We start from the raw sequence: 144,179 nt of genomic DNA on the forward strand, positions 1-144,179 counted from the left end.
AAGAGAGTTAGATAGAGCTCTAGGGGCTAGTGGAGTCAAGGGATATGGGGAGAAAGCAGGCATGGGTTATTGATAGGGGACGATCAGCCATGATCACAATGAATGGCGGTGCTGGCTTGAAGGGCCGAATGGCCTCCTCCTGCACCTATTTTCTATGTTTTTATGTAACACGTGCCATTTCAATGCAGGCTCCAAGAATTTCAATCTCCAAGAAGAGAGTATCAATTCAATTCCCCATGACATTTAATGGCAACAGCATTGTTAAATACCTTGCCATCAACATCCTGAATATCATCACTGGCCAATGATCAACAGGAGCAGCCACATTACACGGTACCGCTTCAGGAACAGGTCCAGAGGTCCTGCGATAAATGATTCATCATCCGATTTAAAAAGTCTTTTCGCCCTCAACAAGGTACATATCAGGTCAGTAATTACATGCTCTCCTCGTGCCTGGATAAATGTAGCTTCATTGAGACCTGACACCAATGAAGTCAACCGCACTCCCCCTCCCCTTTCTCTCCCACAGCCTTCTTTCTTCCCCCCCCCCCTCTCCACCCCTGTGACCCACCTGGACTTGCAACCATTTCTCCCCTCCCTACATTCCTTCCTCCGGCTTCACAATTCACAACTCTTTCATCTCAGGCCTGTTTTCAAACCATCTGCTTATCAAACTCCTCCCCTCCCCATGTTCACCTATTACCTGCCACGCTTAGTCCTGCCCCTCCTCTCTTCTCGTGTTCTTTATCCCACCCCCTTATAATCAGTCTAAAGGTCCCAAACCAAAACGTCACCTGTCCATGTTTTCCAGAGATGCTGCCAGCCTTACTCCAGCACTTTGTCTTTTGTAAACCAGCATCCGCAATTCCTGGTTTCTACCAAAGAAGTTACACAATGAATGCAGCCTCAGAATTAAGGGGCGCTCTTTTAGAAAGGAGGTGAGGAGGAACTTCTTTAATCAGAGGGTAATCTGTGCAACTCATTGCCACAGAGGGCTGTGGAGGCCAAGTCAGTGGATATTTTTAAGGCAGAGATAGACAAATTCTTGATTAGAATGGGTGTCAAGGGTTATGGGGAGAAGGCAGGAAACATGGGATTAGATCAGCTACAATTGAATGGCATAGATCTGATGGGCCAAATGGCCTAATTCTACTCCTATAACTTATGATTAGCAATGCAATTTTAAACATTTATTTCCTCTACCCCTGCTACTGAGTCATGGAGCTGCACAGATATGGAAACAGGCTATTCAGCCCAACCTTCCATGCAGACCAAGTTTGCATTCTGGACTAGTCCCATTTGCTTGTATTTGTCCAGATGAAAGTTGTAATTGTATTCACTCTTATAGCCCCTCTGGAGGCTTCTGAATGAAAGAGTGGCAATGTTTAATAGCCACATGCAGCAAAGCACCAACTCTTCATCAAACCTGTGTGTTCTCTAGTCTCTAGGACAACCGCAGCAGATGCATGGGAATAGCACAACATCCAGGACATAACACTGACCTGGACATATATTGCCCTTTGACCCATGTAGCTGGGTTAACACCCTGGGACTGTGAGAGCACTTTCACCACCCCCTCTACAACAGAAATCAGGAACTGTCAATATAAAAGGTTCAAAGGTTCAAAGGGTATTTTATTGTCACGTGTACCAATTAAGGTACAATGAAACTTGATTTACCATGCAGCCATACTAAAGAAAGCAACAAGACACACAACTACATAAAAGTTAACATAAACATCCACCACAGCGGATTCCCCACATTCCTCACTGTGATGGAAGGTAATAAGGTCTAATCTTCTTTCCTCTTTAGTCACCTGCGGACGGGGCAGTCGAACCATTCGCAGTCGGGGTGATCGAAGCTCCCACACCCGGCGATCGAAACCGCCACGTGGGGGCGATCGAAGATCCCGCGATCAGGCGGTCGAAGATCCCGCGATCAAAGCTCCTGCGGCTTGGAGCTCCCGAAGTCGGTCCCTATCCAAGGGACCGTGAGCTCCATGATGGTAAAGTCCGCAGGCTCCCGCAGTTGGAGCTCAGAGGTCGATCCCCGTCAGGGACCGCCAGCTCCACAATGTTAAGTCCTGCAGCCTCCTGCGGTTGGAGCTCCCAAAGTCGACCCCCAGCAAGAGGCCATTAGCTCCTCGATGTTAGGCGGCAGTGAGGACGGAGATACGATAAGGAAAAAAAAAGCATCTCCATCGAGGTAAGAGATTTAAAATTGTTTCCCTCAACCCCCCCCCCCCCCCATAAAACAAAGCTAAAGAACACTAAAACATACATTTAACACATACTAAAAAAACAACAAAGGAAGATAAGGACAAGACAGACTGTTAGCAAGGCAACCACTGCGGCGCCACCCAGTGGTCATATTTTGACCATGTCAACAAAGTCTACTTCCTACATGAATAAAACAATTACATAGCTGATTAATGACAGTCCTTCATGACCCACTTTGCCTTGCAAAATATAATAGAGAAACATGATATATTACGAGGGAAATGTAAAAGTAAAGGGCCTGTCCCACTTAGGCGATTTTTTAGACGACTACAGGTGACTAGTCCGGGGTGTCATCTGTATGGTCGTGAGTAGTCTCCTCAGTCGCCCAAAGAGTCGTAGTGTCTTTCTGGTCGCCGCTGGATTTTCAAAATGTTCAAAAATGTTGGCGACAGTCGGCGAGTGGGTTTGACGCCAATGAGCGTAGCTTGACTTCTCCCGACGTAGGTGCCGTTGTAGGCTGTCGCCTGGCGACGTAGGTTGTCGCCAGTACTGACTTTGGCGAATTCCATTGGCGACTACCTATGTCAAGGGTCAGCAACCTATGGCCCATGGCCCGGATCCAGCCCGTAACCCGAAATCATCCGGCCCGCAGGCGTATTTATTTTTCCAATTCGTTTTCACGACCTGGGAACTGCAGCCAGTCCCAGGGCACGCAGGCGACCTGGATGCTACATCTGGATGCTGGATCCTGGGGCAGGCGAGCCGACCTGCAACTGCAGCCAGTCCCGGGAACGCGAGCTGATCTGGGAACTGCAGAAAACGAATTGAAAAACACGTGAAAACTAATGCGAAAAACAACACCAAGTGTTACACTATGGCGATAGATGTGGCCCGCCATCTGCTCACAGACATGGGTCCTGGCCCCTATGCAGAACAAGGTTGCTGACCCCTGACCTACGTCAACCGGCGTCAAGAGAAGTCAAGTAGTGACAGGCATTGTTTTCAGTTGTCGCCGACAGGGTCATAGCTTGTTGCGGTTGGACGTAGGTTGACTTCAGTTGTCATAGTTTGTCGCCTGTGTGGTCGTAGGTTGTCGAAGGTGCGGTCGTCCTAAGTCGCAACGATTGGGGAGCCGGTTATCGGTAGCTTGACGTCAACTAGGTGATAGGTTGTTGTAGCTTGTCATAGACATTGTCGTAGGGGGGGTCCAGTCGCCAGTTTTTCGGAGACCTGCTACGACTATGACAGTAGCCGGCAGTTGCCTAAAAAAAGCCTAAGTGGGACATGCCTTTAACTTCCAACATTTCTGGGGAAAATATGAAAAGCTGTTTTGCTGTGTACCATTTATACAGACCCTTTTTTACCTGTGCAAAAATGAGAATGAAGGAAAAAAATGCAAAGATGGTGAATATAGCATTCTTCCAGTTAGGATGTTTTGACTTTGTTTGATATATGTCAGAAGATGTAGATAGTTTGTAATTACTAGAACCATTGGGAAAAGTATTTGACTCGTGTTTTCGTTTTCTTCTGCACATTGAATCGATTTCGGCAATTTTGCTAGACTTTAATTATACAGATAAACATACAAGAACAACATTAGATGAAATTGGTCTAAATCTACTTTAGAAACCTATGAATCCAATTTTAGCATCGCTTATGTAAAATAATAATAAAGTGTAATAATTTTTTAGATTAAAATTCGTATGGATAAAAACTTCACAACTCAGATCACATATTCCAGGGAATGGCATCAAATGACACAAAATATGTTTTAAACTTAAAAGTCTACCTGTGTGAGTTCGGAGATGTGCTTTTAAGTGTGAACTCTTGAAGTAGGTCTTCCGGCATCCAGTAAAATTGCATATGTAGTTACGCCGCCGAGAGAAATCCATCTGCGGTGCACAGTTTTGGCCGGACGAGACAAAGACTGGGGCGGGAGCCAGGGGCAGCAGCTTGGTGTTCCCGACTGTCATTATGGCCTGCTGAACAGGAGATGGTGATGTTAGAGTGGGCTGCGGCAGCACAAACATCACAGTCCCCTGTGACACTGACGTTCCCACCAGAAGCCGTTGAGAAACTGGAGCAGTGTGGGAAAACATTGGGTTTGCACAGTTGCTTGGTGTTTGGATCAAGGCTGAAATTATGCTACTTCCTCCTCCTCCTCCCCCTGTTCCGTCTCTTCCTCCCCCCTTCATGGGCAACATCTGACAGATAACAGGAGTGTTCACCACAGGGGGCAAAGACCTGGCTGGGTTTTGTTGTTCAGTTTCAATTTTGTTTGTTGTACAAGACGGTGTGAGGGGGAAGATTGCTGGCCGCAGCTCCTTGCAAGCTAACTTGAAGTTCTGCTGCAAACAGTTTCTGCTCTCAACGCCTGAGGCCGAACGTATCTCCTTAGTGTGCCTGCACTGAATTGCTGCTCTTCCTTTGGCCTTCGTCCCAAGGCTTTGGAGGCTCGAGCGGGGTCTCTCGGTCAGCGGCGGCGAAGGAACGTGACCGCACGGCGAATTGTCGGCTGTGTGCCGGATGACGCTGGTGGCCACTGACCGGCAATGAGGTGCAGCCGCCGCCGCCCCTGTCCATTCAACCACCGGAGGTCCCCGACAGGAAAACTCGTGAATGTTCACCAAAGACGGCTTCACGGCCATGGCATTGACTGCATGGACTCCACCGTTTGCAGTGACAGTCGTGAGCTTTGTGTAGGTCATTTGTGGCACTGGTGGAGCATTGGCTGATTCAACAACACCAGGACTATGCGGTGGTGTCATACACTGTAAAGACACAGGAAACGTGACACTTAGTTTGATGCCAAGTTAAGTTCAACAACCCTTCTATAATAAGAGGTACAGCAATCTGTTCTTATTTTTTCATTACATCTGATCCTAAATAGAATCCATCAACAGCTGCAACTATAGTTACATACCAGTTTTTAAATGTAAATCACTGCCAAGTCTATCATGTTTGGATTTGACTTCCCGATTACAAATACCGAAATTACATCCTACGAGAGAGCAGTCCTGAACTACTATCTAACTCATTGGAGACCCTCGGACTAGCTTTGATCTGACTTTACTGACTTTATCTTGCACTGAACATTACATGGAAACATAGAAAATAGGTGCAGGAGGAGGCCATTCGGCCCTTCGAGCCAGCACCGCCATTCATTGTGATCAGGGCTGATCGTCCCCAATCAATAACCCGTGCCTGCCTTCTCCCCATATCCCTTGATTGCACTAGCCCCTAGAGCTCTATCTAAGTCTCTCTTAAATCCATCCTGTGATTTGGTCTCCACTGCCCTCTGTGGCAGGGAATTCCACAAGTTCACAACTCTCTGGGTGAAAAAGTTTTTTCTCACCTCAGTCTTAAATGGCCTCCCCTTTATTCTAAGGCTGTGGTGCCTGGTTCTGGACTCGCCCAACATTGGGAACATTTTTTCCTGTATCTAGCATGTCCAGTCCTTTTATAATTGTATATGTTTCTATAAGATTTCCCCTCATCCTTCTAAACACCAGTGAATACAAGCCTAGTCTTTTCAATCTTTCCTCATATGACAGTCCCGCCATCCCAAGGATCAATCTCGTGAACCTATGCTGCACTGCCTCAATCACAAGGATGTCCTTCCTCCTATTATTTTCTTATGTATCTGTACATTGCGAGTGGCCCGATTGTCATCATGCACTGTCTTTCCGCTGACTGGTTAGTAAGCAACAAAAGCTTTTCACTGTACCTCGGTACATATTACAATAAACTAAACTAAAAAAAATACGCATCATTGAGAACAATCCTATACTTACGAGGAATGAAAAAGAATGGTAGTCCCTCTGCAGCATTGGAACAGATTCACAGTGCACAGAATCTGTGTCTGAAGCGGGTGTAAGTGGTCGAATTTTCACGAGATCCCCTTTTTGTGACCGTTGTCCCCAGGAACTCATACAAACAAGAGCCTCCACAGCTTCAATATCATTCTGCTCCAGTGGACTGCCAGAGGATTTTTCACTGTCATGACGTTTCCTTTCTAATATTGACTCATAAATGCCAATGATTTCAACCTGGTGGCAAAAAGCATCTCAATTTTAAAATTAAAATCCATTGTACAATTAAGGCAATCATTGTTTCCTTTATACATCGTTTTATGTTATTCAATTTCTAATTACATGCAAGTTAAAAAGTGTTCAAGAGGTACAAATTCGATTTTTCCTCAATTTGTCAGAACAGTGATAAACTACTTCACCAATTTAGATGTAAACACCATTTGTGCATTATCAGTATATTCTCAAATTGAAATGCATGAGAATTTCATACATACCATCACACAAAATCACCTAAAATGAAACAAAAGCAACAAAATCGTAGAATCGCTCAGCAAGTCAAGCAGCTTTTTCCAGTTCTGGTTCTAGGGTCTTTGGCCTGCAATATGAACCATGTTTCTCTCCCCAACAATGACTTGGCTGCAAAGCACTTCCAACATTTTCGGTTTTTGTTTCACATTTCCAGCATCTGCAGTTGTTTACTCAACTGAGAACCTGAAATTGCAGATAGACACAAAAAGTTGGAGTAACTCAGTGGGTCAGGCAGCATCTCATTTGCCTGAGAGATGCTGCCTAACTCGCTGAATTACGCCAGCATTTTTTGTCTAACTTCGGTTTAAACCTAGGATTTTTGGTTTAAACCAGCATCTGCATTTCCTTCCAACACATGCTTACAATTACTTTATTTTACACTAGTGGATATTTCCAATTAACAACTAATTGTCATATATCATATGCATTTGGTGCTGCCAATGTGGGAAGTTGGTAAAATGCATTAAAGAGATATTGTGCTTTCGAAAGACGCGATGACCCCAAACGCCTCCAGCTCCAATTATAGAAGCATGCTTACGTCACGAAGTAACAGCATGTGAAGTCTGCATGTCTACAGAACTGTTACCAGGAAGTCCCCTCCTACAACATCTCTTTGTCCAAGAGTACAAACTCGAAAGATTGACACAGCAGTTTGATATAAAATTCAACATTGTACGCATTGCTCTAAGACAATACCATTACAACTTCGCCATTTGACGGTCTGAAAGTATTTTATCTGTCAAACCGTCCCACCTTGCTACAAACATCCGAGTTCGTTTCAATGAATCATTAATCGCCAAAATATCCAAATCGGCTTAAAATATCTTATTTTCGAGAATTAAATAGCTTTATCACCTTATTTAGAAAGCACTGATTGCAATTTACGGCTCTGGCGTTACATCTAGTACTATGCTGCTCTATGTACCCTAATACCCCAAAAGAGCGGTCCTTTACTTTACCTTTACCATTGTTGCATTCAAAGCTTTTCATACATTTGCCGTAGCGATCTAACATCTTTCTTAAAATGCAGTCTGAAGAGCAATACAAATATTAGGTAAAATGTACAATATTCTTATTGTCATCCACCAGCATTTTAAATGTTATTGTCCTTTTAGAATTACTACAGCTTTAATATACTTACGTTACGTGATTCTTCCATTTCTTCAACTTGACAGGGAGAATTACACCGCATTTTTATTATTTTAAATTAATGAAACGTTTAAAAATGAAAACAAAATAACATTGGGGGAGGAGGGAGGTTATAGGCAAGAAGGGAGAGCCCTCGCAAATGGTAGCAATAAGAATAACAAGTTCTCTCGGGGTTGGACATAAGGATCCAGTTGCAACATGCACAGAACCACACACATTACATTGCAGCTGGCGGCCGGGCAGCGCTGGGCATCGCCGCTCCGCCAGTGGGAGACAAAGGTGTAGCAAACACCGGCCAATCGCGGGGCAGTGAGCGCGTGATCAGAGGCTGATCGCTGGCGTGGGCCCCTCCGTCACCGGCGTGATTGGCGGCAAGGCGGCGGCCGAGGCCCCGCCCTCCCCCCCTCGCCCTGCGCTCAGCCAGGTCCGCCAGCTCCACCCCCGCTGCTGCCCCTCCCTCGCCCTGCGCTCAGCCAGGTCCGCCCACAGACGCAGGTCTCCTCTGTCAGCGAGAACCGCCTGAACTCCGCGCTGGAAACTGGGGGAAAGGTCGTGGTGCGTCGGCTCGCCTGCAACTATCACGCCCGCCGCAGTGTCAACAAGAGAGCCGAGGGGAGGGCGTGGGATGGGAGGTACCCACCATATGGAAGCTGTTTTCTCTTTTAAAGGATGAAGTCAGCAACTTTGTTTATGCAAGACTGTGATTAATTCTTTTTTTCCCTCGCAGCCACTTAAAGGCGCCAATCTGTAGCAATTCTAAGGAACAATAAATATATATTTTTCTATTCCGCTGACATTTCCGTCTTTTTTTCAAATTTTCGCCGAATTTATTATATCCCTTTGGCAAACTAGTATGTCCCTTCTGCGCCTGCTTCCAAAAATGCTGTAAATTTCAAGTGATGCTTGTGCAGTGTAAATTTCAAGTTCCCGTGCAGTTGAAGACTGAAACATAGAAATTAGGTGCAGGAGTAGGCCATTCGGCCCTTCGAGCCTGCACCGCCATTCAATATGATCATGAAGAAGGGTTTCGACCCGAAACGTTGCCTATTTCCTTCGCTCCATAGATGCTGCCTCGCACGCTGAGTTTCTCCTGCATTTTTGTCTACCCCCGTGCAGTTAAACCTTGGTATGCCTTATGCTCTGGATGAAAGTAACAACCAGTATCCCCCTCTCTTTCTTCATTCCTCCCCCATATCCCTCCCTCTGACTTTACACCCCTCCCCCCCCCCAACTCTTCTCTCCTCATCTAACACTATTTTATCTCCTTTTCGCCACCAGCCTTTGTCATTTTCTCCACCCATCTGACAATCACCTTCTCATCTGTATAAATTTGTCAGGTTTTGCTCCTCCCCACTATCTTCCAGCTTTCTTCCCACTACCGCATCAGTCCGAAGAAGCGTCCTAACCCAAAACGTTGGCGGCCCATTTCTTCCACATATGCGGTCTGATCTGCTGAGTTACTCCAGTACTTTGTGTTTTTCTCAAGTCAAGTACAAGTGAGTCTGAGAAGGGTCCCATCGATACTTTTCCTCTGGAGATGCTGCCTGACTTGCTGAGTTACTCCAGCCCTTTGAGTCTATTTTATGTACGGTGCGGTCCAGGTACAATGAGTTTTAATTGCCACAACAGCACAGGCACATACTCAGACAAACACAATAAAAGCATAAATGATGCACGAACTACATATACATTTTGCAAAATAGACTGCAAAAAAAGTCATGTGCAAAACACAATTAGAATGAATTTGAATAGGAATTAGTATTTTGCGCATGTGCAAAACACATTTAGAAAGTGGGAAGAAAACCGAAAGATGAAGTGAGGTGAGGGTGGGGCAAAACCTGACAAGTTGACACAGGTGAGATTGGTGATAGATGGGTGGAGTGGCAAACATGAGTGTTCTGATGTCTGGTTCAAGAACCTGATAATTGTAGGAAAGTAGATGTTACTGAATCTGGTGGTGTGCGTGTTCAGGGTTCTGTATTTCCTGCCTGATGGTAGCACAATGAATGCCGACTTGTTGAGGCAGCACCTCGTAGCTGCTTTGGATGGTGGAGAGGGCTGTGTCTATGATGGACCGGGCTGAGTCTGCCAGTCTCTACATCCTTTTAAGTTCTTGTGCATTGGAATTGACATACCAGGTCCTGATGCAACCAGTCAGGATACTTTCAACAATATATATTTAGGTGTTTCCATGAGTAATTAGTGATATGCTGAATCTTTTTACACTTCTACAAAAGGAAAGGAGCTTGTGTGCTTTCTTCATGATTACCTTGTTTTGGTCCCAAGACAGGTTATCCGAGATGTTAATGCCCAGAAAGTGCAGATTTTTAAAGAAGTCCTAGGGCTGCAACAAGGAAGACTGGAGATGTAATTCCAGGATGCTTTGCTTCCTGGGGGCCAGAGGTAAGGATATCACTAAGCAGCAGTAGATCATTCTGGATGGGGAGGGACATTAGCCAGAAGCTGTGGTGCATACTTGTAATAGTGAGGTTGCAAGTGCAGAGGCTGTTAGGACTCCAGGGCCAGCAGTGTAGGGAAACATTGGGCAGGCTAGGACTTTAAAAGACACTTGACAAGTACGTTGGATAGGAAAGGTTTAGAGGGATGTTTTCCAAATGCAGGCAAACGGGACCAGCTCAGTTGGGGCATCTTGGTCAGAATGAATGAGTTGGCTCGAAGGGCTTGTTTCTCTGTTGTATAACTCTGTGTCAGGACCAATCACATGGGCGGAGAGGTGGCTGGGGTCTTGCAAGCATACTTTAGAAGGACTTTAAGGATGATGATCTCTGAATGACTCGCTGTACCATATGCCAGGAGAATGTCTGGCTGAAGGGATGGGAAAGGAGGGAGGACTCTAGACTACGGGACCATCTCTGGGGGAGGTGGGAACTTTAACTTAAGAGATTTAAGAGGCAATTCAGAGACAGCTTTCTCACTCAGAGGGCAGTCCGTATCTGAAATGAGAGGAAACTATAGAAGCAGATATAATTACAACTTTTAAAAGACATTTGGATAGATATATGGATAGGAAAATTTTAGAGGGATATGGGTCAAATACAGGAACATGGGACTAGCCCAGAATCCCAACTTCATTGGCTTGGATAAGATGGGGCCGAAGAGCCTGTTTCGGTGCTATACTGTTCCATGACTATGCTTCTATAAGGACATTTATCCCTAGCACATGAGAGGGCCAGAGTCTGGTTACAGAGAGGGAAGGCGAGTCGAATTTGAGTATAGGAGCAGGGAGGTTCTACTGCAGTTACACAGGGTATTAGTGAGACCACACCTGGAGTATTGTGTACAATTTTGGTCTCCAAATCTGAGGAAAGACATTCTTACCTTAGAGGGAGTACAGAGAAGGTTCACCAGATTGATTCCTGGGATGTCAGGACTTTCATATGAAGAAAGACTGGATAGACTTGGCTTGTACTCGCTAGAATTTAGAAAATTGAGGGGGGATCTTATAGAAACTTACAAAATTCTTAGGGGGTTGGACAGGCTAGATGCAGGAAGATTGTTCCCAATGTTGGGAAAGTCCAGGGCAAGGGGTCACAGTTTAAGGATAAAGGGGAAATCCTTTAGGACCGAGAGGAGAAAAACATTTTTCACACAGAGAGTGGTGAATCTCTGGAACTCTCTGCCACAGAAGGTAGTCAAGGCCAGTTCATTGGCTATATTTAAGAGGGAGTTAGATGTGGCCCTGGTGGCTAAAGGGATCAGGGGGTATGGAGAGAAGGCAGGTACAGGATACTGAGTTGGATGATCAGCCATGATCATATTGAATGGCGGTGCAGGCTCGAAGGGCCGAATGGCCTACTCCTGCACCTATTTTCTATGTTTCTATGAGTATAATTAGAAAAAATATGATCATGTTATTGCTGGAAGAAGATATAAAACACTGGTTCAATGAGAACAGGAGTATTGGATTTTGGATATTGATGGCTTGAGACTTTGACTCTGATTCTCTCTCCACGGATACTGTTTGACCTGTTAAGTCTTTCCAGAATTCTGTTCTTGTTGCAAATGGAACATATATCATCAATCTACTTGTCCTAAAAATATAGGACAGGTTATTATTCAGATAGAAAGCTAGAAATGTGGTGTATCTGGCAAGGCCAGGTCCCACACAAGAGATGAGTGTGCAAAATTAGAGCGCATGGTATTCGGGGTAGGGTATTGACATGGATAGAGAACTGGTTGGCAGACAGGAAGCAACGAGTAGGAATTAACTGGTCCTTTTCAGAATGGCAGGCAGTGACTAGTGGGGTGCCGCAAGGCCCTGTTATTTACAATATATATTAATTATTTAAATGAAGGGATTATTTTTATTCATCTACTGAAAAGCTAACATGGATATCTTAGTGTTGGAAGATGTATTTAATAATTAAAAACAGAATAGCCTAACTATTCCCAATAATAATCTCAAAAATATGAGAAAAGAAAAGACTAACATATTTAGTAATGCCCTACTACTTGCAATCTAATCAGAAGATTAGAAGATCAAACAAAGTTCTGAGCTCTGTCTCTTGGTTCATTAAGCCACTGAGGTCACTGATCCGGAATTCCATATAATACAGTACTTTATATTGCTGAGTTGTTTAAAAGTTTCCTATCACAATGTCCTTATGTGATATATTCATCATGACCTTGAAAAACATGCAGCTTTGTATTTCCAAGCCACAGTATAATGACCAGTTTCTGATTTACAATGATCCTATTGATAGGGATTAAAATGACTCAACCTTCAGTCAACCTGTGATTAGATTTCTTAACTTGTGTAAAACAACCAAATTCCCCATATCTTTCTTTTTGAATCCTCCAATTAAGACTTATTGAAGTTGGGAATATGGAGAATTAAATCCAGCTGGGACATGCAGGCATTTAGTAAAAACTTCTAATCTGGAAAAATGAGGGCATCCATTTTAGTGGGGGGGAAAATAGAGTATGTTGAAAGATTGCAAGTTGGGTGTCCATAGATACAAATCACTGCAAGTTATCAAGTTGGTACAAGAAGCAATTAGGAAGGCAAACAGTATGCTGGTCTTTGCTGCAAGATTATTTGAGTATGGGAGTGGATGCTTCTTGGTCCAATTCTAAAGTGCCTTAGTGAGACTACATTTGGAATATGGTATATATGTCTGATCACACCTGAGGTAGGATGTTCTTGCGAAAGAGGGAATGCAGTCTTCTTCTTCTTGCTTATGGCGTGCACAGCCTAAAGTTGTAGGTCAACTTGCACGTCGGGTTAATTGCATTAGTTGAAACAGGGTGGATCACGTGAAGGTTGAAATCGGCCACAGGGAATGTAGTGAAGGTTCACCAAATTGATTCCTGGGATCAGTTGCTTGTCATATGAGGAGAGATTAAGCACACCGGACCTATACTATATTTGAGACGACAGGTGGCGCAATGGGCTAAGTGTTCGGCTGGCGACCGGAAGGTAGCCGGTTCGAATCCCGCTTGGAGTGCATACTGTCGTTGCGTCCTTGGGCAAGACACTTCACCCACCTTTGCCTGTGTGTGAATGTGTGTGAGTGATTGGTGGTGGTCGGAGGGGCCGTAGGCGCAGATTGGCAGCCACGCTTCCGTCAGTCTGCCCCAGGGCAGCTGTGGCTACAGAAGTAGCTTACCACCACCGAGTGTGACTGAGGAGTGAATGAATAATGCGATGTAAAGTGCCTTGAGTATTAGAAAGGCGCTATATAAATCCCATCCATTATTATTATTATACTCCCTTGAGTTTGGAAAAATAAGCATCAATCTCATTGAAATATGTAACATTTCTCAGAGGCTTGATAGGGTTGATGAGGAGATGGAATCAGTCCTTCCAGCTTCTTTGTCTTTGATTGGAAATGTGAGGACCAGAGGTCGTGATCTCAGAGTATAAATTCAGCCGTTCAAGGTAGAGGTTTAGGTTTAGGTTTATTATTATCACGTGTACCAAGATACAGCAGAAAGCTTTGTTTTATATGAAATCCAATCAAATCAGATGATAACATGCATTGATACAATCAAGCCAAACTCAAGGACAATGGGTAGAGAACTCCACGGGTGTCATGGGCTATGGGGAGAAGGCAGGAGAATGGGGTTAGGCGGGAGAGTTAGATTGAATGGTGGAGTAGACTTGATGGGCTGAATGGCCTAATTCTGCTCCTATGATGGATGACTTTATGAGAAAAGATACAGAGTGCGTAATATGGTTCCAGAGACAAAGTCCAATATCTGCAATGGAGTAGAGGAGAATCAGACAATATCCGAGCTTATTGAAGGACCGTTCAGAAGCCTGTTAACAGAGGGGAAGATGCTATTTCCTAGTCTGCTGGAGCGCACTATCAAACATCTGTGCAATTTGTCCAATGGGAGCTGGTGGAAGAAGGAATGGCCGGGATGGGACAAGACTTTGATTATGTTGACTGCTTTTGCAGGGCAGCGTGAAGTGTAGGTGGAGAGTCTGGTCTGTGTGATGGACTGGGCAACACCCAAAACTCTTCGCAGTTTGGTGAGAGGAAATATCTTCCCCCAGAGGCTAAGGAATCCTTGGAGTTCAATACCCAAGAGGACTTTGGATGCTCACACACATTCAAGGCAGAGATGGAAAATGTAGAGAAATCTACAACTAACAATACACCCTCACTTGGATGAAGTAATCAACTTTCTTAACTTTTTGTTTTGAAGCCTTCAATTGTGGTTTAATGAGGTTATAACAGAAAGAATGAAACCCCTTCAGGGCGCATTGTTAGTTGTAGATTTTGTATCCATTTAGCGTGAACCTGGCACTGCACAATCTTGAATTGAGAGGAGACACCCACCACTGGTTGATGTAGTTCCTGTGTGCTGTGGAGGAGACCTATTTGCAGCTTTTTTGTGCAGGGGCTGAGTCACTGTCATCTTCCATGAAGCACACAATGACTTTGCACATCCAGGAGTCTCTGGCACGGATAAGGTCTCCCTGGGATACCGTTGTACAGTTAACTATTCTGGGCTCCACTATTTCCTCTGGATTACCAGACTAGGGGCAAGAGATTCAAGAGTGTTTTATTGCTGAGTCCCGAAACAGAACAATGAAATTCTTACTTGCAGTAGCACAACAGACATGTAAACATAGTACTCAGTAGATGCCATAATAAATGACAATAAATTAGAATAAAACAACATAATACAAAAAACAAAGCCCAACGTTTGTAGCATTCAATAACCTGATGGATGTTGGGAAGTAGCTATTCCTGAACCTGGACATTAGTTTTCAGGCTCTTTGAACCTTCTTCCCGAAGGCAGAAGTGATATGAGTCTTTAAATAAGATAGACACAAAATTCTGGAGTAACTCGGGCAGCATCTCTGGAGAGAAGGAATGGGGAACGTTTCGGGCGGAGACACTTCTTCACAGGGGAGCGGGAGATACAGAGATAAGGAAGTGTGACAACGAGATATCAAAAGGGGTGGAGATCAAGGAAAATGTAGAATAGATCCTTGTTAGCGAGGAGAAGGTAACAACAAAGCAAACAGAGATAATATGTAATTGGGGACAGTCAGGCTGCTGGGAGAACTGGAAAGGGGGAGGGATGGAGAGAGAGGGAAAGCAAAGGCTACTTGAAGTTAGAGAAGCCAATATTCATACCTTTGGGACATTGGTGATTGGAGCAGATTCTTTACCTGAACATCAGATGTTTCAAATAGGACCAGCATGTCCTTGGGCATAATTGTTTAAAGGATGTCCATGACTTTATACTGGGTGGAATGATGTCCATTGAAAGAGATCTATCCTGAGAGGGAGATTTGGACATTCTACCATTCATTCCATCTTTTTCTTCCATTGACCTAAATTTCCAAAGCTGAATCAGCATCATCCACCCTTTCGTAATCAGCTACACTGAATGTTTTATCATTAGGCGTCATGGCACAGGATTAGTGCCAATTTTACATAATAAGCAATAATCGCCATTTGAACTCTAGCCAGGTTGGTAAACGGGAGCAGACTTAGGACTTAAGATAGACACAAAAAGCTGGAGTAACCCAGTGGGACAGGCACAATCTCTGGAGAGAAGGAAAGGGAATCTCTGGAGAGAAGGAAAGGGTGATATTTCGGGTCGAGACCCTTCTTCCGACTGAGTCTTAGGCTTTATATGCTTAATGCTTAAAGTTAGTTACGCACACCAAGACTTGACAGGGAAACATAGAAACACAGAAAATAGGTGCAGGAGTAGGCCATTCGGCCCTTCGAGCCTACACCGCCATTCAATATGATCATGGCTGATCATCCAACTCAGTATCCTGTACCTGCCTTCTCTCCATACCCCCTCTGGGGGTAAAGACTGGGTAAAACTGAGTAACATGGAAAAATAAATGTTTCCTGTCAACTTTTGTGGAAAAGTACAACAAAAGGGGGTTGGAAAAAGATGGAGATAAATGAAGCAAAGCTTGCGGGGCTGGAGGGCCTGTAACGATTTCAGTACACCGTTATTGTATCAATTAACTGACTAGGCCACTTGAGCAGATTTACAGATGTGAGCTGCAGACACAAGGATCAGCCTTGTTCTGCTGCACTCCACAATTGTTTCATTCCAGCAAATACATTGTTTGGTAGTCACGGGAAACAGTCCAAGTATTAATTTGTTCTCAGACCTCCCAACAAATTGGCTAACCTTTCATCCAAATGAAAGGCAATACGCCAAATCAGCGAGAATGCAGATGCTGGTTTAAACCGAAGATAGACACAAAAAGCTGGAGTAACTCAGCGGGACAGGTAGCATCTCTGGAGAGAAGGAATGGATGATGTTTTGGGTTGAGACCCATCTTCAGATTATATGCAGATGTGTATATTGTATTCAGTTTATTGAAATCTTTGCATGACCAGGGAAGTTGGCTTACCTCTGGGCCAATAAAAATGTCAAATATACCAACACTAACATACCACTGGTTTAAGGGTGGATTAAAAAAATCCCTCTAAATGGATCCATCTGAAAAAGAAAGATGCCAAAAATATACCTTTTGCTATTGTGGGATAATGGTGGATTTACTCAAGGTAAACCATGGGCAGTAAACCAAGCTGCTCATTTGATAAATGATCTAAAATGCTCTTATGTTTCTCCCTTGACTGCCATCCCTAATGAGGAATGTTGTTTGCTGTAGTTAATCATTTTCTAACCCGTTTACCTGCAGTAGCCCACTGCCAGTTAACGTTATTGTCACATTGAGCAGAAGTAAAATAGGTTAATTGCAGGAGATTACCCCTGAAAAAGTTGTTTTTGATAGAAGTAATAATGCTCTCATGGCCTCGAGTGAGATCATGAAAACCCATGGCTATATTAACCAACTTTGTTTTTAAGTATAGCCACATCTAAACTTTATGGCATGCATAAAATCAGTGTGAAACAGCTTTATTCACATTCCTGAGGTGCTTATCCTGTAAATATAGCAGGAATCTAGAACCACATCTGACACCAGAGCACAATGGAAGAAATAGTTTTACTATGATGCTTCAAACTCAGTTTAAGGATTATTGCTCGACTCTCATTGTATAAATTTGGTATTAATTGGAAAACAGTGAAGGTACAGGTAGATTCTTCCAGTTTCAATCCAAATAAAGTTACTCTATGGCTTTTATTTCCCTGCTCAAATCAGAGCATCAATATCATCAAATACATCACAATAACAATCACAATAATACTTTATTAGCCAAGTATGTTTTGCAACATACGAGGAATTTCATTTGCCAAGTCATACAAATAAAAAGAAACAGAACACCCAAAATACATTTTAACATAAACATCCACCACAGTGACTCCTCCACATTCCTCACTGCGATGGAAGGTGAAATAAAAGTTCAAATCTCTTCGCTTCTTTGCTCTCCCGCGGTCGGGGACCTCGAGCCCTCCTTTGACGGGACGATCTTACTCCCGTAACCGGCGGCGTTTTGGCCCTCCGCATTGGGGCAATCAGCTCCCGCATCGAGGGGATGTCAGCTCCCCCGCGCTGGGCGATCGAACTCCGCATTGGGGCTGGTCGAGCTTCTGCGTCGTTGGAACGCTCGACTAGTCTCTCCCGAGACTGCGACATTGATATCTTTGTCCAATCTATCCCATAAAACCAAATTGTAAAAATATCTGATCACAAGACTAAGTGGGACCCATTGGGTCCCTGTCACACAGGAGGCTTGGTCTCCCAACGCAATATTCCACCACTCACCCATAGCCCCCAACTGCACAGGGGCAGCTCATTTCCCCTCATCCCTAGCACTCTCTCCCCTCCTCTTCACCCACCCTCTTCTTTCCCCTCTCCCCTCCACAATCCTTCCCTCACCTCTCGCTCCCTCTCCTTTCCCCTACCTCAGTCACTCCCTCTCTCCATAACTCCTCTCCCCTCCCTACCCCCTCCTATCCGCCACCTTTCCCACTCCTCATCTTCCCCTATCCCCCCACTATCCCTACTCACCTCCCCCACTGCCCTCCTCTCCCTTTATTCCCCATTCCCTACCTCCCTCACTCCCCCCTCCTCTATCCCTTCTCCTTCCCCACTCTCCCTCCCCAGGATCTCAAGGTTGCCGCTCCTCTCCCTTCTTGCATGCCCGGAGGAGCATCAGCCCTCAGAGCCAGGTCTCGGATCGGCCCGGAAGCACCAGCAGCTACGGCGTGTGGGTGGGGCGAGAGCTTGGAGAAAAGACGAGGGAAGAGCCATGGGGTATCATGGGGGAGGGGACAAGAGGGAGCCAGCGAGGGGGATCAGAGGGGAAGGGGCTGGAGCTGGCGGTGTGATGGGGACTCGCAGCGGGCGCTGGTCGTTCTCCTCCGCCAGGATCAGAGTCTCCCCTTTCGATGCCGCAGGAAGGGGCAGACCATCCTGGGAGTGACAGGAGAAGAGACTAATCTGCATGTCGCTGGCTGGCAGGAGAAATTGATCTACACATTTTTAAAGATTTTTAAATCTCGCTAATTTTTACATTATGCCACCGATCGGAACAAAACTTGGTGCATCCGCAGCGCAGGAGAACGGTGAGTGAGCTGGCAAAAAAACGTAGCGCTATCGCGTACCATTTTTGTGCAAATAGAAAAACTGCAGATAGATAGATAGATGGACAGACAGACAGACAGACAGACAGACAGACAGACAGACAGACAGACAGACAGACAGACAGACAGACAGACAGACAGACAAACCAGAATCTCTGAGCATGAAATAAGCAGGAAGGATGATCTGAATCTACTATTAAGGAAGTGGTAACATGGAACGTATTGAGGTTTGGTAGAGTCAACATGTTTTTATGAAATGGAAATCACGCCTGATAAATATGAAGAATTTTCTTGAGGTTGTGATATGTTACATAGAAAATGGAGAACCAGCTGATGTGGTGCATTTGAACTCATAAAAGGGCTTTGATATGTTGCCACTGAAGGTGTCATTAAACAAAATTAGAGCATGTGACATGAATTGTGGATTGATTTAAGGGTATAAAATGGAAGGGACAAATGAGTCATTTTAGGTTGGGATGTGGTGTTGGTGTACCAGCTTTTACCATCTATATTAATCACTTGCCTGAGGGAACCAAGTATAACATATCCAAGGCACCAGATGACTGGGGAATATAAGTAGACCAAGTGAAAAGGAAAGAACATGAAAGATGGAAAAATAACCTGTAAAACTGTGAACACACAATGTTTTTTTAAAACAGTGAAAAATCGAAGTGTGGTTGTTCCGAGACACCTGGATGTCCTTGTATGTTGCCTATAATTAATGTAAAGGCCAAGCAATTAGGGAGTGTGTAGGAAGGAACTTGCTTACACTGAAGTTAGACACAAAATGCTGGAGTAACTCAGTGGGACAGGCAGCATCTCCGGAGAAGGAATTGGTGGTGACATTTCGGGTCGAGACCCTTCTTCAGAGGATTTTTTGGCAAGAGGATTTCAGTCAGGGAATAAAGACATTGTGTCAAAAACTCTATTGTGCCTGATGAGATCACTTCTGAAGAAGGGTCTTGACCCGAAACGTCACCCATTCCTTCTCTCCAGAGATGCTGCCTGTCCCGCTGAGTTACTCCAGCTTTTTGTGCCTATCTTCTGAATATTGCTTCCAGTTTTGGTCTAACTACCTAAAGAAGAGAACACTTGCAATAAAGGGAATGTGGAAATGCTCACCAACATTGATGGGGAGGTGGTTGTCACATGAGGAGGAATTTAATATCATCCAGGAGTGCACAGAGTTTAGAAGAATAAGATGTGATCTCATTGAAATGCCTAAAGTTTCTCCAGATGTTAACAGGGGAGATGCAGTGAAGATCTTTCCCCAGGCTGAGGTGTCCAGAACCAGGTCAAAGCCTCAAATGAAAGGGTCAGCAACTCAGCACTGTGGTGCAATTTATTCACCCATCAGGTAGGGAGGGGATCTTTGGAATTGTTTACCCAGGAGGGACCTTGGATCTTAAGGGAATCAAGGGACATGGTGTAAATGCAGGAAAAATGTGGCTGAATTGCAGATTAGCCATGATCTTATTGAATGGTGGAACAGATGCAACGGCCCAACAGGCCTGCTTCTTCCACTTATTTTATTTTCATCTGAAAATTTTAAATCAATGGCAACTAAGCAAAAAAATGTAAGCCTCTATTCCATGACTTGACATTCCCTGACATTAGAACATAGAGCATCGAACAGAGAAGAGTACAGTACAAGAGCAAGCCTTTCGTCCCACGATGTCTGTGCCAAACAAGGTGCAAGCACCATCTCTTATCAACCTGCACACAAGTTACAATTAAAACACAAAGTAGATGCTATAACACTATATATATCCCTCCATTCCCTGCATCTGCCTATCCAAAAGTCCATTAAATCCCACTATCATATCTGCCTCAACCACCAAACCCAGCAGTGTGTTACGGACACTCATCATCACCTTCTGTGTAAAAAAATTGTCCCACACATAGAAACATAGAAATTAGGTGCAGGAGTAGGCCATTCGGCCCTTCGAGCCTGCACCGCCATTCAATATGATCATGGCTGATCATCCAACTCAGTATCCCGTACCTGCCTTCTCTCCATACCCTCTGATCCCCTTAGCCACAAGGGCCACATCTAACTCCCTCTTAAATATAGCCAATGAACTGGCCTCAACTACCCTCTGTGGCAGAGAGTTCCAGAGATTCACCACTCTCTGTGTGAAAAAAGTATTTCTCATCTCGGTTTTAAAGGATTTCCCCCTTATCCTTAAGCTGTGACCCCTTGTCCTGGACTTCCCCAACATCGGGAACAATCTTCCTGCATCTAGCCTGTCCAACCCCATAAGAATTTTGTACGTTTCTATAAGATCCCCTCTCAATCTCCTAAATTCTAGCGAGTATAAGCCAAGTCTATCCAGTCTTTCTTCATATGAAAGTCCTGACATCCCAGGAATCAGTCCGGTGAACCTTCTCTGCACTCCCTCTATGGCTATAATGTCCTTCCTCAGATTTGGAGACCAAAACTGTACGCAATACTCCAGATGTGGTCTCACCAAGACCCTGTACAACTGCAGTAGAACCTCCCTGCTCCTATACTCAAATCCTTTTGCTATGAAAGCTAACATACCATTCGCTTTCTTCACTGCCTGCTGCACCTGCATGCCTACTTTCAATGACTGGTGTACCATGACACCCAGGTCTCGCTGCATCTCCCCTTTTCCTAGTCGGCCACCATTTTTTGTCCTAGGCGGCGCGACTCTTGTCAGCAGCGGCCTCTGCAGTCCGTCTGTCTTTTTATTGTTTTCTGTCTTGTTCTATGTAGTTTTTATTGTTTTTTTTTGTCGGGGTATGTGTGTGGGGGTGGGGGGGGGGAACTTTAAGGTCTTTCCCCTGCACGGGAGACCCGACCTTGTCTTTGTCGGGTCTCCGTTGTCGTTGGGGCTGCAATGTGGAGCGGCCTCCGACAGGAATGACCTGGGGCTCCAGTCGCGGAGCTGCGGATTTACTCACCATCACGGAGCTGGCCGAGTCCAGAGCGGGTGGAGCTGTGGTGGCGCGCTGCTGTGACCCGACACCCGGAGTTCGGAAGCTCCTACCGCAGGTCTGTGGACGGTAATGCCGGGAGCCCGCGGGTCTCTGCTGGGAGACCGCTTTTCGGGGCTTCCGCAACGGCGACTTCTCCCGCCCGAGTTGCGGGGTTGAAGATTACCTGGAGCGGGGCCTACATCACCGCCCCGCGCGGCTTGGAATGGCCGCGGGACTTTGTGAGCGCCCGCCGGGGGCTCCAACACCAAGAGCCCGCCGGGGCTCCAACACCAAGACCCGGTGCGCGGCCTTGCATCACCCGGCGTGGCTTTAATGGCTGCGGGACATTTAACATCGCCCGCCGGGGGCTTTGACTCTGTCTTTGACTCTGACATGGGGGGGAGAGGGGAGTGCAGGGGAGAGATATGTTTAAGTTTTGCCTTCCATCACAGTGAGGAGGACTCACTGTGATGGATGTTTATGTGAATTGAATTGTGTTGGTGTGCGTCTTGGTTATTTTTTTTGTATGGCTGCAGAAACCAAATTTCGTTTGAACCTCATGTGAGGTTCAAATGATAATAAAAGGTATTGTATTGTATTTAGATAATAGTCTGCTTTCCTGTTTTTGCCACCAAAATGGATAACCTCACATTTATCCACATTATACTGCATCTGCCAAACATTTGCCCACTCACCCAGCCTATCCAAGTCACCTTGCAGTCTCCTAGCATCCTCCTCACAGCTTACACTGCCCCCCAGCTTAGTGTCATCCGCAAACTTGGAGATATTGCCTTCAATTCCCTCATCCAGATCATTAATATATATTGTAAATAGCTGGGGTCCCAGCACTGAGCCTTGCGGCACCCCACTAGTCACTGCCTGCCATAGTGAAAAGGACCCGTTTACTCCTACTCTTTGCTTCCTGTTTGCCAGCCAGTTCTCTATCCACATCAATACTGAACCCCCAATGCCGTGTGCTTTAACTTTGCCCATCTCACCTTAAAATTATGCGCCCTACTATTTGGCTTTTTCCATCCTTGGAAAAAGGTTCTGTTTACCTTATCTATGCCTCTCATAATTTTACATGCTTCTATCAAGTCTCCCCATAAACTGAAGCATTCCGGAGAAAAACCATCCAAGTCCGTCCAATCTCTTTCTGTAGCTAATATCCCCTAATCCAGGCATCATTCTGGTAAACCTCCTCTGCACCTTTCCAAACCCTCCACATCCTTCCTCCAAGGTAGGGAACCAAAACTGTACACAGATTTTCCACAGCTTAATTAGATATTTATATGTTTTAAAAATAATTAGCATTGCGTGACTCACTGTGGAAATGTCCATATAAAATTTATTCCCTTTGGTATACAATAAAGGTTTGAATACATCTTTTCAAATGCACATCAAAACAAAATCAGTGAAACATTTTCAATGATATAATAAAAGTAGCTACAAAAAAGCCCTTTTCCATTTTATTTCAAAACTGGATTATTATTATTATCTGGAAGATGTTAATGATATTTTACTGTAGTATGACCACTTACCAAAAATATACATACAAAGATGTGATTTTCTCCCTATGTAACTGTACAAACCGGCAATAATTATTTTCCTTGGTTATTAAAGGCCAGGGCCTCAATTATTAGGCATCGAAAATGAAAGATATGTTTACGAAAGCAGAACAGATTGAAGCTTTTGTATTTTGCTTGATTTATATTATGAAAATTATGTCCTTTTTAATTCTTCACATTGTGACAACTAAATTATCTGCAAGCAGGGATTTCCCTAATAAAATATTTCTCAATGTGGTTCCAAAAGTGAGGTTTTCTCAAGAATAACTTGCTGATTTCCAAATGAGGAGCTTTTTGAAACAAAACTGTTAAGTTTTTGCACTATAGCTAACTTTCCATATTTGTTCTATTAAAGGGGTTGTCAAACGATAATGCGTTGATTTTTCAGTACATATTGTTTTGCCATCCAATGTTCTCTTCTTCCCGAGGAGTTATTAGATATAGCCCCTTCAATATAGGTATCCTGAATCTGCTACTTTAACCAGTCTCTACATTTCTTGCAGGAGCTTAAGCAGGGAATTACAGTGTGAATTCCACCTCGGGGCCCATCGTGGTTTCCCAAACAAATGTCCATTTGTGTTTTTCCCAGCAGGGAGGCATCGAGCTGATATTTGTCCTATTCCTTAAAAACAGGGGCAGAGTGTAACAGTTGTGGTCCTCACTGAGAAAGACTTGCTGACGCAGCTAAGGCAAAGGACCAAGGAGCATGAAAAGCTCCACCCTGCTGGCTCCCATGTATTAACTATAGTTAGTTTTTGTTGCAAGGGGCATAGACATAGTCAAGACTCAGCCACACCAAGCCCTGGATTTTCACTGGCACTTTTATGGAACCTTTAATGTGAAGACCCCCCCCCCGGGTGGAGTAGATGGTGCCATTGAACTTGAAAGCAGGCAACCTTGCTGAGATGCCACAGAATCCAGCAAGGCCAGCGGATGAAATGCCAAGATGCATCACAATTCACACCACAGATGGATAGCCCCATGTACAGTGACCATGGTTCCAACCGGCAACAACCAGTGGGAAGTGTCTGCCTCGTGTTTTCAAATTAAAAATAAAACGACCGATACTCAATTAAAACAGAGGCTGGTAAGGCTGGATTTCATCACCACCTTGTCAACAAGCAAATAGTGGGACATCCCAGTAGGCGTGGTCAGATGTGCAGATACTCTAGTAATGTAGACATGATTAACTATGTGCTTTAAAAATATATTAGCAAGTTTGGAAAATATTTAAAGTATTGAGTTGAAATTTAAAATCAAATCACCTGGCATATGTTAACCTACCAAGTAACTGTCCCAAGAGCAATAACGAGCCCTGCATACAGTTTAAATGCTGTAAAACAGTTTATGGACTGCCCTGGAACATTTTCTTTCTTATGTTTATACATAGATAGTCACTGTCAGCCTTATTTCAGTTACTTGTTTCAAATGAAATACAAACCTGGCCTAAAATGATCAGATTACAGGAAAAGAATACTGCGATTTTAATAAACATATATTTCCAAGGAAGCCCAAAACAGTTTTAACGCCTTAAAGGTTTTTCTAAAAAAAAGCATTGTTCCATCGTAAACATTTAAAAATGCAGTTGAGTGTTTTGTTTAAATAAACTTAAAACAATACAATTCATCTATAAAATTTAAAAGACCCAGACCCTCACTCTTAGTAAACTGTTGTTTTGAAAATTGCTAGGATAAAAGATAGCCCAAACCTATATGGTTTTGTGATGCTATATTGCACTTAACATACACACACACACACACATACATATTTATCTATCTCTCTCTCTCAGTCTCTCTCACACTCACCTCTCTCTCAATCACACACTCACCTCTCTCTCACACAAATACACACACAAGATGGCTTTAATTCTATGGCTTCTTTGGCCATTCACTGAATTTTCCTGTAGTTCAGGCAGTCTAACTCCTATATAAAGGAGTCTTACTGTAATTACTGTGAAAATATCATAAACAACATTCTTCAAGTGCCCCGTCTCAAATGTTGATTCCTGCAGTATTTTTAAGTTATCAAAAGATAGTGTCAATTTATAAAATCTGAAATTTAAGACAAGATGTGAATCGAGACAAAACATCACTTAACTTCCATAATAAAAATATAGGCTGCACAATGAAGGAGCTGTCCATTACACATCTACAGCACACCACAAAGATCAACTCTTTGGAACCCCAGGTAGCACTTCAGCTTTCAAAGACACTACTATTATAATCTATATATAAATATTTACATGTCTAACAAGAGCGTTTTCTCTATCACCATTTTCTTTGGTTACAGTATTTTTATGTATTTTATGCATATTGTACTCAATCAACACTGATGTTACAGTGCTGGGGGAGGTCAAAGGAATGAAAAAAAATACCCGCAAATCTATTGAAGGAAGCACATGGATCATGGCATAGGAGTAATTGGCTGATAATTTTTGGTGTTCTCTAGATAAGTGATTATTTCATTACAACATAGAAGTGGGCAGTTTCGCCCATTGAGTGGCTGTTGGTGTTCAGATCATTTCCATAAGCGCAGCTTCTCACTAATTTGCAAATGGCCTATTAATTCTCACAGGTCCATAACGTCCCCCAGTTCTCTTGCCACCACCTACATGATTGATAGCCACCAATTAGTCTACCAGCTTGCCTTTGGGATGCAAGAAGAAACTCCTTACAGACAGCTCCCAAGGTTACATCTGTGCAGTAGCAGCACTAATGGCTGCTGCCACCATGTCGCTCAATAGTTCCATGTGATCCTTACTCGTGTATTGCGCACTTTCACTTTGGAGGCGTGTATGTAAAATGTATTGGTGTGATAATTTCATGCTTTTATTTTTTTCATTCCTTTGCTCTCACAATAGCTCGGTCAATAAATTGGATGAGCCACCACCGTTCAATGCTCTTCATATCTCAGCGAGAGTGAGCTTGTAGGATCCTGCCATTTCTTCGATGTTTAGTTGGAACGTGTCTTCATTAGAGTAGTGCTTCACGATGTTATCATCCATATTCACTAAGATGCTGGCAACAGAACAACAACATGTTTTATTAGTTGTTTAAGTTATGACATCGGATGGAAGCTGCATACCAAATCTCGTTGCACATATGTGCAATGACAATAAAATATATTATTATTATTATTATTATTATTATTATTATTATGTCAACTTTTGACAAACAGGATGGAGCAAAGGAAGCTTTAATATTGTCTGCAAATGTGAGAGTCAATAAGCAATGCTGGAAGGGAAGGGGCGATTGAGGAAAAAAGATGGGATGTATGGAACGGCTAAGATTGGAAAGAATCGAAAGGAGAGACGGTGCGAGCCAGGGGTGGGTTGGCTGGTCTGTCCGCTGGATCCGAAATCGGTTATAACAGGGTCCATTAAAACGAGGATTTACTGTATATTTAATTGTGCAACACTGTTGAATGATTTATCCCAAAACAACAAAAACTAACTATAAACCATTGCACACTCACCCTTTCTTGCATTTTTTGTAGACTTTTGCAATTTTCTCAAGGGGCACTTCGTATTTTTCTGAAATCTGGAATGAGAAGACAATAGTAAGTTAATTCTTTAAAAATCAATTAAGACTTTTTGGAGTCACAATGCATATTGTATGTGTAGTGAAAAATAATGAATTTTGCACAATCATCAGCAAGCAATGCCCTCTCTGACCATTTAATGGGATGAAAGTGAGTGATGAAGCAACTGAGGTAGAACCGCTGCCTCACTGCTCCAGCAAACAAAGTTCAATCTAGGCTTCAGGTGCTGTCTGTACGGAGTCTGCACATTCTCCGTGTGACTACGTGGGTTTCATCTGGGGGCACAGGTTTTCTCCTACATCCCAAAGACATGCAAAAATGCGAGTTAATTGGCCACTGCAAGTTGCCTCTTGCATGTAGGTGAGTGATAGGATCTGGGGGCATTTGATGGGAATGCGGGGAGATAAGTTGGCCCAAATGTGTGTGGGGAAAGGGATTGCCTGGTCAACAGGAATAGACTTAATGGGCTTAAATGATCTCCTTCAATGTTATATGGTAACATGGAAGATGCTTGGGCCTAGGATACTGCTCTTAGGAACTCTTGCAATGGTGTCTTGGGGTCAACGTGTTGAAATCCACAATCACAATCATCTAGTTTGTGCTAAATAGAACTCTGATCAATGTAGTGCTAGACTTCAGTTTTACCTGTCAGCTACGACTGGAGATCAAAGTTAGTCACTTTTAGTTTAGTTTATTAGTTAGGTTTATTGTCACCGAGGTACAGGGAAAATCTTCTGTGGCGTGCTAACCAGTCAGCGGAAAGCTAACCAGTCAGTGGAAAGCTAACCAGTCAGCGGAAAGCCTCATCTTTGAAAGTCGATGTGTCCAACTGGGTACCAAGGCTGTGGTGAGCTCTTGAGCAGGGTGCTTGCTCCTGCTGAAACCCAAACTATTATTGGTAAATATGGATGGAATTATAACAAAATAAGACAACTTACTGCTTCCATGAGGCCTTTCAGAGAAGGAGCTTTCAACATTAACGCGTCAAACACCTCTTCGCATTCCTTCCTGACATAAAGCAAAACTGAAAAGAGACACAAGTTTAAATGTAAATCAAAACACAGATCTTACAGAAATTTCCAATTTCTTCTATGACACTTTAAATTGGAGCTCAATACAATAGATTGTAAATATATAATGCTTTTTAAAGATGTAGGGAGGAATGCTGGTTTAAACCGAAGATAGACACAAAATGCTGGAGTAACTCAGCAGGAAAGGCAGCGTCTCTGGAGAGAAGGAATGGGTGATGTTTCGGGTCGAGACCCTTCTTAAACGTGGTCAAAGAAGGGTCTCGAATAAAAATGTCACCCACTCCTTCTCTCCAAAGATGATGCCTGTCCTGCAGAGTTATCCAACATTTTGTGTCTAAGCTTTTTAAAGTTTGTGTCAAACGAGTCATCGTACACTGACATCCATACACACACGTAGCAAACAATTCAGTTTCACAGAAGTTACACATGGGATGTTCATAAAGTTGGAGCTGCATAAATTGATAACTAATGTTACACGAACAAATAAATTGCTGAAAATCAACATTCAAATTGAACAAAGGTCACATCTTTTGAAACTTTCCACTGTCCAGGTTCCTATATCAATGCTCGATCTATTCTGCACTACGTACCTTGTCAATACAGTGTTTGTGAACACAGTTCAGATTCATATTTGCAAAAATGCCAAAACTCTCTGTGTACCATATTGCTGCCAGCTACTAGTATTGACCAAGTAACAACAATTGTTTGAAGGGAATTTGATTCCACTTCCACGTCAATGTTTATTCAACTGATAGCTCGATCTGCATGTGATGTAGGAGCGTGGTTCTGCAATAATGTGCATTTTTGTATCTATCGTGGAATCCTGAGCAAATTACTCTGACCTCGAGAGTAAAATGAAAGGTACTCTGATAAAACAAAAACACACTATACACACCACCAGCACGTGCACAATCTGGTTTAAGTTACTAGATCTAATCTTTCATTTTTCAAGTTTAAAGTATTCTGATTAGCTTTTCTTTCAGCTAATTGCATTCTCTAAACCACTCACTACAAGCAAGTACAGTTTCACACTGGGACTGCGGAATTGGCATAAATGTATTCCTGACCAACTATGTGTGGCCTGGTAACAAGCACACCGAATGTTGACAGCACTAAGCAGGACGGGCGGGGGGGGGGGGGAATTGGTGGTGCGATGGGGACTCACAGCGTGCGCTGGTCGTTCTCCTCCGCCGGGATCTGAGTCTCCACTTTCCGTTTGGCGACATCGGCGACATCTCCGACTCCGGGCTGGGCTGGGTCTCCGACTCTGGGCTGGTTCTCCCACGCTGGGCTGGGTCGGGTCTCTGACGCTGGGCTTGGCTGCTTGGGGCTGGGCTGCTGCTTGGGCCAGGGCGGCGCTGGGCTGGGCTTGGCTGCTTGGGGCTGGGCTGCTGGTTGGGGCAGGGCGGCGCTGGGCTGGGCTTGGCTGCTTGGGGCGGGGCTGCTGCTTGGGGCGGGGCTGCTTCAGGTGCCTCCAAAAGTCCGGTTGGAAACCTCCGCCGGCCATACTCAGCTCCAGTAAAGACGCGATGACGCAGGAAGGGGCGGATCGTCCCGGGGAGTGACAAGGGAAGAGACTAATCCGCGCGGCGCCGACTGGCAGGGGAAGAGATCGATGTGTGCACGCGCGGTTTTTATGATTTTTAAACCTCGCTAACTATTACGACATTCAAACGATCGGAACGAAACGTGGTGCAATCGCAGCGCAGGAGAACAGCCGCAAATAGAAAGACCGCCAAACCGGAAGATAACAAGATCAGAGTTTTCTGCAGATGCTGGTTTAAATCGAAGACAGACACAAAATGCTGGAGTAACTCAGCAGGTCAGGCAGACCGAAGAAGTGTCTCGACCCAAAACATCACCCATTCCTTCTCTCCAGAGATTCTGCCTGTCTCGCTGAGTTACTCCAGCATTTTGTGTCTATCTTCGATTTAAACCAGCATCTGCAGTTCCTTCATACACATGATACTCCTGATACTGTGTTGTATTTAGTATCAGAATGTTTCAGTTTATCGGGACAATCAAATGTAAATGGATGGCACAGTAAGCAGAGGTGCTGCCTCACTGTGCCAGACACCCTGGCTCAGTCCTGACCACAGGTGCTTCCCATGTGGAGTTTGCACCTTTTCTTTGTGATTGTGTGGGTTTAGACAATAGACAATAGGTGCAGGAGTAGGCCATTTGGCCCTTCGAGCCAGCACCGCCATTCAATGTGATCATGGCTGATCATCCTCAATCAGTACCCCGTTCCTGCCTTCTCCCCATATCCCCTCACTCCGCTATTTTTAAGAGCCCTATCTAGCTCTCTCTTGAAAGCATCCAGAGAACCTGCCTCCACCTGAGGCAGAGAATTCCACAGACTCACCACTCTCTGTGAGAAAAGGTGTTTCCTTGTCGCCGTTCTAAATGGCTTACTCCTTATTCTTAAACTGTGGCCCCTGGTTCTGGACTCCCCCAACATCGGGAACAAGTTTCCTGCCTCTAGCGTGTCCAAGCCCTTAACAATCTTATATGTTTCAATGAGATACCCTCTCATCCTTCTAAACTCCAGAGTGTACAAGCCCAGCTGCTCCATTTTCTCAGCATAGGAAAGTCCTGCCATCCCTGGAATTAACCTTGTAAACCTAGGCTGCACTCCCTCAATAGCAAGAATGTCCTTCCTCAAATTAGGGGACCAAAACTGCACACAATACTCCAGGTGTGGTCTCACTAGGGCTCTGTACAACTGCAGAAGGACCTCTTTGCTCCTATATTCGATTCCTCTTGTTATAAGGTAGATGGTGAATCTGTGGAATTCATTGCACTGGAGGTTTCCTCCAGGTGCTCTAGTTTCTTCCCACATCCTGAAAAGACATGTAGATTGGTAGGTTAATTGGCCTCTGTATATTGCCTCTGGTGTGTAGATGCATGACAGATTCTGTAGGGAATTAATGAGAATATGGGGAGAATTAAACAATGATTAATGTGGGATCAGAGTAAATAATCATTCGCTGGTCGCTGTGGACACTGAGCTAAAAGATCCGTTTCTGTGCTGTATTTTTCTCCAAATCTAAAACCAGAAATGCTCATCTTCCCAAGCATTTGCTTTTTGCTCAAATGAGGCAAATGCAATCAAGTGACTCATTGAGGAGTATAGAGCATGTTGGAGAGAACTTAGAGAGGGCAAATTTGGGGCAAGAAAATACCTTGGCCTGTAAGATTAACGAGAATCTCAATACAGTCTATAAGTTTATTAGGCACAAGACAGTAGCTAGGGATCCTCATGTAGGAAGGAACTGCAGATGCTGGTTTATTCTAATGATAGAAACAAACTTCTCGAGTAACTCAGCGGGTCAGGCAGCATCTCTGGAGAAAAGGAATAGGTTAGAACCATTTTTCAGCCATGGATCCTCATTGGGTCCATGGGTTAACCCATGTAAGGAGATGTGGGTGGGGTCCTACTGAATAGTTTTTGTCTGTATTCTCCATGGATGGTGTGCCGAGGAGTTCAGAGAGCGGTACGCTGAATGCCTGGAGCTTTAAAAAGGTGTAGGTATTAGATGTCTTTGTTTGCATGATGGTGGATAAGTCTGAAGAAGCGTCTCGACCCGAAACGTCACCCATACCTTTTCTCCAGAGATGCTGCCTGTCTCGCTGAGTTACTCGAGCAGTTTGTTGTGTCTACCTTCGATTTAAACCAGCTTCTGCAGTTCTTTCCTACACATGGTGGATAAATGTCCAGGCTGGAGATAATCTATACATCATGGGAAGCAAAGGAGGAGATTGCTGGGGTCCTTTCAGAGGCTTGGTATTGTCATTATATGAGGTAGCAGAAGGTTGAAAGACAGCTAATGTGGTTTCTTTAATGAAGGAGGGCAGCAGAAACTAGTCCGCTAAATACAAGCCCGTGAGCCTTTTGTCAGTGGGAGGGAAATTATTGGAGAAATTCTAAGGGAAAGGATTTAAGTACATTTGGAAAGGCAACAGCTGATCTGGGATAGTAAGAAGGCTTTCTATGGGCGAAATCCTGTCACTAATTTGATTGAGTTTTTTGAAGAGGGAACCAAGAATATTGACAAAGGCAGAGAGGAATTTCTTTAGTCGGTGGATGGTGAATCTGTGGAATTTATTGCCACAGATGGCTGTGCATGGCAAGACTTTGGGTATTTTGAAAGTGGAGATTGTTAGGGTCTTAATTAGTAAGGGTGTCAACGGTTATGGGGAGAATGCACTAGAATGGGGTTGAGAGGGAAAGAAAGATCAACCTTGATTGAATGGCGGGGTAGCTGCAATGTGCCAAATGGCCTAACTCTGCTCCCAGGACATGAACTTATGACAATTGTCATCCTTGTTTTCAAATCCCCCTGTGGCATTGCCACTTCCAGTTCCCCAAATCAGCTCCAATCTTACACTCTCCAAGGCCCCTCACCCTCCATCCTAAACTTCCTTAATCAAAAGTCCCCACAAACAACAGTTGTGCCATTAACTGCTAAGGCCCCAAACTGTGGACTTTCCTCTCTACACCCCTCCATTCCTTAAAGGATATTCCTTAAAGCCACTCCATTCTAGCCTAATTATCTATTTAAATAGTTCATTTATTAAATTGTGTTTGAATGCTCACCAGAGAAATGTCTTGGACCACTGTACAATGTTAAAAGCACAATATAAACATGAGTAGCAATAGTCATTGTACAAATAAGGAACTGCAGGTGCTGGTTTATACCAAATATAGACACTAGGTGCTGCAGTAAAGGGCCTGTCCCACGAGCATGCGACTCCATGCGGCAAGCGCGACCTAAAGGGCCGGTCCCACCAGCATGCGCCTGCATGCGGCAAACATGACCAAACCAAGAAGCGGGGGCCACGCGGAGGTCGAGTGAGTGACATGAAGTTCGAGGCGGTGCGTACGGCGTCGAGGCGGCTGCAGGCCGGCAGGCCGTTGCCGTGCAGAGTTTTTGAACACGGTCAGTTTTTCGGAGCCCCGCGCGATGTCGGGACCAGCTCCGCACAACTCCATACGGCTCCGGCGATCGAAGTGGGACATGCCCCGCGAGGCCGTACAGCTCAATCGACCACGTTAGGTCGCGCTTGCCGCATGCAGGCGTATGCTGGTGGGACTGGCCCTTTAGGTCGCGCTTGTTGCATGGAGTCGCATGCTCGTGGGACAGACCCTTAACTCAGTGGGTCAGGCAGCATCTCTAAAGAAAAAGGAGGGGTGACGTTTCGGGTCGTTACCCTTCTTCACACTGAAAATAGAGAGGAGCGAACTGGAGGTAAGAACCCGAATCCTGACCCGAAACACCATCCATCCTTTTTCTCCAAATATGTTGCCTGACCCGCTGAGTTACTCCAGCACTTTGTGTCTATCTCTAGCAACGGTTATTGTTCTTTCCTGCTCACCAAGCCAAGCATCTAACTGCACAATAATCTAAAAGCCAGTATAACTGTTTTGTCCATGTTCTTTCTCCGAGGCAAATAATGTATCTGCTGCATGAGAAATAAATGTGGAGCTTACTTCAATCAACTGATAGAACTTATTCATGGGGAATTATTTAAGAGATAAAACTCTCCTTGACCACAAATCAATTAAACCACATTTCACTCATATGAAATAGAAAAGAAAGGCAACTGATCTAAAACAAATCACATAACTTACTGGAAGTTAATATAATTTTCATTTTGTTTTAATTTCACTTGACTCCACCAAGTTTCGTCAAATTGTGCAGATGAACGAGACTGCACATGCTGGAATCTTGAGCAAAAATCAACATGCCGGAGGAACTCAGTGGATCAAGCAGCATCTGTGGAGGGAATGACAGATGTCGTATCGGGTCCAGACCCTTCTCCAGACTCTGATGTCACCCGAGGAAGTCTGGTGACATCTGACCTGAAATGGTGTCTTTCTTTTCTCTCCACAGATGCTGACTGGCCTGCTGAGTTCCTCCAGCACTTGGCTTTTGAACACATTTTAGCTTCTTTCGGTTACCCCCATGATATTTCCAATGGGATTAAGATAGTCTCTCAGCACAGTCTTATTTCATCGATTCACTAGAAACATTTACCTTTCTTGGGCGCTTCTATCCTGAGAATCTTATTGGGAGATCCAAAATCTTCAACTGGCGAGTAGAGCAGTCTTTTAATTCCTGATCTGAAAGATTAATTTTATGTACTCTTCAGAAGTTAAATTCAGTGGTACATTAGTAATCAATTAGGAATTAAAAGCACAATTTTCTCAAGGTTTACTTTTTCTGGCAATGCATACTCACAGATTGTCAAACCCACATTGGTCATTGTTTATAAGGTACAAAAAAGTGATTTAAACTTAAATTTACAGGTTTGCAGAATTTCAAATCACAAGCAAACATCAGCAACACACACATTAGTTATGGTGCACTTTTGAAAGCATTGGGCTCAGACTGTTCAGTGCATGGATTTCTGTGGCACATTTGTTACACGAGTTGTTTCAAAAGCTGCTTGGGATCCTGGTTGGGAAAGGTCCACACCAGGACCTTTTGATCAAGGTGTTTGGTGTTTTGACCCACCCTACGCCCTTGGATCATCCTTGCTCTTGAACCATGACCTTAAAAATACAATCCATTAAAGGAAGATAAGCCATTTGATAAAGTTAGGATTTGGCTTTGGTTGTGGTAGTATGGTTGAACCAATTTGTGCCCAGTACATGATTAAGAATGTAGAAGCTTTCAGTGATCAAAATATTTTACTACTGCCCCAAGTCTACCAGCTACCCGTCTCTCTGTCTGGGCCTCTGTTACCAGTAACTTCACAGGTTTAGACGTGTTGGTAAGGATGTGGGAAACTGAGTAAGGAGGAACTGCAGATGCTATTCCTTTTCTCCAGAGATGCTGCCTGACCCGCTGAGTTACTCCAGCTTTTTGTGTCTATGTGGGAAACTGAATTGGTGGGCCTTTGAAAATGAATGTGCATATTGTGACACGTGGTTAATGTTTGCTTACTATTTGCAATTCAGGCAATGTGTCAGCGTTGTGTTGCCTGCTTATTGTAAGCATATCTGTTTTTAGTGTTAACCACACAGTTGTCCAGTTAGATGCATTAGCCGAGGTCGAATATAGGTGCTCATTTGAAATCAACACCGACTAAAGTTAAGAAGAGTTATAGGAGACTAAAGATGCTGGAATCTGGAACTAAAAACAAGCTGCCGGAGGGACTCAGCGAGTCAGGCAGCATCTGTGGAGGTAAATGGACGATCGATGTTTTGGGTCGAGACCCTTCATCTGGTCTGAAAGAGTAGAGGGTTAAAGTTAACTTGCTCCTCTTTCAGGGGATGTGAACGGTGGCTGGAACAGCTGCTGCCAGTCGGATTGAGTGCAGGAGTACGTGCTGAGGGACGGACTGAAGCTTGGTGCAGGCTCTGTGGGGAGGACCATAGTCTAGGGTCCTTCCGCTGCTGGACATGGGGGGCAGGGTGCGGTGGAGACGCCCAAAAAAATAAGGGAAGGGATTCCACGTCTGTGGCCACATGAGTGGCAAAGGTGGGGGGTAAAATTGTGTGATTTGTGTAAACAGGATTGATTGTATGTACAGCCTCCGAGAATGTTGGATGGAGTTTTGCAAGGATCACGTATGGTACATATTTATTTCTCGAATAAAGTATATTTTGAATTAAAAATAAGATTGGTGTAGGATGCTCTTTAGTCTGCCTGAAGCCTGTTGGTCTCCCAGCACAGTGAGAGCAATGCTGCCGACTGGCCCATTCCAGACTGCGGGAGTACATGCTGAGGGATGCACTGAAGCTTGATGCAGCCAATGCCAAGACTCATAGGGGGAAGAGCACAGTCTAGGCCAGGGGTGGGGAACCTGCGGCCTTCTAGGCCATTAAGTGCGGCCTTTTGAATGAATCCAAATTTTGTAGAACAAATCCTTTTATTTTCATTAATATGTTTTTGCTCGTCTTTTATTATTTTAATTTTAATCTTAAAATGAACGTATTTAAAATACCAAAGAGTAAAAGAAGATTCAACAAAATAATCCTCCCCGACTGACGGCCACAATTAAAACATTAGTAAGTCATGAGGGCTATTTTAACAAAATAATGTACATTTTGAAATAGATCTGATTGAAGTATCTTGGATGCGGCTTTATTAGATTACAGCTAACTTGATGCGGCATTCCAACATGAAAAGGTTCCCCACCCCTGGTCTAGGCTCTTTCTGCTGTTGGACATTGAGGAGCTAAGTGGGGGTACCAGGTAATCAATGGAAGGAATACCACCCCTGGGGGCCATGTGAGTGACAATGGTGCTATGGGCACAGAAAAAGAGAGGTGCTAACACTACTGGGTAGAACACTAGCAATATTGAATGTATAGACACCCTAAGAATGTATTGTGAATTTTGCACTCTTTTTGTTTAATATGTATTTTTCTATTAAGAACAATGATTGTTTTTGAAATATAATAAAATTGGACAAAAACCTAGGGAGGTTTTATGGGGATGTGCAAGATCATGGATGCTCTTTGGACGAAGAAATAAAAAGGTAGAATACTATCTAAATAGAAAATCCACTGTAAATGAATGGAGTTCAGTGGGATCTGGAGTACAGAGGCATTCTTGTGTATGATCACCAAATGTTCAGTGGGATCTGGAGTACAGAGGCATTCTTGTGTATGATCACCAAATGTTAGCAGGAAGGTCCAATATGTAGCAAAGAAGGCAATTGGCCCGTTTTTGCAAATATCTGGAGTTTAATAATAGGGAAGTTATGTCATAATTGTATAGGGCGTTTGTGGGACAATGCTTGGAATAATGAACAATTTTGGTCCCCTTACCTAAATAAGGATATCGTAGCATTGAGGGCAGACCAATTCACGAGGGTAAATCCTTGGTTGTCCTAACAGGGGAGGCTAGGCAACATAGGTCTTTTTTCTTTGGAGTTTCGACAAGTGAGGGGGTGGCCTTATTGAGACATGTATGACCTTGAAGGGTTATGACAGAATTGATATTGAAGTGTTTTTACCAGTGGGAGAGTCTCAAATGAGAACACATTGTTAAAAGGTAATGAGCAGTTAATTAAAAATGGAGGTGTATAGAGATTTATTTTTTACATAATGTGGAGAATCTATGCAATTCTCTACCGCCAACAGCTGTGGAAGCTAGATCATTAGAAGTGTCCAAGGTGAAGGTAGATACATTTTTGAAAAACTGGGGAATTCTGGACCATGAGGAACTACCACAGAAGAGGAGCTGAGGTCAACATGGATCAGCCACAATCATGTTCAATAGTGGGACAGGGTTGAGAGGCATGGTAACGTACTCATGCTCCTGTTATCCAGTGTGTCATGATCAGGACTTCAGGGGGGGAGGTAAGAACATCACATTTAAAGCATCCTTTCTTTATTTTGATGGGCTATCCACACTATCAAATGTGGCAATGACATATTTATTGCATTGTATTACATCCATGGCACAAATAACGAAGAACAAACATATACGAACTGTGAACTTTCAAAAAAGAATTCATTCATTTCCAACGTCTGCATAAACTTACCCTTCACCTTCTAGTTCATCTGGTCCAAGAGGGAAACCCTGTGAAAAGTCATGGAATTCAATAATAGTTAATCTTATAAAATTCCTGCACTTAGTACTGTCAAAAAAAAGCTTTCTCACTTCAATCACTGGTATCAATATCAGTGTCCTATCATCCATATTCAAAATTAACTAACCAAACGTTCTGGTAATTTTGATTCATTTGAGGAACAAGATCTTGATTGCCCACTGCCATCCAAGTACGCTTCTAAGAAAATGGGAATTTATGGTAACCCAAATACCATCTCTGAAAATCACCTATTAATCCAGCATTATAAGAAAGGGGTGGATAGTTAGCCAAAGTGCCCAGCCACTCAGTTTGAGCTATGCTTCCTGATAAATACAAAGTGCTAGTGGAACTCCACGGGTCAGGCAGCATCGGGGGAGGGGATGAACAGACATCATTTCCAGGTTGGGACCCTTCTTCAGACTGATTCATAATAAAATAAAATAATAAATATGATAACGGTTAATAATTTCTTATATCACAAATGAAGGGGTAATGTAAGAATTCATTCTTTTCTTTAAAATAACAAATCCTGCAGCATTACCAGACAATGCAATATCTTATGGCTATGCTAAAATAGAAACCAGCTACATCACAAACCACTTGCAACAAGCCTTTCTATGTTACAGGTAAACATATTGTACATACATGCGCAGTACGTTGCTGGATGTCGGGAATGAAGAGCACAGGCTGGGTGGCATGATCGTCAATGGATTTAAAGATAGTGGCTTCCATCTGCTTGTGGTTGGGGATCAGGGGTATCTTTGAGTCGTGGACTGCAATTAGAAATTACAACATGAGACGATGAGAACAGATCATACAATGATGGCTAGTGTTAGCCGGGAATCATGTAAAATTGTAACCCGCAGAAGACACTAAAGTAACCAATACAATATCTCCTGGAACGTTCCTGGCTTTGTAACTGTTGCATTTGTCTACTCACATGCATTGAGATGGGAACCACCATCGCTGGATTTGGACTTTTTACGGGATTGCTTACGTTCCTCATCACGTATCTTCCGTTCTGCACCCTGTTCATCAGGAATCAGGCATGGGGAAAGGAAAGACATTTTACTCATCTTACAGCCATTTCCAATCATTTTCTGCTGTGTTAAAGTTGGAAAGGACATTGAGCAGCCACCGCACCAACATGGCCACTAAAGTAGAATTGTACCTTTATAATCACTTGCTGTATCTGCACATTGACTTTATGCACTTTGTGCATGAGGACACACAGATCCCTTAGTTTACCAACGAGTTTGCATTTCTGAGGCGTTATTGTTGCTTATTTATTCTGCTCCTTTGATGTTTACCAAATTTATTCTGTGCAAAATATTCTGTGTAAAACACTTTAGTTTACAAAGCACCATTGATGGCTTCACAATATCTAAAAACAGTTTATAGGGATTGTAATTGCAGGTTTTGTACAAATGTTATGAAGTCCTGCCACTGGCAGATATTACAAGGGCCGATGTGTGGTTGTTAGGCCGTTAAAAGATACAAAATAAAATGTCTCCTTTCCTTGGTCCATTAGTCCCAGAGAGAAGAGGAGCTTGGAAGTAACCCCGAGGCTGAACATCACAGGTAATCATCTCAAGCACAAATCATTAAACATTGGAGGAAGTAATACGCCATGAACAATATAATTAATTATTGTTTAAGAAAGAACTGCAGATGTTGGTAAAATCAAAGGTAGACACAAAATGCTGGAGAAACTTAACGGGTGAGGCAGCATTTATGGAGAGCAATCTGAAGAAGGGTCTCGACCTAAAACTTCGCCAATTCCTTCTCTTCATTGATGCTGCCTCACCCGCTGAGTTTCTCCAGCATTTTGTGTCTACCTTCAATATAATTAACTAATTGTACACAAGAAATAAAACAGAAGTGGACCATACACTCCTTCCAGTTTGCTCAGTCTTTCAATAACATTAGGGCTGAGTCTGTCGCGTACATTCACTTTTCTACCTGGCACTTTTGCTGTTCTATTCATCTCAGAAATATATTCAGCAACTGAACACCCATGGCCCTCTGGTAGTGAATTCCAGAAATTCATAATAACACATTAAAAAAACTTCTTCATTTCATCCCTGAATAACCCCTTATCCCTACACTGTATTCCCGACTTTGGGCTTTCCAACCAAAAGAAATGGTTAGGCCTACACCCTGTGACACCCCTCTCAATGGGATCACCTCTAGGTCTTATAAAGTGCAGTGAGAATAGGCCAAGCGCTCCCTATACACTTTTCAGCCCCCTCAACCAAAAACTCATTCTTGGGGTCAGTGCAACATAAGTTTACAAGGCCAGTACATCCTTCTTCCAATATGTTGACCAAAGTGGCACACAGAGGTTTTGCCAAAGCCCTGTACAAAACAACAAGGTTTTTGTACATTAATACCAATAAGCTTGCAAATTGCATTTCAATTACTCATTTTACCTGCATACTTATTTTCTACATTTTCCAAATCCACACACCATTCGCCCCGTAGATCAAAGCTCATCGTTTTTTAAAATTGTTTTTATTTACAAATTACACCCCAGAACGTTTTCTTATACTGAATTTGCTGTGCCACCTACTGGACCACTTGCTGGATGTCTAAGCCCTGGTGCCAAGTTCCAGTCCTCTCCACAGCTCACTTGCCCACTTTGTATCCTCAACAAACTTGAACGCATCATCAAAGTCACTCATATGTGAAGTGCTGAGGACTCGCGCTAATCTCTCTGGCACTCTACCACTGACAGTCTGCCAACACAAACAAGAGATTCATTCTTGCTCTTGCTGGTTAAAGGAACTCCTCCGTGGACTGATATGTCATCCCCAATCACGTGGACCCTTGTTTTACCCAACGCCATTTGATGCAGTTCCCTGTCAAACACCTTTTGAAAATTTGGATTTACTACGTTCACTGACTGTCCTTTATCTGCTCTGCAAGCAATATTATTGGAAAAAAACACATTTAAACATATTAGACATGGTTTAGCTTTCACAATATCATGCCCACTCTATCCAATCATAAGTTTTGATTTTCCTAGTGTCCTATCACTGTCTCCTTTTCATGATGGATTCCAACATTTCTCCACAAACTGACGACATGCTAACTGGTCTATTGATTCTTGTCTCTCCTGTCTTAAATGGTGTTGACGTATTTGCAACACTTCCAATCTGTTGAGACTATTTCTGAATCTAAAGAACTTTGAACCATCACTAATATATGCACCTTGTTCAGAATCTCTTTGATGGGGTTCTAGTCCACATACATTTGTCCAATACTCCCTCCTTAAGATATAAATACTCCCTCCTTAAGATGCTACATTCTTCTATTATTAGTACAGAGCTCGCTGCAACTGAGCACTGTATGCAAATTGAACGGTCAATATGCAGTCAAATGGTAATAGCAGACTAAAAGGAAAAAGTTAGGTTTTTATTCCAACAACGTACCTTGTCACAGAACACTTTAATCTGGCAGTGTGCCCTGTGGACAGGCTTGTTGCTTCGAGTGTTGTAGCTGTAAGTATCGATCTGTATGTTCAGTGGTAGCCCTTTGACCCCTTTCTGAGAAGAGAAATCTGTGCTGAGACAGTTGACTGCGATGAAAATCTGAAATGGAAAGCAGAAATCTTAAGTTTAGCAAGTTAGCTATAAAGTGACAAAGCAAATACTTATACATTTAATGAATACAGTACATTTTGGCTTGTATTTAGCTTTAATTCCATAATGTAAGAGACAGACACTCATTTTGTAAAGTCCTATTTCTAATACAGTCCTTCACAAGTAGCAACGAGTGAAGATTGTGGTTGTGATTTTACAGCCATGCACATCTTACCTCTTACTCAACACATCAAAAACACACGAACTCATCATTGATCTCAGACGTACGGCACAACCCAAGACCCCCCTACTCATCTCAGGCGAACCCATATCCACCACTGACTCATTCAAATTTCTTGGCACTCACATAAGCAATAACCTCAAATGGAAAATCAATTCAAATCACATCTACAAAAAAGCCAACCAAAGACTCTTCTTCCTCCGCCAGCTCAAGAAGTTTAGAGTAAGGAAACACCTCCTAATCAAATTCTACACAGCCATCATCCAAAGCATGCTCACTTCATCAATTACAGTCTGGTTCAGCAGTTTAGACACTCACTCCCGTAATAAATTACAACGCATAGTTAACAAAGCATCCAAAATCATCAGCACTCCCCTTCCATCAATAGAATCACTCCATCGCAAACGGTCCGTGTCAAGGGTGAAGAAAATCATCTCTGATCCCTCCCACCCAGCTCACCACATCTTCCACCTGCTGCCATCAGGAAGGCGCTACAGCTCACTGCCCGCCAAGACATCTCGATTTAAAAACAGTTTTTACCCACACGCAATCCGAATTCTGAACACACTATGATAACAGCACATATCCTCCCCATGCATGTACTGTATATTGTATGATGTTGTGTTTTATGTTATGTTTGACGGGAATCAGCCTACCTTGTAACATCCTGTACTGAACCTGAATTCCACCAGCTTGACTGTGTGGTCATTAAATAATCTAATCTAATCTAATCATCTGTGTACCATGAGCATTGCATCTTCCTCTTGGGATCAAGGATGACTAACATGCACTCCAGTTCTCTGTGTTTCTGAGGTGGATGATGAGGATAAAGTGGGGTCCATAGACTTGTCTACAGGTGGGGCAGAGGGCTGCCTGAAGCATGCCGAGTGGACATGTAATTCGGGAGACGTTGTGCTCCTTCCGCTATCTCTGCTGAGCTTCCATGTGCTCTCGACACGAGGTTCTCAGCACCGCCCCAAATTTTCCTTTTCTACTTCGAACAGACATGGGCCAGGCATTCCCAAGATCAGTGGGGACTGCACTTCTTAAGGAAGGCTTTGGGAATCTCTCCGTCTGCCTGGTAATCCCTACCCATGACAGTGCTCAGATGGAGCGACTGTGTCAGGATGCTGACACTGCACAGGTGATTCACACATCTGTCCAGCTGAAGGTGGGGAGGTTGGAGAAGACCCTGGTCAACTCATCATTGAAGGATTTTGTGGAGATAATATTCATGTTGCCTCTCCAGTGCCTTGAGATGCCTGCTCTGGATAGTCCATAACTCAGAAACACATAAGGCAGGGATCACTGCTAACCAGTAGACCATGAGCTTTGGGTCAGGTTCACTGTTTTGATCTTCAAACATCCTTTTCCTCAGTCAAACTAGGGTTCAAAGTTATGCTTTACAAAATGTGAATGAACCTAGATCAATATGTCAATGGGTGACTTTACACTGGGAAGATTCAACAACTGTATCGATCTGTCCCCACAACAAGTAAGACTGAAATATATCATGAAGGAAGGCAAAGTTTCATTGACTAAAAAACTCCATTTAGTGGGACAGAGTTATGGAGGGTGCAATAGATGTGGAATTTTTGTTCAACATTTGCTACAGAGTCATCTCCTACACATATTAAAATTGCTGACATGCCATGACAGAAATCCTGTCATTGAAGAAAAATCGTTTGAAAAAGAATTAGAATCATTATGGAAAGTGTTATTACAACCACCGTTACTTTGCCAGCAGGTGCAACTTGTAGCTGCTAAAAGCCTGGCTCACTTCACTTCACTGAAAGTTTTACATTTCAAATCTTAAAAACATTTAGATTTATGGATTATTTCCTTAGCCTCGGAATATCTCAAACCACATCACAGTCAATGAATTACTTTTAATATGTTATCAAAGTGACTATTAAAGCAGATAAGACAGCAAGTTAGTCACGCTAATGATAAAAATAAATTATTGTTAAAGGGGCTGAGCCACTTGGGTGACCTAATTGGCGAGTTTAGAAGAGTTTAAAAAAATGACATGTTGAAGACCTCCTTCGACTATGTAGAAGACCTGTTTCGACCTCCTTCGACTATGTTGAAGACTAGCTTCAACTAGCTACGACTAACTTCTGGAAAATTGGACACCGAATAGTGGAGAGTGCAGACGACCTCCTTCGATCTCCTTTGACCTTCCTTCGACTATGATGAAGACTATCTATGACTACCTTCGACTACCTTCAATTACCTACAACTAACATGCCGACCTGACCTACTACTACGACCTACTACTAAACCTACTAGTAAAAAAAGTATCGATTTTTTCCATGGCAACCTTTTTTTTTTACTCACAGGCATTTTCTAACATATTGAAAAAAACGACGCGACCTAGCCGAGGCTTCAAGTACGCAGAGACCACTCTCGAGCATGAAGGAGAGTTACGAAGAGCTCCTACGACGTCGTGTCGACCATGCTGCGAGTATGAGTCGAGGGCAAACTCGCCAGAACTGGCGGATTAGGTCGCCCAAGTGGGACAGGCCCTAAAGCATTGGTTGTTCAAGTAATGCCAGTAACCTGTGGTGACCTCACCTTTGTTCCAATCTTAAGAATGTCTTCCTTCCCCAATTATAATTTCAAATGAGAGATTATCTTCAACTATTGGTGAGTGGTGTTAATAATGCAGCATTCTCTCCTGGCATTGAAATGACGGTGCAGATTATTTGATTAAAATGTGATGGTAATCATGAACCTTCTGACTTTCTGACTTAGAAAATGACAAAATAGGAAACACTTGTGGCAAGAACAAAACATAACACCCTTCTACCAAACGCAAAGATTTCTGGTTGTCCGTCAGTTATCCCCATCTCAGGAAATCAATCCTACATTTTCATAGAGATCAACTCCAGCTTCCCTTAATCAATAGGAACAGATTTAGGAATACCTTCCCACTACGGGTGGTGTGGGAAAACCTTTGAGTATGACCAGAACATTTATAACCATACAGTTGCCTATTTTAGGGCAGATGTGGTTCAGAAATGCTGAAAAAGTAACATAAAATGGAAGGGAAAACAAGCCAACAATCTATCTGCTTCCAATGTTACCATTTCAGCTGTTAAACTTAGGCTGGCGTACAAACTGAAAGCACCAATAAGATTTTTTTTTTTTTAAAGCCAATGAAAATAAAACTATGTGCTAAAAATCTGAAATAAAAATAGAAAATCTCAGCAGGTCGGGCAGCATCTGTCAAAAGAAAAGCAGTCTATGATTTAGGATAGCGACCATTCATCAGAATAGTTCTAACAAAGGATCACAGAATGCTGGCCTTTTCTCTTTCCACAGATGCTGCCCGACATGCTGTGTTTTTACAGCATTTTCTGTTAAAAAACAAAAAGGCTTTACTTTCAATATATTTAGAATAAATAGACAATAGGTGCAGGAGTAGGCCATTTGGCCCTTCGAGCCAGTATCACCATTTACTGTGATCATGGCTGATCATCCACAATCAGTACCCCGTTCCTGCCTTCTGTGTTCGGTGGGCGGCGCGACTCTCGTCAGCAGCGGCCTCTGCAGTCCGTCTGCGTTTTTATTATTTTATGTCTATGTTTTTATGTAGTTTTTGTTATTTTTTGTTGGGGTATGTGTGTGGGGGGGTGGGGGTGGTGTGGGGGGGAGGGGGTAACTTTTAAATCCCTCCCTGCACGGGAGACCCGACCTTTTCTTTGTCGGGTCTCCGTTGTCGTTGGGGCTGCAACGAGGAGCGGCCTCCAACAGGAAGACCGGGGGCTGTGGTGCCGACTACTCACCTCACCGTCGCGGAGCTGGCCGAGTCCAGAGCGGGTGGAGCTGTGGTGGACGCTGCTGCGGCCCGACCCCCGGAGATTCGGAGGCTGCAACTGCGGGTCTGGCGGACGGTAACACCGGGAGCCCGCGGGTCCCTGGAGGGAGACCGCTTTTCGGGGCTTCCGCAGCGGCGACTTCTCCCGCCCGAGTTGCGGGGTTGAAGAGCTCCTGGAGCGGGGCCTTACAGCACCGCCCCGCGCGGCTTGGAATGGCCGCGGGGCTGCGAGCGCACGCCGGGGGCTCTAACATCAAGAACCCGGTGTGCAACCTTGCATCACCCGGCGTGGCTTTGATGGCCACGGGACAATTTGCCATCGCCCGCCGGGGGCTTTGACTTTGACTCTGACATCGGGGGGGGGGGGGGGGAGTGCAGTGGAGAGATAAGTTTTTTTGGCCTTCCATCACAGCGATGTGATGGATGTTTATGTAAATTATGTTGTGTCTTGGGTCTATTTGTTTGTAATGTATGGCTGCAGAAACGACATTTCATTTGGACCTCAAGGGGTCCAAATGACAATAAATTGAATTGTATTGTATTGTATTGTATTGTATTGTATTGTTCTCCCCATATCCCTTGGATGATCAGCCATGATCATATTGAATGGCGGTGCAGGCTCGAAGGGCCGAATGGCCTACTCCTGCACCTAATTTCTATGTTTCTATAACTCCGCTTTCTTTGAGAACGAAATCTAACTCTCTCTTTAAAGCATCCAGAGAATTGGCCTGCACTGCCTTCTGAGGCAGAGAATTCCACAGATTCACAACTCGCTGTGAGAAAAAGTTTGTCCTCATCTCTGTTCTAAATGGCCTACCCCTTATTCTTAAACTGTGGCCCCTGGTTCTGGACTCCCCCAACATCGGGAACACATTTCCTGCCTCTAGCGTGTCCAATCCCTTAATAATCTTATAGGTTTCAATAAGATCCTCTCTCATCCTCCTAAATTCCAGTGTATATAAGCCCAGTCGCTCCATTCTTTCAACTTATAACAGTCCCGCCATCCCGGAATTAACCTCGTGAACCTATGATGCACTCCCTCAATAGCAAGAATGTCATTCCTCAAATTTGGAGACCAAAACTGCACACGATAGTCCAGGTGTGGTCTCACTAGGGCCCTGTACAACTGTAGGAGGACCTCTTTGCTCCTATACTCAACTCCTCTTGTTGTGAAGGCCAACATGCCATTAGCTTTCTTCACTGCCTGCTATACCTGCATGCTTACTTTCAGTAAAAACTAAATTTTGTTAGCCCTTGCTGTCTCCTCCCCTTCCTTAGCCCTCGAGCTGTCTCCTCCCACCCAGCCCTCGGGCTCCTCCTCCTCCTTTTTCCTTCCTTCTCCCCGCCACCCCCTATCAGTCTGAAGAAGGGCTTCGGCCCAAAACGTTACCTATTTCCTTCGCTCCATAGATGCTGCTGCACCCGCTGAGTTTCTCCAGCATTTTTGTGTACCTGCTTACTTTCAGTGACTGATGAACAAGGACACCCAGATCCCGTTGTACTTCCCCTTTTCCTAACATGACACCATTCAGATAATAATCTGCCTTTCTGTTCTTGCCACCAAAGTGGATAACCTCCCTCACATTTATCCACACTAAACTGCATCTACCATGCATTTGCCCATTCACCCAACCTGTCCAAGTCACCCTGCATCCTCATAGCATCCTCCTCACAGTTCACACTGTCACCCAGCTTTGTGTCATCTGCAAATTTGCTAATATTACTCTTAGCCCCTTCATCTAAATCATTAATGTATATTGTAAATAGCTGCGGTCCCAGTACCGAGCCTTGCGGTACCCCACTAGTCACTGCTTGCCATTCTGTAAGGGATCTGTTAATCCCTACTCTTTGTTTCCTGTCGGCCAACCAATTTTCTATCCATGTCAGTACCCTACCCCCAATACCATGTGCTCTAATTTTGCCCACTAATCTCCTATGTGGGGCCAATGGATCAAAAGGATCCAAAGAAATCCAAAGGATTTCTGAAAGTCCAGGTACACTACATCCACTGGCTCTCCCTTGTCCATTTTTCTAGTTACATCCTCAAATAATTCCAGAAGATTAGTCAAGCATGATTTCCCCTTCGTAAATCCATGCTGACTCGGACCGATCCTGTTACTGCTGTCCAAATGTGCCGCTATTTCATCTTTTGCAACTGACTCCAGCATCTTCCCCATCACCGATGTCAGGCTAACTGGTCTATAATTGTTTGTGTCTTCCCTAGTGACGACAGATCCAAAGTACCTGTTCAACTCGTCTGCCATTTCCTTGTTCTCCATAATAAATTCACTTGTTTCTGTCTTCAAGGGACCCACATTTGTCTTAACTATTGTTTTCCTCTTCACAGAAGAAGCTTTTACTATCCTCCTTTATATTCTTGGCTAGCTTACCTTCGTCCCTCATCTTTTCTCCCCGTATTGCCTTTTTAGTTATTTTCTGTTGCTCTTTAAACGTTTCCCAAATCCTCTGGTTTGCCGCTCATCTTTGCTATGTTATACTTCTTCTCTTTTATTTTTTACGCTGTCCTTGACTTCCCTTGTCAGCCACGGTCACCTCTTAAGGGCCTGTCCCATGAGCATGCGACCTGCATGCTGCAAGCGCGACCTAAAGGGCCGGTCCCACCAGCATGCGCCTGCATGCGACCAAACGTGGTCGCTTGAGCCGTACGGCCTCGCGGGGCCGGTCCCACTTCGATCGCCGGAGCCGTATGGAGTTATGCGGAGCTGGTCCCGACATCGCGCGGGGCTCTGAAAAACTGACCGTGTTTAAAAATTCCACGCGGCAACAGCCTGCCGGCCCGCAGCCGCCTCGACGCCGTGTCACTCACTCGACCTCCGCGTGGCTGCCGCTTCTGGTTTGGTCACGCTTGCCGCATGCTGTACGGCTCAAGCGACCATGTTAGGTCGCGCTTGCCGCATGCTCGTGGGCAGGCCCTTCACTTCTCTTAGAATCTTTCTTCCTCTTTGGAATGAACTGATCCTGCATCTTCTGTATTATTCCCAGAAATATCTTCAATTGTTGTTCCACTGTCATCCCTGCTAGGGTCTCTTTCTAGTCAATTTTGGCCAGCTCCTCCCTCATGCCTCCATAGTGCCCTTTGCTCAACTGTAATACTGACACTTCCGATTTTCCCTTATCCCTCTCAAATTGCAGATTAAAACTTATCATATTATGGTCACTACCTCCTAATGGCTCCTTTACCTTGAGTCCCCTTATCAAATCTGGTTCATCACACAACACTAAATACAGAATTGTCTTCCCCCTGGTAGGCTCCAGTACAAGCTGCTCTAAGAATCCATCTCAGAGGCACTCCACAAACTGCCTTTCTTGGGGTCCAGTACCAACCTGATTTTCCCAGTCTATCTGCACGTTAAAATCTCCCATAACAACCGTAGCATTACCTTTGCAACATGCCGATTTTAACTTTTGATTCAACTTGCACCCTATATCCAGGCTACTGTTTGGGGGCCTGTAGATAACTCCCATTAGGGTCTTTTTACCCTCACAATTCCTCAGTTCTATCTATACTGACTCCATATCTCCTGATTCTATGTCACCCGTCGCAAGGAACTGAATTTTATTCTTAACCAACAGAGCTACCCCACCCCCTCTGCCCACCTGTCTGTCTTTTCGATAGGACGTATACCCCTGAATATTCAGTTCCCAGCCCTGGTCCTCTTGCAGCCATGTCTCTGTAATTCCCTCAACACCATACCTGCCAATTTCTAACTGAGCCTCAAGCTCATCCACTTTATTTCTTATACAACACTTAAACTTCAGTATTCACCTCCCTTCTCACACCACTCACTTTCCAGAAGCTCCAGGGGTGTCCCTGACTTCCCACATCCTGCAGGATGCACATTGCACCAACTGGCCTGCCATTTCTTCAGTGGACAAAAATCACACATTTTTTATCAAGTGTAGCCTCCTTGCCTCAGCCTCCTCGCCAAAGACTCACACTTTACCTACCAAAGCACTTCACCTCAACGAGGCCGCTCCCAACAAGGCCGCTCCGCTACAGCTGCACTTCTTTATCTGTTACCTAATCCACTACTTCAGGGTTAATTAGTAAATTACTTGAACCTGGGCCTTTGGCGCTCTTCTTAAATCTTCTTTCCCTCCGACTCACCTACTTCCAGCCAATACCAGCTCTCGCTGCTTCTGGCTGCTGCTTCTCTCGGACCTTCACGGAAAACGTTAGCATATGGCTACCATTTTTACCCCTCCCTTGTGTAATGAGATAAGACCTGTGGTGTTGCTGTCAAAGACTGCAAACCTCAAGTCTATACCTCCTCCTAATTGTCTATTGTTGCCTGTGATGCACAGTGCCCTCTAGTGTAAAACAGCAGCAACAACAGCAGCCTGTTTATCAAGTTTCTACTTAAATAAAAACTTGTCCACCCAAAATTGAATGCGGGACCACAAAATAGTTTGGAGAAATCATCTCGAAGCACCATCATGCCATAAAATAATACTAGTTAATGGATTTTCCTTAACTCAGAAAAGTATTGTTCTGGATTGATGGATGTTCAAGTTCAAGTGAGTTTATTGTCATGTGTCCCTGTATAGGACAATGAAATTCTTGCTTTGCTTAAGCACACAGAAAATAGTAGGCATTTACTACAAATCAGATAAATGTGTCCATATACCATGATATAAATATATACACACATGAATAAATAAACTGGTAGTGCAAATAACAGAAAGTGGTTGCTAATAATCAGAGTTTTGTCCGAGCCAGGTTTAATAGCCTGATGGCTGAGGGGAAGTAGCTATTACTGAACCTGGTTGTTGCAGTCTTCAGGCTCCTGTACCTTCTACCTGAAGGTAGCAGGGAGATGAGTGTGTGGCCAGGATGGTGTGGGTCTTTGATGATACTGCCAGCCTTTTTGAGGCAGCGACTGCGATAAATCCCCTCGATGGAAGGAAGGTCAGAGCCGATGATGGACTGGGCAGTGTTTACTACTTTTTGTAGTCTTTTCCTCTCCAGGGCGCTCAAATTGCCGAACCAAGCCACGATGCAACCGGTCAGCATGCTCTCCTATCAATGCTTCTTCAAAGAATTTCACTGTGACATGTCACATGTGATAATAACTTTTACATTATATTTTATTACTTTAATACATTTTTTTAGTTGTTACATATTTTTCAGTGAAGCAGGTGAGTTTAAAGAAAGTGCAGGGAATGAGGTCCCGGTGAGTTTAAAGGGAGTTTGGCACCGGTGTCCCTTCGAGTTTAATGGGAGTGAGAGAATGGATCCCAATATAAAAGTCACAGGAAATCTGGCCCTGGTGAGTTTATAAGGAGCATGGGAACAGGACCCCAGTCACCATTGCCGATAATGCTTTTTATTTATTTATGGATTTGGTGAACTACTTTTAGATTTGGTGAGATTTGAACTTGTGACCTGTCAGTGCCAGGCCTCTGCCACTTGTAAGGGACAACAATACCACAGTTTTGTATCAGAAAGGAGACAGATCACCTCAGCCTAAACAGTGCCCATCAACCCAATGTATGGATCAACTAAACATTAACCTATGATTTCCTTATCAACTTGCATTCAAATGTGTTCTGTTTTTTTATTAAGTGCCTGCATGTTCAGCAAACCATTCTCCAGTGTTAAACAAAAATAGGCCAAATAAAAAATGCCACCAACACACAAATCTGTGTGAACAGGATCACTGTTGCTGTCTAGAATTAGATAATATCAGGGCCCTGTCATAGATATCATACTCTGTCCATATTTCCATCAATAGGTCCATTATTTTAAGATTGGAAATGACCCAAAAAGAAAACAGTTGATTTAATTCATGAATTAATACACATGGTTAGGCATCATATAATTCAGCATTTTAAGTGCTCCATTGGCATTGTTATGACATGTATGTCACACAATTCATCTTTGCAATTATTTACTTTGTCACCTACATTTTGCATACTATATCTCAATTTAATTGTATATAAATTAGTAGTAATACTACTGGGTGAACAGTCGATGGAAGGTATTCTCTGGGTGCTTTGTTGCTTAGATAGATAAATACATTGTAAATAGTGTAGATCTTTGCCAAATAATGTAGTGCCAAAGTGTCGAATATAGCATTTTTGTTTTAAGAAACAATATAGTTAATACATTCAAGAAACAATAATTTGCAGATGTTGAAAATCTGAAATAAACACAGAAAATTCTTAGGCCAACAGGTCAAGAAACGTCTATGAAGAGAGAGCTAATTCTCTGAGTCAATGAAATATCAATAGTACTAGGAAGAGTTAGAAGTCAATTACGTTTTAAGTTGCAGAGATGCGGACAGAGGTGGACAGAATAAAGTAAATACAGGATAGAGGTTATGAGACTAAATGATGCAGGTGGTAATCATGTCTTCTGAAGGAAGGTGCTGAAAGCTATAGTTCATACAATCTGGACAGGAGATTTAAACTAGAAGATGAATGAGAGTTCATCATAGGATGAGGGCAAAAGGAAACTGAAATAACAAGTCTAACAGGACAGTCTTACCTATGGATCCCAGGTGTAAGTACCTGTAGAAGCTGGCTGTGAAAGGTAGGGGGAACGCGGGCCAGAGATTGGAAAAGAATAAAAGGCCAGCGATTTGGTAACCTGAGAATGAGACGCTTTCCACATCCTTAAAAGAAACAGAATCAGGAGAGCTACAATAAAATGTTATAGAATAATCTGACAGGCATAAAAAAGGCAAAAACATTGGAGTAACTCAAAATACAATTAAATATCGCACAGGAGAGTTGACACATCAGAGGCTTTTCCTATTGCAATATTTATTTTTGGAGGCACGAGGGGCTGAATAAGGGTTCCGACCCAAAATGTCACCTATCCATTTCCTCTACAGATGCTCTCTCACCAACTGAGTTATTCCAGCACTTTGTGTTTTGTGCAATATTCATGTTATTGTTTGTGCTTTGCAGGCATTTTAGCTGGCCAGCAGGGGGCAGTCAGTCACTATTATGAGGAATCATGTATATGAAGGAACTGCAGATGCTGGTTTAAATCGAAGATAGACACAAAATGCTGGAGTAGGGATCTCCCTCTCCACTGACATCAGTCTGAAGTAGGGTCTCGACCCGAAACGTCACCCATTCCTTCTCTCCAGAGATGCTGCCTGTCCCGTTGAGTTACTCCAGCATTTTGTGTCTATTTTGACTAATCAGCCTGACTGCCATGGCCATGAAGCCCTCAGGAGCTGAAGTAATTGGGCAATGCAGAAATTGGTTCTTATTCATGCAACAATTCACTACAATTCTCTGTAATTCACTACAAGCAGTCCAAGAAGAAGCAAACAGCAGCTTTGGGTTTTTTTCAAGTAAAGTCCTGTGAACATTGGCTGTTTCTCCAGCCCTCATAGACTCATTAAAAAATTAGATGTAAATTTAACCTTTACATTTGGATCTGTTTTAAAAGTCACAGAATATGTTAGGTATCTGACTCTTTCTAATTTCCCATTAATGTCTCCGACAACAATTTTCTGAAAAGCACTGCACACAACCAACCGGCATAAAGCAAAATAAATTCTACCTAATTTCTGAAACTGATACAAGAGCCATTTAAATTTACATACAACTACATCATTTTAGTAAGTCAACAGGATGTGTTTTATTATTCTGCACATCAAGTATATATAAATGAGATTTTGATTTATTTTTGAGATGAGAGAGCATCAAGGCAACATTTATTACCCATCCTTCATGGTCCTTACAAATGTTTGAAATATTTGAAGAGCATCATCTATTTTCTGAGATACAATTCCACCTCTTGCCCTGATTGTTCATTGAAAATGAATACAATCATGACAAAGATCACTTCAGCAAAAAAGAAATTTTACATTTTAACTGAAGTTAAAAAAATATGTTGAGAATGTAGAAACCACCTTATATTCCAGCTATATTTCTAAAAAGCACTTTAAATACATTGATAATCTTTTGGATACCCAGCCATTGTTGTATAGTATGAAACGCAACAAATGTGCACAAACAAAGTTGCAGTTTGCTCCAGTCTCCTCCCACATCCCAAAGATGTGCGGGTTTGTAGGCTAATTGATCTCTTTAAATTTCCCCTTGTGTGTGGGAGTGTGAGATAACATAGAAAATAGGTGCAGGAGTAGGACATTCGGCTCTTCGAGCCAACACCGCCATTCAATATGATCATGGCTGATCATCCAAAAAGAGTATCTCATTCCTGCTTTCTCCCCATATCCCTTGATTCTATTAGCCCTAAGAGCTAAATCTAACTCTCTCTTGAAAACACAGTGAATTGGCCTCCACTGCCTTTTGTGGCAGCGAATTCCACCGATTCACAACCCTCTAGGTGGAAAAGTTTTTCCTCATCTCAGTCCTAAATAGCCAACCCCTTATTCTTAAACTAGTTCTGGACTCCCCCAACATCGGGAACATTTTTCCTGCATCTAGCCTGTCCAATCCCTTAAGAATTGTATATGTTTCTATAAGATCCCCTATCTTCTTTCTAAATTCCAGTGAATATAAGCCCAGTCGATCAATTGTTGGGAACAGCGTGGGCGGGTAATCAATGGTCGGCGTGGAGTCAGTGAGCCAAAGGGCATGTTTCCATGCTGTATCACTGAACTAAACTGAATTAATCTAAATTAAACTAAACTAAACAACACACGAAGAGGTGCTGCAGACAATAATGCGATAAAGCAGATAATCTACTTAGGTGATGTTGTCTTTGAAGGATGTCCAAGACAACAGTAAAAACTCTGCAGTTTTTTTATTTCCCCACGTTACTTTCCAGCCTCTACCTCCACTCTCCTTCCCCAACCTGCCTCCATCTGCTTCCCCCCCCCTCTCTCCTTATCCATCTCCACCTATCCCCACTAACCACCATTTCCCAACTCTATCTCTCCCCCACCTGGCTCCGTCAGCCCATCATCCCCCCTCCTCACCTGGTTCACCCTCCAGCCCCTGCCTCATCCCTCCCTCTTACGTCTTTACACTGGCTATCTCCTCTCTACACTCTCAGTTCTGATGCAGGGTCTCAATCTGACATGGTGACCATCCCTCTACCTCCACAGATGCTGACTAACCTGCTGAGGTCTTCCAGCAGTTTTTTTTTTCCCCTCCAGATTCCAGCATCTGATGTGTCTTGTATCACCAGAGAAAACCTTGGCTTGTCTACATGTAATGCAATGGAACGGTTTCTGCCCACCCCCAGAGAAAACAGCCAGGGTCTCCATTTAATATCCTATTTGAGCAACGGCACCTCAGTGATTACAACATACCCCCAGTCGTGCAGTGAAGTTTCAGCCTGACATTAAGCTGCTGAGAACAGGAGGCAGAAGGTTAGAACAGCTTGAATCCATTGGAAGAAAAGAAAGACTCTTCTTCAGTCACAACCTGAATCGTTGCCTATCCATGTCCTCCACAGATGCTGCCTGACCTGCTGAGTTATTCCAGCACTTTGTGCTTTTTTTGTAAACCAGCATCTGCAATTCCTTGTGTTTGAATCCATTGGACATTGTGTGTACTTCACCCTCGCTGTTGTGATAGGAGTTTTGGATAGAAATTGTCACCCTTCTTGTGGATTTATTTGCATTCCATGTGCATGTGATGGGAATGGCATCTGGCTTTTTAGGTTAAAATATAAAAACACAATTCAGTAAGGTCAGAGTTTGCATTACTTCAAAAATACAAAGTCTGTACGAAACAAAATATAGTGCTCAAAGTTGTTGCCAGCTTCACAAATTCTGCTCAATTTCCCTTCAGACATTTTTACTAATAGCCTGCCTAAAATTGCAGGTTGGCAAAATCCATTTTGCAGAGATAGATCAGTGGTTGTTTCATATTAAACCACAATTGTACGTAAACCTGTTACTAAGCTTCCTTCACCACAATCATACTCTCACTAAACGCTTCCCATTAAAATTAATTGCCTGAAATCTCCACAGTGATTCTCCATAGGCAATCCCAGGATTTAAAAATGTTTAAAATAGCCATTTGTATTATTCCTGTTTATCGTGGATATAATGGCAGGGGACAGGACAAGTTCAGTGAATTTTTAATCCATTCAAACCATATTCCAAATATTTCAATGCTCTGTCGCTGACCATAGCTGACTTCATTCAGAGAACCGTGACTGACAGAAGAGATTAAACTGAAAAGATATTACATTTTATGATGCAAGTCCACCTTCTTAACTCCTTACAAAATCTACATGCTCTATTATGCAAATAAACAGCTACAAAACACCTCTGGGCATTCAGCAAGCCTGGACAGATAAGGCTCTGAAAGATTCATGGGAATCTAGGTCTGCAGAACTGTCGAAGCTCCTTCATCCCTGCACTTTGGGAAGCAGCATATTGGAGCCGACTGATCGGAATCACATGTGTTCCTTTGATCTTCCAGGAACATGTGTTGTTGCGTTGTTGCTGCTCTCACATTGCTGCAGTGGGTGCAGTTCCTGCAGTTTGACTCAGCCATTATATCTGAAGCTTGGCAGGAAAGGTCCTAAAGACGAATCCTTCCATCCACAATGATCCCAAGGCATGATGGCTTCAGTCAAGTCAGCCCCAATTATATTTCTAAACTCCTTGAACTATTCTAGACTATTTTATTGCTACATTTGTAGAAGAGTGATCAAGAGGTTCAGGTACATAGCTCCCTGAAGGTGGCGACATGGATGAACACAGATGAAGGCATTTGGCACACTCCGTTGATGTTCTGTGTCCTTGATAATATGATCAAGTCAGCCATGATCATATTGAATGGCGGTGCAGGCTCGACAGGCCGAATGGCCTACTCCTGCACCTATTTTCTATGTTTCTATGTCCTACTGAATGTCTAATCTGCATTACCTGTCATGGCTGGCCCAGGCAGATGGCTCAGGACCACAACAAGACTTGACTGCCCTGATACCTTCCTTCAATGACAAACCCGCACCATGGAAATTCTGGTCCCTAAAAGACTGAAATTCCAGGAGTGTATCTTCTTGTAGTTTTTACTGAAGAGCCATAGGTCCAGTCAACAGTTGTTCAAAATCCACTTAAACATGTAAATGGTGGTTCTCTGGAGTTCCGAAAGCACTTTGGAAATTTACTCTCCAAGAGTTAACTACAGTTTAAAAAAAAAAAACTGGGTGTGCTTGCTGTAATATAGACAATCAGGTTGTGCCGGTTTTTGCATCCAGCCACCATAAATTAGTTGCCGAACAGGTCCAGTCATTACACAAGCATCCATCACTACTTTATCCTTTGAGTTTCTGGTATTTTCGTTGTTTGGGAAATCACTCTTATTCTCAGATTAATAACAGATAACACTGGGGTGAGGCATTTTTGAGCAGGCTCAGACCCTGGGAAAAACTCAAAAGTAGTTTCAAAACATTGGACAAAAAAACCCAGCTAACTCCAACATTCAAATCATTTTAATTTCCTGGAGTTCTGCCTTTGGCTGTCACTGGGTCCCAATGAAAGGAGGTCACTCTTGATAAGTTTCGCCAAGTAATTCAGGATGGAATCATTCTCAATCCCTCTCCCTCTCCCTCTCTCTTGCTCCCTCTCCAGAACCAAGATCAGATTCAGAATCCCTGAGGCAGGGTCACTAAAGAAGAACTGCTCATTGGGTGACAATTTTATGCCCACCAACTGCTCTAGGGGGCAACTGTTAACCTGTTCAGTGCCACCTACGATTATACTTGGATCATGGCCATTAGTGAAAACAACTTGGCAGTGAACAGGTTAAAGATAAGTGGATGACTATTTCTAACCTATATAAAGTTATTTGATTTCTTTAAGGGTTTACAAGTCTTTAAAACTCTGGTCCTGAGAGTGGGATGGAAGTAGGGACTTACTATATTTATAGCAGAGCTAGATCGGTTCTTGATAAGCAAGGGCTTTGAAAGTTACCACAATGGACAGGATTGTAGAGTTGAGATAAAAATCACAATCTTATTAAATGGTGAAAAAGGTTTGAGGAGCTAAGTGGTCGATTCCTGCTATGCAATTCATATGCAATATAAAATGTCAGAATACTAGTGTCTGTTTTCTGTGAAGTTGCTGCTAGATTTTTAATGTCTGTATACTTTGCAACCTGTAGAATGCAACAGGAAGATGCTGTAATTTGACGTGAATGTCCATTGTTTTAGCACCACTTTGTTTTACAAGTACAGTAGATCACAAATTAATGCCCAGAGTTCTTTACAAGAAACTGAACTGATGATCGGACAATAAGAAGACTGAATGTCAATGAAGAAGATGTCAACTCTGACATCTGGGGCCGAGTACAGAGAGGAAAAGAGAGAATTTAAAAAAACATGAAATGGAAGTTTGAATTTCTAATCAAAAGAACTGCCCATCACTTCTTTGTATCAATCAACTCACCCGTATAACAAGAGAGCTTTACTGCTAAGAAACCTGCATATGTGCACGTTTCCTCATTCCTTTCAATGTATGGAATCAAGATTAATCACATGGATGTGTACATTTTTATTCATAGGATTTAAAGTAGGAAACTACATTTTTCTCAATCAACATCCTTTTAATTAAGAGTTCAGATCGCAGAATTTCAGTTTCCTGGTTAGTAAGCCATTCCTTTACTCACAAAAAGCAGTTTTTCACAGTCTCTCGGTACGCGTGACAGTAATAAACCAATGATGATTAAATCAGCTCTCAGCTTTGAATAAAAACATAAGATTTAGTAGGAGGTGAAGGCTCTTCAGCCCTTTGCACCCGTGCCAACTATCAATTAGATCAAAGTTAACCTTTCACTACTTTCATAAACTGATCCCATACCCTTCAGTCTTATAAAATCTAAAAGTTATTGGTTTGAATGTTAACACCTTCAAATGTTTTGCTGATTGGCAATCCTCACATTTTTGTGACTGCAGCTAAAGATCATAAGCTTATAAGTGACAGGAGCAGAATTAGGCCATTCGGCCCATTAAGTCTACTCCGCCATTCAATCATGGCTGACTTATCTCTCCTAACCTCATTCTCCTGCCTTCTCCTCATAATTTCTGACACCCGTACTAATCACCCATACTAAACCCACAGATTGCACTACAATCTTGCACCATTCTGTTTTACGCTCGTTGTTTTATTTATTGTTATATTTATCATTACACTACATATATGGTTTACTGTGAGCTTCATGTGAACAAGGAATTTCACTGCACACTGGTGTACACGACAAAAAACAAATCTGAATCTTGTGCCTCAGATGTAGGCTCATCCCACCACAAGGGGCAATAAAAGGTCAATTTTACAACTACACCTAGATCTCACAGAATTTGGATTAAAAAATCTTCAGTAGTCAATTTTCGTCATTACACCAGTCTCATTGTTATGACAACCTCCATTTTGTTAGGGCAGGCACACCCTGTGGTTATCAGGAGAACTATAAACTGTGAGAAACCCTCTTGAGTTTAAAAAAAAATGCATTTAAATATACTTAAGTGTAACAGTTTAAACATTCTGTGGAAATTGAGTACAAATCCCAAAATGTGGCATTAATGTTGTCCGTTTATTCCTGTTGTTTTTATTTTTATTCACATTTTTTTCATTAATATCTTGTCCACTCTAACTTCTCAGGCAATTCAAACACAGTTAACAGACCCATACAAGAACGTAAAAACAAAATCTCAAATTTCTGGATTTGGTCTAATTCTTGATATTGCTAATATCTTAGTAATTCAACTGAATACTTGCTAGTTTTTTTTCTGTTCCTTTTTGCATAGGTCTTTTAACATATTGTGTAGGAAGGAACTCAAGATGATGGTTTAAACAGAAGACAGACACAAAATGCTGGAGTAAATCATTGGGACAGGCACCATTTCTGGGGTGAAGGAATGGGTGTCGTTTTAAGTCGAGACTAGGGTCTCGACACCCATTCCTTCTCCCCAGAGATGCTGCCTGTTCCGTCTTTCAACATATTGGCACGACTCACGTCGCAGCGGCCTCTGCAGTCCGACTGTCTTTTTATTATTTTTTGTCTCGTTTGAATGTAGTTTTTATTTTATTTTTTTGTGTATGTGTGTGGGTATGTGTGTGGGGGGTGGGGGGCGGGGGAAACTTTAAAAATCTATCCCCTGCACGGAGAACCCGGCCTTTTCTCTGTCGGGTCTCCGTTGTCGTTGGGGCCTAGCACCGTGGAGCGGCCTCCAGCAAGAACGACCTGGGGCTCCAGTCACGGAGCTGCGGACCTACTGGCCGAGTTCGGAGCGGGTGGAGCTGTGGTGGCGCTCGGCTGCGACCTGACCCCGGAGATTCGGAGGCTTACCGCAGGTCCGGTGGACAGTAACACCGGGAGCCCGCGGGTCCTTGGCGGGAGACCGCTTTTCGGGGCTTCCGCAACGGCGACTTCACCCGCCCGAGTTGCGGGGTTGAAGAGTACCTGGAGCGGGGCCTTACATCATCGCCCGGCGCGGCTTGGAATGGCTGTGGGACTTTGCTAGCGCACGCCGGGGGCTCCAACAACAAGACCCGGAGCGTGGCCTTGCATCACCCGGCGCGGCGTTAATGGCCGCGGGACAATTACCATCGCCCGCCGGGGGCTTTGACTCTGACATCGGGAGGGGAATGGGGAGTGCAGGGGAGAGATAAGTTTTTGCCTTCCATCACAGTGAGGAGGAGATGCGCTGTGATGGATGTTTGTGTAAATTGTGTTGTGTCTTGGTTCTTTCTTGTGTGTATGACTGCAGAAACAACATTTCGTTTGAACCTCAATGGGGTTCAAATGACAACAAATAAATTGTATTGTATTGTATTGTATTGGTGAGTTATCTGCAACTGTTACAACTGGAGTTATTGCTGCTGCTATGTCACAATAATAAGCTAAGGTAGGTTAACCATAAAACAAGTAGTTCTTCAACTGCTGAGGTAGAATTAAGGATGACTAGCCTCCACTATGGTTTTGTGGATCCTGAGGTGGCTGAAGCATCAATATAGGAACACAGATTGTTTCCACTAATGAGGCACAGTTACCACAAAACAGTTTCTTCCTGGCAATCTTTTTTCATTTCCTTTATGAATTTCTTCCTGTTGTTATCTCATCTCTTCTCTCCCGTAGCCATGCAACAACACACGTGACTCCTCCAACTATGACCAGATTGGAGATGTACGGATAGTCGACTAAAAACATAATAGGACTCAATATTTATTTTATCCCTTTTTGAAAGCCACTAATTTAGCCACGATGTCTGAGGCTTAAACTTTTCCACCCCTTCCTTTGAAAGTTATAGCTGGTTTAATATACCTGTTGGCTCCAGGAGATGTAATGATCTATTTGCACATTGACATCACCACATACACCCATGTTTGCCAATAAACCATTTTGTTTTGCAACATATTAAAGCCCCATTAAAAACCACATTTGTTATTTCATTATTTACCATTCTCCTGTTACCTTCCACATTTACCAAAGCGTTCTTTCATTATTCCCAGAACCATAAACCCACACCCATCTTTATTTGGTAATTTGCAACTATTTCAAGTAACAATATTTTTTTAAAGAGGAAAAAAATTATAACAAAAGTAAGGTGTTGGTAACTTTGCAGGTGAATTTGCTAAACTTGCCAAGCACAACACAGCAATGATAGTATTCAAAGGTACACAAAAATGCTGGAGAAACTCAGCGGGTGCAGCAGCATCTATAGAGCGAAGGAAATAGGCAACGTTTCGGGCCGAAACCCTTCTTCTTCTAATGATAGTATTCAGTTATGTCCATCCTCAAGCTGTTAAGTAATTTGATGTTTAGGCAGCTTTGAAAAGTGACAAAATAAGATCGGAGGAAAATGCAGTCCACTGTCTACGATGCAAGTCCCCGGCAGATACTGTTCTCAAATTACCCAAATCACATCCAAAGCTACATCACAATTTGTCGCCATTCCTATCCGATTATATTGTGGCCTAACAGAACATTTCTCAAGGCAAGTTCCAGTTTTTAGCTTAAATTAAACTTGAAAAGTTTTTCTTCAATGAGTAATCTTTGGCTACTGTATAGAAACATAGAAAATAGGTGCAGGAGTAGGCCATTCGGCCCTTCGAGCCTGCACCGCCATTCAATATGATCATGGCTGATCATCCAACTCAGTATCCTGTACCTGCCTTCTTTCCATACCCCCTGATCCCTTTAGCCACAAGGGCCACATCTAACTCCCTCTTAAATATAGCCAATGAACTGGCCTCAACTACCTTCTGTGGCAGAGAATTCCAGAGATTCACCACTCTCTGTGTGAAAAATGTTTTCCTCATCTCGGTCCTAAAAGATTTCCCCCTTATCCTTAAACTGTGACCCCTTGTTCTGGACTTCCCCAACATCGGGAACAATCTTCCTGCATCTAGCCTGTCCAACCCCTTAAGAATTTTGTAAGTTTCTATAAGATCCCCCCTCAATCTTCTAAATTCTAGCGAGTACAAACCGAGTCTATCCAGTCTTTCTTCATATGAAAGTCCTGACATCCCAGGAGTCAGTCTGGTGAACCTTCTCTGTACTCCCTCTATGGCAAGAATGTCCTTCCTCAGATTAGGAGACCAAAACTGTACGCAATACTCCAGGTGTGGTCTCACCAAGACCCTGTACAACTGCAGTAGAACCCCCCTGCTCCTATACTCAAATCCTTTTGCTATGAATGCTAACATACCATTCGCTTTCTTCACTGCCTGCTGCACCTGCATGCCTACTTTCAATGACTGGTGTACCATGACACCCAGGTCTCGTTGCATCTCCCCCTTTCCTAATCGGCCACCATTCAGATAATAGTCTACTTTCCTGTTTTTGCCACCAAAGTGGATAACCTCACATTTATCCACATTATACTGCATCTGCCATGCATTTGCCCACTCACCCAGCCTATCCAAGTCACCTTGCAGCCTCCACACAGCTAACACTGCCCCCCAGCTTTGTGTCATCCGCAAATTTGGAGATGTTGCCTTCAATTCCCTCGTCCAAATCATTAATATATATCGTAAATAGCTGGGGTCCCAGCACTATAGTTTTGGGAAAGAGGGAGATTTCATTTCAGGAGCCCATTACTCCTTCTTATCCATGTCCCAGAGATAATGGAGCAGGTTCTACGGCTTTATTAACTCTCTGCTGTTGTAAAGAACAGTGGGAAAAGTTATCTTAAAAGCAGATCTAAGATTATGTCTTCAATTAGACTTCAATTTCAAGAGAGCTAGATTTAGCTCTTAGGGCTAAAGGAATCAAGGGATATGGGAAAAAAGCAGGAACGGGGTACTGATTTTTAATGATCAGCCAAGATCATATTGAATGGCAGTGCTGGCTCGAAGGGCCGAATGGCCTACTCCTGCCCCCTGTTTTTCTATGTTTCTAGACTTTAAAATTCATTTTTGGATCCGAATCTCTGGTTCATGCAGTGGGAGAAAAAGGTTGATTGTGTGACATAGGATTTGTCAACCAACTGCAGAATAGTATTCAAAAGGGAACTGCAGATGCTGGAATATCGAAGGTACACAAAATTGCTGGGGAAACTCAGCGGGTGCAGCAGCATCTATGGAGCGAAGGAAATTTCCTTCGCTCCATAGATGCTGCTGCACCCGCTGAGTTTCCCCAGCAATTTTGTGTACCTTGCAGAATAGTATTGACTGGGGTAAATTAATCATCTTTCATCCACATAAGAAAGGTTGTCACTAGTCTGTATTAAACATACGGAACTGATGCCACTGTTAGATATGGACTTTACCATGTCTGACCATGAAAAAATGACACTCAGTTGATTCCACAATGAAAGAATTCAATTAACAAATGATGTAAGTGTATGGTGGAGAGCATATTGACTGGCTACATCACGGACTGGTCCGGCAACTTAAACATCCAGGAATGAAGGAGATTACAGAGAGTGGTAGATATTGTTTAATCCATCAAAGGTACTGACTTCCACACCATCAAATGGATCAAGAGGAGGATCTATAGGAGGCGCTGTCTCAAAAAGGCAACCAGAGTCATCACCAACCCAGCCACACTCTCATCTCACTCCCACCATTGGGAAGGAGGTATAGGAGTCTCTATGTCCAAGAAAAGCTTTTTCCCCAAGAACCATCAGTCTCTTGAACACGACAAAGAAACATAGAAACATAGAAAATAGGTGCAGGAGTAGGCCATTCGGCCCTTCGAGCCTGCACCGCCATTCAATATGATCATGGCTGATCATCCAACTCAGTATCCTGTACCTGCCTTCTCTCCATACCCCCTGGTCCCTTTAGCCACAAGGGCCACATCTAACTCCCTCTTAAATATAGCCAATGAACTGGCCTCAACTACCTTTTGTGGCAGAGAATTCCAGACATTCACCACTCTTTGTGTGAAAAATGTTTTTCTCATCTCGGTCCAAAAAGATTTCCCCCTTATCCTTAAACTGTGACCCCTTGTTCGGACATGATACTAAGCTCAATTATTAACTTTTATGGACTGTCTTTGTTTGCACTAAGAACTTTTATTTTGTACTAGAACTGTGGTTATTAATTTACTGATCTTTTGTTTATTATATATTATCTATGTATATTGTGTTTACTGGCCCATTATGATGCTGCAAGGAAGAATCTTTGTTCCGTTGTCAGTACATATGACAATTAACCACTCTTGAAGACTCTTGACAAAATATGACAAATTCAAGGCATGAAATGCAGAAAGAGCCAGACAAATGGAAGGATCAAGGACAAAGCAACTCTCAGCATTCAGCTGTCTTTTTTTATTTCAGGTGCTGACAGTTTTGATGTCTAGCAGATTTGATCAGCAGAATGCAAGTTTGAATGATTACACCAGCACAATTGAACTCAGTTTAAGGAAATGGAAATAAAATAACGAATTCAGTAAAAATGCCTGCCAGCTTGTTGTGTCACCTTTCATATTTTTTGTATCACTGCTGGCAAATTCATTTCACTGCACCTTCGGGTATACGTGACGAATAAAATTGACTTTGACATTGACATATTTCACATGGGTATCTGTATATGACTGCAGGCTATCACCAATGTGATTCATTCTTAACTGCCCTCTTCAGCAGCCTATTGAGGCACTCTATGGCATCAATCTGCTACTACTGAGAGCCCACCATCACTGTCTCAATACAATGAATGCCAAATCTATTAGCATCTCTCAAATATCCAAGAACCATCCCTATGTTGCAGCACACCTACCATTTTAACATGGCCCTGTGGGTAAATTTACTTACCCTCACAGTCTTGGCCAAAGTAAAACAGTACATTTCTTCCGTAAAATCAATAAATATATAGCGTCACACAATTAACATCATTACAATGCTACTGTGTGACAATGAATTTGTACCAAACCCTGACAAGAACATGATAAGTAGAGAGAGACACAAAATGCTGGAGTAATAGGACTATTTTTACCCAAAACATCGCCCATTCCTTCTCTCCAGAAATGCTGCCTGTCCCGTTGAGTTACTCCAGCATTTTGTGTCTATCTTCAGTGTAAACCAGAATCTGCAGTTCCTTTCTGCACAAGTAGAGATAGATTTATGGAAGAGGTCTCAACCAAAGCAGCAATCATAGAAAAATAGAAAATTGGTGCCATTCGACCCTTCGAGCCAGCACCGCAATTTAATATGATCATGGTTGATCATCCAAAATCAGTACCCAGATTCTGCTTTCTCCCCATATCCTTTGATTCCATCAGCCCCAAGATCTAAATCTAACTCTCTTGAATACATCCAGTGAACTGGCCTCCACTGCATTCTGTGGTAGAGAATTCCACAGATTCACAACTCTCTGTGTGAAAAGGTTTTTCCTCACCTGAGTCCTAAATGGCCTACCCCTTATTCTTAAACTGTGATCCCTGGTTCTGGACTCCCTCAACATCAGGAACATTTTTCCTGCATCTAGCCTGAAATAGAATATAAAACTCTTAAGGGGTTGGAAAGAATTTTATATGTCTATAAGATCAATCAGTTTCCCCAAACACTGACCAAAGCACTGCTAAATAATTTCCAGTACTTCTTGGCTGAATTGACAATCGAGGATAGGCACAAAATGCTGGAGTAATTTCGTATTGCTGAAGGAATGGGTGACACTTGACAATCAAGGCGTTCAACCAAGGAGCAATCAAGGAATGCCTTCTCTTCTAATTTGACGTATTTTCAACATGTTCTAACGAGTGCATCAACTCTGCAAGTTGGTTGGGAAGAAACTCCCAAGCAAAACAAAAGAAACAAGGGAGGGAAGGGAAGAAGGAGAAAGTGAAAATTTCCCAGTAAGAGCACTTTAAGAATTTGCAGGTTAATTGGCTTCTGTAAATTGCCCCTAATGTATAGGGAGTGGACGAGAGAGTGGAATAACATGAACTAGTGTGAATGTTGGTTGATGGTCAATGTGGACTGTTTCCAAACTGTATATTCAAATTAATCAATCAAGGTAACAAAAACTCAAAATGACCAACAACTCAGGTATGGCTGGAATTAAAGTTCACAATTGTACTTAATTAACAACATTAATGAGGATGGTGAAGGGGGTTGAGGTATAGATTGTAGCTGTAGACACAAGGAACGGCAGATGCTGGAATCTTGCAGAGGACACAAAGTGCTAGAGTAAGTCAGCAAGTGGGGTTGCATCACCGGAGGACGTGGAAAGGCTACGTTTCATATCAGGATTGTTCTTCAGACTGGGTAACTGAGCAGTGCCTGGAACACAAAATGCTGCAGTGACTCAGCAGCGCGTAGAACGCAGAATGCTCTATGTCTGAAGAAGGGCACCAACCCTAAAAGCTTTATACAGATTGTAGATGGTCATGTTGTTAATTGCTGCTGCTCCACACAAGTTTATAAAAGCCGCTATGATTGACCCGATGCCCCAGCATCCATAAGATGGCAGCTATGTTTTCTTCTCCTCCCTGAAACCACCTGCCAACATTTCTGAAACATCACTGAGTGCAAGGCTGCTAAATGCCAGTCTAGCTGCTCCCTTTTGCAGCCAGCATCAGTCAGCAAAAGCTCCTTTAAGTCTAACATCACATGAGTCTGATGATCCATTCCTGGTAGTAATTATACTGTAACACATGGTAATTCACATACTGCATTGAGATTTGCTGCATGGTGAACATTGCGCAGCAACAGAAAGGAGATATTTGGCCCATTTTAGCATACTAGCCCAGGTTGACAACATGAGTTTATGGATGAAGGCATGGACAATGCTAAATGTGGACACTTAGTTCAGTTTAGTTTAGTTTAGAGATACAACGTGGAAACAGGCCCTTTGGCCCACTGAGTCCGCACCGACCAACGATCCTCACACATTAACACAAGCCTACACACACTATGGACAATTTACACATACCAAGTATACAAACCCTAGCCAATTAATGTACAAACCTGTACGTCTTTGGATTGTGGGAGGAAACCGAAGATCTCGGCGAAAACCCACGCGGTCACCGGGAGAAGGTATAAACTCCGTACAGAGAGCACCCGTAGTCGGGATTGAACCCAGGTCTCTGGCGCTGCAAGCGCTGTAAGGCAGCAACTCTACCACTGCCCCACATAACCCAGTTGTCTTCAGAAACCCCGATAAACAGAAGCATGCCACCATGCAGGGAAAGATCCTACCTTAGCTTCATCACTGATGTCCCATGTAAAGGAGATGGCATTGTAAGCGATTTCTTCAATGTTACTAATAGTGTTGAAACTTTCTTTGTAATCAGCTGCGGAACAATCAAAGAAATGAGGAGCAAATTATTATTTCATGCAATTTTTAAAAGTTTTTATAAATCATGTTTTAAACTGCTTGTGTCTTGCCAAGTTCAAGTCTTGGGTTCAAACACCTATCTGTACACTGAATCACCATTTTCCCATTAGTCACACCATATGCAAAATAATTAACGTTGCCAGGCAAAGTTTCTGAACGTGCTCCCAACATAGAACATTGTGTGCTGAAAGCGCATAAACGTAGGGTGTATGCAGTATGAAGGGTCCTGAACCAAAATGTCATCTCTTCATTCCCTCCAAAGATGCTGCTGAGATCCCCCAGCATTCGGTGTTTTGCTCAAGATTCCAGTGTCTGCAGTTTCTTCCGTCTCCACACACTAGCTTTTCTTCCTTTCAGAAGTTGATAGTGCTTTTGTTCAGGCTTACTGCTTACGCAAATTTAATTGCCAGACGTGATGCTTACTGGAGCTTTAACTTTTTCAGAGAATAGGAGGATGAGTGCAAAAAATGGGTTGTTGTGAAATGCAAAGCTGCCCGTATTCTCCTGCTATTATCTAACACTTTACATTGCTGTTCAGATTCGCCTGATTTCATAGTGGTCTTAAAGCTGCACTAAGCACCTGACAATTGGCACCCTCAGGCAGTCTGGCTGATTGGGGCCATGTGTCTGCATTACCTTATTCCAAATGTGAAGTCTCAAAGCAGAGGGCCTCGGGGTCAAGACCAAAGCACTGATTTTCCCAGTAGTCTAGGAGAGCTGGAGGGTAAGGAGGAGTTAACTGTCTAAGGTAGACATTAACCCGGTGTCAAGAGGGGCTACTTGGCAATTAGCAATTTGCATTTCTTAACCAGATTAGACAGTTAATCTGAATCTAATGTCCAAATTCTGTACTGATGTTCTCAGCCTATCTATTCTTTGCAGCTTCGTCACTAAAATAAATTGCCTCAAAATTCATCCCATGTCAGCAGTCCTAATGAATTGCCATTACCAACCAGAGGTAATTTACAGGTGGGAATATCTTCTAAATCAGGTATGCATGGTTTGCACCCGGCTTTCAGGAGACTTGCAGGCTGGGTTGTGCAGCGTTCAGCTTTGCCTTTAATGAAAAGTTCTGTTCAGAAATCAACTCAAGGCTTCACAGGTTAGACTCATGTGTTTGGAATTGCAACAATATGCATTGACGCCTTACATGACAATCAGCTATGACTAACCTATAATTATTTGAACCTTGCTATTGTTGTTAGGTTGCAAGGCAAATCTCTGTGGTCTTTCAGCAGTTAAAAGTTGAGGAAAGAAGGGAATTTGCATACGTGTCAGTTTATGACATCGACTAAAGATCAGGATTAAATATCATCCTTAAACTCCAAACTCATGATGCTTTCTGAAATAGAATTACCCTTGAGCACAATTCCAGTCTTCTGCCAAACATATACCCTCACTGGTGACTTCTGCTGAACTCCTATTACTCACGGTTCATTGATCCTCCAGGGGGGGAAAAAGATAACCCGATTCAAAAGAATCATTTCTCACAAAAGCAAAATTTGCGGAATTTATCGAAATAATTTAATTCCTTTTCCTGGCAATCTGCCAACATCATTACGATCCAGGATCTTGTGCCGACACAATACGTCCCCTTAAATTCCATGCAATGAGTACACACCTCACCCGACTCAGATGTACTTCCTTGTAATGCTTAAGGAGACAACCAAAGCAACAAGCAGTGAGTCCTTGGCTAAGTGTAGAAGCGAAACCCAACACCACAGTCAGTTCTCAGAATCAGCCCTCAAACACAAGACTCAAACACAATTCAGACCAATGAAACAAAAAACTGTAGAAACAAGAAACTGCAAATGCCGGTCAAAACAAGTGTTGGAGTAACTCAACAGGTCAGGCAGCATCTCTGGAGAACATGGATATGTGACATTTCGGGTCGAGAAATGTCTTCATCGGACAAAAAACTCCTTGCCATCACATTGTGCCATACTTTTACGTCTGTGCCCAAAAAATGTGGATCACCTTATGACTGTAATTAAGCAACACTGATTCAATAACAACTTCCATTTATATTGTGTCTTTAATATACAGATATTCCAAGTGTCATTGGGGTTCACTTCTACACTTAGCCAAAAACTATAAAATCCTTAAGCATTTTAAGGAATTATATATAAGTTGGGCAAGGTGTGTACTTATTGCATGAAACTTAAGGGGAGGTATTGTATAGACACAAGATCCTGGATCATAATGATGTTGGCAGATTGCCAGGAAAAAGAATCAGATTATTTCTATAAACTCTCCAGATCTGGCTTTTGTGGGAGCCTGTTAAATTTAAAAAAACTATACAAAATCAGATGAGATGATGTCAAGACAAACAATCAAAGGATTAGTCAGAGGGTCACAGTTAAACAGGCCGAAAACAGACCCTTGGGCTCAACTTGTCCCTTCCAACCAAGTTGCCTAATGAGCTAGTGCTACTTGCGTGCTCTCTGGCCCATAACCCTCCAAACCTTTCCTTTCCATGTACCTGTCCGAGTGTCTTTTAAATGTCGTAATTGTACCACTTCCTCTGACAGCCTGTTCCTTATCAGCATCACCCTCTGATTAAAAAAAGTTACCCCCTCCGGTCCATTTTAAATCTTTCCCCTCCCACCAAAGATGTTTATGCAGGGAATTTCTTAGGGAATGTCTGTGGTGGGACGATTAAATTCAGGGATCGGCAACAGGGTACAGGCTAGAGGCTTCTTACGAGTGTTGTGGAACAGAAGAAATGCTTCTCTGTTAGTTAGGCAGTTCCTTGGAGTCGAGATGAGATTACAGAGATAAAGAGGGGTGAGATTTCAGAGCAAGGGAAAATTTTAAAAATGTGTCTTCATTTTGTAACACAGGAATTGGTAGGCAGACTGTGAAGGGAATGAGGACACAGGCAACAGTTTAGGTTGATGTCATATTTATGGAGAGTAGATGAATGTGGTACACCAAATCCAGGAGAGAATGAAGTAGCAGCAGCACATTAGTAAAAACAGGTGATGTCGCAGATATGAGAATGGGCGGACAGGCCAATAATGCAAATGCGTGGCTCAAGGCTTAACTCAAGATCAGATTATACTAATAAGATTAAAAATATACGGGAAACAGAGAACAACAGCGGCACGGTGGCGCAGCTGTAGAGTTGCTGCCTTATAGTGCCACAGACGCGGGTACTCTATTGCCTATGGGTGTTGTTTATATGGAGTTTGTATGTTCTCCCCGTGACCTGCGTGGGTTTTCTCCAGGATCTCCGGTTTCCTCCCACCATACAGGGATGTACAGGTTTGTAGGTTAATTGGCTTGGTAAAATTGTAAATTGTCCCTAGTGTGTGTAGGATAGTGTAAGTATGCGGGGATCGCTAGTCGGCGCAGACTTGGTGGGCCGAAGGGCCTGTTACCACGCTGCATCTCTAAACTAAACTACAACCTAAAAATAACTTCAGATGTATTTACCCACGGATGTGGGATAGTATTGTTTACAAGGGGAAAACAAGTTGTTTCCCCACAGCATTGTGCATTGGATTCAAATCAAGATCCGCTGAAATTATGATCCCAATATGACTTGAATCAGAAGGTGGGGAAGCAAAAGGTTCCACAACATAAGTGGCTCAGCGTCAGTAGCATTTAACAGTTCAGAAGTTGGAAAGTGCATGTTGTTGAGTTTTCTTTTTGGTTAGTTGTCCTCTGGTGATTAGTGAGTCTAATTAGTGGGATGGGTGGCGCGCTTTCCATAAATAAGTCACAGAAGAGTCGCGACAATCAGGGACATCTACAGTAGATTTCTGTGAGGCTAAGAGAGGCAACCTGCACTCAGATGTTTCATCAATCTAACAGGGACATGCAGGTCTTTCCAAGAATGTCTGAGCATATCACATTTCTCAAGACTGGTTTTCTCTGACCTCAACACCCTCCGGCAAGAAGGTCGGTGTTATTCTGAGGTCAGGGTTTGCCAGAGGCTGTAAAGGTGACCTGATCTTTTTCACCTTAAGACTGTTCCCACGTCTCCAAACATTGTTCTGGTTCATCCCACAGATAGCAAACCTATAAGTGCATCGAAGGAAGGGATACCCATACCATATTTTCCACAGTGAATTATTGTGTATGTGAGGGCAAAGCAAAATATTCAGTCCACAGGGACAACATGGGGATCACAGCACATCACGTGATCCCAAATACATTGTTAATTCCTTTTTAAAAAGTGGTTTGTTTCTGAAGAAAAGCAAGTAATAGTTTTATACCGATGTCAATGCAGCGCTGTTTTGCAGTATGCTGCCGGGAGTGCCAGTATTTCCAGTGCCTGAGTTGTTCATCACGGATTTTATCATCGCCGAAAACAACCATTATTACGCTCTGAAAATGGGAAGAAATGGTCATTGTCACTGTTCATCGACACAACCACATGGAAACTTTCACCAGTGCTAGTTTTTAATGGAAATTATATAAATGCTAAGAAATCCCTGGGCTTGATGGAAAGGGCAATAAACATTCATAGTCCACTACAGATACTTTGATTGAACAGATAATACACTGAAGACACTCAGCAGGTCGAGCAGCACCTGTGAGTGGACAAAAATAGTCAACGTTTCATAGAAACATAGAAAATAGGTGCAGGAGTAGGCCATTCGGCCCTTCGAGCCTGCACCGCCATTCAATATGATCATGGCTGATCATCCAACTCATTATCCTGTAACTGCTTTCTCTCCATACCCCCTGATCCCTTTAGCCACAAGGGCCACATCTAACTCCCTCTTAAATATAGCCAATGAACTGGCCTCAACTACCTTCTGTGGCAGAGAATTCCACAGATTCACCACTCTCTGTGTAAAAAATGATTTTCTCATCTCGGCCCTAAAAGACTTCCCTCGTATCCTTAAACTGTGACCCCTAGTTCTGGACTTCCCCAACATCGGGAATAATCTTCCTGCATCTAGCCTGTCCAACCCCTTAAGGATTTTGTAAGTTTCTATAAGATCCCCCTTCAATCTTCTAAATTCTAGCGAGTACAAGCCGAGTCTATCCAGTATTTCTTCATATGAAAGTTCTGCCATCCCAGGAATCAGTCTGGTGAACCTTCTCTGTACTCCCTCTATGGCAAGAATGTCTTTCCTCAGATTAGGAGACCAAAACTGTACGCAATACTCCAGGTGTGGTCTCACCAAGACCCTGGACAACTGCAGTAGAACCTCCCTACTCTTATACTCAATCCTTTCGGGTCAAGAATCTGCATCAGGACCTTTATATTTTGGAAGTGTGCGAGAGATGATGTCTGACCCAGCATCAAGGCAGAGGTCAGCCTGTCAGACTGCACGGCACCTCCTGGTCTGCAGGTCTGATGACGAGGTTGGAATTGGTGCAAAGTGAACGGTGCATTGCGTGTTCGGAGGGGTGAGGCCAAAATGGATGAGGGGAGTGGAGAAGTCACGGCAGTTGGTGTCGCAATGGCATTTGGAGATGAAATGGTCAAAGAGGGTAAGAGGTCCGATCGGGAAGTCCAAGAGGAAGAGTATTGAAGACTCGAGAAGAGGGGTGATGAAGACTCCTTGCCAGGAAGAAGGATGGAAACAGACGACAGAAGAAGTGATCAACATTTCCATCGTGTTCCTGGTATTGGATTAGCACAGATGTCAGAGGTTATGGGGAGAAGGCAGGAGAATGTGGTTAGGAGGGAGAGGTAGATCAGCCATGAGTGAATGGTGGAGTAGACTTGATGGGCTGAATGGCCTAATTCTACTCCTATTCCTTATGTGTATTGCACATATATCAGGAGCATCTAATATTCAGGGAATTGGGTACTTCAAAAGGACATGCTTTTCTAATGCAGGCTGCTCTGTTCCACAAAGTACAGATAATTAATAGATACGTCTGAATTGGGCCTCAGGTTGGGGGTTGGGGTAGTAGAAAGAATATCAAAAGTCTGATCAGAGCTTGGAAGTCATGGAGTGCTGTGAAGTGCCTTTCTGGGACAGCGGTTGGGGTGGAGCAGATGTGCAGTGGGCAGAATGGCCGACTCCTGGACCTATTGTCAGTGGGGAGATCCAGGCGGTCACGGTGGCGCAGCGGTAGAGTTGCTGCCTTACAGCGAATGCAGTGCTGGACACCCGGGTTCAATCCCGACTACAGGTGCTGTCTGTATGGAGTTTGTACGCTCTCCCCATGATCTGCGCGGGTTTTCTCCGAGATCTTCGGTTTCGTCCCACACTCCAAAGACATACAGGTTTGTAGGTTAATTGGTTTGGTAAATGTAAAACCTGTCCCTAGTAGGTGTAGGATACTTCCAGTATAGTCCCTGGTGGACTCTTCGGGAGTGATGACCACAAGACAAGACAAGACAATAATTAATTCTAAGGAATCTACCCCAAGTCAGGTTCCTGGCATTTGTCTAAGACCTGTTCATATCACATCCCAGGAGTGCACGGCAAATGCACCTTGGAATAGTATGAGTCAATTTCCTCAGCCACACTCTAAAGGAGCAATGCATAGGGAGTCACTCCATTATATTAGATATAACAAGGGAATCATGACATTGGTGGAAGTGGAGTTTGTAAATTCATGTACCCGACTACAATTAAACCTGGAAATGATAATAAAGTTGCACTCTACTCTGGAAAGTTTTATTTTCTGGTGTTGAGAAAGAGAAAGGTTCATAAATGGACCCAAGGGTTAAAATTCAATTATCTAAAAACCTAAAAGCGGGTTTTCACTCCGAGGGACAATGTAAAATGATTTAATCCAAATCAGCAAACTGGATTGGATTGGATTGGATTGGATTCCTTTATTGTCATTTCGGTCTGAACGAAATTTCGTTGCCTTGCAGTCATACATATAATAAATAACAAAAAATACAATAAACACAAATTAACATCCACCACAGTGAGTTCACCAGGCACCTCCTCACTGTGATGGAGGCAAAAGTCTTAAAGTCTCTGTCTCTGGCAGGATAAGAAGTAATTTGTGAATTGTTGTAACCATTTTTCACTGTCACACAATGTCAAAATCTTCTTCACTGAAAGAGGTCAGAGCTTCATCTTCACAGTAAAAATATTTACAAAACATTCTTCTTTCAAAGACTGTCAAGATCTCTTTGTAACTTTGGTTTCTTAAATAAAATTGTGCTGCAGGACAATCAGAGTAACTTATTACTATGAATTTATAGCTGAAATTTCACAAAACGTTAACACTTACTCTGAGTTTACTGACTGGGTGATGGATGTCTTTGTTGGCACTCACTTCTTTGAGTATGATGGGATAAAACTGCCCCTTATTCAGGTATGTCATTGTCCCATTGCCTGTCTTCTGTTTAAGGGACTTCAAGGCTTCCAATACATATTCAAATGTACTTTATAAAACAGAAAATAAAATATCAAATCAAATATTCAACCCTAACAATATGACAAAAATTAAGGTAGTACGAAGGTATGTCACCAGCTTAAACAGAATATTAGCCTCTCTGAGGTATTCTTGATTGGTAGCTCATCATACTGTCCAGGACACTGACTAACATGCCCAAGAGTCCACCTTTCTCAGACTTTAAGTGCCATTTTGAAACCCATTCGACAGCCAATGGTCTGCACACAGCATTTCTAATTAGATTCTCTATTCTGCAAAAAGAGATTCCTAAAATAATATACAAATTAAAAAACGGTAATTGGCCCATTAAACCTTGGCACAGTCTGTATATAATCCTACTCTCCAGCTACAAGACACAGTTCTATATAACACATGGTATTGTTGGCTGCATACATTAGATAATGTCCCTAAGTCACCATCGTAATAGTTAAGGCATGACTGAAATTATTGATATATTTTAAAAACAAATATTGTTAATACATGCGTCTATTCATCTCCCATCACAAATATATTATTTCAAGTATTTACCTCGTTCGATCAAATTGATATTCCTCTGCATCTAAAGCGGGCATTCGAATGTGAAGATCAGTAGGAAAACCAAACACATGCTGATGAAACAAAACAATGAATTTGTGTTTCCATCAGAATTTAAAAGTAGATTGTATTCCATACACAATAAAAACAAATTATCTATTTTTCCAAAATAGATTTCATTACATTATTAATAGTGTTTTCAGTAGCATTTTAACTAGCTCAAATTTGGCTTTAAACCAGAAATAAGGTACTGATGGACAAATCCAAAAAGCCACGTCAACCACTGAAAGTGCATTAAGTCTCACTCACTACATCATGTAGTGGTCGTAAAATATTATAGATGGCTATTGCGCAAGTACCTATTTTCAGATGCATCAAGGTTCATATTTAATTATTTCTTGGACAGTAAAGATCATGTGATGCAATTTGAAGAAAATTGGTAGTTCTCCCATCAATATTCTTCTCACCACCAAAATTGATTTGGCTGTTTTATGTCTGAAGGGTCTCAACCTGAAACATCACCCATTCCTTCTCTTCAGAGATGCTGCCTGTCCCGCTGAGATACTCCAGCTTTTTGTGTCTATCTTTGGCTGTTTTATAACTATGTTGGTTTTTTTTAGAGACTATAGTTGTTGCTTTTGAACATGTTATAGAACAGCAATTGCACTTTAAAGTATTTCAGTGCATTTGGAGAGCATTATGATGTCCAATGTGAAGGGATACGCAGAATCTCATTCCACCTCCCAGTGGTGGAGCTCTGGTTTGTCTATAATTTCTGTTTACCATTGACATCATCATATACCTGTAACGATAACATTCTTACATATTCCGGTTGACATTTTCCCCGTCGAGGCCGGGATCACCTTATCTGAACATTTCATCCTTTATTTATTGACTTATTACAGATTATTGGAAATCGTCAAAAGACTCAGTGCCGTCTCACACACAGAATCTTCCATGCGCTTCCAGTGACGTCACCCCCCCAGGTTATTCAAAACAGAAACCCAAGCTCCAAAAGGCAGCAATCTCCCCTCTCCCTGTCTCTGCCCTCTCTCTCTCTCTGCCCTCTCTCTCTCTCTGCCCTCTCTCTCTCTGCCCTCTCTCTCTCTTTCTGCCCTCTCTCTCTGCCCTCTCTCTCTCTCTCTGCCCCCCTCCCTCTCCCACTCTAGCCGCGCAAGCGCAGTTGGGGCTAAGCGTGAGTGGATAGGGCCGGGGATGGGGTAAAAGGAGCGAATGAATAATATTAATATAATATCAAGGGGGGGGTTAGTGTGTGTGACGCCGCAGGGGGGGGGGGGAGGGGGTGACTGATGTAAGTGTTCCAAGGAATCACAGCTAATGAAAGCCCAGGGTGAATTTCCATCCCTGTGATACCAGAAGGGTTCTCAACACCTTGCCAAACATTTTGGTGGGTGACAGAAATCCCAAAGAAACAGCTCAAATGGCCGTTTACGTTGTTTCTCCAATATTTACCAGTGGGACATGCAGCATCTACGGAGAGAAGGAATGGGTAACGTTTCAGGTCGAGACCCTTCTTCAGACCCGAAAAGTCACCCATTCCTTCTTACTAGAAATGCTGCCTGTCCCGCTGAGTTACTCCAGCATTTTGTGTCTATCTTTGGTTTAAACCAACATCTGCTGTTCCTTCCTACACATCTCAATAGACAATAGACAATGTTTATACTGGTTTTCTGTTAAAGTAACAATATGAAATCAGAAATTGTAAACTAAACATGTCAGACTACATTTGATAATAATAATACATTTTATTTAATGGGCGCCTTTCAGACATCTCAAGGACACCTTACATAGCAATCGGAATAAAAACATAATCGGAATATAACAAGTAATAAAGACATCACAGAGACACAAATTAAAAACAGAATTCAATTCCAAAAACAGAAAATCAAAAACACAGTGTGAAGAGAGAGCAGCGGCAGCCAAAGCGCGCCAGCGTCCACTCTCTCTTCAAGGCAGCCATCTTGGACACAGACCTACAGGACTATAATTAGACAAAAAAATCATCCCCCACAGTGGATAGCACTGTGGAGGAAGGCACAATTTCTACCTGGACTCATGTGCATTTGAAGGTAAAACTGAAAGACAACAGACAATTGCATTTTGGTTTGTGTGTTTAAAAATATTTAAAGTATGAACATTACAGACTGTAGATGCTGGAATTTCGAGCAATAAACAAGTTGCTGGAGGAACTCAGCAGGTCAGGTAGAAACTGTAGAGGGAAATTGGACAGACAATGTTTTCAGACTGACGCAGTCTATTCATTTCCCTCCACTGATGCTGCCTGACCTCCTGAGTTCCTCCAGCAGCTTGTTTTTTAATAAGTGTTGAATGTGTCAGAGAATCGATGCATCAATGCATAGTTAATCTTAATTTAGTACATTAAGACTAAGTTTAAAACAAGCCTAAAACTGGGCAAAGATAAAATCATTTCTCTTGCGTCGGAAAGAACTGCAGATGATGGTTTACACCGAAGATAGACACAAAATGCTGGAGTAACTCAGCGGGACAGGCAGCATCTCTGGAGAGAAGGAAAGTGTGACGTTTCGGGTCGAGACCCTGCTTCAGACTGAGAGTATGCGGAGAGGTAGACACAGAGATAAGGAAGTGTAAGGTGTGAAAATGACACATCAAAAGAGATGCGGTTCAAGGAAAAGAATAGATCATTGTTAGCTAGGAGAAGGTGACAACGAAGCAGAGATAAAAAAAAATTATTCACGGCGACAGTCAGATTGGTCAGAGAACTAGAAAAGGGGAGGGATGGAGAGAGAGTGAAACCATGGGTTACTTGAAGTTTGAGAAGTCAATATTCATACTGCTGGGGTGTAAGCTACCCAAGCAAAATATGAGGTGATCTTCCTGCAATTTGTGCTGGGCCTCACTCTGACAATGGAGGAGGCCCAAGACAGAAAGGTCAGTGTGGGAATGGGAGGGGGAGTTAAAGTGTTCACCAACTGGGAGATCAGGTAGGTGAATATCTCTTTATTGTCAATAACTGAACTGATGCGTGATGGCATAAATGCACAAGATAAAATTTACATCCATATGCAAATTCATGGCTAAATCATTGATTTATTTTCTATTTGGCAGGTTGATGGGTCATGTCCATGTATTCCTGGGACAAGAATGAATGGGCCATAGAGTAAGTAAATGTTATATAGTTATTTATTATTGAAGTACATGATTACTGTAACTGGTTGCAGTTGTACAGAGCTCTAGTGAGACCACTCCTGGAGTATTGTGTGCAGTTTTGGTCCCCTAATTTGAGGAAGGACATTCTTGCTTTAGAAGAAGTGCAGCGTAGGTTTACAAGATTAATTCCCGGGATGGCAGGATTGTCATATGCTGAGAGAATGGAGCAGCTGGGCTTGTACACTCTGGAGTTTAGGAGGATGAGAGGGTATCTCAATGAAACATATAAGATTGTTAAGGGTTTGGACACGCTAGAGGCAGGAAACATGTTCCCGGTGTTGGGGGAGTCCAGAACCAGGAGCCACAGTTTAAGAATAAGCCATTTAGAACGGAGACGAGGAAACACCTTTTCTCACAGAGAATGTTGAGTCTGTGGAATTCTCTGCCTCAGAGGGCGGTGGAGGCAGGTTCTCTGGATGCTTTCAAGGGAGAACTAGATAAGGCTCTTAAAAATAGTGGAGTCAGGGCATATGGGGAGGAACGGGGTACTGATTGGGGATGATCAGCCATGATCATATTGAATGGCAGTGCTGGCTTGAAGGGCCAAATGGCCTACTGCTGCACCTATTGTCTATTGGTTGCAAGAGGGGCCCTCATGTAGTCAGACTAGGAAAGTTCTGGCTAATTATAGCGTTTGAATACTATTGCTACATCTAATGATATAATTGTACCATATTACAAAATCAGAAGTGAATGTCAACCACTGAATAATCTTAATCAGACACCACCAACACCAACCATTTGTATTTAAGCCGTGGATCGTCTCAGGAACATCAGCAGGACATAATTTTAAAAAGGTGGGGAAACACAACGAATAGCAATGTTTCAATGGTTGATTGATGAACAGAAGCTTGGTCACAAGGTATGCTTTAAGGAGCGCCTTAAAGGATGAACTACTGAGGTTGAAGAGATTGGGAAGGAATTCCATGTTTTCGGACCTTGCAGTAGAAAGTACAGTTGCCAGTGGTGAAGCAATTAAAACTGGAGATGTGAAAGAGGTGAATTTGGACAGAGGGCAGATCTCTCATAGTCATAACTAACACAAAAGTCTCCAGGGATAGCAAGCCAGAAAGCCATGGAATATTTGGAGAGATCTGAGAATGAATGTAGAATGGCAGGGATCCAACGTAGGACAGTCACCATGTGGGCAAGTAGAACATGGAGCAACTTAAAATGTGGGCAGCAGAGTTTTGGATTGCGGTCGACATACACACCAACGTTGGACTTGCCATTTCTGGATTGCATGGTATCGGGTTGCTACCCGAACCAATCCACGTCCAAAGGGTCGAGTCTCTACTTTGGCAAGCCTGGCTGCAACAGAAACTCCTACCCATCTCCTTTCTAAAGGCATGTTCATAATAAAAGGACATATCTTTAGAAAGGACATGAGGAGGGATTTTTTTAGTCGGAGGGTAGTGAATCTGTGGAATTCATTGGCGCAGAAGGCTATGGGGGGCCAAGTCAATGGATATTTTTAAGACCGAGATTGACATATTCTTGATTAGTGCAAGTGTCGGAGGTTATGGGGAGAAGGCAGGAGCATGGGGTTGAAAGAGAGATAGATCAGTCATGATTGAATGGCGGAGTAGACTTGATGGGCCGAATGGCCAAATTCTGCTCATAACTTATGAATTTATGATGCATAGCTGCGTGGGCCAGAGCAAGCCTCTCTGCAAATTGGCTGGAAAAGGTTTTGACAGCCAGCTGGTAAATATTTCAAGACTTTGAATGCTTCTCGATGAAACTACCATTCAGGACCGTTCAAAGCCTATTATAAATTAATTAAACCACTGAAGCATTGAAACATTTTACTAAGTGGTTTTTAATCACTTAAACGAGAACAATTAAGATTAAATCAAACAATTAATTTAAATGTGTAAATGATCTTTTACATTCCATTGTCGCCTGCAACATTGTCTATCCTTTCAAGTAAATAGCACAGCTGTGCCAACGCCAGGGCCTAACCTATCACAGGTTGAGTGGGCAGGTTCCCCAGCCCAACTGCAGGGAAATTGCCATGAGTTTGTATTCATGAGGATTCTAACGTCAGAGTGCCACAAGCCAGTCACCAATGGAGCTCAGTCAGCACATTCGCGATTCACCCACAGAACAGGAGCCCAACTAACAATCCACATGGAGCGAGAGCCACCTACATCTCTCAGTAAATTCTAGTCTGGTGTTCCTCCCGCCATTTTCTTTCCTCAAATGTGCCAGGCAGAAGTAAACCACAACTCCAATGGTGTGTCTGATGCAGGCACATTGATTAGACTTCATGAAGTCTTGAAGGAACAATGCTCAAACTTTTATTTTGAGCTATTGGGACATTATCAAATCCAATGGTATCCCCAGTTATTTGTTTTCCCCACAACACATTCAATTAAAAAAAATCAACCTAAGTTATCTTAAAAGCCACTTTGTTACTTTCACAAGAGGATTTTATTTTATGAATCACTCAGAAATAAGCAGGTCAGCTATTGCATAAGTGCAACCATTTCTTTCAAGATATAAATTAACAATACTAGAGAGTATACACAAAGTGCTGGGTCAGGCAGCATCTGTGGAGGAAAGGAACTGACAATGTTTCCATCAGGGCCCTTCTTCAGACTGATATTAGAGTAAATGGCTTCTCCTCCTCATCTCATCTCCTCTCCCCCCCCCCCCCTCCCCCTCATCTCCCCCCCTTCCCCCCTCCCCCCTCCATCTCTCCCTCACCCCCTCCACCAACCCCTCTCCCCCTCCCCAACTCACTTCAGATTCTCCTCTGGAAGCCTTTTGACATATATAAGAGATATAACTCAATAAGTTAACCAACCATTTCAACTGGGACGATAAGAGGAGTGGTGTTTGGTATGGAACATACACAGTGTATGTAGTAGGCAGACCTAAGCTTCATTGTATTTATCTTGTTTGCTTTTACTGAACTAATTAGAGCTGTATGCCCAGCTGGGAATTTTGCCCGTATGTTTATCAAACCCACTTGCCAGCAAAAGACTGGTCATTATGATAAGTGCCATTGGTTCCCCAAAATGAAATTTGCTGTGTCTGCGATGTACCCACACAACAGGCAGAGAAGCAAGACAAGCTGTGCAACATTCCAATGTCTTTAGACATTTGCAATGAGATAATTATTCAAGTAATTACACAAGGGGAAGCCAGCTGTCCACAAATGGGCAAAAGAATGTAGGTGAAGAGGGGTAAGGAAGAGCATATAAGAGGAGGCATCACAATGATCCTGGAGGTACAGTGAGTGAAATTCATCTATGCTAACTGAGCAAAGCAGACAATAGAAATTTAGTTGCAAAACCATACAAAGGTCACAGTGGAATGGAGGCCATTCGGCCCATCAAGTCCTTGTTGGCTTTATACATTTGCAGTTCAGATATTCCCACAAGCATGCATTTTATTTTTAGAAATTTAAAACAAGATTGCAGATGCTTTAAATCTAACAGAAAAACAGAAACTGTTGAAAGAATCAGCTGGTCAGATAGTTTAGTTTATTTAGTTTAGTTCAGTATCAGTGGAAAGGGAAAATAAGCTAATGCTTCAGATCAGGGAAAGAGAAAAGAGTTGTTTTTTTCAGTGGCAGAGATTGTGGTGGAGAGATGGATAGAACAAAGAGGATATCCGTGAAATCAAATAGCTTAATGTGGTAAAAAAACAGGAAATGCTGGAATAAAATCAGCAGCATCTTTGGAAAGAGAAGCAGTTAATGTTTTGGATCTCTAACCTTTCCACAGATCTGTCTTTTCTGTTTTTATTTCAGATTTGCAACCATCTGAAGATTGTATTTATTTTTGTGTATTGGTTGTTGTGACAGTTGGAAGCAGATTATATTCATTTGTCTGTGCTGTGTGCAGCTAATGGCAGTGATGTGGGACATGCCCAGTAGACCCGCCTGTACAGTTTCTCTCCGTTGTGGTAGAACCAGTTCTTTACATCATGTTTCATCATTCTTTGAACCTGTACTGTATTTATAATGCCTTTCCAATCACTTTTGCAACCTGCTTTGACATCTACGCTAATTCATGTGCATAAATTAAATGCAAATTCTTGATCTCATTTACTTACCTTCCTTGTAGTTTACTATCCTTTCTAGTTCTGGGTTGTTGGTGCCTTGTTTTAACATCTCCTTATTTCCAAATTGGTTGCAAATTGTCGGCAGGGCTATGGATTTATTACAGTTTTCCAATTCATCTCCGGTTCTCATTTTTGTTCCCTTTCCAATAACCCCCTCGCCCTCCATCACCCATTTTTGCCCCCCTTGTTCCATTTACTCACTAACCCCACAGTTTATCCATTAACTCTCCCACTCCCCCAATCTGGTTCTGGTTCCATCTGCCCTTCACCTCTTTCCCAATGGCTCCCATTATCACCTTCCTTACTTGCCAGATGCAAGCACAGGTGGTCACATCGCACTCAGAGCTACCACAATGTTCACCCTCCTGTCGCCTCACCTGGAATCCATCTGTTTTTCATTTCTACTTCCATTTACCATCCACCTGTCTCTGTGTCACAACTCCACCCCTCCCCTTCCCCTACCCAAGCTCCATCTGTAGGTCCAGGATATTGAGTTGGATGATCAGCCATGATCATATTGAATGACGGTGCAGGCTCGAAGGGCCAAATGGCATACTTCTGCACCTATTTTCTATGTTTCTATGTTTCTATCTGCCCATTATTCCTCACCCCCTCTTCAGCCCACAATCACCTACTAGCCACCATCTCACCACTCACCCTCTCCATTTTATACTGGCTATCCTCCCTCCCCATTCTCAGATCTGATGAAGGATTGTTGGCCCTAAATATTCACAATTTCTTTCCATCCTTGGATGCTACATCCAAAAGATTGTTTGTTACTCAAGGGTTTGTTCTTGGTTTTGAACTACCACCGATGTTGAATTTACCACGTTAAGATTTACTGGTTCCTAGGTACACCCTGTAAGAAGAATACTTTGGCGGCTTCAAAGAATAGAACTGAAGGTTGTGCGATACACTGGAAAAGGTAGGTTCACTGGATCAGCTCCTTCCACCCAAGGTAGGGTAGTATCACAGACAAAAACATGTCACTCATACTGCAGGCCCAGAGCAGTATTAACACCACATTTGCTCCCTGCCCTTAAGATGACTGGAGTTAAATGTGAGCCACTTTCATGTTCATATGTTATAGGAGCAGAATTAGACCATTCAGCCCATCAAGTCTACTTCACCATTCAATCGTGGCTGATCTATCCTTCCCTCTCGACCCCATTCCTTCCATCATAACATCGGGAAAGAAAGTCCTAACGGTTACACATTATTGTACCATAAATAAATGAACATTTTGATTACCTCTTGAGACCCTTCCTTGAACGTCTCTGTGTAGGTGGTGTCAGGAGTCCTTCTTTGCGACGATTGTGCGTTTGAGATGAAGTGGTCAGTGTGCATATTCCGGTCATAGATGACGATGCGCTCAGGAGGTTCACCATTATAGGATGCCGGAGGTATTCCCACCGAGTAGTTATTTGGGTGGGATTCCGTCTTGATGGAATGGGGTGGTACAGTTGTAACAGAGACCATGACAGTGGTGTCTGGGGCGGTGAAGTGGTTCACTTTCTCGTGTCCAACAGTGTGGTTGGGCAACACCAAATTGACCGGCAAAACTCTCAGCTGTTGCACTCGGCTGTCTGCTGTGGATATAACCGGCTGGTCGGCTGCAGACGGCATGGAGTTCCTTGAATGCAAAAATATCATTTTTAAGTATATTATGGAGGATTGATGACATTGCAAATCGCCTATCGAAATTAATTGCCAACTCCCTCATCTTATTTATATATATATTTATATATAATTACATCTTCTCCAGCCAACACAGTGTGGCGGCTCCCAAGGGTCGGGCCATCCTAACTGTCAAACCCCTCGGCACGGGAATGGTTCAGTCCAGAGGCGGCCCTTAACCAGAGGGTTTAAAGGCAGGGGTTTGGGTGCCATCTTTCTCTCGTGGACTTCCCTACTGCCGGGAGGAACACAAATAAAGGTGCCTCTCGAAATACCAGACTCCTCTCTTTCGTTTCGAGACCTACGCACCACAACAGTGCTATTATGGAGGAAAGAAAATAACTTTAAAAGTCTTTGTTAAAGCTTTAGTTTATAAGATTTATTCACAATTCCAAGTAGTATTAAATGTGTCCTCATGATTTAGATAACATAGGATGATAACTACAATGCTACTCCCTCTGATTAATCAATGTACTGGATGGAATATTGTAATGGAAGACTTAAATATCATATATGTACTTAAATCACGGACTAATTTAACATCTATTTGTCAATCTATTGTCATTCTTACAGATTGAGTGTGTTTAACAGGACACAGCTTGGTTCAGTAACATAAGCAGTAGAAAGCAAGAAGTTGCTCAAACAAGTCTCAGCCAAATCTGTTAGACTTAAGTTTAAGTTTAGTTTAAGTTTAGAGATACAGCGCGAAAACAGGCCCTTCGGCCCACCCAGTCCACGACGACCAGCAATCCCCGCACACTAACACCATCCAACACACCCAACAGGGACAATTTACAATCTTTTCCGAAGCCAATTAACCAACAAACCTATATGTCTTTGGATTGTGGGAGGAAACCGGAGATCCCGGAGAAAACCCACTCGGCTCATGAGGAGAATGTACAAACTCCGTACAGGCAGCACCCATAGTCAGGATTGAACCCGGGTGTCTACTGCTGTGCCACCGTGCTGGTGGGTGAGAATTGTTAGTTCTCAACTAGGCTTCCAGGTGGAGTGTCACGATATGGGAGGCATTGTATGTCAGATAAAGGAGGGGGGGGAGGGGGGGTTACAAAAGCCTAATGTTGTCTGCTCACCCTGTTTGAATTGTGCCACCTTCTGGACGATCATAAATCATCATTGATATTGGCTGTGAAGGAGGCAGCATGCCAGATCGTACTCCCCTTCTAACACGAGGGGGATGCATGGGAGTGAGCAGTCTTCAACCAGTAAAGCAAAATGGAGAGAAATGGTAAAATATTACAATTTAAAAAAGACAATGGAATAAAAAAGTCCAAAAGTAAAACAATGCTGGAAGTCGGAAATAACACAGGAAAAGTAGGACAGGCAAAAATCAACGGAGGGAAAATCCGTGAATGTTCATCAAGTTTACTCTGTTTTCTCTTGCCTGCTGACCATATTCTGTTTTATAACTGGGTAAAAATTGCATCAGGCCTTGTTGTCAAGTATGGATAATCATTCATAAATTGTGTTCATCGTTTTGTGGCACCGGAGTTCTCGGAAGTGCTGACTAGCCTTTCAAACTTGTTTAGATTGAGAAGAATAATCAATGGGGATGCAATTTACTGTCACAGGGAGCAAGTCATTTACCGTATCTTAATATGAGCCATTCTCAATCCATTCAAACGTTTGAAAGAAATTAGAAAAACATGTTTGTTGGAAAGAGTGCAGAAAATATGTACAGGGATGTTGCCAGGAATGTGGGCATAAGCTAAAGGAAGGTTGGGCGGGCTAAGACTTTAGTCTTTGGAATACAGGAGGCTGAGAGATGATATTATAGAGGTGTATAAAATCATGAGGGGAATTGATAGTATCAATGCACAGCGTTTCAGACAGAGCAGGGGAACCAAGGTTTAAGACATAGGAGTCAAGAGCAGATTCCCTGGTGTAAATGTTGGACAATCTCAGTGAAGGGCTCCAGCTACACTGGTGGTAGATCACTGACAGGAGATCACCAGCAGAGTTCAGCCAACAACTTATAGGTTGGTGCATTCATGAAGGATTCCCCAACCGGTCAGAGGTTAAGAAAGTAAATGCTGTCAGTTTCATGTGAAATACTATAAAATCCTAGCTTTCATTGATGTGTGACATGGGAAGAGTGAACGTTATCGGTATATAAACACCTGTTCACCTGGTTTGGGCCAAGGGCATGGACTTTGAAAAGGGGAAATGAAATGAAGTGGGACAAGCGTGCTTGCTAACCAGTTGCTCGTGCCTTCTGCTTCATTCAGGTCTTTGTGGATAGTTCTGAACAACCTGACAAGCAGGTAGAACTGATAGGCATGCATAACTCACTATATGAGTTCACTTGGGCAATTACACGAGACATAGAAACATTGAAAATTATGAACAGTTTTGATAAATAAGCAAGGAGGGTTGAGGTATGGGAGCTGCCATGAGCAGGAGAATGGTTTTTGTTATGGAAACTAAGGGGTTGGATATATACTTCAAAAGGAAAGGGAAAAATCAGTATCTTAAGGAAATAGCAGAGCTATGGGAGTAAATATATTGTTCATTCAAAAACCCGAGAGGCATAATGGGCTAAAGAAGTTCCTTCTGCCATTTTGAACATATCATTCATCATAATACTTCTACCTTTTGTTGTGCTCAGAGTCCATATTAGAACTTTTCTCAGGTGGTATTGTCCTCTTCTCCCTGGGAACCTAAAGTTTAAAAGATGTTTCAATATTTTGTGAACAGCATTTTTAGAATAAATCATCCACAGGTGTTTTCTAAGAGTAGTTTCTGTACAGTCAGCGGATAAACTCAGTCCTAGCTTGCACTTGCAGTTAAATTACGAGTGCATTTGAAAATTCCTTTAACCATTTCTAAGGTTACAGTTAAAATTATTGCCCGGCAGTAGAGAATATTTAAAGGAAGTACAATTATATTATTTAAACAGAATTCTGATCTAATTCAACACTGCTGTCTTCATTTACATTCTGTGTCATCTTCACCGAATATGTGATTCTGTTATATTCTGTTTGTAGTTTGTTTGGTTGTTTGTCTTTTTGCACAAAGTCCGCGAGCATTGCCACTTTTCATTTCATTGCTTTTCATTTCACTGCACATCTCGTATGTGTATGTGACAAATAAACTTGACTTGACTTGACTTGATGTACTCAGTTTAGTGTGGCTAAATTCCAATGCACACTCCAAATTGAACAGTTCTTTAAACTGTCTGAATGGGAGCACAGTCACAAAGAGGAACTACTATATTAAGTTAATTGACAAAACTATGGAAAATGGATTGGACCCAAACGAACAGAACTAAATACCAAATCAGTGGCAATCCAAAATTGGGTTCCTATGTATGGATGGTTTAGTATCATGGGCAGGTATGTGGGTCCATTGCCTTCTGCACCATATCGTAACCAAGGAAATCTGGAAAGGCATGCAGTGGTCATTTTCAGATTCAACTTGAGCTGCGGCACAACAAAGGACACAACGAGGCCTTGTCAGCAATCTTAGAGCTAAACTAAGCAAAAAATATATATTTTTCAGACTCTTTCTTCTGCTGTTGTTAGTTTTCAAAAACCAATTGATAAATATCAAAGGCAGTGCACTCATTCAGAGGTCATTTGCAGTGGACAATGTAGATTAGATTAGATTAGATTCGTTTATTGTCATTCAGACCTTTCGGTCTGAACGAAATTTCGTTTCATCTGCAGTCATACATATAATAAAAAATGACAAAAACACACAATCAACACAAATTTAACATCCATATGAGTAAAAAGTGTAATCGGCAAAGCCAGATCAAACTACAAACTGTCGCAGCTTTGGTGGATGATTTGAACATCACTCGACATTCAAACAGGTTGTTCCTTTCATTCAATATGGAGTATATTGGACTGCCAAATGTGCATACCTTGTAATAATCGTAGAGTAAGCCCAGAGCGGCAGCACTATCATCATCTCCATTGATACTCATCATGGCCTTAGTGGCAGCAGTCAGGGGATTTTCCAGAAAGGATTTCCATGCTTCATCTTCACTGGTATAGGAACGCCGTTGGGGATAAAGTGGCTCATTCTGTAGCACTAAAACCGCTCTCTTACTGCAAAGGAGGCGAAGAAAAGTTGTGAGAGGCTATTTACCCTTTAAGAAAATAAAATCCCCATAAGAGTAAACAATTGAGTTTCGTGCCCCAAATAAATAAGTATTCAAGCAACTTTAAAAAAAAATGCAAAACCTGTAGTTCCAGTGTTGTTTCAAAATGGGTAATTTGCACAAACAGGTTTAGCAACAATAGTTTGTGACATAATTTCTGCACCATAGTGATTTTTAAAGTTTTGTCTTCAGGTATACTGGCTTGCTCCCAATCAGTCACACAAATGATTCAACTAGTATATCAGATTTTAACATCGAAATAAAACTGCTGCATGCAGCTTTGGACCTCCACATAGCAACAATGTCTTAGAAGCTGAAATAAAAATAGGAAATGTTGAGAATACTCAGCAGGTCAGATAGCATCTCTGTTGAGAACAAGTCAACATTTCAGATTAATGACCTTTTATCATAAAGTCAAAAATCAAAAATGTTTTCACTTGCAGGAGCAGGAATGAATGCCTGTGATAGGGGTGGAGACCAAGATAAACTGAATGACACAGGTGGTGGTGGTGCTGGCAGAAAGAGAGAGTGAGGCTTTTAAAATCAGAGATGATCTGTTTGAAGGAGATATTAAAAAATAAAATGGAGAGAGCAAAAAAAGGTGGAAGAGAGAGAATTAAAAAGTTTTGTTTAGAGATATAGTGTGGAAACAGTCCATGCCGACCATCGAGAGAAAAGAGAAATAAACATTAGAAACATAGAAAATAGGTGCAGGAGGAGGCCATTCGGCCCTTCGAGCCAGCACCGCCATTCATTGTGATCATGGCTGATCGTCCACCATCAATAACCCGTGCCTGCCTTCTCCCCATATCCTTTGACTCCACTAGCCCCCAGAGCTCTATCTAACTCTCTCTTAAATCCATCCAGTGATTTGGCCTCCACTGCCCTCTGTGGCAGGGAATTCCACAAACTCACAACTCTCTAGGTGAAAAAGTTTTTTCTCATCTCAGTCTTAAATGACCTCCCCTTTATTCTAAGACTGTGGCCCCTGGTTCTGGACTCGCACAACATTGGGAACATTTTTCCTGCATCTAGCTTGTCCAGTCCTTTTATAATTTTATATGTTTCTATAAGATCCCCCCTCCAGTGAATACAAGCCCAGTCTTTTCAATCTTTCCTCATATGACAGTCCCGCCATCCCAGGGATCAATCGCGTGAACCTACGCTGCACTGCTTCAATCACAAGGATGTCCTTCCTCAAATTGGGTGCTTGAACATGAGATACAAAACACTGCAAATGCTAGCAACATGAAATAAAATGGAAAGCTGGAGATGCTCAAAATATCAGTGCATGCAAAGAGGGAAACTGAAGTAACATTATGCACATTGATGAACCCTCATCAGAACTGGTTATTTCTGATTCAAACTGGGTAAGCTGATTACCTGAAATTATTGGAATTCGGTGTACATACCAAAGACTGCAAAGTGCCAAGTTGGAAGATGAAATGCTTGTGCTCACACTTACATTAGGTTACATTAGAATAGTGCAAGAGGCCAAGACAGAGGTCAGGATGGGAGTGGGATGAGGAATTAAAGTGACAAGCAACTGGAAGCTCAGCATTGTCTGTGTGCGCTGAAGGGACAAGTTCTGCAAAGCGGTCACATAAGCCGTGTTTAGAGACATAGAGTGATACAGTGTGGAAACAGGCCCTTCGGCCCAACTTGCGCACATTGGCCAACATGTCCCAGCTTTACCAGTCCCACCTGCCAGTCCATATCCCTCCAAACTTGCCCTACCATATACCTGTCTAACTGTTTCTTAAATGTTAGGATAGTCCCAGCCTCAACTACATCCTCCGGCACCTTGTTCCATACATCCACCACCCTTTGTGTGAAAATGTTACCCCTCAGATACCTATTAAATCTTTTCCCCTTCACCTTAAACCTATATCCTTTGGTCCTCGATTCACCTACTCTGGGCAAGAGACTCTGTGCATCTATCTCAGTGGCTCCCAATTTTTTTCGTCTCGTTTACCCCTAGCAACTGTAATAGCACATAACAATGTTATTTCACTTATTTATGAGCAACTAATGATGAACAGATACCGGTATACCTGAACCAAACACAATCAGTCAATGAGAAAAGATATGTACAAATCCAGAATCAATAAATTTACCCCTTGGGTTGGCAAAATTTACCCCCTGGGGGTCAATTTACCCCAGGTTGGGAACCCTTGATCTACCTGATCGATTCCTCTCATGATCTTTCTGAATCAAACTGGGTAACTGTGCGGCACGGTGGCTCAGCGGTAGAGTTGCTGCTTTACAGCGAATCCAGTGCCAGAGACCCGGGTTCGATCCGACTACAGGAGCTGTTTGTACGGAGTTGGTACGTACTCCCCGTGACCTGCGTGGGCTTTCTCCGACATCTTCGGTTTCCTCCCACACTCCAAAGACGTACAGGTTTGTAGGTTATTTGACTTGGTAAATGTAAAAAAATGGCCCTAGTGGGTGTAGGATAATGTTAATATGCGGGGATCGCTGGTCAGCGCGGACCAGGTGGGCCGAAGGGCTTGTTTCTACGCTGTATCTCTAAACTAAACTAATTTTATACACCTCTATAAGATCACCCCTCCTCTTGGTTTCTCCAACATAAAGACTAGCCCAATGTGAGCACCAAATGCAGTATAGTTGATTGCAAGTAGTGCCAATAGTGTTTGGATCCCTGGATATTGGAAGGGAAAGAGAGAAAAGGGGGTTGCATCTTCTCTGGTTGCCCAGGAAGATGTCATGAGACAGAGTAGGTCCCAGTTGGACAAACAAACAAGGGAGATGGTTGTTTTTTACATTTCTAAGTTCTCTCCATTCTGGTTGAAGATTATCAAACAGGAATATTGACTCTTCCATTCTACATGATATTCCTTATTACCCACAGCTTTTTCTGTTTTATTTCAGACTTTGTGCAGCTGCAGTATTTATTTCTACTGTGGTTGTTTATCCAAACCCAAATTCCAATGTGGGAAAAACCCTTGACCTTGGTATTTCTTCCATTCATCAAAAAACAAATATGAGCACTGACACCTGTTAATATAATCCTCTTAATTACTTGCTCATTCTAAAATTATTCAAATCATCTCTATGAAGTGATTGTGCCAAGGAAATTCCTGATACATTTATCCACCAACAAATAACTTGAAAGACTTTGCAGCCCTGACATCGTAACTATCGTTAGGTTGACCACTCCTTCAGCAAGTTCAGCCAATCCCCATCAAAATGCAAAGCCAATCCCTCCATGCCAATGTTTTGCAATTGTCAAATGGGGAAATCATCTATGGCATCCGAATGTTTAGGAAGTAACTGCAGATGCTGGTTTAAACCAAAGACAGACACAAAAAGCTGGAGTAACTCAGCAGGTCAGGCAGCATCTCTGGAGAAAAGAAATATGTGACGCTTCAGGTCGAGACTCTTCTGTGAATTGTGCCTCTTGCACAAAACCCATACAACAGGAAATGACGTTTTATTTTCACGCCAAGTGCTTCACGCCACTGAGTTTGACCAGGCAATGACATGGTGTAGCAGGTCCAATACTTATACACATATAGCCCATGCATCAGCTGAAGAAATTTTAGAAAAGGCCACCTTCATCCTGAGTCCAATGCAACCTAAAGCTAAACCACTTTAAAATGCTCTGAAGGCAATCTGCCTCTACAAAACTACCAGAAAACAAAGAACAAGGAAACATTATTCATCCAAAATTTAAACACTGCAGGCATCGGTTATCTGATATAAAAACAGAGAAGGTTACGCAATATAAAATGCTGTGGAGAGAAGCAGAATTAATGCTCCATATCTATCATCTTCCGGCAGAACTGGTTACATATCTATTATTCATCCTTCTAGTGACATTTTATAAAATATATCTCATATTTGCATATATTTTCCTTTAACGAATGGTTGAGTACTTCTGGTAACAAAAAACCCAGATTAGAGACCGTACTCTCAGAGGATTTTGAGAACAAGCTCCAGAAATTTGATTAGATAAGTCAGATTGCCATCTTCCAGCAGGTGCATGCAGGTGGTTTTTATTCATAAAGTAGTGACATTTGCCTGATGTTCTGCTGTTTATTTATCATATAAGACTACCTGGTCATCTAGTTTTTTACAGTAACTACTCTGTCCATTTCCCTACCTGACAGAAAGTGGCCCCATTGCAGAAGCAAATGTACTGTGTTTAAAGTATTCTGCTTCTTTCATAGTTCCTCAGCAACATGGTAATCAAAGCCCACATGCACCGAGACCTGAACAATATTCAGACTTATAAGTACCGATTATTCTGAACAAATTGTGGATTCCATCCATCTTGAGACACTTTTGAGATAATGCTGGGCTTCATGATGCAACGTGGATTTCTAATAGTGAATAAAAAGGAATTCAAAAGTTGTAGTTGTGGGTTCAAGTTCTACCAGAGTCGGCATTCATCTGTTCAGTGGAGCAATGTTAGGTTGCACTGTGGTGTAGTAGGTAGTGCTGCTAACTCACAGCTACAGAGAATCATGACCTATCTGTGTGGAGATGGCTCTTTTGAGTATTCCATTTTCCCAAAGTCATGCAACGATAGGTTACTTTTTCTCTGCAAACTGCCCCTAGATTCTAAGTGAGTCTAATGCCCCTGTCCCACTTACGAAAACTGAATGGAAACCTCTGGAGACTTTGCGCCCCACCCAAGGTTTCCGTGCGGTTCCCTGAGGTTGCAGGTGGTTTCCAGAGGTTGCAGGTATCGGAAGCAGGTAGGGAGACTGACAAAAACCTCCGGGAACAGCATGGAAACCTTGGGTGGGGCGCAAAGTCTCCAGAGGTTCCCGTTCAGGTTTCCAAAGTGGGACAGGGGCATAACATTGCAGGTGAGTGGTAAATAGGAACGTGAGAATAGGATTAGTGTAAATGGTGCTGGAGGGTCGGCATGGACCTGATGGGCTGAAGAGTCTGTTTCATGTTATATGACTCCATAATCTTCACCAAACATCAATTCCATGAGAAACGCAGGGAGCAATGTCACCATTATATGAGACTCTTTTCATCCTCACTAACACCTTTATCTCCCTCACTCTAGAGGGACTGTGGACCCTCCTTCTTAAAATCTCAATGCAAATATTTGTCTCCACCTATGGATCAAACAGGGTTAAAATTGGCCTTGTTTAGATGCGGCATCTTAGTCTGCATGGACAGGTTGGACACCGGGCCTGTTTCCGTGCTGTACGACTCTACGACCTTGATGGTGGGGATCCTTCCTGATAGATGTTGACTTCTGGAGGCAGTGCCTCATGAAGATACTTTCGATGGAGAGGAGAGCTGTCCTCAAGATGGACTGGGCTGAGTCCATCATTCTCTGCAGCCTCTTCCATTCCTGTGTATTGGGATTGCTATACCAGGCCATGATACATCCAGTCAGGATACTTTCTGCAGTGCATCTGTAAATATTTGTTTGTGTATTTTATTAGGAAACATATCAAATCTCTTGTCAGGAATTAAGGGCCTGAGCTAGAGGAAAAGGTTGGGCAGACACAGGAGACTGAGGTGTGATCTTATGGAGATGTATATAATAATAAGAGGAATAGGTAGGGTGCTTGCACAGACACCTTTACCCAAGAAAGGGAAATAAAGAACCATAGGTTTAAGATGAATGGGGCAAGATTTAATAGGAACCTAATGGAAAACATTTTCACTCAGAGAGTGGTGGGAATAAGGAACAGGTTGGCAAAGGAGGCTGATTAGTCAGATATTATAACAACATTGAATAGACACTTGGACAGGTTTCGGATAGGAAAGGTTCAGAGGGATGTGGACCAAATGCAGGCACATGGGATTAGCTTTGATGTGGCATCCTCGTTGGCACTGCCATTGGGCCAAAGGGCCTGTTTCCGTGCTGTATGACTCTATCTTCTATGTCTCTTGTACGCTGACAGATCCCCATTAATGGTTCAGCCAACTACAGTTGTATTTCGGCACATTTATGGATGGCATTCAAGCTGCTCTTAGCCCTACCATCATGGGTGTAAAGAAAGTGGAACTGGGGCTAATTGAGATGCACTTGTGTTGATGAAAATATTGCCACAAATCCACATTGGTTGATGAGAAAGTCAAGGAAAGGAAGATACAAAGCCCCAGGTCTTAGAGCTTGGTGATGAGCTTGGAGGGGATGATGGGTATTGTATGCTGAGTTGTAGTCAATGAACAACAGCCTGACACATGTGTTGCTGTGATCCAGAGCAGAGCGGGGGGCCAGTGTGATAGCATCTTCTGTAGACCATGTATAAAATCATGAGAGGAATAGACCGGGTACACGCACAGAGTCTCTTGCCCAGAGTAGGAGAATCGAGAACCAGAGGACATAGGTTTAAGGTGAAGAGAGAAAATAATCTGAGGGGTAACGTTTTCACACAAAGGGCAAATGTAACTAAGCAAAAACAATTCTAGGAAGATCAGGAATGCTAGACAATTTCAAACTGCAACTACATACAGTATTAAACACACAATTCTAGCGGGAATCACAAATCAGCTACTTGGCAAATTGAAGAGAATTCAGCTTAGGGCAACTAATGCAACTAGCCCAGGACATAATGAAGACTGATCCCGAGGATGTCCAAACCCCCAATCCTGGCAGATTGCTACCTAGCAAGCGGTTGTCCTGAAGGCATTCCCTCTCACCTGCTCCTGGTGTGGTGATACCCCAATTCAACAACTGCTACTCACAATCTGCCTCTGCTCCTGTTGTATCTAATTTGGTCACGGATACCACTCTCAAAAGAAAATAGGCAAATCCCCATTCAATAAATAAAAGTGAGATCAGTAAAGTAGCGAGAGATTATACTGTGCTTGTTCCATCAAAGAACAAACCAGAACGTTTTATCTGACTTTCTCATTCATACAGTTGTGGTCCAGATCTACAATGAACTACAGAGAAATAGTCAGTAAATAAGAAGATGCAAAATGAGAGACAAATAGATGCATGGAGACAGAGAGAGAAAAAAATCAACAATGTCCTGACTCAGGCAAGATAGTGAATTCAAGACAATTCCTTTGATAATCTTTGGAAATGATTTTCAAATTACAAAAGGAGAGTCTTTAAAAATTGCGTGCTTTATTGTAATATTCCTCAGATTCTTGATAATGCATTAGCTTTTTGCCAATGACAGACTGAATCGTCTGCTTAGAGTTTAGTTTTTACACTTTATAAGGAATGGTTTAAGTTAAGTGACTTTCTTCATCAGCATTTCATATGATCGACTTTCTCCTTTCAAATTCTAAATCTAACTGAAATATTTTAAAAGGCCAATTTCCTTAAGGCATGTGGTAAAGGTCTTTGCATGTAAGACCATAAAATTATTGAGTGTAACTGTTTACAGTAATGACATTCCGTGACCACACCTCATTTTAAGTGTGCACCCCTAAACTGTATCTGATTAATCCTGACACACCTAAGAATTTGCAACACAGCTCTCAGTCAGCTCAGCTTCACATTGCTGCAAATTAAAATATGTTGCTTATTTTAACCAATGTAGCATCTGAGCTAATATTATGGTTTTGTATCCAAATACTCCACTCACAGTTAATAAATGCAGTGGAATTATTCAGTTGCAGTTTGCTCTACCGCGCCTGTCTTCGTCTCATCTCTGAGACATTAAGAAAATATTTACAGATGCTACTCCAACCAAGTACTTCATCAAAATTGCAGTATTTTTCAGAAATAATTATCCTTCCACAGTGGATTAAGTCACTAACAAGAGGCTTTGCCACGTGTAAGGTGAAGGAGGAGAAACTGTGATAGATTTGAAATGCCTGGGGCATTTGATCATATCCTGTACACAAAGTATCTTCTAACAACCATTTGAAAAGTAAACAGAATAAAGCTCCATAGATCTGGAATGAAATTCTGTAGCCTCCAATGTTAAAATGCAATCCTGAAAAATTTGAAGTTAACATATTCACCAAAATAAATTACATTTATTAAGGATTATTTACAGGCGTGAATATTGAACATTCTAATTTTGAGCAGTTTAGAAACAATGAAGATCAAGCATGTGATGAATGAGCATTGACTAGTTCAGAAAAACGTACCAGGCAGCAAGTATCACCAGATTCTCACAGAATGTTTATGAAAATGAGGCCCACATCTATTGTGCCTCGAAAATCAGGGAGAATGGCTTTGGGATTAGTCAAATCGAGCTACCAATTATCCAAAACTGGATTAATGCAGTGGATGTAGTGAAGTTGAATCAAGAAACTATGGTCTGATTGAACTCAACTATATAGACAAGCAATGCGGAATGACAGGAAGGGGAGGTCTCCTATCTGGTTACTAACTGGTACGTAACCGTATCGGCACGGACTTGAAGGGCCGAGATGGCCTGTTTTCCGTGCTGTCATTGTTATATGGTTATATCTTAAAGGCTGTGCTTTGGAAAACGAGAATGATATTACACTTTTTTTAGGGTACATCTCAATGGGACAAAATTATATAACAAGTTTTGGGCGATGGGCACAGATATGGCAATGACAGGATATTCATGGTCACAGAAGAATAAATTGAACAAGTTCAATGGGCTTGAGTGTGGCGTTTCTGAGGACAGAGTAATGACAACAGTTATGAAAGAAGAATAACATCTCTCCAGCTGCATCAAGTCCACCAAATAAAATGTTTCACTCTTCACGTCCAGTATGATTTGTAGGGGTGGGGTAGAGTTTGCATGTATGTACTTGAATGTTGCACGTCTGCAAGTTCAGAGACATAACAGATTCGAGCTATCTTGGTATTGTTTATCCATGGTAATAAAATCAATTATAGTGTCCAGTCCACAGTCCACAACAATCAGCTCCAAGGCTCAACGTCTCTGCCAGAAATTGCTGAATCTTGTTTAAAGAGACCAACCAGAAGATTCAAGAATTCACTAGTCATACAAGTATGGCATTCTTTAACAAGAAACACCATTAGGTCTCAAGGTGAGGGGAAAACACAGATCTATAGCCGTCCATATATGTTATTCTCAAATTTTTCATCCCACCCATAACTAGTAGTTCCCTATAACACCAGTTGACCATTGAACTGAGTTGTAAAAATAACAAAGCTTTCACAATTAAACCGTAACCAGTGTCAAGTTAACCGATCTGAAGTCAACAATAATAGAGATTCTACAATTGGTAATAGTGCCCCTTGGAATCCAAGCAGAAGAAACATCAGTGGGGTCCCTGATGTTTGCTGGGAAGTACTGACATAAAGATTGTAGGAAAACAAAAAAGCTGGAGAAACTCACGCAGCGCCTATGGAGCGAAGGAATAGGCGACGTTTCGGGTCGAGACCCTTCTTCAGACTGATGTTGGTGGGGGGGGCGGGAAAAAGAAAGGAAGAGGCAGAGACACTGGGCTGTGGGAAAGCTGGGAATGGGAGGGGAAGGAGGGAGAAAGCAAGGACTACCTGAAATTGGAGGTCAATGTTCATACTGCTGGGGTGTAAACTACCCAAGCGAAATATGAGGTGCCGTTCTTCCAATTTGCGGTGGGACTCACTCTGGTCATGGAGGAGGTCCAGGACAGAAAGGTCGGATTTGGAATGGGAGGGGGAAGTTGAAGTGCTGAGCCACAGGGAGACCAGGTTGGTTAGTGCGAACTGAGTGGAGGTGTTGGGCGAAGCGATCGCCAAGCCTGTGCTTGGTCTCGCCGACGTAGAACAGTTGAAACCTGGAACAGTGGATGCAATAGATGAGGTTGGAGGAGGTGCAGATGAACATCTGCCTCACCTGGAAAGACTGCAGGGGTCCTTGGATGGAGTCGAGGGGGGAGGTAAAGCGACAAGTGTAGCATTTCCTGCGGTTGCAAGGGATAGTGCCAGGGACGGGGGTTGTTTTAAGTGGGAAGGGTCAAATTCACCAGGGAATTACGGAGGGAACGGTCTCTGTGGAAAGCAGAAAGGGGAGGAGAGGGGAAGATGTAGCCAGTGGTGGGATCCCGTTGGAGGTGGCGAAAATGTCGGAGGAGATGGTAGGGGTCAGTTATAACATCAGTTACCAGGGATCCAGAGCAGAGAAACAGACCATTTATTTCCCATATTTATACATTATTCAGGTGTCCTTTATGTTCTCTCATCCCACCTATAACTAGTAGTTTTCTATAACACCAAAGTTTCCCTGAAATGTATCAATGCTATCTGTTTCAATCACTCAATGTAAGTCCCTTTTTTGGTCAATTAGTGGCACTCATATATTAATGGCCTTTAATTTTCAAGATTCACCCACTAGTGGAACAAAGCAGCATGTGGAGAAATTATAAAAAATAGCAGCCTGTGAAAGTAATAATAGCCACTGTCAGAACCACCCTTAGATTTAAACAAACACAGAGAATGCTGGAAATATTGAATAGAGTTAGAAAATTTTGGGTTAACTTTTTTGGTTAATGATCCTGTCATCACAAAAGGCAAATGTTCGGGAAAAATAAGTTTTAAAGTTTTAGAGCAGAAGAAGAGAATGGGATACTAAAGCAAAAGGTTGGTAACAGGGTTGAGGGATTAAACGACAAAAATAAAGATTGTGGAATGCATCAGTAATGACATAAATATAAACGATCAGTCTCGAAGTTAAAAGAGATGGAAATGGGAGAAGCATTATTGGAAACAGCTAATGAGAAATACTGTAAATCTGAAATCAGAGCAGGACATGTTGGAAATGTTCATTATCTGAAATTGCAGAAGCTAAGCACCAAGTCATGAAGGCTGCAGACACAAGAGCCTGCAAATGCTGGAATCTCAAACAAAAACAACATGCTACAATACAATATACAATATTTATCACATGTCATTTGAACCTCAGTGAGGCTCAAACGAAACTCCGTTTCCACAGCCATACAAACAAAGACAATTTCCTACAGACATACACACAATTCAATTTACAGAAACATCCATCACAGTGAACCCACTGTGATGGAAGGCAAAGTCTTTTCTCTAGAGGAACTCAGCAGATCAGGCAGCATCTATGGACTAAATGGACAAGTCTGAAGAAGAGTCTCAACCTGAAATTTGGTCTAATACAAAGTGCTGGAGAAACTCAGCGCGTCAGGCAACATCTATGGAGGGAATGAACGGGCAACATTTGTGATCGGGACCCATCTTCAGACTGATACCGCCTGACCTGCTGAGTTACTCCATTATTTTGTGCTTTGTTCATGATTCCTGCATCTGCTGTTCCTTGGGTCTCCCTGAAACATTCTCCTTCCCATTTCCCTCCACAGATACATAGAAACATAGAAACATAGAAATTAGGTGCAGGAGTAGGCCCACTTACTGCCTGGTCTGCTGAGTTTCTCCCGCGGTATGTGTTTTGCTTATACCGTCGAACAGCATGGAAGCAGGTCCTCTGGCCCAACTTGCTTAGTTGACCTAGATGCCCCATCTAAGCTAGTCCCACTTGTTCACGCTGGCCCGTATCCCTCTAAACCTTTCTCATCCATGTTCCTGCCCAAATGTATTTAAAAATTGTTATTGTGCTTGCCTGAACTACTTCCTCTGGCAGCTGATTCCCAATGCCCACCACCTTCTATATGTAAAGGTTGCTCCTCAGAATCCTACCAAATCTTTTCCCTCTTACTTTAAACTATGCCATCTAGTTCTTTATTCCCCTATTCTGGTTGGGGGAAAAAAGGCTCTGTGCGTTCACCCTACCTCTTTGCTTCAAACAATGATAAAACTCTATAAGATCTCCCCTCAGCCTCCTGTACGTCAAGCTCATGAAAGCTCTAACTGTAATTAGTCAGACAATATGGTGCTCTTCCAGAATTGCATTTGTGACAATTGTGAAAAGTCAGACTGGAAACAAAATGGATAATTAAAGTGGCTGTAACCGGAAGCTCCTCTGACTCTCCGTTAGACCCCCCTCTCACTGCTGCTCCACTGTGTTTTCCTCTCTCCAATGTGGGTTCTGTTAGGCCCTCTCTCACTGCTCCTCCTCTGTGATCCATGCTGTTCTCCTGCCCACTTGCTGCCCCCATCTTTTTTCCAGCTTTCTCCCCCTACTACAATCAGTCTGAAGAAGGGCCCTAACCTACAATATCACCTATCCATGTTCTACAGAGATCTCCCTTATCTCCTTTGAGTATTGTTTTTAAACTGGAAGCTCACATTTGGTCCACCCAGTGTTAGAGAGATCACAAAACATATTGCTGCTCATGCTGGGTAGTGTTTCATGTATTGCACGGTTGGTAACAAGTTAGGTTTTGCATATCCTGCACAGAAAATGGGTCTTGGTGGCAATATTGGAATAAGTTCATAGGTTATAGGATTCAATCATGGCTGGCCTATTTTTCCTTTCAACCCCATTCTCCTGCATTCTCCCCATAACCCCAGACACCCTTTTTAATCAAGAATGAGCCAAAACATCTTGTGAGAAAGTCTGGGGATGGAATGGACAGGCAATGTTTTGGGTCAGACTGAAGAAGGGTCATATTCCCTTCCAAGATGCTGCCTGGCCTCGCGCGTTTCTCCAGCACTTTGCATTTTGCTCAAGATTCCAGCATCTGCTGCTGTTTCTGTCCGCAAGAAAGCAGCTTCAGACTACTGAACAGGGAGTGGGGGGTGGGTGGGGTGGGGTGGGGTTGTGAATCGGGGGAGAGAGAATTGATGGTATCACTAGGGAGATTGGAAATTTTGATTTGCTAATTGAACTCTTCTCTTTCCCCACTTGGGATCAACCAGATTCTGAATATATTATACTGTATTCCTGATGATTGTATTCTTATATTCTTCTACAAACAATCCCTATTCAGATGAGCAACCACACCTAACAAATAATGACAGCCATTTTGCATCTGAATAGAGACTAATTACATGATACCACTTAGAGCAGTGAGTAAACTGGGGGTATTTTCACCTATTCAATCAGCTGTTCACATCTCATTAACGTGTGATTAATTTAATTGTTTACTCCTTCTGTACCTGACTTTTAAAGTGATGAGTTAAAAGGAATAAACCAACAAAAAAAGTAATTTTTCTATTTATATTTTAAATGGTTTCAGTTTCCTTTGATAATTTAGCTATCATAATCTTCTTCATGTTAATGCTATTATGTTGATTACTTTTAAAGTATTAGCTGAAATGTACTGACAGAATTCTTCAATATGGAAGGTGGAATATAGTGCAGCAAAATGTGGAGTCATGCATTTTGGTAGTAGGAATAAAGGTGTAGAGTATTTTCTCAATAGCGAGAGATACCAGAAATCAGACGTGCAAAGGGACTTGAGAGTGCTGGTGCAGGATTCCCAAAAAGTTAATCTGCAAGTCGAATCAGTAGCAAAGAAAGCAAACTCAATTATAGCATTTATTTCAAGAGGACTTGTATACAAAAAAAAGGATGTAACGCTGAGGCTCTACAAGGCCGCATTTGGAATATTGAGAGCAATTTTGGACAACATATCTGAGGAAGGATGTGCTGGCTCTAGAGAGGGTCCAGAGGTGGTTTACAAGAATAATCCCTGCAATGAGTAAGTTAACCAATGAAAGTAGACAAAAATGCTGGAGAAACTAAGCGGGTGAGGCACCATCTATGGAGCGAAGGAATAGGTGACGTTTCGGGTCGAGACCCTTCTTCAGACGTAACCTATGATGAGTGTATGTCGGCACTGGGCCTGTACTCACTGGAGTTTAGAAGAATGAGGGGGGACCTCATTGAAACATACAGAATAGTGAAAGGCTTGGATAGAATGCATGTGGAGAGGATGTTTCTACTAGAGGGAGAGTCTAGGACTAGAGGTCATAACCTCAGAATTAAAGGATGTTCTTTTAGGAAGGAGATTAGGAGAAATGTCTTTAGTCAGAGGGTGATGAATTTGTGGAATTCTTTGCCACTAGAAGGCTGTGGAGGCCATCAGTGGATATTTTTAAGACAGAGATAGACATAATTTTGATTAGTACAGGTGTCAGAGGTTACGGGGAGAAGACAGGAGAATGGGGTTAGGAGAGAGAGATAGATCAGCCATGATTGAATGGCGGAGTAGGCTTGATGGGCCGAATGGCCTAATTCTACTTCTATCACTTATGACCTTATATTGGCAGCTCAGCCAATAGCAGGAATCCCAATGGCAACTAATAACAGAAAAACCACAGATAATCAAGTGTCCAGTCACAGAGATACTACACAGTACTAGGGCTCATTTCCTTCAAGCTCTGGCACTTTGCCTTTGACCAAAATGATCTAGACAAATATTTAGGTGAAAAGGTGAAGCCACGTTTTTTTAATATATATTAGCCTGCAGATGTTTGTCTTGATCTGTGGGCTATCCCCATTTTAGATCCATACATTTTGGTTTCAAACTTCCTCTAATTGTCTTTTGCATTACTTTACCAAGATCATATTAATTTTATTCCTTATATGACTTGCATACACCTTTGCCCTATATTGCATCTTTGTTGATCCTTGGAGTTGCAATCTTCACAAGTTGGTTCCCATTTTAGAGCTGAGTACTGTTTTTCTGACTTAAGCATATCTTGTAAGTAATGCCAATTAATTCGTTTTTGTTTCGTTTATTATTGTCAAATGTACCGAGGTACAGTGAAAAGCTTTTTTTTGTTGTATGTTATCCAGTCAGAGAGAAGAATATACATGTTTACCATAGAGCCGTCCACAGTTTACAGATACATGATAAAAGGAATAACGTTGAGTGCAAGATAAAGTCAATTAAAAACAGTCCGAGGGTCTCCAATGAAATACATAGTAGCTCAGGACCGCTCACTAGTGGTTGATACAATGTTTAGTGCAACATAAGGTTCAGTAATGGTCACATTTGATAATGCTACCCTGGAAATGGCCGGCAGTGACTAGTGTGGTACCGCAAGGCTCGGTGCTGGGACCGCAGCTATTTACAATATACATCAATGATTTAGATGAAGGGATTCAAAGTAACAGTAGCAAATTTGCAGATGACACAAAGCTGGGTGGCAGCGTGAACTGTGAGGAGGATGCTATGAGAATGCAGGGTGACTTGGACAGGTTGGGGGAGTGGGCAGATGAAATTTAATGTGGATAAATGTGAAGTTATCCACTTTGGTAGCAAAAACAGGAAGGCAGATTATTATCTAAATGGTGTCAAGTTGGGAAAAGGGGAAGTACAACGGGATCTGGGGGTCCTTGTTCATCAGTCAATGAAAGTAAGCATGCAGGTATAGCAGGCAGTGAAAAAAGTGAATGGCATGTTGGCCTTCATAACAAGAGGATTTGAGTATAGGAGCAAAGAGGTCCTTCTGCAGTTGTACAGGGCCCTTATGAGACCCCACCTGGAGTATTGTGTGCAGGTTTGGTCTCCAAATTTGAGGAAGGACGTTCTTGCTATTGAGGGAGTGCAGCCTAGGTTCACAAGGTTAATTCCCAGGATGGCGGGACTGTCATATGCTGGGAGAATGGAGCGGCTGGGCTTGCATACTCTAGAATTTAGAAGGATGAGAGGGTATCTTATTGAAACATATAAGATTATTAAAGATTTGGACACGCTAGAGGCAGGAAACATGTTCCCGATGTTGGGGGAGTTCAGAACCAGGGGCCACAGTTTAAGAATAAGGGGTAAGCCATTTTGGACGGAGATGAGGAAACACTTTTTCACAGAGAGAGTTGTGAGTCTGGAATTCTCTGCCTCAGAGGGCAGTGGAGGCTGGTTCTCTGAATACTTTCAAGAGCTAGATAGGGCTCTTAAAGATAGCGGAGTCAGGGGATATGGGGAGAAGGCAGGAATGGGGTACTGATTGTGGTTGATCAGCCATGATCACATTGAATGGCGGTGCTGGCACGAAGGGGCGAATGGCCGACTCCTGCTCCTATTGTCTATTGAAACATTTCCCCGAGAGATGGCATTCATCTAGTCTAATTTTTTTAATCTTTTCACTTGCCGAAATATAACCACAAATGTTTTTTTGCCAACTCTATTCTCAATTAATTACATCAATTTCTATTATTAAATCTTGAAGCCATTACCTTGCTAGGAGTTTTCAGTTTGCACCAGAAAGAAGGTTTGCACCTGTAAAATGTCACTGCGGCTTCCCATTTTCACTTTCCCTCCTTGCCACTTTATTTGGTGAGTGTGGATATCTCCTATTATGAATATTTTTTATTTCATAGATTCTCCAACCTAACTTCTTCAACTTCTGTTCCAATATCTACAATACACCCCTGGTGCTGAACCCTCCTAGCCTAATTGAGAGGAATCACAGAGAAATATGAGGTTTCAATATAAGCAGACAGTTTTAATTTTACTAACTAAACACTGTAGTTCATGGCTGAAATTATGGAAAGAACAAACTTTGCATAGGGGACCTCCATCAGCAGGTATACATGATAATAGTGGTCACTGAAGTAATGGTTCGACTTATCTGATTTTGTGTGTTTATAGTGCAATGAAATTCATTGCTTTTAGTGCAATGAAGCATATAACAAACTTGCTCTATTTCAATTATTATTGAATCTAGTTAAAAACTGTGACTGCATTAGTAAGACAGCAAAAGAAACTAACTTTCTGGTGGAGGAAGTCAGCATCTGTGGAGGGAATGACAGACAATGTTTTGGGTAGGGACCCTTTTACTGATTGATGGGAGTAGGAGGGAGGAGAAAGTTGTAAATGAGAGATGGGAATGATGCAAAGCCTGGCATGTGATAGTGGAAGCAGATGAGGAGGATGTGATTGGCAGAAGGGTGACGTTAGTGACAAAAGTGAGAGGTGAGGAGGCAAAAGGATATCAGATAAGGAATGAGACAGAGGTGTGAAATGTAAAGCTGGAGGTAGGAAGATGTGTGGAAGTGTACATGGGGGTGGGGGTGGGGGGGGGGGGGGGGGGGGGGGGTGGGGGGAGAGCAATAGAGGAGATTGCTGGGTGGTGGTGGAAGAAATGTGTGAGCACTTGGAAGGAGGTTGGGGCAGGAGAAAAAGAGAGGATGGAGGTATTACTTGCAAATGGAGAAATCAATGTTCATGCCATTGGGTTCTAAGCTACCCTGTAAGGAATAAGAGGTTTCAAGAAGGAACTGCAGATGCTGGAAAATCGAAGGTACACAAAAATCTATGGAGCGAAGGAAATAGGCAACGTTTCGGGCCGAAACCCTTCTTCAGACTGATAGGGGGTGGCGGGGGGAAGGAAGGAAAAAGGAGGAGGAGGAGCCCGGGGGCTGAGGGATGGGAGGAGACAGCCCGAGGGCTGAGGAAGGGGAGGAGACAGCAAGGGCTAACAAAATAAGAGGTGTAGTTCTTCCAATTTGTGTGTGACCTCACTTTGGCAATGGACGTTTACAAGGACTGAAAGATCGGTGTGGGAATAGGAATTACAATGGTTACACACGGGATATCCAGCAGGCCTTGATAAACCAAGTGCAAGTGTTTGGCGATACAGTTACCTAGTCTACGCTTGGTGTCGCCAATGTACAGGAGGCCACATCATGGGGAACTGATTGCAGGAGATGAGGTTGAAAAAGGTGCACATACATTTCTGACTCACTTGGAAGGGCTGTTAGGGTCCTTGGATGCAAGTGAGAGGGAGGTGTAGGAACAGGTATTCCAGCTCCTTCATTTGCCAGGGAAAGTGCCTGGGGAGGGAATGGATTGAGTGGGAAATGATGGCAATTATTGGCCAGTCTTTATGAGCTCTGCACGCAAGTGTTCTAAAATTCTGATGAAATGATGATTAGCAGGAACCACATAAGTACTAGTTATAAATGTTCTGGGAATATTGCAATTAAATTTAATTATTTAGTGTGAATGATTCAAAGTTCATCAATTAATTTAGAAGTAGTGTATAGATTGCAACCAACCTACCAAATATGTAGAAAAGAACTGTCTGAAGAAGGGTCTTGACCCGAAACGGAGTCTCAAGAAGTGTCTCGACCCGAAACGTCGCCCATTCCTTCTCTCCAGAGATGCTGACTCACCCGCTGAGTTACTCCAGCGTTTTGTGTAAACCAATCTCCCAATATTTGGCTAATGTCTTTTGATCTTATAGCTAAAAAATAAAGCTAAATTAAACCCATTGTCCCCAGAAATCAGAGTAGGAGTGACGGGACAGAAATAGGACATTTAAGCGCCTGTCCCACTTACGCGACCTTTATGGCGACTGCCGGAACCTGTCATAGGTCGCCAAAATTTTCAACATGTTGAAAATTCAGCAGCGACCAGAAAGACGCTACGATTCTTTGGCGACCTCTCACGACCATAGGAGACCTCTCACGACCATACAGGCGACCCCTGGCGACATGTCGCGGGTGTCCACTCATGACCATAGGAGACAGCCTGTATGGTCGTGAGAAGTCTCCAAAGAGTCGTGGTGTCTTTCTGGTCGCCGCTGAATTTTCAACTTTGAAAATTTCGGCGACCTATGACAGGTGCCTGCAGTCGCCTGTAAAGGTTGCGTAAGTGGGACAGGCCCTTTTGCATGGTGTTTACTTCTGCTGCTTTCCTTTGGTTAATTGCCACCATCTTTCCGAAGTTACAGCAGAATATATTGAGCATCTATCTATGTTTACATGTCGCTGCCACGCAGAAAACCTCATGTTTTCCGATGTTATATATTTTCTCGTATTATATTTATACAGTCCAATTTCAAAACCAGTGCAAGATTTCAACTCTCCTCAAAACCTTATGCCTGAAATTCAAGGCGGATATCTTTCAGTTACAGACAACCTGGTCGGTGTTTTTCACTGCAGAGCCTTTGTCAAAACCCAATGAAAATCTTGTTGCTAGATTTTAATCTCATGTTATTACCAGCGTCTCAACCACGAATGACGCTTCACGCAAACCTGTGCAATTGCCCGCTTAAGAGTGTCCACCGCGAAGGTAAAAGGCGGAGATAAAGGATGGATAAGGAAGATTTTTGCAGGTTTAATTAAGAGTTGGGACGTCAGAGGCAGCCAATAATAATCGGGAAGTTAGAGTAAAATAATACTTGAGACTGACGCCACAGCATAATGGTGTCTTTGGCGGACATTTGACGCATCATGTTGCAGATCTTATTAATGTCAGTGCAACGTTGCCTGCGGTTGACATTCTTCACGGGAAAGCAAACAAAGCGTCACACAGGGCCATCAGATCAGCGATCAAAACAAGGTCAAACCACGGCAGGTTGATGCATCCTCAATCCCCTCTCCCACTCCCTGGAAGCAAAGTGTTTATTGCTAAGCACCTGTCGGCCGATTGTTCTCCTGACTCAGGGATTTTAAAGATGACGGCCAACGCCTCACAGGTGTAGAGTTTCACCACTGCCAAATGTCTCCACTCTGTATCCTTCAAGTCTCCTTGTTCAAACTAGCAACTGGGGGGCAAACGATTAAACATCCCATTCCCACATTTGAATCCTACAATTGCTTGCGCCGAGCGTTAAAACGGGGTGAAATGGAGATGGGGCAATTAACATGAACATTAAACAACCCCCCTTTTCCTGTTGTGGTAACCGGTGGTGTAAAGTAGCTGCCTGTCCCACTGGACGAGTTCACTGTCGCCTCTTTCCCTCGCCCTACGCCCCCGCCACCAATCCCAACTGGGTTTTTTTCCCCATCCAATGTTACCTGACTTCTTTTCCCCCTTTTAATTAAACCGAACTGGGTTTCGTGGTTTGATCCTGAGCCTAATGCCGACCCCCTGCCCCGCTCCCCCTGCCCGATGCTACACCTGGTGAGCGGGCTCTTTAACCGCCCACCAGCACTGATCACCTCTCACCTCTATCCCGACCCCCTAGCCTAGCCCACCCAAGGCGAACTTGCACAGAATAAACAGCAAACAAAAACCGCAGCCGGCCGCGCAAATCAGTCCTTTAAACAGCATCAACGTCGTTATGGTCGGAAATTGACTACCATTCTGGGGCGAGGCTGGAGGTGGCCCCGGGTTTATCGTGGGGAAAGTCGGCGTTAAAACATTGGGGAGCAGGTTAGCGCGATTCCCAGCACTGACTGGGTCAGCAAGATCGGCGGGTAACCCGTACCACTACCCACTGTATAATCTGTAAAGTCGAACCCCCGGTTGTATCAATGTGTCAAGGGTTATGGGGAGAAGGCAAGAGAATAGGGTTGAGAGGGAAAGATAGATCAGGCATGATTGAATGGCGGAGTAGACTTGTGTAAGAAGGAACTGCAGATGTTGGTTTAAACCAAAGATAGACACAAAAAAAAGCAGGAGTAACTCAGCGGGACGGGCGGCGTCTCTGGAGACAAGGAATGGGTGACGTTTCACGTCGAGATCCTTCTTCCAGAGATTGCTACCCGTCCCGCTGAGTTACTCCAGCTTTTTGTGTCTATCGGCGGAGTAGACTTGATGGGCCGAACGGCCTAATTCTGCTGCTCCTGCATGAACATGTAGGCGATCTTCATCTCTGCAGAAGGTGGATCGGGGCTCGGAGCAGGTGTCGCGGGCGGGCTGACAGGTGCCTGCACTGCATGCATTCCCTCACTCTCTATCTCGCCCGATGCAAGATCTCACACACCCGCCCCCCCCTTTAGAGCTGCGACCACCCATCCACACAGCCAGGGCAAGGGAAGGGCATTGAAATAAATAGACCTCACAATCACCTCACCCAAACCCCCGGGTCCACACAAGGTGAACCTCGCGATCTGCAGCAGAACGAGTGAGTTCACACTTACTTGTCGTGTTCTTGTGTCATCTTCTTGTCTTCCTCCCCCCCCCCCCCCCCCACCCCTCTCGCACAATCTCAATCTCACTCCACGGTCGGTCCAACTGGACTTTCTAGTTGGGCCAACGTGCGGCGAAACCCGAACAGCCAGCGTCTCCGCTCGGCGCGGCGGTCAAACGGGTTCTGCGGAGGTATTTTTGTTTTCCTTTCTCTCTCTCTCACACACACACACACACAATCCAGTCGCGTTGCAGTGTTTCAGGTGTCGAGCGAGTTGCGGGTCTCAATGGGATTGGACTGGCGGCGTGTTTGCCCGTCCCGCCTCCTGCTGTCCGCATGTGTTGATTGATGGCGCTTCACGGCTGCGGGTAACGCGGAGTGAACACAATCTACCTGTTCCCGCATTCACTGCAGTCCCGCGGCAGGTCCGTGTAAAGCGCTCATAACCTGCTCAGCATCGAGAATTCCTCAGACACCAGCAACGTTTGCAACCCTCCACTCCAGCCATTACCAAGGGACTACTTGCATTTATTTGTGTTTAAGAAGGAACTGCAGATGCTGGAAAATCGAAGGTACACAAAAAAGCTGGAGAAACTCAGCGGGTGCAGCAGCATCTATGGAGCGAAGGAAATAGGCAACGTTTAGTAACTTGTCAGTTTCTTTGTTGAACTAAATTAAGGCGCATGTTGCAATCAAAAGCGCTTGAGTTTCTCCAGCTTTTTTGTGTACCTTGCATTTATTTGTGTCTGAAGAAGGCACCCATTCCTTCCCTCCAGGAATGCTGCCTGTCCCGCTGTTACTCCAGCATTTTGTGTCTATCTTCGGATTAAACCAGATCTGCAGTTCTTTCCTACACATCTACAGTTGCCTTTTCTACACGCTTTCATTTATTTGACGGCTTTTACGAACTCGGGCTGCTCGGAAGCACTGTGTCAGGTCAATGGCATATTTATTTTGTAAATATAACCAGTAAGTGTTGGAAACTCTGGGCAGTATAAAGAAAAACAAAGTTAACGGTTCGAAGCGAAGACCCTGTGTATTTCCTTATGAAGTGTCTGTTGTAGAAAGTGCCCCGACCAGTTTGTGTCCATTAGCCACCACGATAAGGACCCGATCATCTGATCCATCGTTGGTCGTTGAGAAACAAACATTCATCCTGTTCCTGGAACCGTGCCAGGGGGCATTTTACATGCATTGGAGACTGGAACAATTTGGCATTGCGGTAAAATGCACGATGAAAGACACCAAGGAGTGTTTGTCTATTGTATTTAATAATAAATCATATACAAAACTTCAATTAACTGAAACATATTATTTGCATGTGGGTTAATCTATCCCGATCATGTAAATGACTGAATTTTCCATTGTAAGCCAAAGTCCTGTCAAAGTTGTAGCACATCATTTGAGCCTTGCGCAGAAACTGTGTAATGCAGATATACACAAAATGCTGGAGTAACTCAGCGGGACAGACAGCATCTCTGGATAGAAGGAATGGGTCACGGTTTCGGGTCGAGACCCTTCTTTCGGTAATGCATGCGATCGAAACCTAATTTGCAAAAAGCTTAGTCAAAACTCGCAGTCTTTTCTAGTCATAGTCATAGAGTGATACAGTGAGGAAACAGGCCCTTCGGCCCAACTTGTCCACCCCGGCCAGCATGTTTCAGCTACACTTGTCCCACCTGCCTGCCTTTGGTCCATATCCCTCCAAACCTGTCCCATCCATGTACCTGTCTAATAGTTTCTTAAACATTAGGATAGTCCCAGTCTCAATAGTATAGACAACATCCTAATATTATTTGATTTGCGTGCAGATAATTTGGACTACATGCCAACTGTTGACAAAAAAGATCCAAAATTATGTCAATTTGAAAAATAACAAATTATTTCGAAAAATAATTGCATTAACTCATTACATGGTGCACATTTGCTTTTGTAACAAAATAAATATGAACCGGTAAGTAAGTAAGTAACGGTAACCATTAATAACCTAGTCGATAAGACTGCTAGGAATAACCAAGAGTGATGATACAATGGAAACAATATTTGGAAATATATCTCTTATATCAAAGTTAAAAATAGTTTGTAACATCAGTGCTGTTGCTCTTTTTTGCACTTAAAAGCTGTCCTTATAATATCTAAATAACACGACACCCATTTGAGTAAATGGATCAATTTTTGAAATGCATACATTTGGTGAAGTTTGCAGTACAGAAGCAATGGACTGAATGTTACAAAATCCTATGATTCTATGCAATTCCTCTCACCTACCACAGAGACCTTGGACTCAGGTAGTTTTTAAACTTCTCCGAATGGCAGTGGAGGCCAATTCTCTGGATGCTTTCAAGAGAGAGTTAGATAGAGTTCTTAAAGAAAGCGGAGTCAAGGGATATGGGGAGAAGGCAGGGACGGGATACTGATTGTGGATGATCAGCCATGATCACAGTGAATGGTGGTGCTGGCTTGAAGGGCTGAATGGCCTACTCCTGCACCTATAGTCTATTGTCTATTGGCAGACGTTAAAAAACATATTTTGGTTGATATATTATTTTCTTATTCTTCAGCGAATGAGATTAATTATTGTTTGTTTTCAACCAGCATAATGCAAACTAATAAAGCGATCAAAAATTATGTACAGATTAATAAATTAATTAATTATCTATGTGTAGGGAAGAACTGCAGATGCTGGATTAAATCAAAGATAGACATAAAATACTGGAGTAAGTCAGCGGGACAGGCAGCATCTCTGGAAAGAAGGAATGGGTGATGTTTCAGTCGAGAGTCTACATGGGTTGATTTTACAATAAATAATGTTGCAAACAAGTCAATTTAATGTGCACTCGCATCGATATGTCCTTTAAAATAGTAAATTACTTAATGTAAACAATATATTTGAGAGAATGTAAAATTATTTAGATTACATAAGAGTCCCATTAATTTAATAACACCACTGAATCCAAAATAATGAGATATAAACTGTTTTAGTCTGGTTTCTTAATTTGTTCCCTACATCACACAAAGATGTGAAGAAACAGATAGATCAGCATTCAACCATTATGCTGCTGAGGGGAATCTTCCAAAATCTCAGATTAAAACTCTGATGAATTGGCACCCTGGTTGATTTTCTGAATTATTGGATGTTACTCCTATTAATACCAAATACACTTTCATTTTATTTTTTAAAACATGTTACACAATAGCATAATACATTTTCCAGTAATCAACTGAGTTTAAAGAGACTGGAAAATATACAAGCATTCTGGATCCTGGTTTTGGCCACAAATCTATCCGTTCCTGAGCCTTGGTGTTCCAGACCAATTCCCAAGCTCCAGCTACAGTGTACCGTTTAGCCCCGGATGCACCCCAGACACGTGGCTTTGACTACACTCCCACATACACTTTAGACCCGTGGCTTTGACTAAACTCCCACTTACACTCCAGAACCATGGCTCTGACTACACTGCCAATTGCAATCCAGATCCACGGATCTGACTTCACTCCTGCTTGCAGTTGACCCTGATTTATTATTTTGGAATATGTAGTGATCCAGGAGTTATGAATAATCAGAATATTGGAGTTTTACTGGCATGGTTACATAAAATTAGATCCACATAACATAATTTGTATTTCTTAGATACTTAATAAATACAATTTAAAAAGTATTTAGAAGGGATAATGATGCAATATTATGTTTGTCATCATTATGCCTTGAAAATGACAGGATTTCTGGATGTTGCTGCCAGTGTTTCAGCCTTTCACTACAAAACTTTTTCACTGGATTCATAGAAATCACTTGATTTAACTTAGTTTTTAAAAAATACTCTGAAAATAAATTATTCTGAGAATGTTACACATTATTTCATAAGGTCCAAGGGAATCTTTAATGGGGTACTCCATTATTATTGTTTAGTTTAGTTTGGAGATACACCTACTAGCTAACCCTACCTTTCCAATGAGGGGTTCCCTCAGTGCCTACTTCCATGAGGAAACTTGCTCCGATCTGATCAGTGAGGCCCTGAGCACCACAAAATCTTCCAGACAGGAATCCACTCCCTGGCAAGCTAAGCCACACCTACTCCTATCGAAGAGCATGAATGTCTGACATTCACATACATTCAAAGTAGTTAAAATCAATCCTATTAAAACGTTTATGATTATAAAATATTATAATCTGAAAAATAATCTGATTTCCATACTTGAATATAGGCATTCATGTACTGCACCTGTTGATCAGAGCCTGGCTCTACCGTGGAATGTAATTAAGAATGTAATTTAGCCTAAACTTATACATACCTAATCCAATTTAAAGCATAAATGTTGCATTCAAGTGTAGGCTAAAAGACTTGCTACAGTACGCACCAGATTGCACAATTTCAAGCTGAAAAATGTGAAAGCTCCCTCGCAATTTCTCACTCTCAACTCTCACCCAATGTTGGCAGCCCTGTGCTTCAGATCAGATGGAGGGGGAGAGAGATAGAGAGGTGGGGGAGAAAGAGGTGTCAGAGAGAGAGGGGGGATAGAGAGAGGGCGGAGAGGATGTCTGTGGAATTCTCTGCCTCAGAGGGCGGTGTAGGCAGGTTCTCTGGATGCTTTCAAGAGAGAGCTAGATAGGGCTCTTAAAAATAGCGGAGTCAGGGGATATGGGGAGAAGGCAGGAACGGGGTACTGATTGGGGATGATCAGCCATGATCACATTAAATGGCGGTGCTGGCTCGAAGGGCCTAATGGCCTCCTCCTGCAACTATTGTCTATTGTTTTAAACACATTAACATTTTACCAGGTATTTAAATAAAGTACACTTGAAATGATAAGTAAATGCAAAAACAATCCAGTTCATTTGAATTAAATCATTTAATCAAAAGCAAGATTAGTTGAAATGTAACCTCATGTAGCTTTTTCTCTCCTTTCAAATAGAAACAGAAAATAGGAGCAGGAGTAGGCCATTCGGCCCTTCAAGCTAGCACCCCCATTCAATATGATCATGGTTGATCATCCAGAATCAGCACACTGTTCCTGCTTTTGCCCCATATCCCTTGCTTCTGTTAACCCTATGAGCTATATCTAACTGAATGATATAGCAATTAATATTGGTGCATCCAATGTAGTTGGCCGTATACCACAGGATTCAGTACAATACAATATGGTTCTATTCGTCACATTGCACATAAAGTGCAAGTGAAATGAATTTGTCAGCAGCGGTACAATGAGAAAGAACACACAATACACGATAAAAATGTAACACAAACATCCACCACAGCATTCATCACTGTGGTGGAAGGCACAAAAATTGGCCAGCCCTCCTCCATTTTCCCCCGTGGTCGGGACCTCAACCTTCCGCTGCCGTTGCTGCGGGCGTCCAGATGGTAAAAGGACAAGGTAAAAGTCAAGGTAATTCCAGAATCGGCTCCTCCCCCCCGGAGACCGCGGCTTCAGGTTGGTGTAGGCCGCAGGCCGGCGGTCGTAGATTTCAAGTTCGCGCCGCAGCCAGAAGCACCGCAGACTGCAGGGCCGGCGGTCTGGAGCTCCTCTCCAGGGATCGCTGGCGAGGGACCCCGCTCCTGATGGTAAGTCGCCACGGCGCCTGCGGTAGAAGTTGGCCGCAGGCCGGCATTCGGAGCTTCTTCTTCCCCCCGGGTCCCCCACGAGGGATCCCGGGCTGCAATGCAGACGCCGCGCCAGCTGAAACTCTGCAGACCGCGGCTTCAGGTTGCCGCGGGCCAGCGAAACGGAGTGCTCCCCTCCGGCGAGCCCCAGCGAGGGCTCACCCGCTCCACGCCGAGAGTCCACCCTGCGCCCGCCGCTGAAGCCCCGGGCGCGTGTCTTGGAAAGGCCGCCCGATCCTTGCTGTTAGGCCACGGGGGATGCCACATGGAAAAAGTCACCTCTCCGTGGAGGAGGCGACCGAAGCGGATTCCCCCTAACCCCCCCACACCACCCCCCACACAAGACACACAGAGAGACATTAAAAGCATACATTAAAACATACTAAAAAAACAAAAAAGTAGAAAAAAACGGACACGCTGCTGACTGGGCGCCGGCTTGCAGCGCCCCCACTGAACACCTAATGAGCCATTGCTGGACAACATAAGGAGTTAGTGGTGGTCAGTTGATCAGAAGTTCAAAACTGATGTATTTGCTCATACTTGCGTGGGAGCACTGAACCAGGCAATCACTGAAGGAAATGTCAGCAATTTTACATTGATTGGCAGGTTTCTTCAGCAGGGATCCCATTGACCTTTATGATATATATACCTGTATATATAGAGTTGAATTGCAAAATTTCATCTACCTTAATCAAATTATCAAATTCATCAAATTGTATCAAATTTTATTGTGTACCCTGTAAAATGTAAGTATAGGTTGAGGACTTTCCTCCTGGTTTCCAGTCCATGAGAGCTTTTTAAAACAATTGGCTGCTTGCCAACTTGATAGCATCAATCTCTTTGGAGAGCAAAGATCCTTCCAAACTAACTCATAACAGCAAAATCCAAGCTATTAAATTTCATTTGCAGCAGTCATTAAAATTACCAACTCCCAAAATTGGGACAAAGTTTCAGAAATCTCCTAACATGGCTTAACAAGTAATAATATAATTGAGCTTCTGACGTACTGGATCCTAGCAGACATACCTGCCAGAATCATACATACAAAGCAAGCGATTTAGAGCATTCTTGTCAAGAGAACATTTTATAACATTTTGTGAAAATGGCAATAGAATTGAAGAGGCTACAGTACTTTCATCTACACTGGTGGAATCGACTTGAGGTAAGAGTGGATTTAACTGTTAGGCTTCCACTAATGTAGATGGAACTCATGTGGTTATCCATTAGTGAACAAGAGCTTTATCATACCACAAACCTTCAAATGGTTACAGATCACAGGAATTTAATAATTAACTTAATAATGCCTTCACAGACATGTAACATTGCTTATTAATATCTCAAACAAGCATCTGCAATCATTTTGTAATACAACACCTCATGCACCCTATATTCAGAAGATTAATTTGAATTGATGACTATTGCAAATGAGGATAACTATTTATGTCTCTGCCCAATATGTTCAGTAATGTCCCCCCACCCTTCATAACGGTTGGACATAAATGCAATAAAGTAGTCCATGCCAATGCTCAAATTACTGTACAATAGCACAGTATTGTGTTTTATGGCTGGTTTTCAACCTTTTCAGGCTGAAGGTCTCGACTCAAAACATCACCCATTCTTTCTCTCCAGAGATGCTGCCTGTCCTGCTGAATTTTTCTAGTTTTTAGTGTCTATCTTCGGTTTAAACCAGCATCTGCAATTCCTTCCTACACTATTTGTTAAGCAAAACAGGTCCTATTCTCATTATATAATTTTGTGATCAGTGTGAGAGCGTGAGAATTTTGTGAAATGCGTGAGTCTCACGCTCAATGAGTTAGAGTTGGCAGCCCTGCTAATAATGCAAACATTTTATGCAAGTTCCAATTGTTTGGACAAAAATCACTTATTACTGCTTTATAACAGTTAAGTTACTTTAAGACCATTTCAGAAATTATGGGAGTCAACAAAAAATCAACTGTCAAATTAACTAAACTAAAAATAATAACATGTTCCCTTTCCTGACTCTACCTCATAAGTACTTTAACGCTGCTAACAGAGCAAAGGGATATTAATCTCAAGAATCAAAATGGGGAAAGTGAGGGCAATTTTGCTTAAATGGTCATTCTAAGCCCATTCAGATCTGTACAGAGTCAGAGTTATACAACATGTACATGGCTGGCCCAATTTGTCCATAATGATCAAGTTGGCATTCTGCTTGCCCAGGGACTGGCTGCCGTTCCCAGATCAGCTTGCGTTCCAGGGACTGGCTGCAGTTGTCAGGTCGGCTCGCCTGCCCCGACCCCGCGAAAACGAATTGGAAAAAAAACGCGTTTTCTCAGGTTACGGGCCGGATTCGGCCCGTGTGCCGTAGGTTGCCGAACCCTGTCCTAGATGTTTGGCCTCATTGTGGTCCCCCCATGTTTTACAACTGATTCACCTGGTTAGTTCCATCTCTGGCTCCTTCATGTTGTCAGCGGCTGCACATCCATCCAAGAAAGAAGAGAAGAGAAGAGATGCGACGTCACTCACAGCCGCCAACTGACGCGCTTCCACAGACTGCACAGACTCACTGTGATGTGGCGCAAAAGAGACAAACTGTGCAGGGACTGAAGACAGCGTGATAATTCTGTCATCAGCGTGAGAATTGGCTGAAATGCGTGACTCTCACGCTCAAAGCGTGAGAGTTGGCAGCCCTGCTCCCACCTCACTCTCCCCCTTGCTCTCTCTCCCCTCTCTTTCTCGTCTATCTCTATCTCTTCTTTCTCTTTGCCCCCCCATCTCTCTCTCTTTCCCCTCTTCCCCCTCTCTCTTTTACCACCCCTCCCTTTTCCCCTCTCTCTCCCATTCTCTCCTACCCTCTCCTCCCTCTTCACCCCTCTCTCTCTTCCCTCTTTCTTCCCTCTCCTCTCTCTCTTCCCCCCCTCCCACCTCACCCTCCCCCTCTCTCTCGCCCCCCCCCCTCTTCTCTCACTCCATTCACGCCCCCTCTGTCTCTCCCCTCTCTCTCCTCTCACACACCCTCTCTCTCCCCACTGTCGTCTTCCCCTCTCTCTCTCTCCACCTCCCTTTGAGAGTCTGTCCCTTCGGCACAGAGACTCTCGCGGCAGCGGCGCAACACTTCCGACGCCTCCGACGGCCCGGGACTCTAGCACTGAGTGCTCCATGGCCGGAGCTGCAGCGAGTGATTCATCAGCCCCGCAAACACTCGCCAGCCCCGGCTCCCCGAATCTGTTCCCGCCGCTGGTTCTTCTCCCATCGCCTCCCTCAGCCACGGCTCTCCAACACCCGAGGCCAATGCAGTTTATTTGAGTTTTGAAATTTTCGTTGATCACAGAACTTCTCACCACAGAGCGTGAGAAATTTCTGATCAGCGTGAGGGCGTGAGAGTTTGCTCGAGGGCGTGATTCTCACGCTCAAAGCGTGAGTGTTGGCAGCCCTGGTGTGTGGGTGTGTATGAGCGAGTGTGTGTGTGTGAGTGTGTGGGTATGTGTGAGTGTGTGAGTGTGTGAGTGTGTGTGCGAGTGTGTGTGCGTGTGTGTGTGTGTGTGAGTGTCTGTGGGCCCAGAGCTGCAGGAGAGTCAGGGCGAGTTGGTGCCGGGTCGGCACCTCTGCAAAAATACATGATCACCGCCTTTTTCTTTACTTGCTTGATAATTATATTTTTTAGTGGTCTGAGAAACGACTACTAGTGTTTTCAACAGATCTTTATTCAAAAGTTCGATATCCAGTATACAGGCTTTTCAGACACGTCTGCCCACAACGGTGGTCAGCGCTGAACTAACGCGCGCAAGTGAAAAACCACGCGAAACAAGCAGCCCCTCCCGAATCACGTGACCGTGGCTTCCGAACGCCGGGTTCGATATCTGCGTGCGCTAGCAGGCACCGCTACATGCCCCCCCCCCAGAATCCGCGGTACGGAAACGCACGGGTAAACCGACGGTTCGACCGGAACACGTAGTCCGAGTGTAACATTTGAGATCGGCAAAACAGGACCAGAGGGGCGCGAAAAACGCGAACGAGAGACGGGCATGACAAAGGGGACCGGAGATACGCGACCGGAGGTAACAGGTGCAGAGGGTGGCAAAACAACAGGCGGACGTCCTCTACGCCGTGGAGTGGCCACTGTCACTGGGCTATCTTCGTCAACGTGTGCTGGCTTAAGGCGGCTCACGGAGACGAACTCCTCCTTGCCACCCATGTCCAATGTGAACGTCGAGACACCAGTACTGAGCACCTTGTACGGACCCTCGTACACCCGTTGTAACGGCGAGCGATGAGCGTCTCAGCACGAACGTCTCGGGTGCTTGGAGGCAGGATACTAGTATGGGCACCGGAGTCCACCAGGATAAGGTGGCCGGAAAGGCGATCGCGGACGAAGTGGCGTACGTTGGGGCCGATCGCGTTCGCCCCTATGGATGATCGGCCGGGGCGTTTCCCGCAAACGAACAAGGGCTCCAACATCTTCGAGCTTCGGGTCTGTATCGTTGGTGGTAGTAGCACCATCTGCGTTGACTATAGACCACTGGCCGTGGCGGATCCTCTTCGACGCTGGGCTGGGTCTCTTCTTCTTGATGTTGGTTCGGCTGCACCCGTTGTGTGACCAGGGGGCAGGCGAAAGCGTAAACGTCTCGCCATCTGTGCGCCCACAGTTCGTCGGCTCTCTCCCAGAGCCGTTTCGGGTCACTGAAATCGGCCCCCGCTAGCATTAGCTGTACATCGTCGGGCATCTGCTCTAAGAACACCTGTTCGAAAAGCAGGCAAGGGCGGTGCCCGTCCATCAGGGCCAACATCTTTGCCATGATCGTCGATGGCCTTCGGTCGCCGATGCAGTCCATATGTAGCAGTCTTGCCGCCCTGTCTCCACGGGTAAGACCGTAGGCGTGAAATAACAGGGCCTTCAACCCTTCGTACTTGCCGCTGGACGGAGGGTCTCTGATGTAGGGCACCAGCCTCGAGGCACAATCCTATGGCAATGCACCCACCACATGGAAATACATGGTGCCGTCCGTGTCGATGCGATGTAGGTGGAACTGTGCCTCCACATGGGCGAACCACACCTGAGGTTGATCGGGCCAAAAGGTTGGCAGTTTGAAGGCCGGTGCTCCCTGCCTCGTGCTGGCCGATTCTGCGGGAACACTCTCTTCCTGTATAATTCTTCTTGTCTAACGACGACTAGACAGGTCAGGGTCACCAATTTAGTGGTCTGAGAAACGACTACTGGAGTTTTCAACAGATCTTTATTCAAAAGTTTGATATCCAGTATACAGGCTTTTCAGACACGTCTGCCCACAACGGTGGTCAGCGCTGAACTAACGGGAGCGTTGAGAAGGAGGGGGTCGGGATCATGCCAGTAATCCCCTCACTCACTGCTGCCGCGGTGCTCCGGGTGCGGAGCCACCGCACTGTGGCCGGGGAGGGAAGTAGCTCGCGTGGCTACAAGCGGCCGCCATCACCGTACAGTGGAACCGACTGCCATCTCAGCGCCTTCTGCCGGCCAGCTCACCTCTGACAATGCTCTCCGTCCAAAAAGTGCGGGGACTAGCTCAAGAGCAAAGATCATAGAGCGGAGAGGGTCAGTGGGTGATGGATAACATCACAGCGGGTTTACTCCTGTGTTGGTACGAACAAGGGATCAATTGAGGTTACTCGCACAGACATATGGAGTAAGCTCCACCGCCCACTGTCCTGTTATCCATCGCCCGCTGTCCCACTCTTGAGCTGGATGCTGGCATGATCCCCGAAAGGCCTAATTCTCAATGCTCCTGCCCTCCCCATCATTGTTCTTGATGTTGCTGTACTGAGGGACAACAAAGTCAATCTTTCTTGGCTAACAACCTAACCTTCGGCCTCCAAGATGTAGGTACATTTTCTAGCAATGTTACAAAATTTTGAGATTTTAAAAATCAAGTCTGCAATTTATCCCATCAGATAAAGCATAAAAAGAAGTTTAATTTGACACCTAATTCACTTTCATATCTTCAGTATTAAAAAAGGTATGGCCATTTTCATACAGAAATTAGCATCTTGTTCCCTATTGCTTTTCCATTGACTTAACACAAAAGCTGTGATGGAGGACAGTCAAAAGCCCATAACTTTCTTAAAAATTAAGAGAACAATGAAATTTTCAGTTATTATAGATTGAAGCATTCTGAAACAAATATAAAACATCTTACTTGGATGAACTGAAATTAAAGCATATAATTAGTTAATTACCTAATTGTAGCTAATTACAAAATTGACCGTTGTGACGGAAATAGTAATAAACACCCAGATACCTTGAAAATTCAAAAATGTGATATTCTCAAGATCAGAACTTTAATATTATTGTATTATATGCTATAAGCCCCCCCATGAGAAATTTGATCTAACTCTGAAATTGAAGATAGACAAAAGCTGGAGTAGCTCAGCAGGACAGGCAGCGCAGCGACTCTGGACAGAAGACCCTTCTTCAGACTGAACTGAACTCTTGTCAGTGAGAGTACTTGTGATTGTCTGAAGAAGGGTCTTGACCAGAAACGCAACCCTCTCCCCAGAGCCCCTGTCCGGCCCGCTGAGCCACCACAGACAGGGAGTTGAAGGTAGACACAGGGGGGTCCACCTTCAACTTCAGAGCCAAACAAAAAACACAGAGTGCTGGAGGAACTCAGCGGGCAAGGCAGCATCCACAGAGGGAACATATCACTTATCAGGAGCCGCCACGGGCCAGGACTCTCTCCCCGCCCCCCCCCCCACCGAAAGGAACCGCAGATGCAGCCGTCACCGCAAAACGTCTAAGAAGGAACTGCAGATGCTGGAAAATCGAAGGTAGATAAAAATGCTGGAGAAACTCAGCGGGTGAGGCAGCATCTATGGAGCGAAGGAAATAGCCAACATTTCGGGCCGGGACTGAAGAAGGGTTTCGACCCGAAACTTTGCCTATTTCCTTCGCTCCATAGATGCTGCCTCACCCGTTGAGTTTCTCCAGCATTTTTAACTACCGCAAAACGTCAATGATTCCGGGAATGCCGAGAGAACTAGAGAGATGGGGATGGGGAGCAGGAGAGAGAGAGAGCGCGCAAGAGAGAGGGGGGGGGGGGGGTGAGAGAGCGAAAGACAGAGACACAACATGGGTCGGTAGGTAAATTGAATGACTAACCTGCCGCACACCAAGAAAATCACCAAGAAGAAGCCCTCAATCATGATGGTGAGTTTTAAGAAGTTCTCAATGTGTCATCAATGCATCGATCTACATTCCTCATTAAATGTAATTGGGTTTTGAACAAGTATTAATGACGCCACGTGAATTGTATTCCAAGAAACGCAGCATCATTAATACTTGGTCAAAACACAATTACATTTACTGAGGAATGTGGATCGGAGCATTGATGGCACATTGTATAACTACTTGTTAACTACTGGCTGTTAACAAGTGCTACAGTGGTAGTTAACAAATCGTTTGTGTCTGATGGTCTTGTTATCCATGTCTTGTTATCCATGTTCGTTTTGTAAAAAAATTCGTATGGCAAATGTTTTTTTAAAAACCTTTATTTAACAAAGCGAATTTGTATTTCCGTACGAAATACGGAAAATTAACGCAGGGCTCCCCTTAGGCGTGGGGCCCAATTGGGAGAAATTGGTCCAGTCGGCTTAAGGCCCTGATAGTGGTATATAATCTCCATTTTTTTCTGTCACTTCCTCTTCCTTTCTGCATGACGTTTCTTCAGCATGCCTTCTGCCACTAAGAAGCCATGTCCTCACATATTCTTCCGGGTTGAATTTTGACAGAGAAGGTCCCACCAACTTAATAAATAGAAGAGTTGAGAGATGATCAGTTTGAAGTCTTGCACGTTGTGGTGACATGCAGAAATTTATGCCACTGAAACTTCTTTCACATTCTGCTGTTGATACCGGAATTGTATTTACAGCCATTAGCAGCTGCTGAAAATCTGCAGAAACTACCTTCCCTTTAGATTCCCTGAAATCTCTGAAGGCTCTGATACAAAGCCGACAATTTAAGCCAAATCGTTCTGCCATTTGTTCTACATCATTATCCTCAAAGGTAAAAAGTGAATCTTCTGGAATATTGTTAATATCTAAGTATTTCGACTGGTTAATTAACTTTTTACATTTATCATTGGAAGCTGTTGTAGATTCAAGCAGCCTGGATTTCATATTATTGACCAAACTCCTCAAAAACTGTTGTCTATGTATAGTAGGTACTTTACCAGCTCTCAAATTTATTCCATTAAATATCATCTGGCTTGTTGCTTTCTCCACTTGAGTATAAAACTTTCCTGGCTTCTCTATTTGACATTCAAGAACATTGATAGTTCGTTTAATTTCCTCGTGTGCTTTACGAAGTGTACAATTTCGGTTCTGCAGTTCAAGTGACAGTTCAGACAACTCTACCAAACTGTCCATCAACAAGCCCAAATTATTTACGAAAGCTGATGATTCTAATACTTTTTTCAGCCCCTCGTACTTTGCTCTCTCTGCACTAGATCTTGAAGCATCACAGCTTGCTTTTCCAAAATGCTCCCAAATAGTTTTATAAGACTGCCACATTGCCTTTACAGCTCGGTAAGACAAAGCAACCCATCTCACACTGAAAACACGACCAATTTTCAACAGTTGACAGTGAAGAGCCTCAGCGCATGCAGTTAACTTTTAGGTACTGTATTGAAAAAAAACACCTCTTTGTAAGCAACTCAGAAGCCCATCATATATAGATTTTTCACCCTTTTAAAATGTTTTTTGTTTGTTAAAAAGTTTCATCTTGGAGGTCTAATCTTTTTTATGTGGGGGGGAGGAGGGGGGGTGGGGAACCCTAACCCTACCTGGTCGGAGATGCGGCTTTTCTCCGAGCCGTAACTTCGCCCCTTCCTCGCAGCCTACCGGCCAGAACTTCAGCTTCGGCAGCGGCTCAGCACTGAAGCACCATCGCGGAGCGGGCGATGCCTTACCCGGGTCGCGGTGTGGTAAGCTCCGGAGCGCTGAGACCGCCGACACCAACATCGCGGAGCTGTGGGGTCTGCGGAGCGTCCAGCTGCGGCAGCAATGACTCTGAACACCGCGGAGCCTGGGATCTTTCGCCGTTCCAGACACACCAAGCCACTGAAGAGTGTTCTCCCGACGCCGGAGCTCCATCATCCGGCAAGAGGGCCTGAAACATCGGGGACTGCGGCGACCTCAAATAGGCCCCGACTACGGGGTGAACAAGAGGAAAAGGACTGGGCTTTATTACCTTCCCTCACAGTGGGAACCATTGTGGGGGGGGATGTTTTTATGTTTTATGTTAAATTCTCCTTTAATGTGGTGTCTTACATTTATTGGTGTGCTGCAAATGGCAACTCAAATTTCACTACACCAGAAATGGTGTGACAATAAATGTCCTTTGTCCTTTTGCATTTGCACCAAGTTTCATATGTTCTAAGTCAAAATAGAATGATATAGGTTGGGAAGACCTTTCTTGCAGTTCAATATCAGAAGACATATCTGTGTATGGCCTTACCTTTGTGTATAATATTATATACAGTTCTAAAAACTCAACCTGTTTTTGCTTCGTCCTTTTTCAGTGACATATGCGCTGCATTTTCGATTGCTTTTTTTCCAGCATTCATTGATTTTTTGGCATCTGATTTGAGCTTCACTATTTTTGTGCTTAAAAATCTTTTTTCTTAAACTCATTAACTGTTTTGCTTTGTCATCACTCACTCCGGCTACATTAACATGACCACACTTGCTGCATACACTACATCCTAATTTTCTGTTTTTAACAATTAACCAGGGATATTCTTTATTTTTGTTTTAGTACATTTCTTGTGTCCAACAGTCTGGAAGATCACATTTTTCAATATCTTTTGAAATGTCTTCACATGCAGCATCAGGCGAAACAGCTGCATCAGTTCCATTATCATTTTCAAGTAATTTAGCCTTCTTTACTGGCTGAGTGTTTTCATTATCATTTATTACTTAATCGATCTGAAGACGCTGTCTTTTAAAGTATCTCAGTATGCTCATTTTCACAGGGGTACACAAATCTGAAATGTATAGATATTTGATAGTGATATATAATAAAATATTTCCACTTGCACTATTGCTTTGCTAAATAAAACCACCCACAATAAAATATTCACCACTCACTATTTAGGCTGGAAATAAACTATTGGTATTACTTATTTAATTTTCTCCCCATCCATTCTAATTTAACTGAAACACTTAATCTGAAAATGCAGTTTCTTATTGGGGGCAGATAATAGAAAGAGTATTGAATTATCTATTACCTACCCTAATTCAGGCCTATCGCTCCAATTTCCAATTCAAGAAGATTATGTAAAAACAAGTCTAAATATTAGCTACAGTGTCGAATTTACAATCGATAAAGGCATCTCACAGCAAAAACTACGCTATAGTCACACTATACAAGTTACTACAGTATGTACGCAGTGTCGTCCTCACACTGGAAGACAAATAGATCAACCGGGCTGAAACATTGTCTATGCATATGCATCCAAAGCTATGCCGAGAAAAATCGCTGGCCAGGTAATCTGAAGCACGTGGCATGCACAAGGACATGGCAGACCAATTGAATAACTACTCTGGTTCTGTCTTCACTAAAGAAGACATAAATAATCTGCCGGAAATAGCAGGGGACCGGGGGTCAAATGAGATGAGTGAAATCCAGGTTAGCCGGGAAGTGGTGTTAGGTAAATTGAATGGATTAAAGGCCGATAAATCCCCAGGGCCAGATAGGCTGCATCCCAGAGTACTTAAGGAAGTAGCCCCAGAAATAGTGGATGCATTAGTGATAATTTTTCAAAACTCTTTAGATTCTGGAGTAGTTCCTGAGGATTGGAGGGTAGCTAATGTAACCCCACTTTTTTTAAAAGGGAGGGAGAGAGAAAACGGGGAATTACAGACCAGTTAGTCCAACATCGGTAGTGGGGAAACTGCTAGAGTCAGTTAGAAACATAGAAACATAGAAACATAGAAATTAGGTGCAGGAGTAGGCCATTCGGCCCTTCAAGCCTGCACCGCCATTCAATATGATCATGGCTGATCATCCAACTCAGTATCCCGTACCTGCCTTCTCTCCATACCCTCTGATCCCCTTAGCCACAAGGGCCACATCTAACTCCCTCTTAAATATAGCCAATGAACTGGCCTCGACTACCCTCTGTGGCAGGGAGTTCCAGAGATTCACCACTCTCTGTGTGAAAAAAGTTCTTCTCATCTCGGTTTTAAAGGATTTCCCCCTTATCCTTAAGCTGTGACCCCTTGTCCTGGACTTCCCCAACATCGGGAGCAATCTTCCTGCATCTAGCCTGTCCAACCCCTTAAGAATTTTGTAAGTTTCTATAAGATCCCCTCTCAATCTCCTAAATTCTAGAGAGTATAAACCAAGTCTATCCAGTCTTTCTTCATAAGACAGTCCTGACATCCCAGGAATCAGTCTGGTGAACCTTCTCTGCACTCCCTCTATGGCAATAATGTCCTTCCTCAGTTACCAGTGGATGTGTTATATCTGGACTTTCAGAAGGCTTTTGACAAGGTCCCACATAAGAGATTAGTATGCAAACTTAAAGCACACGGTATTGGAGGTTCTGTGTTGATGTGGATAGAGAACTGGCTGGCAGACAGGAAGCAAAGAGTAGGAGTAAACGGGCCCTTTTCAGAATGGCAGGCAGTGACTAGTGGGGTACCGCAAGGCTCAGTGCTGGGACCCCAGCTATTTACAATATATATTAATGATCTGGATGAGGGAATTGAATGCAACATCTCCAGTTTGCAGATGACACGAGGAGAATGCTAGGAGGCTGTAAGGTGACTTGGATAGGCTGGGTGAGTGGGCAAATGCATGGCAGATCCAATATAATGTATATAAATGTGAGGTTATCCACTTTGGTGGCAAAAACAGGAAAGTAGACTATTATCTGAATGGTGGCCGATTAGGAAAAGGGGAGATGCAACAAGACCTGGGCGTCATGGTATACCAGTCATTGAAAGTAGGCATGCAGGTGCAGCAGGCAGTGAAGAAAGCAAATGGTATATTAGCATTCATAGCAAAAGGATTTGAGCATAAGAGCAGGGAGGTTCTACTGCAGTTGTACAGGGTCTTCGTGAGATTACACCTGGAGTATTGCGTACAGTTTTGGTCTCCTAATCTGATGAAAGACATTCTTGCCATAGAGGGAGTACAGAGAAAGGTTCACCAGACTGATTCCTGGGATGTCAGGACTTTCATATGAAGAAAGACTGGATAGACTCGGCTTGTACTCGCTAGAATTTAGAAGATTGAGGGCGGATCTGATAGAAACTTACAAAATTCTTAAGGGGTTGGACAGGCTAGATGCAGGAAGATTGTTCCCGATGTTGGGGAAGTCCAGAACAAGGGGTCACAGTTTAAGGATAAGGGGAAGTCCTTTAGGACCGAGATGAGAAATACATTTTTCACACAGAGAGTGGTGAATCTGTGGAATTCTCTGCCACAGAAGGTAGTTGAGGCCAGTTCATTGGTTAAATTTAAGAGGGAGTTAGATGTGGCCCTTGTGGCTAAAGGTATCATAGAAACATAGTGACATAGAAAATAGGTGCAGGAGTAGGCCATTCGGCCCTTCGAGCCTGCACCGCCATTCAATATGATCATAGCTGATCATTCACCTCAGTATCCTGTACCTGCCTTCTCTCCATACCCCCTGATCCCTTTAGCCACAAGGGCAATGCACAGAAAACCTAAATCATCCTGAGTAACAGCCATAGTTGAATTCAAAATACATAACTAGACCTAGCATTATCTTACTGTATACTCCAGATCATATTACAGATGTAGTTTACTATTCAAAAATGTTCTCAAGTCACAGACTTATACATCACAGAAACAGGTATTTCAGCTTAACTCGTCTTAGCTAATCAAAAAAACAAACACGAGTAATTCATAAATTCTGCATATACAGCCTGTTTCCCATAGTAATGTTATTGATAGTACTGCAATCAATAATGATAGGATATAACAAAATAGCCAACGCGAATTAAAAAATCGGTAAATATCTGAAGTAGTAGAGAAATATCAACGATGAAATTTAAAATTAAGCATTCGTAGAAACATGAATCATTAATTAGTAAAATAAAGGAAAACCAATAATTGCAGAAAGTTATGCGGCTAATAGATGAATTACTAAAACCATAAAAATGGTTTATGTTAATAAGATTTAGATTTTTTGCCATGGATATCGAGTCCATTTAATAAATCACTGAAAGAGCCCCATGAACATTTTAATTGCTAAATTGTCATATATGTTGTTATCACAGGTATGAGATGAAGCAGATTGACAATGGACACGGCAAGTCCCTGCACGTTGAGTTTCGGCTGTTCCCACGAATAAGGAACTCCCATCTCATGAACAAGTCATGTTGCCTGAGGCTTAAGAAGGAGAAACAAAAACTGGCACTTATTGTATCTCTAATGAATCATTTATGTTGATAGATGTGAGCTGAATTTACCTATAACCTTCTGGCTGTTAAAATGAGTTGGCAATCACTGGTAGAAAAGCAGGAAGAATTTGCACTTCCAGGTACAAAACTGGTCTGGTAAGCATTCATCACAACCAAGAGATAGCAGGAATTAAACGGATTTTAATGGTTATAAATTGCCAAATACTTAACTCTCCAGCCAAAACTATGAGGAAATTAGTGTCAAACGTTTGTCCTTTGTTAATATTGAATGTCTCAAGGCCCATCATTCGAATCTATGATAAAAGCCAGGGACTGGAGTAGAGCAGAGTAAAGCACATGGTTCCATAGTGGACAATGTTTGGAAAACAGAGTTGGCTGCCAGAATGAGCATTTGGAGGATGTAGATACACAAGAGACTGCAGGTGCTGGAATCTTGAGCAAAACACAGCATGCTATTGGAAGTCTGTGGGTCTGGCAGCATCTGGGGAAAAATGGATAGGCATGTTTCATGTTGGGACCCTTCTTATGACCATGTGGGGGAATGCGTCCCCACATGGTACATCAAAATGTTCCCTAACCAGATGCCTTGAATGAACCTGGAGTTCTGGTATCTACTGGGGGCTAGATCTGCAACATTCATGTCTGAAAGAAGAGTCCCGAGTCGAAACATTGCCTGTCCATTCTCTCCCAGAGGCTTCCTCACCTGCTAAGTTCCTCCAGCACTGTGTGATTTGGGGAAAGTAGACAGGTGAAGCTCTTCTAAAGAGCCAGCACTCTGACCGATCCCAGTGCTATTAGCTTCAGGAACATTGCAAACATTCTATGTTCAGGAGAGATTGCAGAAAATTCAGTGGTCAAGAAATGAAGAAGAATCTGTAAACAAAAATTCTGAAGTCAATAGTATAGTTTTTGTTTTAAACCAGTAATGATTGATTTCTAGGTCAGCAGTAACTATTGTGACTAGAAAAACTGGACAAATAATTTCTGTGCCTCATGACTCTATGACTACAGCTCGCCGTTCAACTTCATCATTCCTTCCAAAATCGTTGTCAAATTCGGGAAATTAAGTCTCTGCCCTCCTGCAACAGAATCCTTGATTTCCTCATGAACATACCTCAATCAGCACCAATTGACAACAAAATCTCCCTGACCATCAACACTGGGGCACCTTGGGGCTGCATGCTCAGTTCCCTGCCCTATTCTCTATATACTTTTGATTACGCAGCCTGATACAGCTTCACACCATCTTTTCACACCATAAATTTGCCAATGATAGCCAGTGCTTGATAACAGCACTGATGCGCTGAGTACAGAAAGGAGAGTGAAAAGACATATACAGGTTTGTAGGTTAATTGGCTTGGTGAATGTAAAAATGTCCATAGTGGGTGTAGGATGGTGTTAGTGTGCGGGGATCGCTGGTCGGCGCGGACCCGGTGGTCCGAAGGGCCTGTTTCCTCCCTGTATCTCTAAACTAACAGGGGAGAACACTGGACCTTCTTGGTCAGTTTATTATTTTACACTTATACACATTATACAGATCACAGAGTGTGAAATAAAGCTGGCAAGCCCAGGTCATGCAAGAAACGGAGGAAAATGGGAGACGATTTTATTCAGCAACTCCATTCTGGCAGAACATCTATCCTGTGTTAAGGAACCTTACTTTCAGGGGATTTGAATCTTGAGTTCAACTTCTACCTGAATTTAATCGATTTACAAAAGCTTTGAAGTTCTCCATGCAATGCGTTTCTTCAACACCTTTACGTTTTGCGCTTTTTTTGACAGCCAAGTACTTTAATTGCCATTTATTGCATTGTAGCAATGATAGGCACCAATTTGATAAAAGCGGTTTAATTACATGACAAGAGAAGCATGAAGCTACATAAGAGACACGGAGAAGCTGATCATCAGGGCAGTTCTGTCCATGGTCATGGGAGGCTTTTTATAGTTTAAAAAAAAAAGCATGACATTTTTATCCATGTGATGATTTTTCCACACGTCGGTAGTCGTTGTTGGCTCAAGAGTAACTCGGGAGAGGAACTTGGAACATCGCTGAAATGAGAAGTAAACGGCAAACTTAGACATACACGTTTAAACTCATGAACATAAACTTGGAATCTCGTAGACAACCACGAGTTTGATTTTTTCTTTCACTCAGGATCACTTGTGGGTGGACTCGCACCGTGAGACAAGGGTTTCACAAGTCGTTTTTTACATTATTTTACTACAGTAATTTATCCTTAAAATTACAACATGAAAATATTTTAATGATTCGGTCCTTTAATTTTACATGTCTGCTATATTAACATTGGGACTATAACTATGTATATAAATTGACATGGGTTGGAGAAGAAGCAGTGGAAGAAGAGGTAACTTGATCCCTCTACACTGATGTGTAGGACTGAAAATGCTGACAATAGTTTGAGTATTTGGAAAAATGAAGCAGATTATTACAATAGCTCATTCTTATACCAAATATCTATACAGTGAGCTCCAACCACACAACTGTTCACCTGCACAGCATGGGAGGGATCAATAACATCCTTGCTATCTGCAGCCTGCCCGAACTGATGATCAAAAATAAATGACCACACAAATAGTACTTAGTGTCACCATCCAATGGTCACCAGAAACCTCACCGTGGGATTCCATGTGGGAATGCAAGTTAAAGATTTAATTTGGTTAAAAAAAAATCTTGTTGCAAAACAACCACAATGTAGGTATTTATGTTTCCATGAAGCATTTGAAGTCCACTTTAGAATTAGTTTATTACAACTGAAAAAAACGTAGGTACAAACAGGAAATATATAAGTTTAACGGAAAAATTATGATTTTCCAAATTGAAGTTTAATTTAGTTTACAAATACAGCGCAGAAAGAGGATATTCAGCTGCCAAGTCTGCACTAACCAGTGATCCCCGTACACAAGCACCATCCTACACAAGGGACAATTTACAATTTTTACCAAAACCAATTAACCAACAAATCTATATGTTTTTTGAATGTGGGAAGAAACAAGAGCTCCCAGAGAAAAACCCATACAGTAACTGGGAGAACACACAAACTTCGATCAGACAGCACCTAGTCAGGATTGAACTTGCGTCTCTGGCATTGTAAGGCAGCAATTCTACTTCTGCACCACCATACCACCCTGAAGAAGATTACAATAAATGGGAAACTCAGTAAATGAGGGAACAACAAATTGGTATCATTCACACAGAAAAGGAATAGAGAGCATGAAAAATTAAGTTCTATAAATGCGAACTTTATTAATTAAAACTGATTATAGGCAGGACAGATTGGAGAAAGAAAACACCAAGTGATTCAAACAAATCTGCAAACACAACTCCTTACAAACAACATTTGCATCAATGGTTCCCAGTCGGTTAACTCACAGCATCAAGGTACACTTTCATTCTGTCAAATCCCAAGTTTAATGCACTATCATTAATTACAATGGTCTTATCCCACATCAGTATCCAGAGCTATAGAAACATAGAAAACTAGAAATTAGGTGCAGGAGTAGGCCATTCGGCCCTTCGAGCCTGCACCGCCATTCAATATGATCATGGCTGATCATCCAACTCAGTATCCCATACCTGCCTTCTCTCCATACCCTCTGATCCCCTTAGCCACAAGGGCCACATCTAACTCCCTCTTAAATATAGCCAATGAACTGGCCTCGACTACCCTCTGTGGCAGGGAGTTCCAGAGATTCACCACTCTCTGTGTGAAAAAAGTTCTTCTCATCTCGGTTTTAAAGGATTTCCCCCTTATCCTTAAGCTGTGACCCCTTGTCCTGGACTTCCCCAACATCGGGAGCAATCTTCCTGCATCTAGCCTGTCCAACCCCTTAAGAATTTTGTAAGTTTCTATAAGATCCCCTCTCAATCTCCTAAATTCTAGAGAGTATAAACCAAGTCTATCCAGTCTTTCTTCATAAGACAGCCCTGACATCCCAGGAATCAGTCTGGTGAACCTTCTCTGCACTCCCTCTATGGCAATAATGTCCTTCCTCAGATTTGGAGACCAAAACTGTACGCAATACTCCAGGTGTGGTCTCACCAAGACCCTGTACAACTGCAGTAGAACCTCCCTGCTCCTATACTCAAATCCTTTTGCTATGAAAGCTAACATACCATTCGCTTTCTTCACTGCCTGCTGCACCTGCATGCCCACTTTCAATGACTGGTGTACCATGACACCCAGGTCTCGCTGCATCTCCCCTTTTCCTAGTCGGCCACCATTTAGATAATAGTCTGCTTTCCTGTTTTTGCCACCAAAATGGATAACCTCACATTTATCCACATTATACTGCATCTGCCAAACATTTGCCCACTCACCCAGCCTATCCAAGTCACCTTGCAGTCTCCTAGCATCCTCCTCACAGCTAACACTGCCCCCCAGCTTAGTGTCATCCGCAAACTTGGAGATATTGCCTTCAATTCCCTCATCCAGATCATTAATATATATTGTAAATAGCTGGGGTCCCAGCACTGAGCCTTGCGGTACCCCATTAGTCTCTGCCTGCCATTGTGAAAAGGACCCGTTTACTCCTACTCTTTGCTTCCTGTTTGCCAGCCAGTTCTCTATCCACATCAATACTGAACCCCCAATGCCGTGTGCTTTAAGTTTGTATACTAATCTCTTATGTGGGACCTTGTCGAAAGCCTTCTGGAAGTCCAGATACACCACATCCACTGGTTCTCCCCTATCCACGCTACTAGTTACATCCTCGAAAAATTCTATAAGATTCGTCAGACATGATTTACCTTTTGTAAATCCATGCTGACTTTGTCCAATGATTTCACCACTTTCCAAATGTGCTGCTATCCCATCTTTAATAACTGACTCTAGCAGTTTCCCCACTACCGATGTTAGACTAACTCGTCTGTAATTCCCCGTTTTCTCTCTCCCTCCCTTCTTAAAAAGTGGGGTTACGTTTGCTACCCGCCAATCCTCGGGAACTACTCCAGAATCTAAAGAGTTTTGAAAGATTATTACTAATGCATCCACTATTTCTGGAGCTACTTCCTTAAGCACTCTGGGATGCAGCCTATCTGGCCCTGGGGATTTATCGGCCTTTAATCCATTCAATTTACCCAACACCACTTCCCGGCTAACCTGGATTTCACTCAATTCCTCCAACTCCTTTGACCCGCGGTCCCCTGCTATTTCCGGCAGATTATTTATGTCTTCCTTAGTGAAGACGGAACCAAAGTAGTTATTCAATTGGTCCGCCATATTCTTGTTCCCCATGATCAACTCACCTGTTTCTGACTGCAAGGGACCTACATTTGTTTTAACTATTCTTTCTTTTCACATATCTATAAAAACTTTTGCAGTCAGTTTTTATGTTCCCTGCCAGTTTTCTTTCATAATCTATTTTTCCTTTCCTAATTAAGCCCTTTGTCCTCCTCTGCTGGTCTCTGAATTTCTCCCAGTCCTCCAGTATGGTGCTTTTTCTGGCTAATTTGTACGCATCATCCTTCGCTTTGATACTATCCCTGATTTCCCTTGTTATCCACGGATGCACTACCTTCCCTGATTTATTCTTTTGCCAAACTGGGATGAACAATTTTTGTAGTTCATCCATGCAGTCTTTAAATGTCTTCCATTGCATATCCACCGTCAACCCTTTTAGAATTAATTGCCAGTCAATCTTGGCCAATTCACGTCTCATACCCTCAAAGTTACCTTTCTTTAAGTTCAGAACCATTGTTTCTGAATTAACAATGTCACTCTCCATCCTAATGAAGAACTCAACCATATTATGGTCACTCTTGCCCAAAGGGGCACGTACAACAAGACTGCTAACTAACCCTTCCTCATTACTCAATACCCAGTCTAAAATACCCTGCTCTCTCGTTGGTTCCTCTACATGTTGATTTAGATAACTATCCCGCATACATTCCAAAAAATCCTCTTCCTCAGCACCCCTGCCAATTTGATTCACCCAATCTATATGTAGATTGAAGTCACCCATTATAACGGTTTTGCCTTTGTCGCACGCATTTCTAATTTCCTGTTTGATACCACCTCCAACTTCACTACTACTGTTAGGTGGCCTGTACACAACACCCACCAGCGTTTTCTGTCCCTTAGTGTTTCGCAGCTCTACCCATACCGATTCCACATCCTCCAAACTAAAAGTGGCCCTTTTTGATTTTTGCCCTGGATTTTCCGGCCTGCCACTTTTACTTTTCACCATGCTACCTATTGCTTCTACCCTCATTTTACACCCCTCTGTCTCTACGCTCACACATTTAAGAAACCCTTTCCCTTTAACTCCATCCTCCACTATCCCATTCGACACCCCACCCCCCTTATTCAGTTTAAAACCACCCGTGTAGCAGTGGCAAACCTGCCTGCCAGAATGCTGGTCCCACACCTGTTAAGATGCAATCCGTCCCTTTTGTACAGTTCCCCCTTACCCCAAAACAGATCCCAGTGATCTAAGAATCTAAATCCCTGCCCCGTGCACCAGTTCCTCAGCCACACGTTCAGGTCCCGTATCTCCCTGTTCCTGCTCTCGCCAGCACGAGGAACTGGAAGCAGACCGGAGATAACAACCCTGGAGGTCCTGCTTTTCAGCATTTTTCTGAGCTCTCTAAAGTCACGCTGCAGAATATTCATCCCCTTCTTTCCGACATCGTTTGTGCCGACATGCACTACCACTTCCGGATGTTCACCTTCGCCCTTGAGGATTTTCTGCACTCTGTCCGTGACATCCTGGATCCTGGCACCAGGAAGGCAGCACACCATCCTCGCATCCCGTCTGTTGCCGCAGAAACCCCTGTCCGTACCTCTCACAATGGAGTCTCCCACTACAATGGCGTTGCCTGCCTTAGGCCTTTTTGTTTTTGGCTCAACAGCCCTATTCGCATCACAAGCCAGTCCGCCGCCCAGTGTAAACACCTTTTCTGTCCCGACAGCTTCTAAGTGGGTGAACCTGTTCACAAGAGGTACAACACCCGGGGACGTTGGCATTCCATGCTTCCCTCCCGTTCTCACTGTCTCCCACCTTCTCTCTTCCAGTACCTTAGGTGTAACAATCGTACTGTAGGACTTGTCGAGGAACGACTCCGTTTCTCGGACGAACCGGAGGTCATCCACTTGCTTCTCAAGTTCCCCAACACGGCCCTTCAGGAGCTCTACCTGGATGCACTTCTCGCATTTGTAGCAGCCAGAGGCACCAGCGGTGTCCTTGACCTCCCACATACTGCAAGCATCGCACTGAATCAGCTTGCCTGACATTTCCTTCTTTCGTCTCCTCGCCGAAGACGCTCGAGCCAAAGACTCACACTTTTCTCACAGGGCACTTCCCTCACAAGGCCGCTCACTCACTGCCGCTCGCTAAGAGCAGTCTTGCTCAAATTGACTGATAAATTGCCTTTTACAAATTTACAAACCAAATTCCTCAGTTTTCAACTGTTTTCCCAGCACTGACTCACTTCTCTCCTCCCGCTAGAGCCAATCAGTCGTATCTCTTGCTAACTCCTGCTGCTGCTGTTGCTCCCAAAACTACAGCAGTTCTGAGTCAAGTCTGCCTGTCCTTGGCCTTTACTTTAACTGTTTTCACTTCTCTCCTCCCACTTGGGCTAGAGCCAATCAGTCGTATCTCTTGCTAAACTCCTGCTGCTGTTGCTCCCAAAACTACAGCAGTTCTGAGTCAAGTCTGCCTGTCCTTGGCCTTTACTTTAACTGTTTTCACTTCTCTCCTCCCACTTGGGCTAGAGCCAATCAGTCGTATCTCTTGCTAAACTCCTGCTGCTGTTGCTCCCAAAACTACAGCAGTTCTGAGTCAAGTCTGCCTGTCCTTGGCCTTTACTTTAATTGTTTTCACTTCTCTCCTCCCACTTGGGCTAGAGCCAATCAGTCGTATCTCTTGCTAAACTCCTGCTGCTGTTGCTCCCAAACCTACAGCAGTTCTGAGTCAAGTCTGCCTGTCCTTGGCCTTTACTTTAACTGTTTTCACTTCTCTCCTCCCACTTGGGCTAGAGCCAATCAGTCGTATCTCTTGCTAAGTCGTATCTCTATTATGTAATAGATATTTGTAAGACATTTGCAGTTCAAAAACTCATGATTTGAGTGATGTTCAAGTCTGAGGCCACTCATCCTGGGAAAATAAAAGAATGATTGAAAAAACTTTTTTTTTAATCCTTTCCGACGTTTTGGAATTCACAATTGGTATTTATATTGAAAATACTGTATGTGACAATATTGTCACACATGCCGTTGTAAATATCAAGACAAGTGAGCATAACTTTAAGGACAAGGGTTGTGGGGTTAGTTTAAAGGAGATGTTTGGGGCAAGCTTTTTTTTTTTTATAAAGAGTGGTTTGAGCCTGGAACTTGCTGCCAATGATGGGTGTGGAAATAGATACGATAGTGGCATTTAACAAGTTTTTAAATAGTTTTAGATGGGCAAATGCTATTCAGGGAGTGGAAGGATATGGATTACATGCAAGCATAAGAGATTAACTTGGCATCATGTTCAGCAGTCTTTGTGTGCTGAGGGGCCAAATCCTACTGTACTGTTTTATGCTTAAACACTGCACACTTGGACCTCACCTGAGACTGTTCATCAATGGTTTCTGTTTGGGAAACACCCAAACTGTTTTTTTGGGACACATTTCTCTACACACTTACTGAAGGCAGTGGCATAAATTGGCTGCAAAGCAATCACAAACGATATTCTCCATTTATTAAACCAACACTGTTTATTAAACAAACTTTAAGGAAGACTAGACCAAGTGGGACTCATTGGGTCCGTCACACGGGGGGCCTAGTCCCCAACGCAATATTCCACCACTGACCCATAGCACCCAACTGCACTGACGTGGCAATAACCTGTAAAATATAAGATGAATGTGAACGCATCTCATGCTTCTTCAGTCCTATTCCCCTCCATTATACTCCCTCTCCCCACCCTCCACTGCTTCTTCCACTCACCCTTTCCCTCCCTCCCTCCTCTCGCTTCCCCCTCCCTTCCCTCATTAGCTTGCCATCCCTCTTCCTACCCCTATCCTCCTCCATCACCCTTCATTCCCCAACATTCTTTCACCCTCCCTCATCCCCCCCCCCCTTCACCACTGCTTTCTCCTACCCTCAGTAACTCACTCCCTCCCTGCTCCCCCACTCGTCACCTCGTTTAAAAAAAGTTATTGTAAATGAGATCCCATTGTGATGTAATTGTGGAGTGGAACACTGGTGACGGGCAATGCAAGTTTTTTAAAGTGTTTTAAAAAAAAATGTCAATAACTTGTAAAATATACCATCAATCTGAATGAAACTTGTTTAATTGAGATCACAGGATAATGGTGAGTAAGGTGGTGCAAAAATGGTAGTGCTGTCATGTCTGTTTTTTGCGCAAATATAGATACGTACAAATATAGAAACAAGATAAGAGTTTTAGTAATATACTAGACCAAGTACAGACCCGTTGGGTCTGCTCCCCCAATGCACCCGTTCCCTACCCGTAGCCCCCAATTGCACTTGCCCTGCATATTGCAATAGCAATTTGTCCTCCCCCTCCTGTGAGGTGAAAAGTTCAGTGTTCCTGTCGCAACATTGGATCGGAGTGTGTTGGACGTTGGCAGGAATGATTTTAACAGTAAAAATCCTGTGAAAGTTGGCAGGAATGATTTTAACAGTAAAAATCCTGTGAAAGTTGGCATTTTTAAACCTTTAATCGTCAATAACGTGAAATATAGGATTAAATCTTCAGTGAAGCTGATCACTGTTAGCCGAGCCATTGTGACATCATCAGTGAAAGCTGGTAATTTTAAATTCAAAGTCTTTTGATGTTATTATACCTTACTTACTTTTAACCAGTAATAAGTCGAGAAATAAAGCATACAATGTTCAGTGAAGGTGTTCTCGGCCTCGAGGGGAAAAATGTCAATCAGAATATGTAAAAATGTGATCGTTACCACATAGTATTTTTGCGAACATGTAAAGACAAATCACATATACACACGAACAAGATCTGACTTTTAATAAGTATATGATACTAGACCAAATGGGACCCATTGGGTCCCTGTCACACGGGAGGCCTGGTCCCCCAACGCAATATTCCACCACAGACCCATAGCCCCCATCTGCTCTGATGTGGCAATAACTTGTAAAATATAAGATGAATGTGAACGCATCTCACTCTCCCTCTTCAGTCCCTCATTCCCCTCCATTATACTCTCCTCACCCTCCGCCAACCCTCCTCTGCTTCTTCCACTCACCCCCTCCCTCCTCCATTACCTCGCCATCCCTCTTCCTACCCCTATCCTCCTCCATTGCCCCTCATTCCCCAGCACTCCCTCCCCCTCCCTCTTCTTTCTCCTCTCCTCCTCCCCTCTGCACTCCCTCCCTCTACTTTCCCCTACCCTCAGTGACCCTCCCTCCCTGCTTCCCCACTCATCACCTGCTTTTTAAAAAGGGAGTTTTTGTAAATGATCCCATTGTGATGTCATTGTGGAGTGGAACACGTGACGGGCAGGGCAAGTTTTTAAAAGTGTTTTAAGTTTTAAATGTCAATAATTTGCAAAATATACCACCAATCTGAACGAAACTTGTTTAATTGAAATCACGGGACAATATTCCACCACTCACCATAGCCCCCAACCTGGGCAGGCGCGGCTCATTTCCCTTCATTCCCCCAACACTCCCTCCGCCACTTCACCCGCCCTCTTCTCTCCCTCCCACCCTAACCCTCTCCCCTCCTTACCCCCCCTGTAAAGGAAAGCTCTCGCCAAGAATCTGATTAAAACGGATTTAAAAAAAAAATCTCACTCCCAACCTACCCCCCTTGAGGTGAAAGCTGCTGATCCCGTTAAAAGGCTGGAAGACAGTTCACGGATAAGTTATGTAAATTAGATCCCATTGTGATGTCATAGCTCTGACACTGCTGAATCTTCATCAATCTGGATTTTGTAAAGCTAAAAATGTAAATAACGTAAAATATAACATCAATCTGAACGAAACTTGTTGAAAACACACCACAGGACAATTGTGAGTAAGGTGGTGCAAAAATTGTAGCACTCTCATGTACTGTTTTGGCGTAATTTCCGGATCTCATTCACTCGCACAAACAAAATGAGAGTTTTAGTAATATACTAGACTAAGTGGGACCCGTTGGGTCCCAGCATCACACGGGAGGGCTGGTCACCAACGTAATATTCCACCTCTCCACCAATTCCAATATTGCTCGCCAGTGGGGGGGCTGCCTGTTGCGCTAGTATGAGTGTTGCGGGCCGAAGGTACTGGTTTCCGGAGGGCTAGTATAGACATTGTGGGCCGAATCGATTCTTGGGCTGGCATCCAACTGTTGCAACGATTTTAAAAGCCAAGCCAAGTCAAACAATTGGGCTGCAGCCACCTGAAAACCAAAATGCATTTTGTGAACACAAACGTGTTAAAAAGGTGAGGCAAACAATTGGGCTGCAGCCACCTGACAGCCAAAATTCATTTCGTGAACACAAACTTGTTAAAAAAAAAGGCGAGGCAAACAATTGGGCTGCAGCCATCTGACAACCCAAATTCATTTTGTGAACACAAACTTTTTAAAAAGGCGAGGCAAACAATTGGGCTGCAGCCACTTTACAGCCGCATCGAGGGGACTCACTGTGGAGTAGACGTGCGTTTAGTGTTACTCGCAGCTCAGAGAGCCGTGACCCTCTCGCTTCCTGGGTCTGGCAGAGACTGAGTGAGGTGCTACACTTCAGGGTTTTATAGTCCCTCCCCCTGCCACCAACAGGGGCAGCAGAGAGAATGGGGAATTAAAAAAAAACATTAATATCTCTCTGATTTTTCATCGATGGGAAAAATCCTCTGGTCCCAGAAGGCGGAGGGGGGCTCTGAGCGAGGTGGCCAAAAATGATGACCGTAGGTGGCGACGTTCTCTCGGAAATCGCAGCACAGTGGGCCAAAAGCGGTCAAGATCAGAGATAGATAGATGGATAGATGGATAGATGGATAGATGGATAGATGGATAGATGGATAGATGGATAGATCGATCGATAGATAGATTATAGTGTGTATAAAGACTGAAAAAAGAAAGCATATGCATTTCAATTTTTGGGCGTGGCCAATCTCTGAAGAATTAAAGATATCATTAATCTGGACTGATATTTACAGTGATAAATTCATAGCACTATAAAACAGTAAATAGGTTAAGTTTAACACAAAAGGCTCAGTGGCTCAGGCAGCATCCCTGGAGAAAATGAGTTGGGCCCTGAAAAGTAATCTGTCAATTTTCTCCAGAGATGCTGCCTGACCCACTGAGTTACTTCAGCATTTTGTATCGATCTTTGGTATACACCAGCATTGGCAGTTCCTTGTTATTATTAAATAGGTTAATGTATACTTGCATTATTTCAAAATAAAGCAGCTTGGTAAAACTATGTGAAATACACAGATGAATGCTAATTTAAGTAATGTGAGGTAATGGAAAATCATTTGGTTTAATTTGGAACAGTGAATATCAGAAGAGTATTGTTTGCCTTGGAAGGAATTGCAATGATGACACAGGATGAAGATACCAGTCACAAATGATCTGTGTAAATATGAGTTATAAAATATCTTGATCTTCACTAATATAGTTATTAAAATTGACCATCAGGAAATATAAAATCAAGATACATCATTAGGAATAAATTAGCTTAAAGTATACCCAAGAAATGTATCTAGATGCAAAAAAGATCCAGAAGTATTTATAATAGATATTGATACTCAAGAAAAATCCTGTAATCTGATAGTTCCCCATAGAGATCAGTGTTTTCACAATGCCAGATTATTGAATCACATTTATAAAATTAATAGAATTAAAATTTAAAGTGAAATTTTCTGATTAATGATGGTTAAAATTTTTAGAAAAGCATTACAACCATAGGCCTGCAAAGTGGCAGTAGAGATTTCAGAGGAACAGAGGCCAACATTAATATTCATCATTAATCCCATGAAACATTCACTATTATCAGCTCTACTTACAGAACTGGAAATAAATGACTAATAAAACTAACACCAAAATAGAACACAACAAATTTAAGGCACATCTTGAAGTATATATAGTTATTTTCATTTATTTACATTTTTCATCCCAGATGCAACTGTTTATTATCAAAACAATTTAAAGTCAATCTTCAATAAAAATTGATACCTCAGCAATTTTTAGTTAAACAGCTCAAAACTTAATTGTCAATGAACGAGCTGTATGAAATACACTATATTTTCTCTTAGTCAAATTATTTCAATTTCCTGTCTATTTTTCCAGTTTTCAGTGTTTCTGGCATATCAAAAAGTTTATGTTCCAACTGACAAACTTCATTATATAATGAGGAGAACTCTACTCCAAGCAGGAAAGAGAAAAGGTTCAGCACAAATCGGTAACTACCAGGAAAGTACTTCATTTCAGTCTTGGTCAGGTGTCTGCAGGACCTGAATGGGGAAAAAACAATAATACATCAGAAAATGTTCAAAATTTCTTGATAATGTTCTGCAGAGTACTTAAAAAACAGAACTGATTTTTCTTAAACATTCTGGAATTACAATTGTAAATGACACTGTAAATAATCTGCCTCCCAATCCTACCACCAGCCCCTGTACCAACGTATGTGCTTTACTATCACATCCCAAAGCCAGCAAAACTAAATGCACAAAAAACTGATCTAAAATTATTTTAAACTATACCCATTAAAATGATTTTAAGTAAGTAAAACGCTCGTAGTAAAAAGTGGAGATTTTTATTCTGCTAATCTGCTCTGGACATAATTAGTTCCCAGAGTTAAAAGTGAAAAAAATGACTGCTCATATCTTCATTTTTATCTAAATAACTTGATTTAAATAAATAAAATGTTTCAAGTCCTGATAAAAATCAATTCAATCTATAATTTCTAAGATTTTGGTAAATTACCCAAAGCAAATTAAATTGTGCGTCGCAGATTGCAAGTTTGCCGTGGATAGTCCCTCGGGTACAATACAACTGGCATTTGGATTTCGACGATCAGGAGCTTAGCTTTATCAGGTATTTAATCAAACAATTATGAGATCCAAGGCCTTGGTGAGATAATGCCAGATGCAAATCACCCAGCTGTTTTGAATTACAGTTATGAATATTGTTTATGCATCCTATGGAAATTCTTCTTTAAAAATATATGTTTTGCAAACACTTTACTTTTTCACCCAACCTTCTGAATGAAAATAAATGAGAAAAATTGCATCATCTTTGTCCTCTCATTACTTATTGCTCCCATCCACACGTTACTCTAAACACGGATCTACAATTCTCTACTTCGTCATTCAAAATCAATTATGAAAGAACTAAATATGAATTAAACATTTACTCCTAATCGGCTCTTTAACTACCTGTAACCAGATCCAGGTTAAACAGTACAATTTGCCTAACTATCATCTCCCTTACCTTTCTTACAAAAAACCGATCCAATTCATTTGTTTTAGTCTAAGGGCGGATAACAACCAATTCACTCTTTGACCAATTACTTTCCAGGTGCGGCTAGCAAGGTTATCAGATAGTGTAGTAAAGAACTGCAGGTGCTGGTTTAAACCAAAGATAGACACAACATGCCGGAGTAACTCAGCAGGACAGGCAGCATCTCTGGAGAGAAGGAATGGGTGATGTTCCGGGTCGAGACCCTTCTTATCAGATTGATATTCTACCAATTCTGTCTGGTGGGTGCAGTTGAGGAGGGGAGGAAATTTTAGAATAACTATCTGATAAATGACTTGGATGTGGATGTGAAATGCAACATCAGCAACTTTGAGGATGAAATGAAGATTGGCAGACTGATTGATAATACGGAATGTAGTACAGAACTACTCAGAGTGCTGCAGTAACTCAGCGGGTCAGGCAGCAACCTTGGAGGGCTTCGATAGGTGATGTTTTGGGTCGGGACCATAGGTCAGGTGTGGGGGAGGGGTGCTTGCTTGGCAGATTGTTGGACAAAGGCCAGAGATGAAAAGACAGGTGTGAAGATACTTAAAAGCATTTGTACATACATAATTTGTACATGTTATTTGAATAGGGACAAAAATAGTCTTGAACCATTTCCCTACATTTATTTTATGTGAAGGGTCTCGACCCAAAACATCACCCATTCCTTCTCTCCTAATATACAGTGGCTTGCAAAAGTATTCATACCCCTTGAACTTTTCCACATTTTGTCACGTTACAACCACAAACGTAAATGTATTTTATTGGGATTTTATGTGATAGACCAACACAAAGTGGTGCATAATTGTGAAGTGGAAGGAAAATGATACATGGTTTTCAAATTTTTTTACAAATAAAAAACTGAAAAGTGCGGCGTGCAAAAGTATTCAGCACCCGAGTCAATACTTTGTAGAACCACCTTTCGCTTCAAATACAGCTGCGTCTTTTGGGGTATGTCTCTACCAGCTTTGCACATCTAGAGACTGAAATTTTTGCCCATTCTTCTTTGCAAAATAGCTCAAGCTCAGTCAGATTGGATGGAGAGCGTCTGTGAACAGCAATTTTCAAGTCTTGCCAGAGATTCACAATTGGATTTAGGTCTGGACTTTGACTGGGCCATTCTAACACATGAATATGCTTTGATCTAAACCATTCCATTGGGGTGGAAGATAGCAACCTTCACGTGGTCCGCCCTGTTTCGACTAATGCAATCAACTAGACGTGCACAAACAGAAGATCAAATAGAACAAGTTGTCCTACAACTTTAAGCGGTGCATGCCACACGAAAGAAGAAGAACGATTCCATTGTAGCTCTGGCTGTATGTTTAGGGTCGTTGTCCTGCTGGAAGGTGAACCTCCGCCCCAGTCTCAAGTCTTTTGCAGACTCTAACAGGTTTTCTTCCAAGATTGCCCTGTATTTGGCTCCATCCATCTTCCCATCAACCCTGACCAGCTTCCCTATCCCTGCTGAAGAAAAGCATCCCCACAGCATGATGCTGCCACCACGTTTCACAGTGGGGATGGTGTGTTCAGGGTGATGTGCAGTGTTAGTTTTCCGCCACACATAGCGTTTTGCATTTAGGCCCAAAACTTCAATTTTGGTCTCATCTGACCAGAGCACCTTCCTCCACGTTTGCTGTGTCCCCCACATGGCTTGTGGCAAACGGGACTTCTTATGGCTTTTTTTCAACAATGGCTTTCTTCTTGCCACTCTTCCATAAAGGCCCGATTTGTGTAGTGCACGACTAATAGTTGTCCTGTGGACAGATTCTCCCACCTGAGATGTGGATCTCTGCAGCTCCTTCAGAGTTACCATGGGCCTCTTGGCTGCTTCTCTGATCAATGCTCTCCTTGCCCGGCCTGTCAATTTAGGTGGACGGCCATGTCTTGGTAGGTTTGCAGTTGTGCCATACTAATTTTCGGATGATGGATTGAACAGTGCTCCGTGAGATGTTCAAAGCTTGGGATATTTTTTTATAACCTAACCCTGCTTTAAACTTCTCCACAACTTTATCAGTGACCTGTCTGGTGTGTTCCTTAGGCTTCATGATGCTGTTTGTTCACTAATGTTCTCTAACAAACCTCTGAGGCCTTCACAGAACAGCTGTATTTATACTGAGATTAGATTACACACAAGTGGACTCTATTTACTAATTAGGTGACTTCTGAAGGCAATTGGTTGCACTGGATTTTATTTAGGGGTATCAGAGTAAAGGGGGCTGAATACATTTGCATGCCACACTTTTCAGTTTTTTATTTGTAAAAAAATTTGAAAACCATGTATCATTTTCCTTCCACTTCACAATTATGCACCACTTTGTGTTGGTCTATCACATAAAATCCCAATAAAATACATTTACGTTTGTGGTTGTAACGTGACAAAAATGTGGAAAAGTTCAAGGGGTATGAATACTTTTGCAAGCCACTGTTAACTAATATTTAATGTCTGCTTCATTTGGTTTATTTCTTCAAGTTTGCTTTGTTTATTAGTTGGAAAATATTTCTAGTATTTTTTAAGAAAGC

At 43.0% G+C, this 144,179-nt stretch overlaps 3 protein-coding genes across 4 annotated transcripts in view; all 3 read right to left on the bottom strand.

Moving 5' to 3' along the window:
* klf11 (Kruppel like factor 11) overlaps positions 1-7,989 on the bottom strand; it is a 15,500-nt gene extending 7,511 nt beyond the window's left edge. The window contains exons 1-3 of the mRNA XM_033021606.1: positions 7,701-7,989; positions 6,014-6,268; positions 4,009-4,990 (exon numbers count right to left, since the gene is read on the bottom strand). Of these exons, the coding sequence (XP_032877497.1) occupies positions 4,009-4,990; positions 6,014-6,268; positions 7,701-7,751 (1,288 nt within the window). The 5' untranslated portion in view covers positions 7,752-7,989. The remainder of the gene's footprint in view (positions 1-4,008; positions 4,991-6,013; positions 6,269-7,700) is intronic.
* A 14,994-nt stretch (positions 7,990-22,983) lies between these two features.
* On the bottom strand, positions 22,984-108,476 carry grhl1 (grainyhead like transcription factor 1). Of its 2 annotated transcripts, XM_033021607.1 has the most exons (17): positions 108,218-108,475; positions 87,402-87,588; positions 86,126-86,193; positions 84,607-84,729; positions 83,087-83,468; positions 74,543-74,622; positions 73,850-74,003; positions 70,906-71,017; positions 66,544-66,638; positions 40,780-40,938; positions 38,286-38,373; positions 37,991-38,118; positions 37,298-37,335; positions 33,836-33,921; positions 27,702-27,787; positions 26,698-26,762; positions 22,984-26,240 (listed from the first exon to the last, which is right to left on the bottom strand). In XM_033021607.1, the coding sequence occupies exons 1-17, from the start codon at positions 108,235-108,237 to the stop codon at positions 26,126-26,128; spliced, it is 1,986 nt and encodes a 661-aa protein (XP_032877498.1). In that variant the 5' UTR covers positions 108,238-108,475; the 3' UTR covers positions 22,984-26,125. The 2 variants fall into 2 exon arrangements, with proteins under 2 accessions (XP_032877498.1, XP_032877499.1); XM_033021608.1 differs by lacking the exon at positions 84,607-84,729 and having other exon boundaries at positions 108,218-108,476.
* Positions 108,477-140,269: 31,793 nt separating this feature from the next.
* The window catches only part of taf1b (TATA-box binding protein associated factor, RNA polymerase I subunit B), a 62,510-nt gene continuing 58,600 nt past the window's right edge, over positions 140,270-144,179 (bottom strand). The window contains exon 15 of the mRNA XM_033021609.1: positions 140,270-140,644. Coding sequence (XP_032877500.1) covers positions 140,452-140,644 — 193 coding nt within the window. The 3' untranslated portion in view covers positions 140,270-140,451. The remainder of the gene's footprint in view (positions 140,645-144,179) is intronic.

This window comes from Amblyraja radiata, chromosome 5 (genome assembly GCF_010909765.2).
Source record: "Amblyraja radiata isolate CabotCenter1 chromosome 5, sAmbRad1.1.pri, whole genome shotgun sequence".
Classification (NCBI taxonomy): domain Eukaryota; kingdom Metazoa; phylum Chordata; class Chondrichthyes; order Rajiformes; family Rajidae; genus Amblyraja; species Amblyraja radiata.

Excerpts from the sequence above, each read along its gene's own strand:
- grhl1 (XM_033021607.1), bottom strand. The coding sequence starts at position 108,237 with ATGACACAAGAACACGACAA. Across the intron at positions 33,922-37,297 it reads GATGAACTAGAAGGTGAAGG|ATCAGGAATTAAAAGACTGC; the intron begins GTAAGTTTATGC and ends TTAATCTTTCAG. Across the intron at positions 26,241-26,697 it reads TACAAAAAATGCAAGAAAGG|CATCTTAGTGAATATGGATG; the intron begins GTGAGTGTGCAA and ends TTCTGTTGCCAG.